Below are 144,179 nucleotides of genomic sequence, written 5' to 3' on the forward strand. Positions count from 1 at the left end.
GAATACATTTGAGAAAAAGCATAGAATCAGCATAAAGAGAAAAGTTTTATATCAAGTGTGTTTTGTGTTACTGCACAATTAAGGTTCAAATTGTTAACTGTGCTTTAGCTTAGTTCCTGAGGCCTTGCACACAATTAACTAATCAGTCAATATTCATCTCGTGGCAATCAGAGTTTTCATAAACATCAGCCACTGTCTGGCTGAATTAGTCCCAGATATTCCATGCTGGCTCCTGTCTGGGTACCAGCACAGAATATCCAGGTGTTTGATGGCTGATATTCCATGTCATTTCCTGATAACTGGACATAGTTAACACTGGCATTGACTATCTAAGGTACGTGAACAATTTCCGAGTCTGTCCCAAATCAGCTTCAGACCACTCCAGCACAACTCAGCTAGCGCCACTGTAGATAGTGCTATTTTATTTATTTTTTCGTCATTATGAGATAGTGCTAATGAATATTCGAGGTTGGGTTACACAGCATGATTTTTAACTGGGCAGGAACCTCTCCTGTTCAATTAAATTATTTTGAATACTGACCCACTCTGTTCTGTTTTACAGCCTTATCTGACTTCAGGTCCTTTTCTACATCTAATAGCTGTAGTGGAAAGTTTTCTTCCATGCTATCTGGGTTAATCATTGCAGTCACATTTCTTATTGTATGAGTATATTTAATATCTAGTTGTAGCTGTTGTGTTTAAACGTTAACCCCCTTTAATTCATGTGTCTTATCACTCCAATCATTCTTATTTCTTCCACAACATTTTAAATAGTTTATCTTGAAACATTTTACAGAACATGAGAGCTTTCTTTTTAAATCAATTCAAACAGGGACTGGTTTCCCCTAGCCTGATTAACACCTCCCACTGTCATTTTACATCGAAGCAACTCAAAATCCAATTACCTTCTGTGATGGCTTTTTAGCAAAGAAAAATCTGATAGAACTGCCTGAAAATTGGTCTGATCTGCAAAACTGAACCACAGATCACTGCAAATGACCTGTTGAAAAGTTTAGCTTTACACAGGAATAGTTGTCCACAGGTCCACGATATTGCGTTGCTTATATAACAGTGTTTTGCACGAGTGATTTGTCAGAAGGAAACCTTTTTGTGACCTCATCACCAAAGTCATTGTCTAAAGCATGAAAAAGAAATCCTTAGTCTGAAACTCTTAGAAGAAAATGCCTTAGAGTGATGAAACAAATATTCTCATTTCTGTTTATAATGTAATTCACTAGGATCCTTTTTTCTGGGAAATAGAGAAATATAAACAATAAAGTATATTATGTAATCATTACAAGATACATGGAGAACAAAAGATTAAACATTCTGAAGAAAGTAAAGTAAAGTTACCTATCTGTAATAGGTGTTATTCAATGACCACAAGCAGATATTCTCACATGTGGGTGATGTCCTCCGCAGAGCCTGGTACGGACAGTCAAAAAGTGCACTGTCACTTTAAAAATTTCAAGTCTGAAGACCACCTGTACCACATATATGTGAGTGTTTTCCCACCTGACACCAGTTTACAACTCCTTTGGTTCAGTAAAAAAAAGTTAAGAAGCTGACTAGGAGAGGTGGGAGGGTTGTGAGATATCTGCCTGCTGTCCTTGGATAACACCTGTTAGAGGTAAGTAACTTTGCTTTATCCCAGGACAAGCATGAAACATATTCTCACATAAGGGACTCCGTAACTACCAGGATAATGCCTTTGAGAAGAGGGTTATTGACACCTACCAAGAGCCTGGCAAAACTAACAAGGTTGAAGGGAAGTTGACTTCTAATTCTGTAGAACTGCTTGGGTAAACTGGCTATTCTGTTTGGAATGATTCTCCAAACAGCAATGGGACATAAAGGTATGCACTGAGGACCAGGTGGCTAGTTTACAGATATCCTCAATGGGAGTGGAAGATAGGTGGGCTAGTGAAGTGGCCATTTCTCAAAATTTATGTGCTGTGACATGGCCCTCTAGCATTAGGCCAGCCCAAGTATAGGAAAAAGAGATTCAATCTGCCAGCCATGTGGAGATGGTTGTTTTAGTGACAGGGGCTACAAGTCTGGATTGAATGACAGGAACAGTTGAGTGGAAGTCCTATGAGGTTTGGTCTGATCCAAGTAATAAGCAAGAACATGTTTATAGTCCAATGTGTGGAGTGCTGCTTTACCAGGATAAGAATGTAGTTCTGGAAAGAAGACAGGAAGAACAGTAGACTGGTTCATATGAACCTGAAAAAGTGTTTTAAATTCACTGACACTTGTTACAGAAGAACTATGAGAAAGATTACTTTCCAGGTGAGATGCTTTAGAGATGAAGTCAAGAGTGGTTCAAATGGAGGCTTCTTCAGAGTGGAAAGCACAACATTAGGTCCTAAGTCACAGGAGCAGGTTTGATAGGTAGTTTGGTATGGTACAGGCTTTTCATAAATCTGGAAACCAAAGGATGTATAGACAATGGCTTATTGTCTAGTAGTGTATGAAGATCATTAACAGCATTGAAATGAACTCTAGCTGAAGTAGTTTTAAGATCAGAGTTAGAAAGATATACTGTATATGATAGTCCAGAACCAATAGAAGAAGACAAATTACCAGTTCTAGTGAGTGGAGATTATACTAGACTGTGAAGCGAGTCCACTTTAAATGATAACAACGCTGTGTGGAATGTTTCCTAGAAGCTTCAATAATAGCTGACACTGGTACAGAAAGTGCAAAAGCATTAACTCACTGGGAGATAGATACCATGCTGTGAATGTTAATGAATGGAGATTGGGTTGTACGAAAAACCCCTTGTTCTTTGTCAGCAATGTTGTAAAGATTGGAAATGTGATGGGTTCATTTCAGCTGAGTTGTAGAAGGAGAAGGAACCAAGGTTGATGTGGTCACCGAGGTGCTATGAGGATCATAGTAGCCTATTCTTGGTGAAGTTTGAGTAGAATCTTTCTTAGTAAAGGAACTAGTGGGAAAGCATAAAGGAACTTGTCCCATCACTCGAGGACAAAGGCATCCAAGTCCAGACAATTGGGAGTATAGAGTCTGGAATAGAAGAGTGGAAGTTTGTGATTGTAGGGGGAAGCAAAAAGGTCCCCTTCTGGTGTTCCCCAATCCACAAAGATCTGATGTAGAGTGGTAGAGTTGAATATTCGCTTGTGTGGTTGTAGGATTATGTTTGACATGTCTGCCAAGATATTCTGCTTTTCTGCTAGGTAGACTGCCTTTAAGAAAATGTAAGGAATCACATAGGGCCAGATTTAGATTTCTTCCAAAGTAGGTGGGGCTCTATATTGCCTTGTTTGTTAATATAGTGCATGGCTACTTGATTGTATGATATGATATTTCGTAGAGCATTTTGAATTGCATAAAGCTAGAAACATAGAGGAGGAGATTTATATGGAGAACTTTCTCAAGAGAAGTCCAAGGGCCTTGGGATTAGAGACCATCTAAATGGGCTCCCCATCCAAGCATGGAAGCATCAGTTGTCAGAACCTTTTGATGCAGTGGTGTTTGAAAAAGTAGGTTCCTGGAGAGATTGTCAAGGCAATAACCACCACTGAAAAGACTTCTGGAGTTAAAAGTCAGTTACTTGCTGAGATAACCTGGTGGCTTGATACCACTGGGACAAGAGTGCCCATTGAGATGTAAGTGAGTAAACAGAGTTAAATGCACTGTAGAGGCCATATGACCAAGGAGCTGTACCATTTGATATGCAGTAACGTGCTGATGAAAGGAGACCTCTTGACAAATTTGAATCAAAGACTCTAGCCTTTTTTGAGGAAGAAAAGTATGAGTTTGAGTTTTGTCCATGAGGACTCATATGAAGTCCAGAGTTTGAGTAGGTTCTAGATGAGATTTATTGTAGTTGATTGCAAATCTCAGGAGTTTCAAAAGATGAATAGTTGCATTTATCGCTTGTTGAGCCTGCTGGAACATGGGAACCTTGATCAATAAGTCATCTAGGTAAGGGAACACAAGGAGACCATAAGAATGGAGTATTGCCACTACTACTACTAAACATTTTATGAATACTCTTGGGGCTGATGCCAGACCAAATGAGAGTACTTTGTATTGAAAGTGGTGTGTTCCCAGTCGAAAGTAAAGGTATTTCCTGTGAGCATGTAGAATAGGAATATGAGAGTACTTTTCTTTGAGGTCTAGAGGGCAGAGCCAGTCATTCTTCTTTAATAATGGTAAGAGGGTTCCCAGCAAAACCATGCAAAACTTCTCCTTTACCAAGTATTTGTTGAGAGCTCAGAGGTCTTGGATTGGGGGGGGGGGGTTGTTTTTCTTTTTGTGAGAAAGTATTTGGAATATAACCCTTGGATCCTCTCCTACAGAGGAACTTGTTCTATGGAATTGAGCTGGAAGAAGACTGAGAGCTCTTAGTTAAAGAGGGTCCTCTGCTAGGAGTTGAAAGAAGACTCTCTTGGAGGATGAGTGGGAGGCCCCTTTTTTGTAAATGGAGGGCATAGCCCTGACTCTCTACTCAAAGAACCCAATGATCTGATGTTATGAGGGACCAGCATTGATGGTAGTAAATGAGTCGATTTCCAGTAGGTAGAGTTTGAGGTAGATGGTTGGAAAACACTTTTTAAGCTCTCTAGGAGGAGGTCGTCTTCCGTGTTGTGACTGCCACTGAGCTAATTATGGCAGTCTACAGAGCGAACCTAGCAGGCTGCCATTGGCCTCTGAAGCATGTTCCCTCTGCCATGGTCCCACCCCTTTTCTGACATCAGGAGCGGGACTGCGGCATAGGAAATGTGCTTCAGAGACTGATGGCAGCCTGCTAGGTTTGCTCTGCAAGCTGCCGTAATTAGCTCAGCAGTGGTCACAATGTGGAAGATGACCTCTGTCGCTGGGTGTGGGAAGCAGCTTGGAGGTAACTCCTCGCCCATTGTGAGGCCCCCAGTGGGATGCTGGATCTGGACACTGGGGGGGGAACAGAAAAAGACCTTGAGGAGAGGTGGGAAAACAGTCTTGAAGACAAGGCAGATGCTGGACTAGAGGGGGTAGAGAGGGGAAACACACTCAAAATATTAGCAAAAGGATGATAGAGAGAGGGAGAAACCTGAAACAAAGGGGAGGCAGATTTTGGACTTGGGGGTATTTAGAGGGAATATAGAAAGAGAAACTGCAGAGAGGTGGAAAGATTCTGGACCAGGGAGGGAGGAAGGAAGGAGAGAGAAAGAAGCAGAGAAAGGAGAACAAATGCTGGACATGGAGATGGGATGGGATGGGGTGGGGGTTGCAAGCAGAAGAAAGACAGAGAGAGAAAGAGTGGCCTGGACCAAAGAGGAAAGACAGGAAGCAGATGCTAGACTATGGGAGGTGCAGACAGAAGAGACAGAGGGGGAGAGACCCTGAGAAAGAACAGAGAGATGGGAGATCATAACAGAGGAGGGAGAGAGAGAGGGAGACCTGGAACAACGGTGGTGGTAGGTACAAAGAACTGACACTGGATCTCGGGAAGGTAAGCAGAGGGAAAAGACCTGGACCCAAAGGAAATGGGGCTAGATTGTGAATGAAATGTTGGATGCACAGTCAGAAGAAAGTCCAACCAGAAACTAATTAAATAACCAGACAACAAAGATAGGAAAAATGATTTTATTTTCAATTTAGTGATCAAAATGTGTCAGTTTTGAGAATTTATATCTGCTGTGTGTATATGAAAAATGAAAGGAAAAAATTGTATTATAATTAGTAGAGGAGTGGGTCAGGGTGCAGAGCCTGGCAAGGAATGTGGGGTTTGGTGCAGAGCCTGGCAGGGAGTGAGGGGGGCTGGGTGCAGAGTCTGATATATGTTAGTACACAATTTGGTTCAGAATGTTTTTTTCTTGTTTTCCTACTCTAAATCTAGGGTGCGTTTTATGGTTAGGTGTGTCTTATGGAGCGAAAAATACAGTAATTGGAGTAGCCTTCCCAGTCTCCAGATTATATAACTCTAGCAGCCTTTGATTGCCTCATGGGCTACCTCCTTTGTCATCTTAGAATTTTGCCTTGCTTCGTGACCTGATAGGTATGCCTTTTTTAGCTCCTTGTGAAGTGTGGTAGGGCTCTCATGTAATAGATGTACCTTCAAACATTTGAATTCATCAGAAAGCTGTATATTAGTTTCAGATTCATCTGTGATGCTTGATTGTTATTTTTATTACATTTTTGAAATAACCATTTCCCATAATTATAGAAAGCAAAATAAACAACATAATTTTACCATTTACAAATTACAAGTAAAATAAACATACAATTGAAGCCCACATCTAGGGAGAAGAAAGGATATTCACTAATTTGACAAATTATAATAAAAGTATAATACTATGTAACAATGTTTTTTTGTTCCCAAATAATCAGTGTTGTTTATTAATTACTTGTGTCTCAAAAGTATAGAAAATGGTTATTGTTTTCCTCAAACTTTGCTTTTGTGACCAGGATGTTGATATTTTGAAATTAACTTTTTTGCAGAACATTCTAGATTGATTCTAAGCTTAGGAGCCCTTTTACTAAGCGTGCCACACTTGCTGCTGCAGTAAAAAAAAGATTTGCTGTGCTTACCACGGCTGTGGGTGGAGATGGGCAGAGGAAGGGGTATGTTGTGGGCGTGCATACCCACAATACACTGCTTTGCTACGGTAAAGGCGTGCAGCACTTCTTGCTACTGGGTTAGTGTATGAATCTTTAATGCCTGCAAAAAGGCAGGCGGTAAGGGCATTTCAGACATACTGTTATTGCAGCTCGTATGGGCAGAAACCTGCCTCTTGGTAAACATGCCTACCTGTGTTACAGAGAGTAAGAAAACAGTCCCTGCTCGAAAGAGCTTGCAATCTAAACAGGCAAGACAGACAAACAAGATGTCATGGATACAGTTAAGGGGAATGGTTAATCAGCTGGCTGGGTTGGAGGGCAGAGGAGTAGGGTTAAGGATTAAAAGCTATATCAAAAAGGTGGGTATTCAGTCTGCTTTTAAACAAGGGAAGGGGCTTGACAGACAAACTTGGGTAATTTATTCCAGGCATAGGGGGCAGCTAGATGAAAGGAACGAAGTCTGGAATTGGCAGTGGATTACAACAGTATCAAGACTTTTATGTACCTTGAAGTAAGATGAGTATAGCTGGGAGGTTATCAGAGACTTCAGATTGGTAGAATTCCTAATAGATCTCCAAGGTGGTTTTACCAAGTTTATCTGCTATATTTGTTTTTGTGATGGAAGAGATAGCAGTTCATACCAGCTTTCTTGCTGAATAAACCTCTGAAGAATTTCTGCATTGGCTAAAGAACATTGGACTTTCTTTACTTGTTCAGTCTTCACCACATCGGGCTGAACATACTTTGGACTTGGTATTTTCCATCTCAGTCAGTAGCAACAAAAAAAGAAAGTAGGTCAGGAGGATGGGAGCATAAAAATGTGTTTTACATAAAATTGACCAATGTGGTCATATTGTGCCTACTTCTGGGCTGTATTAGGGGATAAAACTGAAATGCAGTATAAAATAAAATTAAATGTCTTGAAAAACCATTAAAGGAAAAATTATATATTACATTACATTACATTAGTGATTTCTATTCCGCTTGTGCCTTGCGGTTCTAAGCGGATTACAAATTAGAAGACTGGACATTTCCAGTAGCGTTGCGGTACATAGAATCAAGAATGTGTCAAGTTACAATTGTTAGTCTGGACATTTCCAGGAGAAATTGAAAGCAAATAGTAGATAGTGATAGGTTGTTTTGATAAATAGAAATAATACAGTCAGGATTCACAAGTATTGCTATGGTGGTGGTGGTGGTGATCATGAGAGTATTTTCTAATACTATTGTGAGGTTATGATGATGGGAAGTGTTTTTTGAAGAGATGTGTTTTGATTTCTTTTCGGAATACTTTAATGTCTATTGATTTGATCAGTAGATTGGAGATGGTAGTATCAATCTTTGCTGCCTGTGTTGCTAAAAGGCTGTCGTATAGTTTCTTTCGTCGTGTTCCATTGAGAGGGGGGTAAATTAATAGGCTCTGAGTTCTCCTTAATTTGTGTGAGAGGTTACGGTGTAGTCTGTTGTTTAGGTAGCTGGGTGCTGTTCCGTGTATTACTTTGTATAGTAGACAGTAGAATTTGAACTGGGATCTTGCTTTTATTGGTAGCCAGTGTGAGTCTAGGTATGCATTGGTGATGTGGTCATATTTGCCGAGGGAGTAGATGAGTCTGAGGGCTGTGTTCTGAACAGTCTGTAGTTGTTTTATCATGTAGTTTGGGCATGATAGGTAGAGGCTGTTGCAGTAATCTACAATACTTAGTACTAGGGATTGTACTAATATCTTGTATTGATCTTTGTTGAAGAATTTTCTTATTTTTCTTAGGTTGCGCATTGTAAAGAATGCTCTTTGGATGATTTTGTGTATTTGAGACTGCATTGTGCAGTTTCTGTCTAGTTGTATTCCCAGGATCTTGAGTGTGCTTTGCATTGGGTACTTGATTGTATTTAATTCTAGTTCTGTGAGAGATGTTTTTTTTCCTTCTCTGGTAGTAGGAATTTAGTTTTTTCCGAGTTCAGTTTTAGTTTATGACTTGACATCCATTTTTCTACCATTTCCATTATTATTTTCAAGTGGTTTGTGGATAAGGGGTCTTGAATGTTAAAGGGGAGGAGGATAGTTATATCATCCGCGTAGCTGAATGATACTGTGTTTAGGGCGTCTAGGGTTATGCCGAGGGATGCTATGAAGAGGTTGAATAATATGGGTGATAATGGTGATCCTTGTGGTACTCCACATGGGTTTGACCATGGGTCGGATATGTGCTCTTTTGACTTGACTTTGTATGTTCGTGTTTTGAGGAAGCTTTGGAACCAATTGTGAACATTACCTGAGATTCCTATTGTGTCTAATATCTGGAGTAGTGTGTGATGGTAAACTAGGTCGAATGCCGCAGAAAGATCGAGCTGAATGAGAAGCAGCTTGTTTCCTTTGCTGAGGTGTTGTCGGACAGTGTCTAATAGTGATACCAGTAGAGTTTCTCTGCTATGGTTGGATCTGAATCCAGATTGTGATGGATGTAGTATGTGATGGTCTTCAAGGTAGTTGGAGAGGTGTTGTGCGACAAGACCTTCTGTTAGTTTGATGTATAGTGGGATTGAAGCGATTGGTCTATAGTTTGCAGGATTGTCTATAGGACCTTTGGGATCTTTTAGGATAGGTGTAATTATGATTTCTCCTAATTCCGGTGGGAAATGACCTTCATTTAGTGTTGTTTGAAGCCATAGTGTGAGGCTAGCTTTAAATTTGGTGGAAGCTGTAGCTAGTAAGTATGAGGGACAGTTGTTCAAGTCACATGAGGATTTGCTGTATTTTTTGTAAAGTCTGTCCAAGTCTGACCATTGTATCTTTGGGAAGTTTGTCCAGATCCTGTCTGCTGGGATTGCTTCATCTATTGTGGGATTGATTCGTATTTCTTCTATGTTGATTCTTGAATTGTTGAATGTGGATCTGGTTGTGATGATTTTGTGTTTGAAATGATCCGCTAATTGGGTGGCTGTGGGAGTTTGGTTTCCTTGGGTGGCGAGAAATGGTTTGGTATCAATGAGATTTCTTACGATGTCAAAAAGTTTTCTTGTGTCTGATTTTTCGGTGCCGATGAGTTTGGAGTAGTAGTTTTATCGTTTTTGCTTCAGTTTGGTATTGTATTGTTTGATTTGGATTTTCCATTCATCTTTGGTGTGATTATGTTTTTGTTTTTTCCATGTCCTTTCTAATTGTCTGCATTTCCTTTTTAGGTGTAGAAGTTCGTCGTCGAACCATTTGTTAGATGGTCTGTCTATTTTGTTTTTGTTTTTTATTGGAGCTAGTTCGTTTAGTGTAGATTCACTGAGGGTCCACCAACTGTTTATGAATTCTTTGGGGTTGTTGGGGTCGATTTCAGGGTCGACTGTGTTCCAGAATGTGATAGGTTCGATTTTCGGTCTGATCTTGATGTGTGATTTCTTTAGGATGGGTTTGTTGTTATTTTGAGCCCAATTGATGGTGAATGAATATTTGAAATGGTCTGACCAGAGAGTAGGGTGCCAGGACCCGTTTGAGATGTGAATGTTTTGTGTGTTTTGATTTGGAAATGAATAAGCTGCTATATCAAGTTGATGACTTATAACTTATAACTGAAAGAACCTCAAAATATTAATGATAACACAAGCATGTGGTATATAGACAAATAGACAATTATAGTGTAAGGGAACATATGCTTCTTGTAAAGCGTGTGATCAGATATATAGAAATTTTAGATACTGAGTAAAATATAGAGTTCCTTTTACTAAGCTGTGATAGTGGTTTTAGTGCACACCAAGCGCGCACTAAATTGCCCCACGCGCTAGACGCTAACGCTAGCTTTGAGCTGGTGTTAGTTCTGACTGTGTAGCTTGGGTTTAGCACACGCTAAAATTCTACGCGCACTAAAAACACTATCGCAGCTTTGTAAAAGGAGCCCTTATGGGTTGTGTTCCTCCCTAAAACAGGTAAGATGTACTCGGTTCATAGACAAAACCACGGAAGACAAAGGCGCGCGCCAACAACTGAGCGCAAGACAGAGGCGCACGCCGAAGAAAATGACAGTTTTTAGGGGCTCCGACGGGGGGTTTTGTTGGGGAGCCCCCCCACTTTACTTAATACAGATCGCGGCGACGTTGTGGGTGGTTTGGGGGGTTGTAACCCCCCTCATTATACTGTAAACTTAACTTTTCCCTGTTTTTAGGGAAAAAGTGAAGTTTTCAGTAAAATATGGGGTGTTACAACCCCCCAAACTCCCCACAACGCGGCGCAATCTGTATAAAGTAAAGTGGGGGGTTCCCCCCCACACACCCCCATCGGAGCCTTTAAAAACAGTTATTTTCTTCAGCGCGCGCCTCCGCGCTGCGCTCAGTTGTCGGTGCGTGTCTTTGTCTTCCGCGGTTTTGACCTGACACCGGTGTACTCATATATAACGTGTGCATAAATAGAACTTATGTAAGTTCTTCCTAATAGATTATTAATATAATAAATAAGAACATGTGTAAACAGCGTTCTAAAGATAATATTACAAAGTATTGCATATATAATTACATATCAGTCCAGGGACAAACAAGCACAACTTAATTGATTAATTAACACTTTGCAATTGATGATAATTAGGATTAATTAAAAGTTATGCACACAACTCAGAAAACAGGATTTTATAAAATGTATATGCCAGTTGTGCATGTATTTGAAAAGGGAGCATGGCCAGGGGCAGGTTGGTGGTATTCCTAAAGGTTAGGTGCATTCAGGGCAGGATTAATTCGTCGAGGGCCCCTAGGCACACAAGTACACTGGGCCTCCTGCCCCAACCCACCCCACCATGCGCCCAGGCGGCAACAGGAAGCTGCGTCAGAGGGAAGCTTTGGGCAAGCAGCACCGCTTGCACAATTACAGTTCCTGTTGCCTTTCTTACCCACGTTGTTTGTTTGTCTTACTTTCTGTCAATAGGGGGGACACGTTGCCGATCGGGGTGGGCCCGTGTTGCCGATCAGGGGGGGGGCCACATTGCCGATCGATGCTGGAGGGGCACATCGCCGTTTGGAAAAAACAATGTTGATGCCCTCCTTCATCGGGACCCCTGACCATTTTGAGCCCTAGTCACGTACCTACTTGGCCTATTGGTTAAACCTGCCCTGTGTGCATTGTTATAGAATATGCTTGATCCATGCACAGCTTAGGCACAGGCATTTAAGCCTGGTTTTAGTTGGCCTAAATGGGTGTGCCTAATTTATGTATCACACACAGGTTCTAAGTGGGATTCTCTAAAAGGTACATGTACCTTGTAGAATCATGCTAAGTGCTGTTCTAGTCAGTGCCAATGTTTTAGGTGCCATATATAGAATATGGTGATTCCTGTATAGAACAGTGGCTTTTTTATATATAACTTTCAGAAGGGCTAAATCATGAGTTGGATCTCAATGTACATATTCCTGTGAAACAATTCTATACTACTTGAGCTCTGTAAACACGTATCTTGGGAATGATCAGATGATATATTGTTTAAATACACCTTCTACAACTTCCCCATTGCTTTTAGAGACCATTCTTTCTCTAATTATTTTCATTTTTGTGAATTTAACTAAGGCTCCCTTTTATGAAGCTGAGTTATGGATTTTTATCCCAGGCTGCTGCAGTAAAACCTCCAACGCTCATAGAATTCCTAGGAGCATTGGAGCTTTTACCGCAGTGGACAGTGATAAAAAACAAAACAAAACAGAACCCTAACACAGCTTCATAAAAGGGGGACTAAATTATTATTTTGATTAGATTAATAAAATAGCTTGCCTTCTTAGGCTTTCATTTCCTTTTCATTATGATTTGAAGGTTACCGTATATACTCAAATTTAAACTGGGATTTTGGGGCCAAAAAATTGGCCCAAAAATGGGGGTCCCGGTTTATATTTGGGTCAGTGCCCCCCTCCCAGAATTTTCTTTTAAGGCTGCTGCCACTGCCGCCAGGCTCTGCCCCACCTCCTTCCCTTCCCTATCCTCATATGGTACCTCATCTTAGTGATCTGTTGTTGAGGTGCAGTGGGTAAGAGTAAACTTTCCAAGTTCCTACCCTGCTGCTAACCGGCTGCCGCGAGTTCCTTCGGCACTGAGCTACATGATCAGAAGCACGATTTGGCGCAACTGCTCGATACTGAAAGTACTGAACAACAATGCCAAATCGTGCTCCTCCTCATGTAGCTCAGCGCCGAAGGAACTCGCGGCAGCAGGGCAGAATCTTGGAAAGTTTGCTCCTTCCCGCTGCACCTCCACCGCGGATCACTAAGATAAGGTACCGTTTGAGGATAGGGCAGGGAGGGAGGCAGGGCAGAGCCTGGGAGGAAGGGAGGGAGGGTACAGAGTCTGATGGGGAAAGGAAGGAAGGGTGCTGGGTACAGAGTCTGATGGGAGGGGGGAAGGAAGGAAGGAAGGAAGGGGGCTGGTGCAATGCCTGACAGGGGAGAGAGGGAAGGGTGCTGGGTGCAGTGTCTGGCAGGGAGGGAGCTGGGTAAAGTGCCTGACAGGGGGGAAGTGTGCTAGGTGCAGAGCCTGACAGGGGAGGGGAGGAAGGAAGGAGGCTGGGTAGAGAGTCTGATGGGGCAGGACACTTGAATGTTAAGCCGCCTGACATATTTGAGTCAACCATTTTTCCTCCTTTTGGGATAAAAAGGAGGTCTCGACTTATATTTGGATCGACTTATATTTGAGTATACACAGTATTCCATATTTTCAAAAGATTAAATTTAGTTATGTTTGACTGTTCTTACATTTTTTCCATAGGTTTTATTGTTTGCCAGTGTAAGTTTATGTTCACCTTGCTTTCTAGGCTTTTAAATTCAATTTCAGAATTTAGAATCTGCCCCATATTTTTAAATGATTATATTTAGCATTTTCTGAATGTTTCTACTGTTTATACATTGGTTTTTAGTGTTAGACAATGACACATCACATATGTCACTGGAATACATATGTGATGTGTTGGAACACCACATAAGTGATGTGTTGGAACACATTTGTAATTAGCCTGTATTTTGAACTTGTGCTGTTATCTCACATTTCTTAGGATGCCTTTAACCAAGTCATCCTGCAGTATAATCTCGATATGTGCATACTATCTATGCTTTAAAAAATAAATGTTACTTTTTGGCCAAGGGGGCACATGTGAGATGGAGGCATTGCTGTGTGCTAATTGATTAGAACGTGAAAACTTTACCTTCTACAAAATGGGTAGCAGTATGGGCCCATGTGCTAATGGCCACACACTAATATTGGTATTCACACATTGCCATTAATATCGAAAAGAGAACATTGTCTATTTTCTGGCCATAGAAAAAGCAGCTTTGGCATGTGACAAAGACCTGCGTAAGGGCGTGCTAAGGCCATTTTTTTGCTGTAGCTTGGTAAAAGTATGCTTGTCTCCATTATGAGCTAATTTCCTGTCAGTTAAAGATTCAAGGATTATATCAGAATTGTCTTGAGCTCACTTACTTTCAGAGCTCTCGTGATTTCCTGTATAGCCACACTGCTTTATAACCGATAACATGCTGAAAGTATTTCACAAATTATGGCATTCATACAGTACTGTGTATACAGAAACCTTTACAGTAATACTGTAAATATGTGAGTTATGACTGAACAAGAGTGTCTAAAAATTAACTCAAGCCTTTTTGAGCTTGTGCCTTTTCAGTTAAAGCTGAAGGTAGATTTGTGACCTGCTAAACAAAAAGATACTTTAGGCACCCTGTATAGAATCAACCCCTTTGATTAATTCAGCTGCACATTGCTAATTTTCTCCACGTACTCAATTACCTTAACCTATATTTTGAACCTCTGCTGTTTTTTTCGCTACCCCATGTTTTACTAAGCCACAGTAGAGGTTTCTACCATGGCTCAGAGCACTAAAATGATTGGATGCTACTTCGTTGCTCATAGAATTCCTATGAGTGTCGGAGCAGCATTGGAGTATTTAGTACAAGAGGACAAGAAGACAATTTATCTTCTCATGTACAGCACCCCAGACTTGGAATGCGCTTCCCATGTTTTTACGGGAGGAGAAGGTGTTTGGGAAATTTAAAAGCGAATTAAAAACCTTTCTGTATAAAGATGCATTTGCAAATTAATTAAATTTTATTATAAAGTGTTATTTTAACGAATTATTTTGCTTTTTCTTGTTTTTTCAACTTCCTTTTGTATTTTCCCTGTATGTTCTTTCTTTACTATAAAAAAATGTATTTCATCCCCTCTTACCTTTTGTTTATATTATAATTAATTAAGTGTATGTAATGTTTTTGTTTCCTTATGAATGTATATTTTATTGTACATCGCTTAGAAATCCGATTAAGCGATTGAACAAGCCAACTAATAAACTTGAAACTTGAAACTTGTGGTAGAAACTTCTACCACGGCTTAGTAAAAGAGGGGGTACATTTCTTAGACTGCCTGTCTCCAATATGATCTCAAGTCCTGTCAGTTTAAGATTCTGAACAACTATATCAGAATTGTCATCACCTCACTTACTTTCAGAGCTCACTTAGGATTTCCTGAGCTACACTGCCTTATAATCAATAACACGCTGACCAGTATGTCACAATTTATGAAATTCATGCAGTATTCTGTATACATAAGCCTCTACAAATATACTGTCTAAAGACATGAGATCTTGATTTGTGAGAATACAAATCCCTGCTGAGAGTGTAAGTGTAACTACTGTATGTGAGCTATGACTAAATATTAGTGTGTGAAAATGGGGTTAAGTCTTTTTGAGCTTGTGCCTTTTCAGTTATAGATGAAGGCGAGTTACATTCAAGTAGACTAGGTAGATATTTATTTATTTATTTTTTAAATGGAATGAACCTATTGAGTACAGGCAATCCCCGGGTTAAGAATGAGTTATGTTTTTAAAGCTGTTCTTAAGTTGGATTTCTATGTAACTCAAAACTTGTAGATTTTAAGATTCTTGCTGCTTACTTCTGTTCCCAGCTGGCAAAAGGGCCAACTGTCCCTACCCAGTGTTCCCTCTAAGGCAGTGGCGTACCTAGGGTATGTGGCACCCGGGGCCCATCATTTTTTGACACCCCCCCCCATCTATATGAAAAATATGATTTTTAGTACCAATCTACATATCGCACCACAAGAGTGTACCTAGGAAAAGGCTGCATCTTAAACACTGCAGTAAGCACTAGAACACCAACACATACATTGTAAAACTAAACAAGCCAGATCCCGCACAGTCAATTGGTCCTGTAGTCAATGCCAACTGAAAACTATGTCTTTTTCATACACACAGAACAGAGATACACCCTCGCCCAAAATGGAATAATCACAAACTAAAAATAGAAATATGTAGACAAAAGTTAAACTGATCCGCCAAGAAACCAGACCCTGGATACAATGCAACAACACAAAAAACAGTAACACATGTCCTCTAATACAGTGCAAAATATAAAGACAGTAGATGTAAATTTGAAAAAACTGATACATAACAATCACCACTTTATAAATTAACAAATAAAAATAAAACAAATAATGAGAAATAAAAAAATACCATTTTATTGGACTAATCCCCGTAAGCTCGGTCCCCATCCCCGCAAACCACCTGATTCCATCCACACAAGCCTTGAATTGTTTATATTAAAGTATAAAAAGAAACAATATTCTGTACAATTGTCAATTTATAAATCAGCTTCTTCTCCCCACTTTCTTCCCCATTTCCCTTCAGCATCCTCAGCCCACTCTCTCTCCACTTTCCTTCAGCGCACGCACATAAAAACAAGCAAGTAATTTTATATCATTTTCATTCTATTCATTCATAGAAATTAAAGTCTAGATAATGCCAGTCACATAACAAAACATGATTTTACAAAAATAATTCCCTGCAGTCAAGCCTGCAAGGATTACTAGATGTCTTTCAGCAGTTCCCCTCCCTCCCCCTTACCTTTGTGGCCAAGTCAAAATGATCTACCAACAATAAAATTTTAAAAACACAAAGCACGCTGTACGCAGAGAAAATGTTAATTATCATTTATATTCCGCGGGTTTTCAAAGAGGTCAAGGCAGATGACTTTATGCAATGTCACCTCAGTAACAACTATACAAAAATAGACAAATATTCCCCCTCCCTTTTTACTAAACTGCGATTGCGGTTTTTAGCGTAGGGAGCTGCGCTGAATGCCCCACGCTGCTCTCGACGCTCATAGGCTCCCTGCGCTAAAAAACTCTATTGCGGTTTAGTAAAAGGGGGCCATAGTGCAAAATATAGACAGCAGATATAAATTTTCAAAACGGACACATTTTGATCACTAAGTTGAAAATAAAATCATTTTTCCTACTTTTTTGTCTGGTGATTTCATGAGTCTCTGGTCCTTCTTCTGGTCCTTCTTCTTTCTCTCTCCCCCTGGCTCCCCTCTTTATTTCTGCCTTTCTTTCTCTCTCCTCCTGGCCCCCCTCTTTCTTTCTGCCTTTCTTTCTCTCCCCCTTGACCCCCTCTTTATTTCTGCCTTTCTTTCTCTCCCCTTGGTCCCCCTCTTTCTTTCTGCCTTTCTTTCTCTCTCCCCCTGACCCCTCTTTCTTTCTGCCTTTCTTTCTCTCTCCCCCTGGCCCCCTCTTTATTTTTTCCTTTATTTTTCTCTCCCCCTAGCCCGCACAAAGCCATCGTGCCGATTTCTCCACTTCCACGATTTTTTCCCTACCCTCACCCCCAAGCCAGCAGCCGATTTCTCCCTGCTCCTTCCCCGATGTCCTGATGTCCTGAACTTCATCGGGCAGCAGCAGCATTCACAATTCACTGCTGTTGCCCGCTTCAGGCCTTCCTCTCTGTCGGGTCCTGTCTTCATGAAAACTGGAAGTAGGCAGGACCCGGCAGAGAACAAGGCCTGAAGCCGGCAACAGCAGCGAATTGTAAACGCTGCTGCTGCCCGAAGAAGGTAATGGAGCACCGAGGCAGTCCGCTTCTCCCCCCTCCCAGCCGAACCCCCGCTGACCCTCCTATCTCTCCCCCCCGTGAACCTTTCCGACCTTCCCAGCGAGAGCAGCAAACCTCCTTCGCGGCTTTCTCCTCCCTCTGCCGCGTTACTGATGACGTCATCAGTGATGCGGCAGAGGGAGGATAAAGCCGACGCTATTGGAGGGAGGTTTGCTGCTTTCGCTGGGAGGGTCGGAAAGGTTCACTTGGGGGGGGAGAGATAGGATGGTCAGCGGGGTTTCGGCTGGGAGGGGGGAGAAGCGGTCTGCCTTGGTGCTCCAAGGCCTGGCGCCATTACCTTTTTCGATAATGGCGCCGATGCTGCTTTTGCTGGGAGGGTAGGAGCGCGATAGGGACCGGGCCAGCTGTGCACCCCCCCCTAAGGCGGCACCCGGGATGGACCTCCCCCTCGCCCCCCTTGGTACGCTACTGCCCTGGGGAAACAGCCTGCAACAAGATCGCGCGATGCCAGATCTTTGCCTGCTTCGGCTGTTTCCTCCGCCGCGGTCCCGCCCCTCCTCTGACATCAGAGGAGGGGCAGGACCGTGGCGGAGGAAACAGTCGAAGCAGGCAAAGATCTCTGGCATCGCGATCTTGCTGCAGGCTGTTTCCAGACGCGACACCCGGCGCAGGGGGGGGGAACTGGACCGGACCGGGAGCACCCCCTCAGGGCTTGGTACCCGGGGCGGACCGCCCCCCCCCGCCCCCCCCTTGGTACGCCACTGCTCTAAGGTACAGCATGCACAACCACACACTATTTTTAATGTGACCATGCATAATTCCTGAATCTGCTACAGGAGAAGTGTAAGAATCTATGCCATTGGAAATACTGCTCAGTAAATGAAGCTGCAACCATGTTCTTAAGCATGAGTCGTACTTAAGTCAAACATCTGTAACTCAGAGACTGCCTATATATCAATCAAGATGATATACAGAAATTAAATAACCGCCCCACAAAGTAGCCCAGCAGGAGGGATGTCCACTCCCTTCTGCCACCCCTCCACCCCCAGAAACCCCTGACACCCCATGAAACTTAACCCCTCCAACACCCTCCAAACCTGCAGACTCCCACCCACACCCCTAACTTGAGTCTGACACACCCCTAGCCACATACCTCTTAGAAGAAACTCCAGCTGGAGATATACTTACTCCCTTGAACTAGCAGGCCTGCCACTGCAAAATGGTGGGCCTTTCCCTTTCCAGTGCATTTTGGGATACACCAGGGAAGGGACTATGGCTCTGATTGGCTCAGATGCCTAAGTCCTTAGGCACCTGGGCCAATTGGATCCTGGCATGGAATCCTGCATCCTGGGATGCACTGGGAGTGGCCTAAGATTCTGATTGGCTAGATATCTAAGGCCACTCCCATGGCTAGTCGGAGTCTTAGGCCATTCTCAGTGGATCTCATTCATATTTTTTCTGGTGTCATACACTGATGGAAAAATTAATATGGGACCTGCAAACCATTAAAAAATAATCCTATTTTTGGGCCCTATTAGAGATATGTTTAGCACTTGTGAAAATCCTATTTTAAAATGTGCTAAGTTAATTTCTTAAATTTTTTGTAGTAAAAAGACCCATTTTCCATTAACTGATTAGATCCTGGTTACCTAAGTCCCTTTGTTAGGTGCTATCGATTCATGTTCGAGACCTAGCAATTTGATAATGATATCAAAATTTCATGGCAGAATACAGAAGTAGATTGCTGGGCCTTTCTTCTGTGCAGTATAAATTTAATGTTGCTGCTGTTGTTGCATCAAACAATCCTCCACCTTCAACACTGCACATCTGCTGCTACCCAGATGGGTGAAATATTGTTAGTCTGCCATCTCAACTGAAACCTGTCCACTTTGGGAGGTCTTACAGGTAATGAAACTACTAACAACGTGGCTTTCAGCTTCATAGATACACGCAAGCCCTAGTGGCACGACAAGCCCATGTACCCTTACAATACTCCAAAATCTTTCCTTATACTACTTAAATGTGATACAATGCAATAAAATATTACAATAACAAATCTCTTTATTCTCAACATTTTTAGATGAGTGATTCATTTTGGTTTACCTTTTAGAACTCTTGTGAATCAATCTAATTAAAATTTCAATCTGATTTTTGCCAGTTTTTAAATAGTTCTCACTTTTTTCAACAAACTTTCCCTCCTGAATATATTGATGTGACACATGTCTATTTTAATTGGAGATTAATCAAAATAACATTGAGTGAAGTTCCTCCTGAGTTGACAGTTATGTTTCCTTCTCCCATAAGGATTAATGGACAGCTGTCACTCTGTCTAATTTATTCAAAATCCAACTGACTTTTCAATTTGTTTCTATCCAAACCAAGAATCTGAAACTCCTGTAAGCCAAGTGCATTGTTATAAGTTTTAACATAGCTCTCGTACTCAAAAATGTAGGTCTAAAAGTTTTAAACTTCATTCAATCCATAAGAAAAAATGGAGCTGCTTTTTTTTTTTTTTTTTCCAATTCTTTATTCATTTTCATATCTCATAACAAGTATACAATAATCATTCAATATTCATACAATTCACTTGTATACTTCATATAATATTAAATCTTATATTATCCCCCCTCCCCCCTTCCCTTCCACACATATCAACATTTTATTTGAATCTCATACATTATACCCTCCCAATTCCATATCATATTATTCTTCTATAAAAAAAAAAAAGTGTCTAATCATTCGAATATTCAATCAATGGCCCCCAAATTTTTTTAAACTTGTTATAATTTCCTTTTTGCATAGCAAGAATTTGTTCCATTTTATAAATATAACATATAGAATTCCACCAAAAAGTATAGTTAAGTCTTGTATAATCTTTCCAATTTCTAGTTATATTTTGAATGGCAACCCCTGTCATAATCATTAGTAATTTATTATTATTTGCTGAAATTTGACTCTTTGCTCTCATCATTGTTCCAAACAAAATTGTATCATATGACATAGCAACTGGATTGCTTTTTAATGCAAGATTCAACAGAGATTTATAGAGGGATAGCCATATTAATATGTAATATCAAAAGTGACACGGAAATAATTTGCATTTTATAAAGTAACTGAGAGCTAGATCGGTTCATAGTCAGTGGCATGCAAAACACCAGTGCGCCGACAATCCAGCGCTGACAATTCAGCGCAAGACAGAAGCGCGCCACCGAAAGCCGCTGAAAAACTTATTTTTTAAGAGCTCCGACGGGGGTGTGGGGGCATAGTATTTGCGCTGCCGTTGGAGGTGTGTGTGGGGGGGTGTAACCCCCCACATTATAGACAAAATGGAACAGTTTCTGATTTTTTTCAGGAAAAGTTCCATTTTGTCTATAATGTGGGGGGTGGCACCCCCCACGCCCCTCCCCAACAGCAGTGCAAACACTATGCATTAAAGTGGGGGGGTTCCCACACACACACCCCCATCGGAGCTCTTAAAAAATAAGTTTTTTGGCGGCTTTCGGTGGCACGCTTCTGTCTTACGCTGAATTGTTAGCGCTGGATTGTCGGCGCGCTGGTGTATCGCGTGCGATTATCCCGTCACCGCTAGATCTACTAAATGGGCTCTACTGTTAACTTGCATTAGTAAATACAGGCCCTCTTTTACTAAACTGTGATAGTGGTTTCTGCCACGGCCTGGGGGCACTAAATGCTCTGACGGTGCTCCGACGCTCATAGAATTCCTATGAGTGTCAGAGCAGCGTCAGAGCATTTAGCGCACCAGGGCACAGTTGAAACCTCTATCGTGGCTTAGTAAAAGGTGGAGGGCAGTAAGTCTCATCGCATAAATGAGGCAATTCTTTCATTTGACGTTCCGATGTCATACGGTGAAAGCCTCTTCTATATTGTCATGTGGGCACCCAGAATCTATTCTAGAATATTAGTGTAATTCAGCATTGGCATACCTAACATTCAAACACCCACATTTGCACCTGCCATAGACTTGGCGATACTGTGGGTGACTAATTAAGTATAACTTGTATTATACACTGTAACTTTCTGTGTGTCAAATTAGGTATAACTTGTAGTGGGAACCTTGCATCATAAGGACAACCATAGCAAACTGTAACCAGTAAACTGTATATTATCATTAGCCCCTAGCATGTATCAAGTTAGGATAAAAACTTGTATCGTAAACTTGTAAAGAAATTATGTATGTTAAACCTGTAACCCGTTCTGAGCTTTCTGGGGACAACGGGCTAGAAAATGAATCAAATAAATACATATAAAGAACACAAATAATTTATTGTATTCTGCAAGCTATACATATTACTGGGAGTACTTCCCATGCTCCATTACAGTTATACTCTATGGGCAAGATTGTATAAATAGCACCAGAAATCTTGCACTCCTTATAGGATAGCAATGAGCATCAAATTCAACGCTTAACTTTGGGCGCAAAGACTTACGTTAGTTGAAACCTGGTGTAAATACTGCCATGCAAATTGGGCACAGATCCCTGTTTTCTGTAGCACTGTGTGCATCTTAAAAAGATGGGAATAATATCAAACCTTGTGGAATTCCATGTAATACTGGGAATGTAATTTACTGTATATTGTACAATGTCCCTGTGCGCTTTTGTATATTGGCAAAACGAAAAACTGTTATATAATTAGGTGTGTTAAAATAGCACCTCTAGTAGAACACTGGTATGCTACTAACCATTCTTCTATGGATTTACATTTTTGGTTTTTAAGACAATTCATTTATCATGGAGAGGTGGAGATATTCATCAGTTATTACATAGGAGAGAGCAACGCTGCATTTATATGCTCAATACTATCTCTCCTTCTGGGCTTAATTCCGAATTAGATTTTAGACCTTTTTTGTAAGAGCGGACAGCATAGCTGGTTTTAAGAAAGGTTTGGACAATTTCCTGGAAGAAAAGTCCTCAGTCTGTTATTGAGAGAGACACGGGGGAAGCCACTGCTTGCCCTGAATCGGTAGCATGGAATGTTGCTACTCCTGGGGTTTTGGCCAGATACTAGTGACCTGGATCGGCCACCGTGAGAACGGGCTACTGGGCTTGATGGACCATTGGTCTGACCCAGTAAGGCTATTCTTATGTTCCTTTTTTAATAACTATCCCCCCCTTTTACTAAACTGTGATAGTGGTTATTAGCGCAGGGAGCCGTGCTGAATGCTTCATGCTGCTCCTGATGCTCATAGCACTCAGAGCATTCAGTGCGGCTCCCTGCACTAATAAGTGCTATTATGGTTTAGTAAAAAAGGGGGGGGATATCACCATTTTTCCCCCTGTTCTAAAATTTTATATATTTTTTGCCAATATGTCATAGAGTAATTTTTGTATTTTATTTTTAGTTCATTTTTATTTTTTCCAATATAGTTTATGTACTCTTTAAATTTTATCATGTTCACACAATTATGTTATTATCTTTTGTGAATGCCCCTGATCTTCTCATGACACGCCCCTGGCCATACCCCTGTTTATGTCGCGTACAATCCAATTTAGGCACAGAATGTTACAGAATATCATGCAGCCAGGTTGGTACAAAAAATCCAATATTAAATCATTAGAATCCCTTAAGTCATTATTTTGGTCACCAATCTTGGCTCCGTGTCCAATTGTGTGAACCCAAATTTGGTTGACCTTTATAGAATATGGGGGTAAGCCATTTAACATGGGGCCTCGCAGAGCAGCACTTAGGCCCAAATTCTATAACCGGTGCCTAATGTTAGGCACCTATTTCTGAGGCGTTCAACTTGATAGGTGCCTATCTAAATTGATTAACAAGCTCAATTAAGCTTTTTAATCAGCAATAATTGAAACAGGCGCCTATCAAGAAAGAGTGATTCTGCAATAAGGCGTCTTTAAAAATTTAGGCAGCCTTGAAAAAAAAATAGGTGCAATGCACATTAGGCTACGGGTTAGGCGCCTTGTGGCAGAATTGCTGTTCTTAGGCGTGATTAAGCACTCATATAGGCGCCTAACTTTTAGTTGTGCCTAGAGCTGGCTTATTTATTGGGTGCCTCCTTAATAGGTGCCGCTCAGCGTAATTCATTAACCAGCACCCAATTTTACTTGAATCGTGCTGAACAGTGCCTAAGTCGGCACCTATCTTTTGGCCGCTTCTTACAGAATTTGCCCTCTAGGCACCCTGCAGCCATTTACACTTACCCATGAAAGTGCCGGTATTCTGAATATTTACATGTGAAAGTACCACATAAATATGGATGTCCACATAAAACATGTGAACATGTGAATATTTACATGTGAATGTACCACATAAATATGGATGTCCTTATAAAACATGTGAAAGTACCACATAAATATGGATGTCCACATAAAACATGTGAACATGTGAATATTTACATGTGAATGTACCACATAAATATGGATGTCCTTATAAAACATGTGAAAGTACCACATAAATATGGATGTCCACATAAAACATGTGAACACGTGAACATGTGAATATTTACATTTGAATGTACCACATAAATATGGATGTCCTTATAAAACATGTGAAAGTACCACATAAATATGGATGTCCACATAAAACATGTGAACATGTGAATATTTACATGTGAATGTACCACATAAATATGGATGTCTTTATAAAACTGTGAAAGTACCACATAAATATGGATGGCCACATAAAACATGTGAACATGTGAACATGTGAATATTTACATGTGAATGTACCACATAAATATGAATGTCCTTATAAAACATGTGAAAGTACCACATAAATATGGATGTCCACATAAAACTGTTATATAATTAGGTGTGTTAAAATAGCACCTCTAGTAGAACACTGGTATGCTACTAACCATTCTTCTATGGATTTACATTTTTGGTTTTTAAGACAATTCATTTATCATGGAGAGGTGGAGATGGAATGAGGAAAATGGGCCCTGCAATAAATAACATGCTGTTGGGCTAGCCATTAATGGATGGATGTCTTCTATTGCAGGGGGTGTCCAACCTGCGGCCCGAGGGCTGCATGCAGGCCCGTGAAGTATTTTGTGCGGCCCCGGTCAAGGGCGATGCAGTGTTTTCCTCTGAGTGTTTACTGTCTTGCCAGCTCCCTCCTCTGTCTTGCTGCATTTGCGTGGCCCCAGAAACATTTTTTTCAGCCAATGCGGCCCAGGGAAGCTAAAAGGTTGGACACCCCTGCTCTATTGAATGAGGAAAATGGGCCCTGCGATAAATAACATGCAGTTGGGCTAGCCATTGACAACGTGGTGGAAGAACCAGAGACTGTGTCTGAATTCAAGAGGGCCTGGGATAGGTACATGGGATCTCTCAGAGAGAGAAAGAGATAATGGTACTATGGATGGGCAAACTAGATGGGCCATTGTTAATGTGCTAATATATTTTAGTAAATCTAACTCAAATCTGTTATATATGTTTATTCTCACCTTCTGTGTTATTCTTGCTAATATAATTTTTATTTTTTATGTGCTACAAAATAAGCCTTAACATGTGCACTCACATTGTGTTACCATCCTTAAAGACATATACCATAAATAATCCACTAGAACACAATTAAATTAATTGTGGCATAAAGTTTGGCCGCAGCTTTATTTTAAACCTTTTTTAGCATAGTTAACAAGAACAATCAACTTCAATAACATTTCCCATAATCCAATATTGCTATCCCAAACCGCTTTTTCCCTCTTCCCAATGAGCTATTCGGTCACAAAACTAGCTCATGCATTCTTGGCAAACCATGCCAGTTCACAACATTATGACCCACAGTATCTTTAGGTCACGACCCCCACTCATGTCAGTGACGCTCACAAGTGTCCCCCTTTTATCATCCCCCAACTTGTATATGAACTCCATACCTCAGCCGCATAAACTTCCCCAGCAATTCCCCAAATTCCACCCCTTACAGACTTAAGCTATGACCATCCCACCCACAAACCACCCAGCCTCCCACCAACCATAATTAAACAAACCATCCCACCAACCTACATATGAATAACCAACAGCAGGGATGGGTGGGCGAGCATCACCTTACACAATCCCCTTTCACATCCGAACGTCCCGATCCCACTTCAGACCCAAAATAAACATTCATCGCGCCCATTCATCCATTCATCCTGACCAATCATCATTTCCAGACACTGCTCCAATCACATTCCTCCATATGCAATCTCACACATCTTCCTTACCAATCACTCTGCCCCATTCATCCTACATCACTTTTAACCCTATCCTCACAAACTGCCCTCCCCCACCCCCACACAACCCTCATCTCACCCTTAATACTTTACCTATACAAGGATGGTGATATAGTTCGGCAATGTTATAATAATAATAATAATAACAGTTTATATACCGCAGGACTGTGAAGTTCTATGCGGTTTACAATGATTAAATATGCTACAAATTGAGTAGAACTAACAAAGTTAAAAATTAGTGACTAACAGTTCTAGAGATCAGTTATTGTGGGAAAGATTGTACAAATCAGCTACCTAAGTACTTCAGGAACAGATATGGTTTTAGGTGTCTCCTAAATTCCCCATAAGCATTAGCAAGCTTAAGTAATTGTTCTCAATCTTTACCCCATAATGCTGCCAGTCTAAACTGGTGGGTCAATTTTATATCAGTTTTGAGAATTTTTAAGTGACATTTCCGAAGGATTTTAAAAAAAATTGTTGTCTTTTTTTCATCAAAAGTCTACAAAGTATCAAACATGTCTCTTTATCCTTGCATAACACGTCCTGACAAAATGTATCTTTATTGTAAACCGTTTGTATCCCATGTAATGTAAAAATGTATCTTTACTGTAAACCGCTTTGAACTTCACGGTATAGCGGTATATAATAAATAAATTATTATTATTAAAGCTTTTAATAACATCACTTTGTACATTTCTGATCTATATCAGTGTGTTTATCCAGCCCATAATATAAGAAGATTTTACACATCACAGTCACTCAGCTAATCACATTCACATGTATTTTTCTCCCACAACAATTTTCTGGTGTTTACTGTTAGGCTCCCTTCCAATCCTTGTTACATCCATCATTACCACCCATGAAGATCAGATAGGAGCCTCCACAAATTGATCTCTTGATCTGAACCTTGATGTGTTGTTACAGCTGCTTATTTCTCACTCCACTTTACTCCCTGGTCAACAGCTGTAGGGGTTTTTTAATGTGGTTTTTTTTTTTTAATCTTTTACTCAGTAGTTCATTCAGCAACCAAAAAATGATATAACTTGAACCAAAATGTACCTTATGCTTCTTTGGCTTTCACTGACCAGGGCAGCTCTGTAAAACCATAACTATTCTGAGACTTTGCAGCTGAAATTAGGTCAAATGCATACCTATCTGCAGGGCTTGCATCTCCTATAGTCCAGTCCATGCTTCCATCCCTGTTTCTTGGGCACTGTAATAATAATAATAATAATAACTTTATTTTTGTATACCGCCATACCCCAAAGAGTTCTAGGTGGTTCACATTGGTTAGACAGAGATTACAAGTGGTTACATATCAAATTGATCATAGAGTTGCAAACAACATGGAGATAGCAGTTACAAGTGGTTGCATATCAAATTGATCGTAGAGTTGCGAATAGCAAGGAGAGAAGAAGGGGGGAGGGAGGGAGACAGGGGAGGGGAGAGGGTCAGGAGGGGGCAGGAGGAGGATAGAAAAGGGGATTAAGGGTCTTGATCTCGAAATAGGTGAGTTTTGAGTAGTTTTCTAAAGTCGAGGTAGTTGTAGGCCTTGAGGACCATTTGGGCTAGCCAAGGGTTTAGTTTGGAGGCTTGCAAGGCATAGGTTTTGTCGAGGAATTTTTTTGAGTGGCATAGTTTTAGGGAGGGGAAAGAGAAGAGTTGAATTTTACGGGAGTTCTTAAAGTTTGTAGGGTTTCCTTTCCTGGGAGATCCTGATGAATACTGGCAGTTCCAGTGCTTTTGATGGGGAAGGAGTACAGAATATGGATATTTCCTGCCAATGTCCCCCCTCACCCCTTCATTTCACTTTTTCTACTATTTTATGCCTCTTTCAGTCCCCCACAATCACTCCCTGCAGCAGTAACACAGGTAAGAAAGGCAATGGGAACTGTAATTGTGCAAGCGGTGCTGCTTGCCCAAAGCTTCCCTCTGACGCAGCTTCCTGTTTCCGCCTGGGCACATGGTGGGGTGGGGCGGGGTAGGGGGCCCAGTGTACTTGTGTGCCTAGGGATCCTCAACGAATTAATCCTGCCCTGTGTGTGACCTCTCAATTACAATAAAAGCACTGGCTACCTGTTCCATCATATGAAGTTTAAGATTCTTATACTCACTTTTTGATCACTTCAGTCAGATACATTGGCTTACCAAGCTGACTCTTATGCAAGTTTATTCTCTTCTAAAAATTATTTGCTTTTTTTTTCATTATCACAGTTCTGTTCAATTTGAAGTTGCAAGTTACTGAGTATGGGATCTTTTGGAAGCATTGGATGCAGGCGGGTATAAGCACATTAGATGATTTTTTATCAAAAGGGAAAATGCTTGATCTTTCACAACTGCAACAATCATTCGGTATTTTAAAGTCTCAAAATTATAAGTGGTTGCAGTTGAAGCAGGAATCTAAAAAATCATTATAGCTTGCAGGTCCTATGCTTCCAGACAGATTTGCTAGGACATCAGGCTGCCCAGTGGTATAAATTAATATCTGAATTCTTGAATAAAAAAATCAAAATCTAGTCTTAGAGACATTTGAAGCATTGAGATAAAGCAGTATATTTTTGCATCTCCATGGCCACAAATTTGGACTTGAAGGATGAGATGTACAGCGTCAGCATCTATGAGACAAATGTGGTTTTTCTTGTTACATAGATCTTTTTGGACCCCGGTTAGGTTACAAAAGTTCTAAATCTAATAGATGTTGGCACTGTCATCTGGACATTGGGACATTGGATCAACTGTTGTTCTATTGTCCTCTGATACTCAGCTTTTGGAAGTCAATATGGGGAAAGATTATTAACATACTGGAATCATCAATTCTATTGACATATGAGGTAGTCAAATGTGGAACATTATTACATATTAAGCCCCCCATAGACCGTTATAAATACCGACTTTGCCTAATTATGATTGGGATAGCTATGCAGATGGTAACTCATAACTGGAAAAATTATGATCGCCTCAATTTTCCTTTCTAGTGGGCGAATCTATGCTCCAGCTTTAGGTATGAAAAAATGAATGCTGACATGTTGGAGAATAGTAATTTATTTAAACTGGCTTGGAGCCCGTTGACATCTTTTATTACTTCACTATAGTTGGCCTTTGTTTATAATTTAAGTTTTGTTTAATTTCATACACATCCAGGGAAGGGTGGGAGGGGGGAGGCTATTTCTATTTCTATGCTAATTTTAGCCCTTTGAGTATATACATTCAGGGTGGGTGGGATGACATTACTATTTTAAATATGGAAAGGTTAGGGAAAGGTTATTGAAAGAATCTATGTTTTTGTGTTTTTATTGATTAATCATTGGGTGGGTGCGTGGGTGGGGGGAAAAATAGTTGTTCATGTATATTTGTACGATGAATGTGCTTTTATTGACTTATTATATGGATACATATTTGTGTTCTGCACTTTTGATGTTTAGAAAATCAATAAAGAATGAAAAAAAGAAGAAGTTGGAAGTTACTCAAATTTTAATTTATTTATCACTGTCCTGCCCTATCCAATATCAAATGCAAATATTTGGTTCAGAAGACATAATTAATATTCAATGTGCATGTTATCATTTCCTTTTATTATTTTTTCTTTTTGCAACTAGTGATTTTTTCTCTATGAGGTTTGGTCTTTTGCAACATCTATTCTACCCCCCTTTTACAAAACCGTGGTGTGATTTTTAGTGCCAGCTGTGGCAGTAATAACTCCTATACTCATATAATTTCTTTTTTTTTTTTTTGAGGATTCATTACCTTGTTTAGTCAAGGTTTGTTTATTTATATTTTATAAAAATACAGAACAAAGAAGGTACAGACATATGTATCAAACAATACTAGATATGCTTGACGTTAAGCAAGTAGCTCTCTGGGTAGCTCAATATTATAAGCGAAATTAAGAGCATTGGAGCTGTTACTTCCATGGCTGGATCTGTTACTTCCATGGCTGGCACAAAAATTTTGCTACGGTTTTATAAAAGGGATATGGGGTTAGTGTGTTAAAAACTTAACACTGTAGGCTATTTATGTTGACTAGTTAAGTACTTCTTCTACGGTCTTTCAGTTTTCACTATTAGGAATGTCAAATATTTTTCAACCACACAATGGAACATCTTTTTGATCTCAGATTCATTATTCTCCCTATTTTCTGTTCTCTTCCTTTTTGTTCCTGATCCTTAACACAGTTTGGGGGTATTTTACTAAGGCGCACTAGTCAATTTAGCTTGCGCTAAATAGCGCACACTCAGGCCCGGATTTTGTATAGACGCCCATCCCGGGTGTCCTATACAGAATCGGAACAAAACACGCCTAAAGTGAACCCGATTCTGTAATCGACGTCCATGTTGCAGATGCCGGTTACAGAATCGGGTTTGTTTAGATACGGCCGCTATACTTAATTGTGGCAAAGGATCTCCCTGCCACGATTAGTATAGCGGCTGCAGCTACGGCTTGCAGTCTCCCTCCCCCCCTTGATGATTGCGGCAGGAGAGAGCCCAACCTCCTGCCAACAGAACCCACCCCTCAAAAATTGCCGACTTTTGGATGTCTTGTGGGAGATGTCTAAAATTGGACTTACAAATTAAACAATACAGATTCCAAATGCAATTGACTAAATATTAAACAAGAAGGAAAGACCTCAGAAGCCTGCACCATAAAGAATAATAAATTCCAGCAATGGTTTCTCAGCAGGACAGGTTCTCTATCATTGGTCTCAAAACCCTCTCATATGACCGATTCAAAAAAACTTTTTAATGGTGTATTTAACACCTTCACATTTTAATCGGTATTGATTGAAAATATAATGCACTTATCTGAATTATTGATAAGAGCCCGACGGGACCCGTTTCGCCAGATTATTGGCTTCGTCGGGGGACTTTTTGATAGCTGAAAAATAACAGAAAAAGACAAGTGCCTAAATTTCATTCCAACAAATAAATGTTAAATACAATTGTCTCAAAAATTTTTACGAAATAGTACTCACTGCATTTAGTATGAATTTAAACACATCAAAAAATGGCGCCAGTGGCGATAGAACGCCACGCATGCGTACTTAAAGGAACCACACAATGACGTCACCAAATATATTAGAAAAAAGAATGCCAGCCAAAATTACTATTTAAACCTGTAGGTTTTAAAGAACTAAGCTGGAATATCCATCTGGCTTCTCTTTGCAGGAGTCTCGTGTGACGATCACCTCCCCGATCATTCTTGATTTCTTTATCGATGCACATACATCTTAACTGATGAAATTCATGAGCGAAATCAAGACAATGTTCGACTATGGGGGCACTTATTTTCTTGAGCTTCAAGTTGGCTCTATGCTCACACATCCTGGTCCTGAACGGACGTATTGTTTTCCCGATGTAGATCTTTGCACATGGACAGATGATAGCATATATAACAAAATCAGAATTACATGACATGAAATGCTGTAAATGATATATCTTATTGTCGACAGGATTAGTAAACGTAGGTCCTTGCACAGTAACAGCACAGATACTGCACGAGCCACACTTGAAAAAACCCCGTGACAACGAAGTTTCTTCAACCGTGGCGGTACGGTACATCGAGGGACTCAAAAGGTCTTTTAAATTTTTTTCCCTAGTAAACGCAATTCTCAAAGGGACATCTTGGAAGATGGGTAAAGTTTGGATGATCTTCCAATTCTTCTTGAGAATGTTAGCAGGAATACTGCCTTGTGCTGTGAACCGCACCACACAGGTTTGAACGCTATCGTTACTGTCATTGGATTTATTGCTCGCCAACAGTAAATCCCGATTGTAATACTTGGCTCGTTTCTGTGCTTTTTTAAAAACTTTCTGCGGATATCCACGAATCTTTAATTTTTCACCGAAAGTTTTTGCTTGGGTCCTATATCTACTAGCTGTCGAACAATTCCTCTTAATGCGAAGGAATTGTGAAAAAGGAAGATTGTTCCTTAATGCAACAGGATGACAACTTGTGTATCCCAAAATAGTATTTCTGTCAGTAGGTTTGACGTGTAGATCTGTAGCAAAACAATCCTCTAGTTGTATAACAATCACATCTAGGTAAACAATAGAGGACCAAGAAAAATTCATCGTGAATTTAATGCACTCATCACACGAATTCAACCAAGCATGGAACTGGTGTAGTTCTTGTTCCGTGCCACTCCACAGCATGAAGACATCATCTATATAACGGAACCAGTGGAAAATTTTTTCTTGAAAAGGGGAACAATCAATCCACATACATTCAAACGCTGCCATATATAAATTGGCGACCACACAATGACGTCACCAAATATATTAGAAAAAAGAATGCCAGCCAACATTACTATTTAAACCCGTAGGTTTTAAAGAACTAAGCTGGAATGTCCATCTGGCTTCTCTTTGCAGTGAGTACTATTTCGTAAAAAATTTTGAGACAATTGTATTTAACATTTATTTGTTGGAATGAAATTTAGGCACTTGTCTTTTTCTGTTATTTTTCAGCTATCAAAAAGTCCCCCGACGAAGCCAATTTTTTTCAGATAAGTGCATTATATTTTCAATCAATACCGATTAAAATGTGAAGGTGTTAAATACACCATTAAAAAGTTTTTTTGAATCGGTCATATGAGAGGGTTTTGAGACCAATGATAGAGAACCTGTCCTGCTGAGAAACCATTGCTGGAATTTATTATTCTTTATGGTGCAGGCTTCTGAGGTCTTTCCCTCTTGTTTAATATTTAGTCAATTGCATTTGGAACCTGTATTGTTTAATTTGTGGGCTACAGGGAAGAGGTTCTTATCCATTTCTGCTTTACAGTAGTAGTAAAATTGGACTTAGACATCCTATTGAAAATGGTCCTTTATCCCCCTCTTTTACTAAGGTGTGCTATGCTTTTTAGTGTGCGCTAATCACGCATTTGTAAAAGAGGGCCTATATCTCTGATCAATATATGGTTTTAGTCTCTGCAATAATACTCTAAGGGGTCCTTTCATTAAGGCGCACTAAAAGTTAGCACATGCTAAAGGCTAAAATGCCCATAGAATATAACGGATGCCTTTGCATTTAGCGCGTGCTAAATCTGTTAGTGCCCCTTAATAAAAGGACCCCTAAGTTAAAAAATATTTGAAAATATGCATACTTCTAATACATTTTCCTCTGATACACTGTGAGGCTCGTTTTCAAAGTACTTAGACAAACAAAGTTCCATAGGTTTCTATGATACTTTGTATGTCTAAGTGCTTTGAAAATAACCCTGTATGCACAAGCTTCCTAACGCAGCAGTTTAATAATGGCCTATCATGGCAATACTGACTAGAAAGCATTTGCATTACACCGGAGCTGTTCACCTCATCCCAAGAACCTCATGAGCATTCGCACGGAGTGCTTTGATAGAATGGAAAGATTAGCATTTGCTGTCTTGTTTATAATATCTAACATGGTCTGCGTTTCCCTTTCCATTTGTCTTTATTTTCTTTTGATAGGCAAGTGCTGCGCAAGAGGCCTTTTAAGACTTGCAGTATCGTCTTTGACATGTAAGTTTGTTAAAAAGAACGAGGTGAAAAGGGAAGCTAGAACTATTAGAGCAGTGTGCAATAAATATTAAGAGACAGATATACTAAGCATTTACCCATAAACACAAAATGAGAAAACATCCTTAATGGGTCTGACCTGAAAAGATTAATAGTAGTATGCAAACGATGTAAAGCAGAAATTGTTATTCTTGTGCTTCTGTAGCCACAGTGTTTTCCTAAAAGAGCTGCACGTATGATTTGTCTTCTCCTTTTTGTATAAATATACTCCTAGGACTATCCCCCATTATGGAATTGAACAAATTGGGCCAGATATGCTAAATATTTTCCTCATAAAGACAGAGGTTTTAATTAACTGATTTTTTTTTTTTTTCTTAGTTCTGCATTTATTTTGGGGGAAAGGCTATAGATGCACTTCTGCCAAGAGCATCAAGTGGTATTCTACAGTGGCAAGTACAAGGGAATGTGCTGTTATAGAATATAGTACATGGGAGAGAGATACATGCCAATAAGTAGAGGTGATCCCTTATTGCCTAATCATTGAGGATACGTTGAAAACCTCGGCTCAATATGCAGCAACACCTAAGAAAGCAAATACAGTAGTACCTTGGATTACGAGCATAATCCGTTCCAGGAGCATGCTCGTAATCCAAAATGCTCATTTATCAAAGCGAGTTTCCCCATAGGAAATAATGGAAACTCGCTTTGATGCGTTCCCCTCCCCCCCCCCGAGAACCGGCATTGCTTCCCTCGAAGCCCCCCCCTGCGATCAGGCACCCCCCTGCCTCAAACCGGCACCCCCCCGCCACGATCCGACCCCCCAACACGATTGGGTACCCCCCGACATGATCCGACCCCCCCTGACACGATTGGGCACCCCCCCCGACACAATCCGACATCCCCCCCAACACAATTGGGCACCCCCCCGCCACTTCTTACCCTAGAATATCGGACTCCTCGTCTGCTGGGCCTTGAGCATCTGAGCATGCTCAAGGCCCAGCAGACGAGGGCCGATCTTCAAGAGTGCCCAGATGAGGGTAAGAAGCGGCGGGGATGTGCCCAATTGTGTCAGGGGGGGGTCGGATCGTGTCGGGGGGTGCCCAATCGTGGCGGGGGGGTGCCCAATCGTGTCGGGGGGGGTCGGATCGTGGTGGTGGGGGTGCCGGTTCGTAGGCAGGGGGGGTGCCGGATCGCAGGGGGGGTGCTCGTAAATCGAGCCATGCTCGGTTTCCGAGGCACCGATTTTGCAAATGTTTTGCTCGTCTTGCAAAACACTCGCAAACCGGTGCACTCATAAACCGAGGTACCACTGTATAATGTTTGGAATTATCAAGAAAGGAATGGAAAACAAAGATGAAAATGTCATAATGTCCTTGTATCACACTATGGTATGGCCACACCTCAAATACTGCATGCAATTCTGGTAACCGTATCCGAAAAAAGATATAGCAGAATTAGAAAAGGCACTGAGAAAGGTGATGACAATGATAAAAGGGATGGGACAACTTCCCTATGAGGAAAGGCTAAAACAGCTGGGGCTCTTCAGCTTGGAGAAGAGACAGTTCAGTTCAGTTGATATAATGGAGGGCTATAAAATACTGAGTGGAGTGGAGAGGGTAGATGTGCATCACTTGTTTACTTTTTCTAAAAAGTCTAGGACTAGGGGACATATGATGAATTTACTAAGTAGTAGATTTAAAACAAATCAGAGGAAATATTTCATCACTCAATGTGTAATTAAGTTCAGGAATTCATTGCTGGATAATGTGGTGAAATCAGTTAGCTTAGCAGGGTTTAGAAAAGGTTTGAATAATTTCCTAAAAGAGAAGTCCATAGGCCATTATCGGGATGGCTTGGAGAAATCCCCTGCTTATTCCTAGGATAAGCAGCATAAAATACTACTTGGGATCTTGCTAGGTACTTGTTACCTGGGGTTTGTCACTGTGGGAAACAGTCTACAAAAAATAATGGCCCCCTTCTACATCCCAATGGCATGTTTTGTGCATTTTTCCTTTGGGTATGTTGGGTTGTTGTTGTTTTTTGGGTTTTTTTTTTCTAAAATGGTTCAAAAATATAGATGCACATCTGAAATGACCATTTATGAAAAAAAAAACAAAAAACAAGATAGACGTTCTGCAGTTTTGATAATGATCGTGTTTGATACTGGATTTGTGCATCATCTGAAAAACGTTAAAACTTAGATTTGGATGTCATATTAAAAATGCCCCTCAGTGTTTTCTGCAGAAAGTCACAAACCAGTAACTGGAGAAAGTGTCCCATCCATTTGACTGAATCAAAAGTACTATTTGAGAGGCTTATACATGCAGTGAGACATGAAAACAAATAGGACTGAATTTCACCTAGTCCTGATAACCTGTTCCAGCAGGGAAGAGAACTACAGGAAGAGCAGCGCTGACGGTGCTCGGCACCAACTGCCAGTTTCGCTAGTGGCCAGATCGGGAGCCCTTTCCAACAGGGCATCTAGCATCATCTACACCCCTCCCCCATTCCAGCAGGGGAGAAAACTACAGGAGGAGCAGCGCTGAAGGTGCTCGGCACCAACTGCCAGTTTCACTAATGGCCAGATCAGGAGCCCTTTCCAGCAGGGCACCTAGCATCATCTACACCCCTCCCCCGTTCCAGCAGGGGAGAGAACTACAGCAGGAGCAGCGCTGACGGTGCTCGGCACCAACTGCCAGTTTCACTAGTGGCCAGATCGGGAGCCCTTTCCAGCAGGGCACCTAGCATCATCTACACCCCTCCCCCTTTCCAGCAGGGGAGAGCCGACAGAGGAGAGCTGCAGTCCGACTCTCAGACAAACGGTCGGTTCGGGAGCCCGTTCCAGCAGGGTACCCGACACTATCTTCACTCCTCCCCCATTCCGAAGGGTCTACCTCTGAGGATCTCGCATCATGTGCGGCAGCGGTGGAGATTACCTTGCCAGTGATGTCGCCTGTTCTTGGAGGAAACTCGGGACCCAGATGATAACCATCGGAACTGGAGTTAACGGCAGTTAAAGAATAGAATGGGAATGGTGGTTGAAGTGAATTGGGGTGGAGATGGAAGTGGGTATGGAGAGGGATAGGGATATGATGTATTCCGGAAAGGCATTTAAGATCTGGTGTTAAATGATCATAATAATTACAAGTAAAAGATCTTGATCCTTTTTTGGAGTGTGTTTCTGTTTCTCTCTATGCTTATTTTTATCTCTATTTTATTTACTTTAATTATTATTTTAATTCTATCTTTAAATTATTTATTCATTACTTGTTGGAATATTTCATTTCTATCTCTATCTCTGTCTTTTTATTTTTATTTTTCATACTGTTTCTTCAGGTACTTTAGTTAGATTGTGAGCCTTTGGGACAGTTAGAGAATTTCCAAGTACCTATCTTATTTATTTAGTTTTTATTTATTGTATCATTAATGCATCATTTTTGTAAACCGCTTAGAAACCTCACAGTTATTAGCGGTATATAAGAATTAAATTAAATTAAATCTGAAGGCTTTTGTTAACCATTAGAAACATATAAACATGATGGCAGATAAAGGCCAAATGACCAATCTAGCATTCACTATCTCCTCTTCTCCCTAAGGGACCCCACATGTCTGTCCCATGCTTTCTTGAATTCAGACAGAGACCCTAAGTGTCTGTCCCACGCTTTCTTGAATCCAGACACAGTTTTTATCTCTATCACTTCTATTTCACGCATCAACCACCCTTTCTGTAAAGTATTTCCTTAGATTACTCTTGAGCCTATCACCTCTTAACTTCATTCTATGCCAATGGTTTCAAAGTCAAACCTTTTGCAGGGCCACATTTTGGATTTGTAGGTAGTTGGAGGACCGCAGAAAAAAATAGTTAATGTCTTATTAAAAAAATGACAATTTTGCATAAGGTAAAACTCTTTATAGTTTATAAATCTTTCTTTTAAATGTTAAAGGAAAGATTTATAAACTATAAAGTTTTACCTCGTGCAAAATTGTTATTTTTTAAATAAAACATTAACTATTTTTATGTTCAAATCTATTTTATTAAGCAACAGTAAATACAACAGCAATAACAAACAAGGTATGCATTTTCATCAAACACCTGCGGAGGACTGGACTCTTATGTCCTCCCCGGACCCACCATACCCCCACCCCCCTACAAAGAAGCCCCTACCCCCCACCCACCCCACCCCACCCCATCCCCCCACGGATACCAAAAAACTCGTAAGCAGGGAACAGCAGAGACACATAGAAGCACAGTTTCAGAGGTGGAGTCTATTCAAGACCCGGCTACGACTCTCAGGAGCCAAAATGTTCAAATCTGGAGTCCAAGTGCGAACAAAGTCTCTGCTCCGGCGTCGAGAAGAATGAGCCAAACGGGCCTCCCAACCCATAAGTTCATGGAGACGATTCCTCCAGCACCAGAATGAAGGTGGTTCAGAAGACAGCCAGCAACACAAGATACATTTCTTCCCCAAAATAAAACATTTACTAAGAAATAATTTTTCAGTACCCTATTTTTTTCTGTGGCCCTCACAGTTAAAGTTTAACATCTTTTCTTTCTCAGAACCGACACATTTCAGTCACTATATTGAAAATAAAATCATTTTCCCTACCTTTGTTGTCTGGTGACTTTATTTTCCTATGCTTTTAACTGTTTCCAGGGCCTTCTTGTCCATACTTTTCACACCCTGCCCTCTCCCCCTTCCCCAGTGTAACATTTCTCCTTCCCTCCTTTCTGTCCTCCCCATTCATCTTGCCCTCTCCATGAGTCCAACACTTTCTGCCTCCTGCATGCTTTCTCTCTCTGTCCTTGCCTCTTCCCTCAGTGGCATCCCTCCTTCCCACCCCCTAACCCAACATGCTCTCTCCCCATGCCCCATCTCACCCTCCCCTCCAGTGTGTAGCACCTTTCCTTTCCCTCTCTTTCTGCCAGAACCAGCAGTACCTCTTCTCCCTCCATTCCCTGCTTCCCTTGTCCAGCAGAACCCCTTCTCTCTTCCCTGCTCCCCTTGTCCACCATACGCAACGGCTGCAGGAAGTTGCAAGTCAGCTGATGTCGGAGCATCTCTTCCTGCCCAGAGTGTGAGATCAGGAACAAGACCGCGGGCTGCAAAGCAGCACCCAGGGGGGCCGCAAGTTTGAGACCGCTCTCTCATCCTGGAGTTTCCTTTCAAATAAAAGAGACTCTCCTCGTGTATTTAAACATTTCTATCATATCTCCTCTCTCTTGCCTTTCCTCCAACGTATACATATTAAGATCTTTAAGTCTGTCCCCATATGCCTTATGATGTAGTTGCCTTCCTCTGGATCAACTCCATCCTGTTTATATCTTTTTGAAAGTTTCAAGTTTATTGTAGTTTTGATTTAAACGCAATATCAAGTATTTTCAATGCATATAACAATAATAAAAATTGGGGGGAACAAATAAAATCATTTGAGACAATAAACATACAAACCTATCCATAGTTAATTAAAGATACATAAGGAATATCAGGAAAAACTACATTTGTTTTAAAAGAAAAAAAAACGAAAATAAAAAAACATTTAGGAAAGGAACAACATCAGGAAGAGTATTAAAAATTTTTTTAATGAAATTTGGTTTGGAAAAAAATGTTTAAAAAAAGGCTTCATCTAGAAGTAAATAGGAAAATCAAGGTCTCCAGAACTGTACACAATATTCTAAATGATATTTCACCAGAGTCTTATACAGAGACCTCAATACTTCCTTTTTCCTACAGGCCATTCCTTTCTCTATGCATTCAAGCATCCTTCTTTTGCCATTACCTTTTCAATCTGTTTGGTCACCTTAAGATTATTACATACTATCACACCCATGTCCTATTCCTCTTTTGTGCACAAAAGTTATTAACCTCCTAAACTGTACTACTTCCCCAGATTTCTGCAGCCCAAATGCATGATCTTGCATTTCTTAGCATTAAATCATAGCTGCCAAATTTCAGACCATTTCTCAAATGTAAGTAGGTCCTTCCTCATGTTTTCCATACCATCAGGGGTGTCTACTCTATTACAGATTTTGGTATTAACTGCAAAGAGGCAACAAATTTTACCAGTCAGCCCTTCGGCAATATTGCTTACAAAAAATGTTATAAAAACAGGCCCAAGAATTAAACTTTGAGGCACACCACTGGTAACATCCTTTTCCTCAGAGTGATCTCCATTGACCACTACCATCTGTCACCTTCCACTCAACCAGTTCCTGACCCAGCCCGTGACTTTAGCGCCCATACCAAGGGCACTTAGTTTATTTATTAGAGACCTGTGTGGAACACCGTCAAAGGCTTAAATGAAAATACCAATACATTTCCATGCCAACTCAATCTTTAGCCTCTCTGCTCTTGAAACTATAAACTATTAATTAATGCTAATTGTGTTGATTTTATTGTGATGTGTTATATTCTAATTGCCTTAAACATAATCAGACTCACAGCAGTAAGAACGTCTTGTTTAACTGAATCGCTAGCATTACAAGTATATGCAATTACAGAAATAAGAGCAGCAGAAAAGACCCCAGGAAATTAACCATTCATAGCAATGTAGTTTGTATCACTATATACAGGAAGAATTTAAGAATGTTAAAAAAATCCAAGGTCACATCAAGGTCCATCAAGATCAGAATACTGTCCCTAACAATGGTCAGTCCTGGTCACAAGTACCCAGCCGATTTTATAAAAAATATATATATTTTTTCATTTCCAAGAATGAGCAATAGCTATCTCAGTTCCACTTGGCTAATATTTTTATAGACCTTTTCTCCAGGAACTTGTTAAACATTTTTGAAATCCCACTATGTTTTGTCTTGACAGCATCCTCCCGGAATTATTCCACATCCTAGATATGCCCTGCTGGAAAATACAATTGCTATGATTTGTTTTTAATCTTCTAGTCATTAGTTTCATGATTTTATAAACTTCTTATATCCCCTCTTAGTCATCTTTGCCACCCGCTGAAGAGGACTAATTTTTTAAGCCTCTCTTCATAAGAGAGGTGCTCTATCCCATTTAGTATTTTTGTAATTCTTCTCTGAATTTTTCCAGTAGTCTTATATCCTTTGTGAGACCAGGTGACTAGAACAGCACACGACATTCAATGCGTAAGAGCACCAAAGACTTGTACAATCATAATGATATTTTTAGTTGTAATTGCCATTTCATTTTGAATACATTACATTACATTACAGATTTCTATTCCGCCATTACCTTTCGGTTCAAAGCGGATTACAAAAAGAGTTATGGAAGAAGGGTTACAACGTTAGATCAGAGAAGGTTTCCAAGAGAGAGAAAAGTAGGATCTGGGGTTAGGGAGGGGATGGTAAGAGGGGGGTTAAGCTTTATCATGGTATTAAGCTTTATTAAGGGATTTCTTGAAGAGTATAGTTTTTATTTCCTTTCTGAACATCTTGTAGTCTGGGGTTGTTGTCAATAGGTTGGAATAATCAATAGGTTGAATAATCAAACTTATATTTGCTTTTTTAGCAGCTAAAGCACACTGGGCTGAAACTTTCAATGTATTATTCATAATGACTCCAAGATCTTTTTCTTGGCTGGCGACTCCCTATTCAAAATCCAGGATTTTATACTTGTCCCTGAGATTATTTTTTCCTATGAACCTATCTTTGCACTTGTCCATACCACCTTAACCCCTCCCCCCCTTTTGCAAAACTGCCTAAGAGGTTTTTAGCACTGGTCGGTGAGCTGAGTGCTCTGCCTGAGCTGTTGAGCTGATCGTGGCAGCTGCGAACAGCTCAGTGGCCCGACCCGGAACTTATACCTGTTTTGATTTGGTCTAAGCCAGAACGTATAAGTTCTGTCCAGGCAACCTGTTAAACTTTGATTATCGCTGCTGAATGACTAACCCCCTCTTTTACTAAGGTGCGCTATGCTTTTTAACTTGAGGTAAATATTAGCGCGTGCTAAACACTAATGCGTGCATGTTATTCTATGGACACGTTAGTGGTTAGCGCACACATTGATTTAGTGTGCATTAAAACACTTAGCACACCTTACTAAAAGAGGGACTAAGTCTAGATTGGCCCACATCCGCCTACCTCCCGCCCTAACCACTCCTCAAAAAATGCCCCTTTTCACTCTGGGCGCACAGCAGCAGTGAAAAGGCCTAAGCTTCTTTTAGATGCATCTAAACCCCGTTTTGATTATCGGTACTTGGACGACCTGACTTTATGATCATCCAAGTGCCAATTTAGGTGGGTTTTTACACATATTTTCTTTTCAATTATGAGCCGCTTATTATTGAGGATGAATGCTACACAATTTTTCTTGTGTGTTTCATGACCAGAGTAGATCCATTGCTTGTTTGATTGAAAATGGCCCTGTACTGTCCATTTGAGTTCACTAATCCCTATCAAATCAATTTTGTATTTTTCTATTTGATCTTTAACAATTTCCAATTCTCCATGTTTCTAAGTTAAGAATATCTTTACAGCTTCTGATAACCATTTTCTGTCCAGAAACATCAGCATCAGGATGTCCTGGAGGCTTTGATCCGTCAGCTTCACAAACATTGGGCATACTCTGGATGACTATCAGCTCTTCCCTAGTAGTACAGTGAGTGCTTTCTGACCTAGGGGACCATCTTCCAGCACTATAAGTTGATTCTTTGTTTCATCATTGTCAAGTTTTCTTGTCAAAATACAGAAGTCGATTGCTGGGCCTTTCTTCTGCGAGGTATGTTCTCCCCATTGTCGAATCAAATGCAATCCTCCGCTTCCAACACTGCCCATCTGCTGCTGTCCGGATGAGTGGTACATCATTAGTCTGGCATCTCCACTGAAACATTTCCACCTTGGGAGACCCTGATGGTAGTGAAACTACCAACGATATAGTTTTTAGCTTCTCAGATGCGCACAAGTCCCAGTGGCACAACAAGCCCATGTACCATTACTGGAGAAGTGCCGGTACTAATGTTTAGTTTAAGGGTCTTTTTAGTTAAGTTGCAATAAAAAAAATGGTCTTACAGTGCCCTTTCATGGGTTTTTCTCACACTCTAAGGCCATCTTTACTGCAGCAATAACATGACTGATTTTCTATATGTCCTATTAATGACCATGTGCTAATGTGGCCATTAGCATGACCATTAAAATAAATCATTGTATGAGCACTTACCAATACCTATTTTATATTCAGTAATGGCTCACATGGTATTCCTGTGCTAACCAGTTAGCACCTGGTAATGTGGATGTGTTCCAGTGAAAAAAGTAGGGACTTCTAAAAATATATTCAAAAAAGGAAGATAAGGAGAACACCCTGGGAGGAAGAATCAAAGTTTATTGTATAAATCCTCAAGACAGAGATGTGCTAACTGATTAGTACAGAAATGCGTAGCTATTCTCTGCCCTTCCAGATATTTATTTATTCAATTTTCTATACTGTTCTCCCAGGAGAGCTCAGAACAGTTTACAGGAGTTTATTCAGGTACTCAAGCATTTTTCCCTGTCTGTCCTGGTGGGCTCACAATCTATCTAATGTACCTGGGACAATGGGGGATTAAGTGACTTGCCCAGGGTCACAAGGAGCAGCGTGGGTTTGAACCCACAATCCCAGGGTGCTGAGGCTGTAGCTTTAACCACTGTGCCATACTCTTCCTGCAGTTGGTGCATGCCAATTTGAAACTTATCACAGGATGTCTGAGTACCTCCCAAGGTAAACCATTTTAAGCTGTCTTTTCAGCACTTAAGAACATAAGAACATAAGCAGTGCCTCTGCTGGATCAGACCAGAGGTCCATCACGCCCAGCAGTCCGCTCACACTGCAGCCCATCAGGTTCAGGACCTGTATAGTAATCCTCTATCTATACCCTTCTATCCGCTTTTCCTTCAGGAAATTATCTAATCCCTTCTTGAACCTCAAAACCATACTCTGTCCTATCACACCCTCTGGAAGTGCATTCTAGATGTCCACCACCTTTTGAGTGAAGAAGAACTTCCTAGCATTGGTTCTGAATCTGTCCCCTCTTAATTTTTCCGAATGCCCTCTCGTTCTTGTAGTTTTCTAACGTTTGAAGAATCTGTCCCTCTCCACTTTCTCCATGCCCTTCATGATCTTGTAAATCACTATCATGTCCCCTCTAAGTCTTCGCTTCTCCAGGGAAAAGAGCCCCAGTTTCTCCAATCTTTAAGCGTATGAAAGGTTTCCCATCCCTTTTATCAAACGTGTCGCTCTCTTCTGAACCCTCTCGAGTATTGCCATATCCTGGTTTAGGTATGGCGACCAATATTGGACGCAGTACTCCAGATGCGGGCGCACCATCGCCCGATACAACAGCAGGATAACTTCTTTCGTTCTGGTTGTAATACCCTTCTTGATTATACCTAGCATTCTATTTGCTTTCTTAACGGTTGCTGCGCACTGTGCCGTCGGCTTCATTGTCATGTCCACCATTACCCCCAAGTCCCTTTCTTGGGTACTCTCACTCAATGACAGCCCTCCCATCGGGTTTTTGTTTCCTACGTGCAAGACTTTACATTTCTCTACATTAAACTTCATCTGCCAACTCGTTGCCCACTCCCCTAGTTTGTTCAAGTCCCTTTGTAAATCTTTGCAGTCTTCTTTAGTCCTAGCCCCATTAAATAGTTTGGTGTCATCTGCGAATTGTATTACTTCGCAATTTGTCCCTGTTTCTAGATCATTTATAAATACATTGAATAGCAGTGGTCCAAGCACCGACTCCTGCAGTTTAGTAAAAGGGGACCTTTACATGGTCACCATGTTGGCTGATAATCTTACCCATGTTTTTTTTAAATTAGATATCTGGGTGAATAACAGCGAGTTGATAATGTTCTAGATAGATGGCTTTATTTTATGCAAACATTAGGCCTCCTTTTATCAAACCACAGGAACCATAGGAATTGAATGAGCGTTGGAGCATTTACCTTCTCAGCCCATGGTAAAAAGCTCTACCATGGTTTCATAAAAGGGGCCCTTACAGTTTTATGCTTTTTTTTTTTCATATAATTTATATTGTGCTTCAATATGTAATCCACTTTGTACTGCTTCAAATAACTGTGGCATATCAAATATAATTAATTTAATAAGAATGAATACATATGAAGGAGTGCTGAAAAGCTCTCAGTCCAACCACAAAGAGAATGATGTGAATATAGTTCAATCAATGATCTGAAACAATGTCAAAACATATAATTTTGTTTCTGCACATTGGCACTTAACAAAATAAGATAACACTCTTTTCAGCTACAGTGGCAAAATAAAGCTCAGAATTTAGGAAGTTGGTTGGTTGGGCTGAGAACTTTCCAGCACCCCCCCCCCCCACCCACACACACACACAATAGATGGGATTTTCTCTTGCCAAAAATTATTGCTGAGCAGAACCAAGCAGACATACTTTTAACTTTTCATTTCCACAGTGAGAAATAATATCAATATTTATATAGCAAAATTAAATACCAAGATAATAAACATGCCATAAGAGGTTAATGTAGCATTCTATCCCTTCAGCTCTGTAGTTCTATAAATGATAGAGAAGGGAGCAGTATACTGCATAGTGTGCTATCACAGAGAATGAGAAAAGATGGAAAAATAATCATTATTTAGTGGTCAAGGCTGAATATCTAATGTTGAAACCACAAAGTCTTCAGAATTCCTACATGTCTAAATTAGTAATGACCAGAATTATTTAAATCTAAATTGAATTGCTACTGTATTTGCAAGTCCTAATTGGCAGAGACTTACATACTACTAGTGAGTGACTTTCACTTTCATTACAAAGCTCTTTTTGCTGCTAGTAAATTAAACATTCTACCTTGATGATCATCAGCAGTTATGATGAAACAGGGACCGTCGAAGATTAAATTTAAAATGTCAGATATTTCATTTTATTACCATTGCCATTCAAAGGAAATTTAAAGAAACTAACTAGTTATTTCATTTTATAACATATTCATTTTAAATCAGAAAGAACTAGAAAAATCATTGATGCCTTGCAAAGAACTCTGCTTAGACAAATGGTAGTGGGATCCACCAAGGAAGAAGTAATGCTGGATCTAGTAGTCATGAAAGGAAACATGCAGAGCCATTGTATAAAGTGCATGCACATAGCTATGTGCTGGTTATGCACGCCGTATATGTACAGATTTAGCCGAGTTTAAAATTTAAGCAAAAAATCTGTTTGCCAGGCATATCTGAGAGCATGGTTTGCCCAAAGGAATTTGCTTTTACAAGAACAGTTTAACCCCCCTCTTTTACAAAGGTGCACTAAGCGCCTTAGGCCCCACCAGTAGGCGGAGCTTTGAGACGGATGGGCCAATCCAGCCTCATTCCGTCGTTGGCTGCCTGCCGGACAGGCGGGTTTGGCTCCCGTCTGTCCGGCCAACTACAGAAAGGTACGGGGAAGGGGGGTGGGGGTGTCGTGGGGGTCGGCCAGGGGGGTCGCGGGTCGGCTGGGGGGGCGGTCGGAGGTTCTTGGGGGGGGCGGTCGATGGGGGGAGATAGATAGCAAGTACGGCCGGCGAGATCACAAGCCTCCTATGTCACCGCGCGTCATTGTGATGGAACGCAGCGGCGTGCAGTGATGACAGCGCGGTGCGGGCCACATTGCAAGGCCTGGCGGGCCAGATTTGGCCCCTCGGGCCTTGTGTTTGACACATGTGATTTAAAGCAAAAGTATTTATATATTTATAATGAAAAAGAAAAAAAAAAGAAGAAAAAATATTGGAGTTTGTTTAGTGAGCAATAAAGAAAACATTATAAATATTAGATCGAGCCACTGATGATCTCCCGCATAAAACTCACCACCATGAAAGTTATTTGAAGCGTTGGAGTGGTGGTGCTGAGGCTCAGAAAGATTTTTCTATAGCTGGTAAAGGTATGTGCACACTTGGAGGTGAATATTATTGCTGTTCATTAGAATAGTATTATATGTATATTTGTGTGGACAGATGTGCATAAATGGCAAAATTCAAAGCTCTGTTCTTTAAATATGTGTGTATCATACATAATACACATTTAACAGTTAGGCAACCAGAGGGACAGAATCAGGGTGGGGCATGGCGAGAATCACATTTAACACCTGTATTTTATAAATTATTATGAAGCTCTTTTGCTAAAGTGTGATAAGGCCCATGTTGAATCCTATTTTTGTTTAGATGACATTTGTATAGACTACATTGGTTGCCATTAAAGTGTGGTTTGTTTGAAGGCTTGGCCCTCTCTGCTTCTTCTTTTGGACTCCTTAGGTTTTGTGCAGAGTGGACTTTTCTCTCTAAGGTTTTCCACTGCCATGTGTTACTTGCAAAAACTAGTGCGCAATAAATGCAAATGTCATTCAAGTCCAAATGATGAAGTTACGACTGTCTTATTTTGGTTCCACCGTCAGAAGAAAAAGATCATTGAAGGATATCATATTTGTAAAGATCAAAGGAACCAGGCAAAGAGGGCGACCTGCAATCAGATGGCTGGACACATTGAAAACAACCATGGGGATGACGCTGGAGGATCTTACTGGACTAGCACAAAACCAATTTCTTTTTAGATCTGTAATTCATCAAGTCGCTAGGACTCGAGCACAACTTGATGGCTCCTAACTAACTAAAATGCAAAACCTCTGGGGTAAATGCTTGATGTGACCCATACATTTACCACAGAAGCAGTAAAGAACATGGTTAAGGTTCAAACAGAAATAAATAAGGGCAACAAAATCTGCCTTGACAGCTTTCTCACACATCTTCCTGACCCCCCAATATGATCTCTTTTGGACATCCTAACCACTCTGACGTTCTCCCAATCTTAACCCCTCAACCCCACCACCACAGCTGATTTCAACCCTCTGCCTTGTCACACCTGATCTCAACTTCTTAACCTCCGACATACCCAATCAAAAGCTCCCAACTCCCTGAATCCCCTCACTCAGATAAGCCCCTCCAGTGGTATAGGGCAAGGGGGTGGTCCGCCACAGGCATCATCTTGGTGAGGGTGCCAGCTCCTCTCCTCTGCCCCCCTGCTGCTTCTCATTCCTCCCCTCGCCAAGCACACCTTCACTTCTCCCCCACTGTACCTCTATCTCTTCTCCGGTGCAAGCAGCAACTGCAGCCTGCTGCTACATCAGTGTCGGCTCTCCCTATGACGTCACCTCTGGGTCCTGTGTCTATACAAACCTTCAATGGCAATGTAATGTCCAAATAGGCACCAAGGCCCAGATTCTATAAGCGGTGCCGTCATTGTTGGCCGCCTAAAAAATGACTGCCAATCATGCAATGACATTATTTATAGAATTGCGGCTTCATGAAAGGTAAAGGCTGTAAATTTAGGCCAGGGCTTTCAAGGCCTACATTTCCAATATCTATCTTACACGTGAATCATGGTTTATGAAGCCTAATGCCACTTCTGGTGTTAGCCATGCCTAGAGTGGCATTAAGCGCCGAGCAAAACACTCAGCAAACTTTTGACTCGCAAACCGAGTGTTGACTCGATTTACGAGCATCCCCCCGATAACCGGCATCGCTTCCCCCCGCTCGCAAAGGCCCCCTCGCTCCAACCGGCACCCCCACCCCCCCACCGTGCGAACCGGCCCCCCCGCCAGTACAACTTAAATTTACCCACCTCCCCGTCTAGCACCAGCACCGGCACGCAGGCACAGCTCGTGTGACTAGAAGATCTTCCGGCTTCGGTTCCATAGACAAAGCGTGCCTTTGTCCCGGAGCGCTTTTGACCTGACACCTCCGGCTTCTGCCTGCCTTGAGCATACATCTGCGCATGCTCAAGGACTTCTATTCTCCCTCTCGCCGAGATTGACGTCTAAACGACACCTAAATATAGACGTCCTTTACAGAATTTACCCCTAAATGTCCATTACTCGTGAAAATTACATTACATTAGTGATTTCTATTCCGCCATTACCTTGCGGTTCAAGGCAGATTACATCCAAACTAAAACAAGAATTACATTTCAACTTGAAGTAAGATAAAATTTTAAGGGAGAATTATGGGTTTTAGATAATGTTTGGTAACTAGAAAAATTAGAGAGTACTAAGGGTTTATAGAGTGTTGGATGTTGGGTTAGGATTGTTGTGCTGGATAATTTTGTGTTGTGACGTCTGCATTAAATGTTATGTTGCTGTTGAGGCATGTTTCAGGAACAGTTGTTAAGATTGTTTCATTATCATGTTGTTACTGGCCCCATTTTTGTTCACTTGTTCCTGGACAGCAAGGACTGTGAGACATTATTCCCATTTAATATGGAATCTGCTGAAGCATTCTCTTTCAGATACCATCTGATGATATTATGTAGGGAATGGAAGTCAGTTTTGGAACTGTATTTTTCTCAGCATTATGTTGTTTTTGGTCCACTTCCCAATCATTTAATTGTCCAATTTATTTTGCTGCCAAAGAGTTGTATTTTTCTCAGCATGCCTTGACAGTGGCAATAGCTAGAATGGCCTTTTTCTATAACCTTCATAGTTTTAGAGACCCAACTAAGTTTTTTATTTGGCTAACACATTACTCCCTTCATTTTGTGCATTTGAACCAGCGATGCAATCAGCTGTTATTGAGATCGCAAATTTAGTTTAATATTTTAGGTTTGTTTTTAGTTTTTTTTTTTATTACTATCTCATTTTAACTTCCCTTTATTGCTGCTCTCAAAATGGGCACTCGGCACTTGTTGCCTCCCACCCAACTCTTAATACTTGCAAGTACTACACAGACACACTGTTCTTTGACAATATGTGGATTTATTAATGGCCGCAGCCATAAATGCCCTACTACAACATCATCTACAAACAGCAAATACCAACATATCAAAACTTTAACCATGCACAATTTAGATGCCAATGTATATCATCATATTCATTCTGCTAAACATTTTATATATACCATAGGCACATCATATTGCTGCATCTCAGTCCTTACATCCGTCAACTGATCCGTGTCCTGCCCAGCATCTCTGGCTGGGCCCCCGTTGTTCTCTTGGGAGAGCCATCCAAGCTGCACCACTATCTCCCCCTCCCATTCAAGGAGGGGCCATCCACCTGTCAGTTGTAGAAGTTATGTCACACGGCCTTCCCGCCATCCAAGCTGGGAGACAAGCAAGCCTCTGAGTGCTTACCTCACTTACTTCTGCAAGGCTATATGTTGCCACATCATTTGGTATCAACAACATCTGTATGCTGTGCCTATGACTCTACTATGCTTATTTCCACCACAACCCGAGATAGTGAAACCTCGCTTATCTCGGGTCCCCACCAGGCATATGGCTGCAGCTCACATAGGTTGTCCCTGAAGACCAGTACTTATAGCATATCCACACTCACATCTATACCGCTCTGAACTGATTTGTGGTATTGCGGTATAGAAAAATAAAGTTATTATTATTATTATTATTACCCATGCCACATCCATATGAGGGCGCCCCAATCGCTCCAACCCTTGACCTCAGAGACGCTCATTCTTACATCCGAGATGCTCCTGAGTAATGGACCCAACCTCTTACTTTTGTCGTGGACTGACGTTGAGGATGAATAAAGCAAAACCATGCAAGGCAAAAGAAAAAGACTGTTAAGACATGACGCATGTAAGACATGATGTATGGTACAAGTGATGTTCTCCGGCAAACCATAGTCAGCAGTCTATCCCGCTGGAAAGATTACCGTCTGTATATGATAAGAATGAGTGAACTAAACAACTTATAAATGTAACTTGATGTTAACTATAGCTCTAGAAACATAGAAACATAGAAGATGACGGCATTAATGGGCCATGGCCCAACAAGTCTACCCACTCTACTAACCCACCCCCTAATTTCTTCCTTGTAGCGATCCCACATGCCTATCCCATTTTCTCTTAAAATCCAGCACGCTGCTGGCCTCAATTACCTGAATTGGAAGGATATTCCAATTGTTGACTACCCTTTCGGTGAAGAAATACTTCCTGGTGTCACTATGAAATCTCCTACCCCTGAGTTTCATCAGGGGTAGGATGTCCTCTTGTCGCCGAAGGTCCTTTAAGAAAGAAGATATCCTCTTCTACCTCAATACAGCCCATGACAAATTTGAATGTCTCGATCATGTCACCTCTCCCCCTATGTTCCTGAGTGAGTACAGCTGCAACTTGTTCCAGCCATTCCTCATATGGGAGGTCCTTGAGTCCTGAGAACATCCTGGTGGCCATTCGATGAACTGACTCAATTCTCTGCACATCTTTTTAATAATGTGGTCGCCAGAATTGTACACAATATTCTAGATGAGGTCTCACCATGAATCTGTTCAACAGCATTATAACTTCGGGCTTCCGGCTGATGAAACTTCTTCAGATACAACCCATCATTTGTCTAGCCTTAGATGAGAACCCATCATTTGTCTAACGTTAGATGAGAACATTGGTGAGACCTGAATCGCCTGAAAGGTAACGAGGCCAAAGACCCAAGGTATCATGAGGAGTATAATGACATATAATTTAGACTCCATTGAACTCCCCCTCCCCAGACACCCTGGATGACATTGAATCACCTTGACAGCAATGAAGATAACAAGCATGGGGAGTTCCTTCCATTCCCACCAACACTAAGCTTCCCCAAAGTCTTACGAAAAGGCTAAGTTTGCGATGATGGATAAACTCAGGTTCCCATGGAATGATGAAAACTGGAATGATGCATGCTTTGGGAAAAGTCAACTGAAGGAGCAAGGCCCAGGATGAGCTCGATGATGACATGATACCTTCATAGAGGGTACCAAGTCTGGCTGTGCCCTTTGGTTATGAGTTTCGATAAAGTTTTGAGGCCTACAGGAAGTGCAATAGAGAACTAGTCACAATATGGCCCTTAGTCACATGGCTATCCTGAGGTGGATAAGTCTCGCAAAGAGGAATAATGAATTGCTAACAATAGGCATTTGACTCGTAGTGATCCTCACCGGAACGGATCTGACTATCCCCAGCTTGAGAAAATCCAAAATGGTCCACCATAGGTATGCAATACAGCATAGAGAAGGACCAAATTATGAGCCTATGTGCCATAGGTATGCAATAGAGCATAGAGAAGGACCAAATTATGAGCCTATGAGCCAACATGTCATCCACCGGGGCAAAGATAACATAGTACAATGCAGCATCTAGCATTACATCCGATAAATGAATACCAAGCCCAACATGACCCGCATAGTGGCATATCCAGCCAGTGGCTCCTAAAGTCCAGGACCTGAGCTTGAGACTGGGATGCCCCCCCCCCTCCTGAAGGTCCCTGTCGGCAAACCACCGTCATTCCCTGACGGTAAACTATCTTGTGCTCTATCCATCAGTCACCAAAACAACCCTCTCCTACTGTCAAGGAAAGAGAATTCCTGAAGGTGATGGATGGACCGGGAATACTTCTGTAATGACTCCCTCCACTAAGTGGCTGATAAACTCCTAAGAAATGAGCACAGACATTAGCGGACTTTGGTCTGGCCTGGTTGCAGTGCATGGCACACCTCACCGGAGCAACAGCAACACATGCATTCGTTGTCTGATGGAGCAGGCTAAGAGGAAAATGATATAAGCAATGATACTGCGGGGTGACCTTGTATGTCCGGCAAGGATGCCTCCATTCCTCTAGCATGTGCCTTTCCTATCAACCGTGCCATTCCCAGATCCCAATGCATACTCTAGCTATCCACCTTGTAATCTCTCTGTGAATGCCCAGGCTAATTTCTTGTTGTAAACCACCTAGAGCTGAAGATATTGGCAGGATAGAAGACATGTATGCCGTATAATGTAATGTCATGAAGTGCTATGGATGACATAACACTGCTCAGAAAGATATGCCAAGACCAATTTTCCGACCCACCTTGATGTATATGCCAAGACCAATTTTCCGACCCACCTTGATGTTTCTCCAAAAACCTCCAGACACAGCTACCTTAACTTCTACTGTAATTTGCAAGTATCCTGTAATATTGCTGTCTGTGTACAGTTTCTTCCTGTGCAAACTGCCTTGCACTGTGTATGTTATCATGGTATATCAGATATAGTTGTTATTATTATTGTTAAGCAAAGGAAGCTAAATGACCTTCTTTGAGCTGTGGTATTGGATCCGGTAGAGCGGCGCATGGTGACTATCCCTGCCCTATGGGCTGATAGCAACCCTGTATAAGCCCCGGTCGCCATGACAGAGCAGCACAAAACATACCAATTACGACCCAAGCACGGACCCGCATCACCAGACCCAGGGCGCCCCATGTCACTGAAGCAATAAGGGGGTTTATGTGTCAACTTAGGTAATTTAAACCCTGGCCTCACTCCTTAATGTACAGCCATGGCCGTCAGGTAGGGAGAACAAGAGGGCACTCCCCAAAGCTGAAAGGGGACAGATTCCGCACAAATGCAAGGAAGTTCCTCTTCACTCAGAGAATGGCAGACTGAAAGTTCTGCCGGGATCTGCCATAGGGGAAAACATCCACCAAGGGTCTAAGACAAAGTTGGACAAGCCCCTGTCAAACTGGAACGCACGCAGGTGAGGCTGGACTCATCTAGCGCACTGGTCTGACTCTGCAGCGGCAATTTTCATGTTCCTATTGTTCTAAATTAAGGCATGCCATGATTAACTTCATTGAACGAAGTAATCAGCCTCAGGGTTAACTAAAGTTGCCCATTAAATCATCAAGAAGTTTAATATAGTATTGCAGTTCATAAAAGAACATGAGCAGTACCTTAATGCAAAGAACTCCCAATTCTCTGAGACCACCGCTAACCAATTTAGCTCTTTTGATTATGAAATTATGCTGCCTTCCTATGGGGGCAAGTTTAACCTTATGTACTTATCAACGAAATAAATGCATGCCAAGCTTTTGTACTTTATTGTCATAAGTGAAATATACAGACTGTATTGCTCAGAAGCATGGTAACTCTTCCCGCCTGCCTTCAGGACCAGCAGGCACCGTCCCCCACTGTTGATGACACCCTTTTCCCGTGCAACAAACATAAAAGGTAAAAGAGATAAAGAAACAACAAGCCTATGTGCAATGAACAGGTCTAGTATTAAATATAATCTTCCCTAATAGGCTGCTTGTAAGCCTTTCAGCCTCACAGCCTGATATACCATCACATAATGCAAATAAAATATATGGGATTAGATAAATGAAATTGAGTTCATTCCCTAGGCCATTGCTGCTGCTGCACAATAAAATTGATGACATCCTGAGTAGCTCTGCCCATACGTCCGTCACAGCCACAGGATGACTCGCCCCATCCCACCCCTTTTTTTTTTGTACTGAAAGAAGTCAAATTGCCCTGTTCGCTCCTATTAGTGAGGCTCACAAAATATTGTGCAATACATATGATAGGAACCCCAGAAGGTCCCTCATGACGATAAAACCTAATAAGCTTGGGACATAGGCTAGGAACTTGATTCATCTAAATGAATACCACACATCTCCTGAGGAGAAATAAAGAATGTCCGGCCACGTGCAGGACCAAGATGGCCTCCAAACTACAGGGCATTCATGCTTCGACCACACGCAACGTTTCCGCAAGTGAGCCATGCAGAGGTCTGGGACCAAGGCGTACTGCACTGCAGCAGCTTACCCCGAAGTGTCTGCCAGCTGGCCATGGTCCCCTAAATATGCAGACCGAAACACGAACTGCCCCAAGCAGATCCCCAGCCATACCATCTCAAGTGAGGGGGACACTGCCAGGACAGAGGGAGCAAATCAAGGACCTCAGTCCATTGGCAAGCCGGTGCATCCCTTGTGGCCCATGGCTAAAGCATAGCATGACCCACTCACCACGTGGCCTGAGTATGGCCGCACTGCGAACAACCCCCTTTCCGGCCCGACCACTCTCTATGTGGCTCAGAGCATATAAAACAAAGAATAACATTGTGAAGAAAATTAACTAAAGACAAGACTACTAAATGCATATTAAAATGTCTTGAAAAGTTTACTTACAAGTACTTGTAAACGAGTGCTTGACATCAATAAAAGTGGTGAATGACATAATGAAAGCACAAACATCTTGGCACTTCAGCCTCCAGTTGACCGCCACTCACCTCCGTGATCAGTGCCCCTCTCCCCCATCTGTATTATTGATGGGGTGAAGGGAACAGCCCCTACCGCCATGTACACGGAAAGCCCCGCCCACATCAACACCGCAGAAAGGATCCGGCAGCCACATCACGCCTTACCCTGCTATGACTGTCTGGCCACGTGGGGGGCCAAGATGGCCTCCAAATTACAGGGCCATGTGCTTCGACTGCACATAATTTTCCTCCATAGGCAAACAGAAAAACCATCCCATGCTGCTGCTGAGAGCGCCGCTCTACGCTCAAACCTCCATGGCCGGCCGACTTGCCCATGCACACAAGCTCTGTCCCTCTCCTCAAAGGGATATGCCGAAACTCAGCAGCCATGGCCCAGAACACCCTCGCACCTCGCTGCTTAATGCGAAGATGGTGGCTGCTTGCATTCCCCTCAGCGGTCTCTACAGCTGTGAATGGCCAGCCGACAGATCCCCCAACGCTGGAATGGGGGAGAGGGCTCAAACCCCATGTTGCTGCCAAACTTGGCCGCATTTCCAACCACCCATGGGAGGGAACACTTCGGCAGCCCCACTGAAAAGCATAAAACGCTGCGACGCTCCCCATGGTGAGGGCCGAACTGCAGCTTCTGCTCCAGTTCGGGTTGCCTCACCCTCGTTCCCCCGCCCCCCATGCCTATGTCCCTGACCCTCATTGGTCCCCTCCCGACTTTCCTCTCCCCCTCCCTACCTCCCTTTCATTCCCCCCCCCTAGGTAACGGCCTCGGCTCTTTTGTCGTCGCGCCCCCCCTTTCTGTTTGTTGTTTTCTCTGAAGGGTCTTTGCGATATGAAATAGAGAATGAGACAGGGACAAATCTGTCCCGTCCCTACAGGAACTCAATTTTCCCGTCCCATCCCTGTGAGTTTTGTTGCTGTCCCTGCCCCATTTCTGTAAGCTCTGTCTTAACCACACAAACCTCGAACAGTTATGATTTTAAAGTGCTTGAGGCTTGTGCAGATGAGGACAGAACTTGCAGGGATGAGGCAGGGACAGGAAAAGAACTCAATGGGATGGGAAAATGAGTTGCCGCGGGGATGGGGAAAAATTTGTCCCTGTGTCATTCTCTAATGTGAAACATAACATTTATGATAAAACCAGAAGACACGAGAAACCAAATAATCAAAATGCATGTGGGCATTTAGGGGAGGGAAGAATTACAACCTAAAAGCTTGGGATTGTTGCAGTGACTAATATTAACCAGCAATCCAATTTTAAGATTTTCAAAAATGACCTAAATATCTATCTATTTCAAGAATTTGTTATTAATAATTCCTAAATATTGCAATACTATTTAATAATTTGTATCTTCATAATTATGTATGTAAACCACTGTGAATTTCATGGAGGTATTGATGATATATAAATAAAGATTGCATTGTATTGTATATTGATGCTATTGCTCATAACAAAGGAATTCACATAAATACTCGTGTCCATACCACATCCTTATCAAGAAATCACACTTTACTCAATTGATGGTAGAGCATGGGCTGCAGCTTTTATTCAATTTAATACCACTTCAAATATATACATTAAACCTCTTTACAGTATACTGTAGGTTCATTGTAGCTTAACAATCTCATACACTGGAGCTATTTAGTGTCGAACTAGCCCAACTCACAAAACTCAACTTCTGGAGCTATTCGATGTCGAACTAGCCCAGCTTACAAAGTCCTCACATTACCAACCCAACATCCCCCCAGCAAGACTTGCGGTGTCGCAGAGTCCTGCTGCCACCCATGACAGTCTTGCACATGAGCCATCCTCAAAAATTCATTAAAATCGATTCAGTTCTCAAAAATATATACAGACTCATTCACCATAACGCTCAAACAAAACTTTTTTTTTCAATTTCATACAATGAAGACATAAGGGAGTTGAGATTTCCATCCAGATCATAATACTTCTGGTGGTGTTATTCTTCTTTTTCCATCATAGCTTCACTGCTATTAACATAAGAACATAAGAATTACCACTGCTGGGTCAGACCAGCGGTCCATCCTGCCCAGCAGTCTGCTCACGCGGCGGCCCTCAGGTCAAAGACCAGTGCTCTAAATGAGTCCAGCCTCACCTGCGTACGTTCCAGTTTAGAAGAAACTTGTCCAACTTTGTCTTGAATTCCTGGAGGGTGTTTTCCCCTATAACAGACTCTGGAAGAGCATTCCAGTTGTCTATCACTCTCTGGATGAAGAAGAACTTCCTCACGTTTGTACTGAATCTATCCCCTTTCAGCTTTAGAGAGTGCCCTCTCATTCTCCCTACCTTGGAGAGGGTGAACAATCTATCTTTATATACTAAGTCTATTCCCTTCAGTATCTTGAACGTTTTAATCATGTCCCCTCTCAGTCTCCTTTTTTCAAGGGAGAAGAGGCCCAGTTTCTCCAATCTCTCACTGTAGGGCAATTCCTCCAGCCCCTTAACCATTTTAGTCACTCTTCTCTGCACCCTTTCAAGTAGTACTGTGTCCTTCTTCAAGTATGGCGAACAGTGCTGGATGCAGTACTCCAGGTGAGGGCGCAACATGGCTTGGTACAGCGGCATAATAACCTTCTCCGATCTATTCATGATCCCCTTCTTTATCAATCCTAGCATTCTGTTTTCCCTTTTCGCTGCCACCACACATTGCATGGATGGCTTCATCGACTTGTCGATAATATTAATAATAATAATTTTACCAGTTTATATACCGCAAGACTGTGAAGTTCTATGCGGTTTACAATAAACTAAACTAAACCTTAAGTTTGTGTGCCGCATTATCTCCATAAAGATAGAGCTCAACACGATTTAAAGGTAATTCAATAAATGAGGGAAGGACATAATAAGAAATTATGAAGAGGTTAGCTAGCTTTACATTTTAAATAGATAGCTTTACGCTTTGGAGAAAAGCCAGGTTTTCAGATGCTTTCGGAATAATTGGAATGAGCCTAGGTTCTACAGCAGGGCAAGGAGGTTATTCCAAATCTCAGTGAATTTGAAGAAAGGGATTTCCCTAATTTACCTGCATACGTGACACCTTTTAACGAGGGGAAAGATAGTTTGAGTATGTGGACAATGATTAAAAGATGCTACAGATTGAGTAGAATTAACAAAGTTAAGAGCTAGTGATAAACAGCTCTAGAGATCAGATATTGTGGAATAAGATTGTACAAGTCAGTTACCTAAATATTTCAGGAACAGATATGTTTTTAGGTTTTTCCTAAATTCTCCATAAGTAGTAGGCATAAGCAGTTGCTCCAGGTCTTTACCCCATAATGCTGCCTGATGTGCGTAAAGATGTTGATGATGTTTTTAAAATATACATCCTCTAATCAGTGGAGAAATAAAATTCAAGTGTGAGCTTCTCTTATGTCTGTTGGTTGTGAAAGAGAAAAAGTCAGTTATATATTTAGGGGCTAATTCGAATAGTACCTTAAAGCAAAAACATCCAAATTTGAACCTCACACGTGCTTCCATCAGCAGCCAATGCAGAAGTTGGTAGAAGGCGTTACATGATCAAACTTCTTCAACCCAAAATTTAGCCTGACCACCGCATTTTATACCAGTTGTAATTGCCGCATGTTCTTCTGGGAAAGTGCCAAATAGGCGATATTATAGTAATCAAATTGACACAGTATAAGGGACTGTACCAGAATTCTAAATGATGAAACATCAAAATATGCTTTAATGGACCGAAGCTTCCAGAAAGTGAAAAAAACGTTTCTAACCAAGGAGTCCACCTGGTCTTTCATGTTTAGGCTCTGGTCCATTTTTACGCCCAATACCTTCATAGTAGTTTGAATAGGATAACTGAGTTTATTGATGCACAGTGATGATATAGTGTCAAGCGGGTGTGATGAAGCTACAATGAATTCTGTTTTTTCCGAATTAAGCTTTAATGTGAATTCACTCATCCATTGCTCCATCAAATTTAGTGCTTCTGTTGCCTTAGGGCTAACTTCCGAGAGAGAGGTGGTGAATGGGATAATGATTGTAAAGTCATCTGCATAACTTAATAATTTTATCCCCAGCTGGGAAACTTGCGCACCTAATGAAGACATGTAAACATTGAAAAGCAATGGGGATAGTGGTGACCCCTGCAGCACGCCACATGGATTGCTCCAGGTATCAGAGAGAGTGTAATTAAAATGTACTTGATAGGTGCGGGACATAAGGAAACCTCAAAAACCAGTCTAAGACCTCTCCTCTGATTCCAATTGCATCTAGGCATTATAACAGTTTCCCATGGTCCACTAAGTCAAAGGCAGAGCTCATGTTAAATTGCATGATCAGGGCATTAAGGCCCTTACTAAACAGAAACACAAATTATCCAAGATAGCTGCAATTACTGTCTCAGTGCTAAACAAAGGTCTAAAACCAGATTGAGTTTTGTGCAAAAGAGAGAACTGTTCAAGATATTCCATCTATTGGGTATGTACGAATCCTTCCGTGATTTGCACGATAAATGGAATGGATGCTGCTGGTCTATAGTTGGTTACTAATGCTGATGATTCTTTACAATTTTTTGGAATTGGGGTTATTATAATATGACCATTATTAGTGAGGAATTTTCCATTTTTTAAGTTATCAGTTTAATAATTCAGCAAAGATAGTTTAAAGTCTAATGGAGCTGCTTTCATAATTTCTGGAGGACATGAGTCCAAAGCACAGTATGATTTAGAGTACTTGTTATATAATTTGATATAATTATTCCATTCTAAATCTTAAAAGGAACTCCAAATCATATCCACTGGTATTTCATTTCCTTGTATGTTAGCTATTTGATGTTCATATATGTCATTTGTCAAACAGTTATTTCTCAGATTTTTAATTTCTGAATCGAAATGTGCTAAATCATTTGCTGAAGGTAGTTTAATATTATGCATGAGTTGAGTGTAACATGTGATGTCAAATAAATTTGTAACCAAGTTGAACAGTTCTTTTGTGTTGATTCCTATTGAGCTAGTATTAGATGAGTTAATTTTGGATGAGTAAAATGCTTTACGTTTTTCTTTCATCAGTTGTTTGTAGAGTTTTATGTTGGATCTCCAGTTCCGGTCTGACAATTTTCGCGTTTATTTTCCAAATTCTTTCCAATCGTCTTACTAATTGTTTCATTTTTAGAAGTTCGGTGTCAAACCATTTGTTGTATTTATTTGAGTAGCTTTTACTATTTCATTTAGGGGCAATTTTATCTAAAATGGATATGCTAGTTTTCATCCAGTGATCACAGAAATCAACCCCTTCTCCTATCTCTGCTTGTAGTTCATATTGTGACCAATATTCCTCTGGATTGTTATGACCCCTTGTGAGATGTTCTCTTTTTATCTGTGGATGTGTTTTAGATTTTAAATGAGTCCAGATTAGATTGAAGTAATAAGTAAAATGATCAGACCAGATATCGTGACACCAAGTGCCATCAGATAGAGAGATGGAAGGGTCTAATATCTCCTTTGTGGACATAGATACCACATCTAAATGATGGACTTTTTCATATGTTTGTGTGGGTAAAGGGAGATTATAATTAAGCAAAGATAGAAAGTTTTTAAAGTCTTTCGCATCTGGATTGTCCTCTTCATCTAAATGTAAGTTTATGTGTCCTGCAATAATATTATATGATGAAGTGATTGAATTATGTAGAACAAATTTGCAAAAGTCCTCTCTAGCTTTTGGCCAACTTTTCGGCGGGACATAAAATAATATGCAAGAAAGGGATTCTTCTAGTTCCTTATTGCTAATTTTGCAGGCTAATATTTCAAGTTGATTGGTCATTTTGGAATCCAGTATTTCAAATTCAAATCCTTCCTTAAAAACAATTGCTAATCCTCCCCCTCTTTTTCCATTACGATTTAGCATGTGAATTTTATAATTATCTGGTAGAAGATCATTTATTATTGGATCTTCTTCAGACAATTGCCATGTTTACATTAGAAAAAGACAGGCTATTTGCTTGCTGATGATCCAGTCTTTAATTAAAAAAGCTTTATCCCTGATGGATCTAGTATTAAGATATGCACAGGGAATAGAGGTGGAAGTGATAGGTTTGGTAGATGTAGTTAGTGGTTCTGATAGGTTTTACTTCCCTTATCCTTTTTTTAAGGGTACATTGATGTCTTCCACTCCCAAATCTCTTTCCTGGGAGGTCTCTCCAAGTACTGCCCCGGACATCCTGTATTCATGCATGAGATTTTTGTTACCGACATGTATCACTTTACACTTATCCACGCTGAACCTCATTTGCCATGTTGATGCCCATTTCTCAAGCTTGGTTAAGTCACATTGCAGATCTTCGCAATCCCCTCGCGTCCTCACTACTCTGAATAACTTTGTATTGCCCGCAAATTTAATCACCTCACTCGTCGTACCAATGTCCAGGTCATTTATAAAGATGTTGAAGAGCACGGGTCTAAGCATTGAGCCCTGTGGCACCCCACTGGTGACGCTCTTCCTGTCCAAATATTGTCCATTTACTCCCACTCTTTGTTTCCTATGCTCCAGCCAGTTTTTAATCCACGTGAGTATTTCACCTTCGATTCCATGGCTTGCAATTTTCTAAAGTAGTCGTTCATGTGGAACCTTGTCAAACACCTTTTGAAAATCCAGATATATAATGCTGACCGGGTCGCCTTTGTCTATCTGCCTGTTTACTCCCTCAAAGAAGTGCAGCAAGTTCATCAAACACTATCTGCCTTTGCTGAAACTGTGCTGACTGGTCCTCATCAGCCCGTGTCTGTCAAGGTGATCAATGTTGTGGTCTTTTATCAGCACCTTTACCATCTTTCCCGGAACTGAGGTCAGACTCCCCGGTCTATAGTTACCCATATCCCCCCTCAAACCTTTCTTGAAGATCGGTGTAATATTCGCCACCTTCCAGTCTTCCAGAATATTTCCCGATTTGATCGACAGATTGGCTATTAGTTGAAGCAGTTCAGCTATATTCCCTTTCAGTTTCTTGATGACCCTCAGATGGATGCCATCTGGCCCAGGGGATTTATCGCTTTAGCCTATCAATCTGCCTGCATACCTCTTCTAGACTGACCGTCATCCCTGTCAGTTTCCCTTCTTCGTTTCCAGCATATGGTCTGACGGGTTCCTGTATTATCTTCGGTAAATACAGATGCAAAAAATGTTTAGTTTGTCAGCGATTTCTTTGTCTTCCTTTAGCACTACCTTTATTCCATGGTCATCCAATGGTCCCACCACTTCCTTCGCAGGTCGTTTCCATTTAATATATCGAAAAAAAGGCTTGAGGTTTTTCGCCTCCTTGGCTATTTTTTCCTCGTAGTCTCTTTTGGCCCCTTTTACCACCTTGTGGCACCTGTGTTGATGTTGTTTGTGCTTATTTCAGTTTTCATCCGTTTTTGACCTTTTCTATTCCTTTAACAAAGTTTTCTTGTCTCTGATCGCTTCCTTCACCTCTACAGTGAGCCACACCGGTTCTTTGTTCTTTTTTCTCTTGAATCCTTTGTTGATACGTGGTATATGTAGATTTTGCACCTCGGTGACTGTGTCCTTATAAAGGGACCAAGCTTGCTCTAGTGTTTTTACAGTGCTTATCCTCTTCTTAATCTTCCTCCCCACCAAGATTCTCGTCCCTTTGTAATTTCCCTTTCGGAAATTCAGCACCGTGGCCGTCGTTCTGGACCGATGTTTCTTCTCTGCGTCCAGGTTAAAGCGGATCATATTGTGATTGCTGCTTCCCAGCGTCCCTTCTACTTTTACACCTTGTGCAGGTCCTAGCAGTCCATTCAGAATTAGTCCAGAATTGCATTACCTCTTGTATTTTCCTTGACAAGTTGTTCCAGGAAGCAATCGCCTACAGCATCCAGTATTAGTATTACCTCCCTCCCACCCGACTGTAATAATATCTAATACCCTCCACTGTAGGTCCACTAATTTATGGTTTCATACTCTCCAATGATGAACCAGAGGAGATACTTCACTCTGAGTATTAACTCCAGATTTGTCCTCTGTTAATCTCACCTTAATCGAACGAGTAGTGCGTCCTATATAAAGTTTTGGGCACAGGTCAGAGTTGCAGTTGGTATGACACTTAGTCATACATTATGCCTGTAGTTGGATGAATCCATCTATCACCCGCCATTGTAAATGGGCACCATTGGCATTGACCACAAGGTAAATGACAGCCTACACTACAGGGGCCAATGACTCTAAAAACACTATGATTTACACTTTCCCCAATATTTTTACCCCGCCGATATGAGCAGATTGGGTTATCACTTATTATGGGAATGGCAAGCTTTATAATATGCCAATGTTTCAACACAATTTGAGTAATTTCATGGGCATGGGTGGAGTATTGCTGTACAAATACTACAGTTTCCATGTTGCTACTTTCACTGGATTTAGGCTGCAATAACAGTTCTCTATGAGCAAATTTGGCATGTTTGTAGGCTTTTTGCACATCATGAGGATAGGCTCGTTGGTAAAACCGTTGCTTCATATCCCTGGCTTGAAGCCTGAATTCCTCCAAAGAGTGGCATAGTCTTCGCAAATACAAAAACTGACTAATGGGTAGACTCCGTTTTAAACTACTCGGATGAAAACTGTGGAACCATAAGAGGCTATTCCGATCTGTAACTTCACGATAGATGATTGTCAATAATTTCCCTTGAAATTTCATAATTTTCACGTCCAGAAATGCTATTTCTTGCTGGTGAATGGTTGCAGTAAATTTTTATATTCATATCTATCTGATTCAACCACTTCACAAAATTCATTAATTTTTCTATTGTGGACAACCAAACACAAAAGATGTCATTAAGAAATCTTTTCCAGATGATCACATGTTGGAATTACTCATTTTGGTATATATATTTTTCCTCAATCATTGCCATAAACAAAGTGGCCAGCGAGGGAGCCAAAGACACCCCCATTGCTATCCCATGAATCTGGATATAGAACTGGTTTTGAAACCAAAAGTAACTTTTCTTTAATACTAGATTTGCCATCTCCATCAAAAACGTCACTGCAATGTTAGATCTCACCAGTTGTCTTTCAAAAACTCCTTGAAGCAAAATCAATGCTTGATCTGTAGGAATCATAGTATACAATGCTGTAATGTTGAGTGTTACAAATATCCAAGCTTGGTCTACGTCTTGGACCTCTAATAGCATTCCCAGCATGTGGGTAGTATCCCTTACATGGGATTTAATTTCAGCTACTTCTTTCTGAAGAAAAATATCCAAGAAATTTAATAGAGGTTCCAGTGGAGAATCCTTCATTGAAACAATTGGACGTCCAAGACGTAGACCAAGCTTGGATACTGGCAACACTCAACATTACAGCATTGTATACTATGATTCCTACGGATCAAGCATTGATTTTGCTTCAAGGAATTTTTGAAAGACAACTGGTGAGACCTAACATTACAATGACGTTTTTGATGGAGATGGCAAATCTAGTATTAAAGAAAAGTTACTTTTGGTTTCAAAACCAGTTCTATCTCCAGATTCATGGGATAGCAATGGTATGAGGGTGAATCAAAAATTAAACACAATTGTTAAATTATGTGATAACCAGAACAGAGCTAGCAAAATGCAACATATGATGTACTCATACATTGCCTGTTGGATAGATTGTCTACACACAGTGCAGTGGTTGGCCTATAGTTGTATGGCAGCCATGAGGTCAGAAGCATGGATGTTCTATTACAAGATTGCACCATCGAAGAGCAATGTGCAGTAGTGCCCTTTCTTTAGGCAGAGAGGGTGAGATCTGTGAAAATTCATCATTGGATATTGATTCAGTATGGACATAGCACCATGAATCAACAAAAGGTTTATGAGTGGGTAAAAAGGTTTAAAGCAAGAACAGGTGTAACCGTCAAAGGTTGTTCTGCTCACCCATCAACATTGTGCATACATGAGCACATTGACAGGGTGGATGCCTTGATTAGAGAGGTCTGACAGATAATGGTGTCTCAATTGGCTGCAAATTTGGATATCAGCTAGAGATCTGCATTTGCCATAATGCATGATGACTTAGGATACAGGAAAGTCTGTGTATGATGGGTACACAAATAGCTTACTGATCTGCACAAACAACAGCATGTGGAAGTTGTGATCCAGTTCCTGAGATGGTATGAAGATGATTTGAGTATTCTGGAGAGAATTGTCACCTGTGATGAGACGGGTGCTTCATTGCGACCCAAAGAGCAAAAGACAAGGCATGGTGAAGTAAAGGAAACGGTGCTCACCTGACTTCAGGAGTAGCCGAAAAACTTCTCTGCAGGAATGCAGGAGCTAGTTGAACAATAAAGCAAATGTGTCGTCTTGCAAAGTGATATGTTCAATTGCTCACAGTTACTTATATTAATGCTGTTAAATGTATTATGCGTATCTTCTCCCCTAAAAGAGTAATTCTATAAGGAGGTATCTAGATTTAGATGCAACAAAAGCATCTATTTAAAGCTTATTCTAAAGAAAAATGGACATCTATTTTTCTTTATAGCATACTAGTGTAAGTCGTCAAAAATTAGATTATATTTAAGGTGTCAATACTCACACCAGTGATATAGTTGGTACATATGTTCAAGCCTTATATCAAAAGACCACTCATAAATTATGTGATTTTAGGACATAAGTGTACCTGCATTTACACTTTCTGTATAGTAAAATGCCTTTATGTGTCATAAAAGTATAGATACATTCTAGGAATATCCCAAATGTTAGCACAAAGGCTTTGCACTTATCATGCTATAATTTTTACATCTAACTGTGGTACAATGCAACATTTTTCTACACTTTTTTACTAAAGTCCCTTAGACTTTGAGGGGCATTTCTGATGGTGTGTCTAAGTCCAACTTTAGATGTTTCCAAAAATATGTTCAAAAGTTGGGGCAGGGAAACATCCATTTTTGAATCCGCTAGATGTCCATTTTTTTTTTTTTAATAACCTATTTGGATGTCTTGGTTCTTAAGACATCTAACTTTTTTGGTCATTTTCAAATACAAAAAAGTCCATTAAACCCTTTTGGATGTGGGAGGGACCCGCATCTTAATGGACTGGCCAGGCAGACATCCCAACAGGGCACTGCCATGAACTTTATATAAAGGGTATCAGATAAACATCTCACTAGAACACTCTTATAGGTTATGATGAGCCCCCCCCAAAACCCACTATACCCACCTGTCTATCTCCCCAATAGTCCTTATAGTTGCATGTGTCACCAATATGGCAGTAAAGTAGGGTTTTGGGGTGTATGATAAGGAAGCACATGTGCTGCAAAGGAGAGGTTAGGACATAACACAGTCTCGTATGAACAAAATACTTTTTATTCATTTTAGTTTGCCTCACACTTTACAGAAAGTTAGCTTGGCTTACCTCAGCCAAGCAGTACAGTCATCAGTCCTTTTCCCACAGCTTTGCCCTTAGCTGTTGTCTATGGAAAAATCAGGAGTTCTCTTCTCTGAGGGACCTCTCTGAACTGATCCTAGGCTCGTTCATATATTCTTCTCCCTGCCTAAGGACCATCCCTATCACTCAGCAGGACTGTTGAGCCCAGTGTATCCTGGGAGCTGTAGTTTCTACACTACTGGGCCAGCACCCTCTGTTGCCCAGTGTTAGAACATCATTAGTGAGGGAGAATCCCTGACTCTTTTACAGGGGTTTTTGGTGAACTCACACTTTCCGCCATAAACGTGGTGGTTAGAGTGGCATATGGGACTTGCTACTCCTCTTTATGGTTCACTAGCCTACCCACCAGACTGCTTAATACACCTGTGTGTAGGTCTATTAGACTTTCTTATACCAGGTGCTACTGTTCTTGAAACAGATATGTACTTTTACATTCTGATATTTGTGGGATATGAGGGTGGCATAAGCATTCTGAAAGTATGTATGTGTGTGTGTGTGGGGGGGGGTCTTTATTTTTTTCTGCAGTGGTTATCTGGTCACTTTGGGTATTTTTTTAAAACACTTATACCATTTTAAAACGTGTCTAGCTCAAAATGTATTAATTCCATCCAGGATGTCTGCCAAAACATTTGATTATCCCTGCAGGGCATCTGTCTAAGCCTGCCCAGAGCCTTGCCCAAACACTGCCCATAACATTCTCCACAACACGCCCCTTTGAGCTCTGGATATACAGTAGATGTCCAGAAAGTTAGTTTCAAATTGGCACCTGTACATCCTGTTGAATAGGATATCCATGAGCCAACTTAGGCAGGTTTTTCGACATCTGGATGTTTGATTATGAGCCCCTTAGTGAGCTACTATTTTCTGAACTCTTGTTCTGTGCATAGTGTGACATTTTTGTCATTTACCTGTCATTATTTCAATGCAAAGAAAAGGAAGACCTAAAGGAAAAACTGATAGCTCAGCAAAAGACATAAGAAAAACATACACAAGATCCAATATTATGCAGCACACAATTTAAGAAACAGGTATTGTGCAAATCACTCCAATAAAGCTTTTGGAGGCTCAGCTGTTGCATTAATAGAAGAAATCTGTAAATTGGTTGCCACATTTTCTTAAGTGATAATGGGGCTCATTTTCAAAGCACTTAGACACACAAAGTACCATAGTAATCTTTAAAGGTTACTATAGTACTTTGTGTGTCTAAGTGCTTTGAAAATGAGCCCCTCTGTCTTTTGCTTTGATGTTAGTTTTTCCATCAGCATAGTGTCATTTGAAAAAGCTATTCTGTTTTGGGGAGCACTCAGGGGCATTCTATAAGTTGGAGCTCTAGTTAGGTATGTCATTGTCAACTATTAAGCACCAATTTTATAATGACATCTATGCTCCAGGGTGTCACTGTAGATTTCTAGCCTAATATGGAACAAAAGAAGATCGGCAGACAATATGGAGATTAAAGTCAGATTGAAGAGTGACCCCACCAAAAGAATGCAAAAATCAATTCTCTTATTAAGATTGATGAAAAAATTGGCTTCCTGACTACCAAAGAAACTGATTTTTGGAAAGTTAAGCACCGTATTATTCTTACCATCTGCATCTTACCCAAGATTTACAAATTGCTCAAGAACCCTCCCGGTAGACCAGTTGTTGTGACAATTAGTTTGATTCTTGACCCACGTTCAATCTTGTGGATACATTTCTCAGACCCCAAAAAAACTCTTCACTTATAATGGACTCTGCACACATTCTTACTATTTTGAAAGATTTGAAGGTTAATGAAGACATCTATCTTGTTACCGTGGACATTGAATCACTTTATACAAACATCTCAAAGGACCAAGTGATTAAATTAATTAGAGAAGCATTAACAGCAGAAAACATATTAGAAACATAACATAGAAACATAGAAATTGACGGCAGAAAAGGGCCATAGCCCATCGAGTCTGCCCATACCAATGACCCACTCCCTGATTCTTACTCTCCTAGAGATCCCACATGAATATCCCATTTTCTCTTGAAATCTAACACGCTGCTGGCCTCAATCACCCGCTGAGGCAGCTCGTTCCAATGATCGACCACCCTTTCGGTGAAGAAGTACTTCCTAGCATCACCCTGAAATTTCCCTCCCCTGATTTTCAGCGAGTGTCCTCTGGTTACCGAGGGCCCTGTAAGACTGAAGATATCATCTTTCACCTCTATACGCCCAGTAATATACTTAAAGGTCTCAATCATGTCCCCTCTCTATTTGCACACTACAGTCAAATTCATTGTTGAGCTATCAACATTAGCTTTAAAAAAGAATTATTTTAGGTGTGAAAGTACTTTTTACCATCAAATCAAAAAGCACAGCAGTGGGTGTCACCATAGCACCTTCTGTGGCCAACCTGTATGTTTCAGATTTTGAAAAGAGGTTTTTTTAAAAAAATCAGAAATCAAATTGGTAAAAGATTCTTCTATGGAGAAGGTATATTGTTGATATTCTTATTATTTGGAAAGGTATTCAAGTAGAACTTGAAACTTTTTTCTCATGTCTTAATGGTTTTGACAACAACTTGAAATTCCAGGTGTCTTTTGATAAGAGCATGTATCCCCTTTTTAGATATCAACATCATTTTTGAAACTGAAACCTTCCATAGTGATCTATACAGGAAACCAACTGAATGTCACAACCACTCACTGCAAGAGAACCTCCCTTACTGTCAGCTTCTAAGAAGCAGGAGATTATGATCTAAGGATACTTTTTTTTAAAGGAACTGGCAAAAAACACTTCAAAAAGTTTTCAGGAGAGAAGATACCCAATGCATCCAATAAGCATTGGTTACAAGAAAACTGCAATGGCAAATAGCGAAGAACTGTTATTATGAAAGACCTGATAACTACTGGGAAGAGTGTCTATACTTTATCCTCCTATCAATAGACATTATTAGAATTTTACAAACACATTGGCATGTTGTATAAACTATTGGGCACTTTCAACAAATTTATTAGATAGTTATAGATTCCTGAATGTCTCAAGACTTTTTAATATTATTTTTATCACAAGATTTTGAATGGACTTCTGATGTGTGTTTTTTAACACGTGAGTTTTCCATCATGTTTATGGTTGTTGTTTTTTTCTTTCTGCACACATTTTATACTTTCATTTGGCTATTAACTACTGTTTTTAATGACTACCACTTTTTATTGAATTTTTATTGTTTTAGATCTTTTATATTATTATTATTCATGACAACAGGCTTCTTCCATATAATCTTGCCTGTTTGTCAGTTACAACTGACCACACTGTGAGTAAACCTTGTTTTAGACTTTCTTGTTATGGATCTGATTTTACTCTTGCAGCTTTTACTCAGTTTTTATCTGTGTTTACACCTGTAGAAGCTTTTGGTTTTAGCAGACTTTTTGTTTTTTTTTACTTAATTTTACATGCTTGTTTTTAGTGGTGCATCCTTTTACCGCTTTTATTTTCTCTTTCAACGGTTTTCCAGTGTTTGGTATTAGCTGTTTTTCTCACACCAGCTGGCTGTAATCAATGGTGAAAGTGGTTTCTTATCCCAGCCAATGTTGGAGTAAGTTGTTTTTACCACACCAGCTGGTTGCAATTGCTGGTGGAAGCTGTTCCTTATCCTAGCTAGATAAGCCATCCATTTATAGGTTTGGATATGTTTACCATATTTCCCCGCATATATGTCGCCTCAGTGTATAGGCCGTAAAAAATGCCTATACATGTTTTAAAACTCTTAGATAAGCCACCCCATGTTACAAGACATGGCTTATCTAAGAGTTTTAAAACCACATGGAGGCAGCCCTATACATCACCCCCAGTAAATATCGTACCTTCCACCGGCTGCCTCCTGCCATGTCGCAGCTGCGGTGCAGGGCAGGAGCAATCTTTTCAGCATCCAGCCAGGCCAGTGCTGCTTCCTCAATGCCTGCATCAGTTTTCGTGGGTTTCGCAAGTCCTGCAAGAACTGATGCAGGCATTGAGGAAGCAGTGCTGGGCCTGCTGGACAATGAAAAGATTGCTCCAGCCCTGCACTGCGGCCGCTACAAGGCAGGAGGTAGGAGGCCAACAAGGGAGCTGCATTATTTTAAAAGGTACAGGGGGATCTACTAATGTGGTGGCTTATCTACGATGCCATTAAATAGGCCGCCCTATATAAGGAAGCCGCACCCACTGTTTGGATTGCAAAACCCATATACAGGCATTGGCCTATATATGGGGAAATACGGTAACTATATGTATTTGAACTAAGTTATATACAGTCATGTGAAAAAAATTAGGACACCCCATGAAACATTCAGTTCTTTCTTAAGAAATGTTCACATATCGATGTCAATTTTTTTTTTTTAATCTCTGGAAAAGAAAGTGATGTAATTGCAGGTAAACAACAAAATGTTTCCATGATTTACTCATGAAACAAAAGATATCCACAAAAATGTGTATTCTAACTGAGGAATAAATTAGGATACCCCCACATATCCTCCCACTTAAAGTGGCTCAAAGCACACACAGGTGAACATGATTAGAACATCATTACTCAGCATTTTGAAGGAGGTTTGCCCTACTTAAACCTCAGACATTTAGTTTGGTGTGCTCATGACTGATGCGGTGACAGTGAACACTATGATGAGATCAAAAGAGCTTTTTGAAGTCTTCAGTAGTCTTCACCCGGAGGGGGCGGGGTTGCGGCATGGAGATCCCTTGCCATGATAAGCTCAGCAGCAACCTAATTCTCTAACCGGCAACTGTGAAATGGACGCCAGTTAGAGAATCGAGTTATTAGAGGGGCTTAGGTGTCTGTCCATGAGGACAAATGTGATTCTCTAAAGCAGTGGTTCCCAACCCTGTCTTGGAGGAACACCAGGCCAATTGGGTTTTCAGGCTAGCCCTAATGAATATGCATGAAGCAAATTTGCATGCCTATCACTTCCATCATATGCAAATCTCTCTCATGCATATTCATTAGGGCTAGCCTGAAAACCCGATTGGCCTGATGTTCCTCCAGGACAGAGTTGGGAATCACTGCTCTAAAGGACGCCCATATGCAATTCTTAAAAGCCACTTAAGTGTCTTCTGAGACTGGGCGTCCTTTACAGAATCCGGTCCACATGAACAACAAAGTACAAGTACAAACTGTTTAACTGTTAATATCCTTGAAAGTATTCTCACAAGTTGTCTTGTGTGTCATCCAGTTCGTGAGAGACACACTGTGAATGCAAGCCATTTTTGCAGTACCACTTGCATTGTGCAGTATGGGAGAAACATTATGCACTGTTGCACAACAACTCCACTGTGAAAATTCTCTAAACAAGTTTTAAAACACACCTTAAAACATTTCTATTCTTCTATTCAAAGATACCTATCTAAATTTCAATTGAGAACCCGAAAAAAGGGAAAATAAAAACAAATTAATAGAGAAACGCTTTCAAGAAACAACATTCCCCTTCCCCTCCTGTTTTATCCCTTCCCTTTTTCTTCCTTTTATTTTTTATTTACATAATTAATTAAAAATCCTCCTCTCCCCCTCCTTCCTCTCATCATCTACCCGTCTCAATTATGTCCTTGTCTTGGCCTCAATCCCCCCTATTTTATTTTTTTTTAATTGCAATTTATTATTTTCCTTATGCAATTTTAAATATTTTAAATATTTTTAAAATTTCTATTATTGTAAACTGGCCAGATATTGTGATGGTCGGTATATCAAGCTATAAATAAACTTGAATCTTCATTATCTTACATGACAATGCTTTGAAGGATGTTAACAGTTAAACATGCTCACTCTCAAGTTTATTCTGTGCTTGGTTTAGTGAAACAGCTAACATTTATTACTTGTTTGTTAATAAAATGATTATTTCAAGTTTCATGTTTTTGTTTCTCCCCTATCAGAGGTCACTGCATTCATCTCTCATCTGGTGACACCATTAAGAAGTACATATCACACACTTTCAAACATATATATTAGATTATCAGTGTTGGTGCATTTTTGAGAGAAAAAATAGTTGCCATGACTTATGAATCAACCCTCGAATATGCTATGAACATGAGTTGGAGACATAGCCAAGCCTTTCCTATGCTTTGTGCACATGCATTGCCCCTTGAAGTTATGTACAACCTTATAGAATAGTACAGAATTAAATTACTTGCATAAATGCCAATTGTTTCTGCACTTAAACACGTAAGGAACCCTATTTTCTCGTCCACAAATTTGATTTGATTTTAATACTCAAAACCAAGGGTTCCTTTTACTAAGGGCTCTTTTTACTAAGCTGCGTTAGGTATTAACGCGCAGAATAGTGCATGCTAAAATGCCGTGCGCACTAGATGTTAATGCCAGCATTGAGCTGGTGTTAATTCTAGCTGTGTAGTGCGGGTTTAGCGCGCGCTAAAATGCTGAGTGCGCTAAAAACATTATTGCAGCTTAGTAAAAGGAGCCCTAAGGTGTGCTAGCAGTTTTAGCACATGCAGTAGATTAGCGTGTGCTAACCCCACGCTACATGGCTAGAATTAATACCAGCTCAATGCTGGTGTTAGCGTCTAGCACGCGCGACATTATAGCACGCGCTATTCCAAGCATTAAAGCCCTAACGCAGCTTAGTAAAAGGAGTCCCAAGTTGCTAGAGTGGTTTACAAAACTATAATGATATACAATAATACAATCAATCAAACCTCACAACAATATAACTCACCCCTCTATTTATATGGTTCCCAAATAAACAGTTCGCTTCACAATATAACTCTTATTTCAACAACTTATTAGAACTCAAGTAACTGTTTAGATTGCAATTCAACTGAAAATGAATTTCACAGCTTTGGTCCCACATAACAAAAGACCCTGTTACGTGTTCCAATCAATCTCACCTGAGCCAAGGATGAACATTAAAAAAAAAAAAGAAGTGTTGGTTCATATCTTTGGTGCCAAATATTTAGGGGCATTCCATTGTAAGTCTTTAAATACCTTAGAGAAAATTTTGAAAATAATACAGTCTGCAATAGACCAATATATATCAACCAATATAGTTGTAAAATGATCTAATTTCTTTTTTTCTATCTGTCAGTTGATCTTACTGATAAAAGTAATACATTTATTAATGTATTATGGGCTGAATTTAAGACCTCAAAAGGATTTTGGATTAACAGACATTTTTCAGGGTCCAGAGAAAGGTTTTATTTGAAGATTTTATCCAATCTTTACTTTCGTGATATTCCAAACTAATACATTCTGAGGACAACACCAAAAGATATGCTTGTTGCAGGTTTCTGGGTCATACTGTGTCTTGTCAGGTACAACCAATGTTTCAGCTATCCATGCTGTCACTTTCTTCAGGGTATGCTGTGGGGTCTATTCCTATGGGGCAGTACAAGCTAAAGGCCAAACTGCCCGTAGGAATAGAATGGGTGGCTTGGCATTTAGTTCTTGTTGCTTGGCAGTAGAACTTGATAAAAGAGGGGGTAAACAAATATATAAGATTCAATGGGTCTCCTGAGGTCTTGTGATTCTTTTTTTTTCTAACTGAACTCTCAATAAAGAGAGGAATATTTGTACCAAAATTATTAAGAATTTGAACAAATACTCCAGTGATAAATCTCTATATTTAGAAAATCTACTATTAATTATTTCTATAGCGCTACCAGACACACGCAGCGCTGCACAGAGTCACAAAGAATAAGAAAACAGTCCCTGCTCAAAAGAGCTTACAATCTAAACAGGCAAAACATACAAACAGGATGTCATGGATACAGTTATGGGGAACAGTTAATCAGCGGGCTGAGTTGGAGGGCAGAGGAGTAGGGTTACAGATTGAAAGCTATATCAAAGAGGTGGGTTTTCAGTCTGCTTTTAAACAAAGGAAGGGAAGGGGCTTTACGGACAAACTTGGGTAATTTATTCCAGGCATAGGGGGCAGCTAGATGAAAGGAATGTAATTTTCATCTATCTTTTGGTGTTGTCAGAATGGCAAATCTTATCTTAGGTCAGGGGTAGGCAATTCTGGTCCTTGAGAGCTGGAGCCAGGACAGGTTTTCAGGATATCCATAATAAATATGCATGAGAGAGATTTGCATCTCAAGGAGGCAGTGCATGCAAATTTATCTCATACATATTCATTGTGGATATCCTGAAAACCTGATCTGGCTCCGGCACTCGAGGACCGGAATTGCCTACCTCTGCCTTAGGTCATTATCCACTCCAAATAAATGTCAAAACGAGATATTTGACATGAGAGAAGAAAAAGTGGAGAACAAAAATAGGAAAGGAGTTAAAGGTTGAACATACAAATAATATTTAGTCTGCCTATGTAGAAGACAGAACATTCCTGCTACTTTGCTCTTTTACTAGCTTAGCAAATTTTCTTAATTTAGTACATACAATTGTGTTCTTTTGAGATTTCCATTCCCAATTATTTAAACTTCTTTACTTCTTTAAATGTTTGAGAGCAGCCATTATCTTGCACTGGTTCACTCTTAGGGCCACAAAGCACGGCTGCAGATTGATTATAAATAATAGTGTTAAGTTTTTCACGCATAATCTTTCAGAGTATGCTATGTGGAAGCTTTTGCATTTGCTTGTTATACAATTCAATGTAGACTTGAATTACATACTCTTTCGTAGTCCATCATATACCCTGAATGCCTCAGGTATTTTTGCCAATTATTTTCCATGAGATAGGAAAGTAGCAAAATAATCTCACACAAGCATCTGACTTGTGTTTGCTTTCCGCTTTGGAAGTTTGAGAAAGAAAAAAAGAGTCACTCTGAACTTGGGCCATTGATTTTTGCAGCTAGATACTCGTGTAGTGCACTAAGAGTAGCTCTCCAGCCAGACAAAGATTGATGGATGAGTAATTGCCCATACTTTCTCTTCTAGGCTATCAAGAAAGCAGCTTCAAGGGCAAATATAATTGATCCAATTTATAGCACATGCACTTGACCTCTCCAAATTATATAATAATGTAAAACTAAGCCATGAAATACTGCAATCAGAAGTTAATATGCTCCAGGTAATGGTGGTGGTGTATATGAAAAAACAATGTACGGTAGGCACACAGACTCACACTTGGCTGCACTCATCTAAAGATTGTTTATCAAATGACTTCATAACTAGGTAACTGATGGATTTCTTTATCAAATATTACTTGGATATAAGTACCATCCCTCTAGTCTATGAACTTGTGTGCTCAAATTTCCAACTAATGTGCATATAATTTCTGCTGGGTTTTACTAAACAGTGCTAGAGGTTTTTAGCATGGGCCGGCAAGGCAAATGCTCCGACACTCATAGGAATTCTATGAGCACTGACACATTTACCTCGCCATCCCATGCTAAAAACCTCTAGCACTTTTTAGTAAAAGTTGCCCTTAATTTGATAATTGACTCTTAATTGGAGTTACCAGAATATTATCAAACTTAATTAGTGTTAATTAGCACCAATAAGCTGTTGTTCACATAACTGCCCTTTTTTGCTATTCTGTTATGTAATATTGAAAGGTCACTTTGGTCAGCCACAAAACTTAGAGACTTGATGAAAGCACAGATGTTTTATTCAGCTCCTCCTGAGCCCCCAAGCTGACAGCTTCAGAAGTTACAGTGATATTTATACATTTTCTGGCTAAATAACTGAATGCTAGATAAAACTTCTCATTTGTTACTTTTTCTTAATAATCATTGGTCCTAAGCTCACACTAGCAGGTCACTTATCTAAGCCCTGCAATCTTTCTGTTACATGTCCAGGAGGGCGGGATACAATACTGTGTATGCTGAGATAACCATAAGAAGCTAAAACGCCCAAGCTACAACACCCAGTGTGGGCAGGCTAGTCGGCTAGAACATGAGATAAGTCAGGTCTGCAATTAAACATAATTCAGCTTTTTATTAAGGAGAAAACTTAGTTCAAGACTCAGGAAAACCAGTCCCAGACTCCTTCAATATAACAGAAGAAAGGCAATTTTGTCATTTGAGCTTTATATTTTTATACTAGTATGCATTATAGGAAAGGAAGTAGATGAATTAGTTGTGAAACAAAGGTCATTAGACAAAAATATGTGGTCAATTTAAATACATACATTTCCCATTTTAAAAAAAGAAAGCTTGTTATAAAAACCCAATTCTGCAGAAGAGATCTTTTAAATAGCAGTAAAAAAATTAATAAATTCAATTATGTCTAAGAAACTGGAGCTGATGTTTATCTAATGCAATTTGCTGAATCAGCATCCCAAATAACCTCAGGAACAGGTCAAAAAAACCCAAGGCAACATTTTTTATTTTTTCTTTGTTGTTGGCCTGTGTAATTAGTATGCTCAAATTCCTCTTAACTTCATCCTATGCCCTTTCCTTCCAGATGTGTCCTTCATTTGAAAATGACTCACCTCCTGTACATTAAGGCCACAGAGATATCCCCTCTCTCCTGTCTTTCTTCCATAGTATATGTACATATTAAGTTAAGTCTGTCCCTATATGGTTTATGATAAAGACCACTAACCAATACTGTAGCTCTCTGGACCAACTCTATCCCATTTATATCATTTTGAAGGTACGGTCTCCAAAACTGCACACAATATTCCAAATGGGACCTCACCAGAGACATTAACTTGTTCTATTGATCACTCTCTCCTCAAAAATGGATTTCCTGTCCTATTAACCCTCTTTCTTCCTCCCCTCTTAAAGTCAATCAATTTGTACCTTTGCTTAATCTTTGTAAACCGCATAGAACTTCACGGTATTGCGGTATATAAGCTGTTATTATTATTATTATCTATATATATAAAATTGGAGGTATGTATGTGTGTATGTATGTATGTGTGTGTGTATGTGCTGCGATCACGCAAAAACGGCTTGACCGATTTGAACGAAACTTGGTATGCAGATCCCTCACTACCTGGGGTGATATGTTCTGGGGGTCTCGCGGCCCACCTGCTCACGTGGGCGGAGCTACAAACAGAAAATCAGATTTCACCCATTCATGTCAATGGAAAAAATGTAAAAAGCTGCCATTCTCACAGTAATTCAAAAACGGCTTGACCGATTTGAACGAAACTTGGTATGCAGATCCCTCACTACCTGGGATGATATGTTCTGGGGGTCTCGCAGCCCACCTGCTCATGTGGGCGGAGCTACAAACAGAAAATCAGATTTCACCCATTCATGTCAATGGAAAAAATGTAAAAAGCTGCCATTCTCACTGTAATTCAAAAACGGCTTAACCGATTTGAACGAAACTTGGTATGCAGATCCCTCACTACCTGGGGTGATATGTTCTGGGGGTTTTTGCAGCCCACCTGCACATGTGGGCGGAGCTACAAACAGAAAATCAGATTTCACCCATTCATGTCAATGGAAAAAATGTAAAAAGCTGCCATTCTCACAGTAATTCAAAAACGGCTTGACCAATTTGAACGAAACTTGGTATGCAGATCCCTCACTACCTGGGGTGATATGTTCTGGGGGTCTCGCGGCCCACAATTCTATGTTGCTTGCTCAAGGCTGGGTTCACCCAAGAATTTATATGTTCTTGCTCCAGGAGGTGAAACTAAAAATGTTGTTTATAATCACGGTTTGCGTTAGTTGTATTGTATTCATTTTGTCAAATATTTCACATTATAATTTGAATATTGTACTTTTTATTAAGCTGTAAAAAACATAATTTCATTCACCACTATAAAGTATCTTTATTTGAATCCATTTAAAGTGTTATTGATATAATTAAATACCCGTGCAACACCGGGGCATCAGCTAGTTATTATTATATACAATGACATTATCACCTCCCTTTTCCTACTGACTGTTCCTCTTCTTATGCACCCAAGCATCTTCCTAAATCAAATTGAATCAAATCAAATTTTTTTTTTCTAAATCGGGCAGCACTAGTTGATATCCATAGCTGTGGATAAATGTAATTATGAGAGAACTGTTTATAGCAGAGTCTATGTGGAGTGTTCAGCTTAGAAGGAAGATAGTATGGAAGTATGATAGCATGGTCAGAAGCTAAGGGAAAAGGAATGACTCACCACGAGTACTGAAAGAATTGTATGGAAAGACTGATAAATACTATGATACTGGGATTGACTTATAAATAGACATTCTGACCAATTTCTGTATTCACAAGACCTAGTTTGAGAGGTGGAATTGCTAATCAAGTTTCAAATAAAATTCAAGTTATCAATTTGCCATCAGTCTCAGCTTGATTTCTTCCAATTAAGTAACAGAAAGTGTGGAGTGATTGGACCCTGGAGGAAGTTATCCTTTGACCTACTGGATTTAGCCCAGATCCATCCTATTTCCAGCTCAAAAGCAGACTTTCTTTTTGCATTACCCGGTTGTGGGTGACTGACTCAGTGACCTAGCTGGTGCCCTGAGATTGTGTGAGTGAGACCAGTGTAGCATTTACAATTCTGAAGACAATACATTCAAAAGAAAACAAACCCCCTGGAGTTTCTCCAGGGAATGGCTGCTAAAATAGTAATCTTTGCCATAAAACCTATGAGAACAGACTTAGGCCCCCTTTTATCAAGCTGCAGTAGAAAATTTTGCTTGGGCCGGCGAAGTAAATGCTCCAATGCTCATAGGAATTGAATGCAGGATGGATCATTTATCAGCCCATGCTAAAATACTCTACCGCAGATTGATAAAAGGGGGCCTTAAAGATCTAAATTTTGTCATGCTTTGCTCCTCAACGTACATGTTACATTAATGGTGAGTTGTCAACTGAAAGCTGGATATCCTAGCTAGTCTGCAGGAGTGAGATCCCATCACTAACTGTAAAAGTACAACATTAATAAAATGTGCTTTCCTTGGATTATAACAAATTCCTAGTGTGGCAGTGCCCTTCACAGATGAGTCGTATCTTCACTTCAACAAAAAGAAAAAAAGTTAAGTTTCTCATCATAGTGAAGCCACTTTCATTTCAGTTCCCCATTCCTAGTGCTGGGGCAGCACAAATTTTGTGGCAAAGAAAAAGGACCAAAATATATTTTGGGTCTTTATCCATTAAGAGGTTAAAATCCACTCCTTTAAATACAAGTGTCTTACAGTGCTGGGTTGATATTTAATACTTGTAAATATTTAAATCAAGTTCTTAAATGCTTCTCCAAAGTTCACGGTCCTAGGCTTTCTCACCTTCCAAGGTAAGTTTTAGAAAACAGAGAAAAATGAAGGCAGATAAAGACCATATAGCCTATTTAATCTGTCACAAGAAAAGAAGATATGGGAAGCCCATAAAACACCAGCAAGGAGTCCAAACAAGTGGGAGACAAAACAATAGGTGCAATGGAAATTGACAAAGCAATCAATTATTTCAAAGCTCTTTATTAATATAATTCATATATAGGACTCAAGACAAGCTCATGATTTCATCAGGAGTCCATATCTAAAATAAACACACCAATGAGATAAACAATTATACACATCAATATTAAATAATAAATAAAAATTACAAATTACAAAAGAATAAATATTTGAAAGAGGCTTCCTACCATATAATTCCCCCAAATGATTTATATAAGAATAAAGAGCTCCTATAAAAGCAGCCCAAAAGTAAATATCAATACAAATATAGAAACATATAGAAACATAGAAGATGACGGCAGATAAGGGCCATAGCCCATCAGGTCTGCCCACTCTACTGACCCACCCCCAAGCCTACTATCCTAGGGATCCCACTCCTGGTGACAGGTTCCCTTGGCTTAACCCTCTAAGGGATCCCACATTGGCATCCCATTTACTCTTAAATTCTTGCACGCTGTTTGCCTCGATCACCTGCACTGGGAGCTCGTTCCAAGGATCAACCACTCTCTCGGTGAAGAAATATTTCCTGGTGTCGCCATGAAATTTCCCACCCCTGAGTTTGAGCGGATGCCCTCTTGTGGCTGAGGGTCCTTTGAGAAAGAGAATCTCTTCTTCCATCTCGATACGGCCGGTAATATACTTAAACGTCTCGATCATGTCTCCTCTCTCCCTACGTTCCTCGAGTGAGTACAGCCGCAAATTTTTCAGCCTTTCCTCGTACGATAGATCCTTGAGCCCCGAGACCATCCTGGTGGCCATCCGTTGCACCGACTCTACTCTCAGCACATCTTTTCGGTAGTGTGGCCTCCAGAATTGCACACAGTATTCACATGATTCACAGTATTCACATGATGCATAAAAATACAAACATAACTTTAAAAATAAGTCATTGACAGGCAGGAAGCAAAGGGTTGGAGTGAAGGGACACTACTCGGACTGGAGGAGGGTCACGAGCGGTGTTCCGCAGGGGTCGGTGCTCGGACCGCTACTGTTCAATGTATTCATAAATGACCTGGAAACGGGGACGAAGTGTGAAGTTATAAAATTTGCGGATGACACCAAACTCTGTAGCAGGGTTAGAACGGCTGAAGAATGTGAAGACCTGCAAAGGGACCTGAACAAACTGGAAGAGTGGGCGAATAAATGGCAAATGAACTTCAATGTAGAGAAATGCAAAGTCATGCATATAGGGAAGAAGAACCCGATGTTCAGTTACAAAATGGGGGGAATCAGTGCTAGGGGAAAGTAACCTTGAAAAAGACTTGGGTGTGCTGGTAGATACAACAATGAAATCAACGGCACAATATGCAGCAGCCTCAAAGAAAGCGAACAGAATGTTGGGTATTATTAAGAGGGGAATTACGACCAGGACGAAGGAAGTCATCATGCCGCTGTATCGCGCAATGGTGCACCCGCATCTGGAGTACTGTGTCCAATTTTGGTCACCATACCTCAAGAAGGCCATGGCAATGCTTGAAAGGGTTCAGAGGAGAGCGACGAAAATGGTAAAAGGGATGGAGAACCTTTCTTACGCAGACAGGTTAGAAAGGCTGGGGCTCTTCTCTATGGAAAAGCGGAGACTCAGAGGAGACATGATAGAGACTTTCAAGATCATGAAAGGTATAGAGAAGGTAGAAAGGAACAGATTCTTCAGCCTATTGGGAACCACAAGAACAAGGGGGCACTCGGAGAAATTAAAAGGGGACAGGTTTAGAACCAATGCCAGGAAGTTCTTTTTCACTCAGAGGGTGTTGGACACCTGGAATGCGCTTCCAGAGGTTGTAATAGGACGTAGTAACCTACCGGGCTTCAAGGAAGGATTGGATAATTTCCTGAAGGACACGGGGGTTGAGGGTTACAGATAGAGGTAGTGATAAGGCTAAGAGGATTAAAAGGACTTAGACGCCAGTCACCTTACAGGTCATGGACCTGATGGGCCGCCGCGGGAGCGGACTGCTGGGCACGATGGACCTCTGGTATGACCCAGCAGAGGCAACTTCTTATGTTCTTATAAAGTTTCAAATATAATATACATAATCAGATTAAATACTAACAAATAAAATTCATTAATTATATAATCAAATAAAAATGACATACGTAATCATATTAAATAAAAACAAAAGAACAAGTGAACATTATAAACACATTGAAACATAGAAACATAGAAACAGCGGCAGAAAAGGGCTATAGCCCACCAAGTCTGCCCATTCCAAGTATCCCCCCCTGAATTTACTCCCTTAAAGATCCCACAAGAGTATCCCATTTTTTCTTAAAATCCGTCACGCTGCTGGCCTTTATCACCTGGAGTGGGAGTCTGTTCCAATGATCCACCACTCTTTCGGTGAAGAAGTACTTCCTGGAGTCGCCATGAAACTTCCCTCCTCTGATTTTCAGCGGATGCCCTCTGGTGGTCGAGGGTCCCATGAGCCAGAAGATATCATCTTCTGACTCGATGCGTCCCGTGATGTATTTATACGTTTCAATCATATCTCCCCGTTCTCTTCTTTCCTCGAGTGAGTACAGTTGCAACTTCTTTAGTCTTTCTTCATACGGGAGATCCTTGAGCCCCGTGACCATCCTGGTGGCTGTTCGCTGAACCGACTCGATCCTCAGCACGTCCTTTCGGTAGTGTGGTCTCCAAAACTGAACACAGTACTCCAAGTGTGGCCTCACCATGGTTCTGTACAACTGCATCATAACTTCAGGTCTCCTGTTGACGAAACTTCTGCGGATACACCCCAATATTTGTCTTGCCTTGGAGGAAGCCTTCTCCACTTGATTGGCAACTTTCATGTCTTCGCTAATGATCTAGATCGCGTTCCTCTGTGGTCCTAACCAATGTCTCACCATTTAGTACATAAGTTCTACGCGGGTTTCTCTTGCCCAAGTGCATTATCTTGCATTTTTTAGCATTGAAGCCTAGCTGCCAAGTATTTTACCATTGTTCCAGCAGCAGTAGGTCGTGTGTCATATTATCAGGTAATAAGCTTTTGCCTACTATGTTGCAAAGATTGGCGGCGTCGGCGAACAGTGATACCCTTCCTCTAAGTCCTTGCGTCATATCTCTTATGAATAAGTTGAATAGAATCGGGCCCAGGACCGATCCTTGCGGCACTCCACTGATCACGTCCGATGCTTCAGATGGGGTACCGTTCACCACCACCTTCTGAAGTCTGCCGCTCAGCCAATCCCCAATCCATGTAGTTAGAATGTCTCCTAATCCTATCGATTTTAGCTTGTTCAGTAATCTTCGATGAGGGACGCTATCAAATGCTTTGCTGAAGTCCAAATATACCACGTCCAGTGACTCTCCGGCGTCCAGTTGTCTAGTAACCCAGTCAAAAAAGCTAATCAGGTTAGATTGGCATGATCTTCCCCGGGTGAACCCGTGTTGGTGTGGATCACGTAGTTTTTCTTCGTCTAGGATTGTATCAATATGCTGTTTGTTCAGTGTTTCTATGAGTTTACACACTATAGACGTGAGACTCACTGGTCTGTAGTTTGCTGTCTCTGTCCTGCAGCCCTTTTTGTGGAGTGGGATTACATTGGAGGTTTTCCAGTCCAAGGGGACCCTTCCTGTGCTTAGGGAAAGATTGAAAAGAACAGATAATGGTTCTGCCAGGACCTCTCTTAACTCCCTGAGCATTCTGGGGTGTAGGTTATCCGGTCCCATTGCTTTGTTTACTTTGAGTCTTGATAGTTCGTTGTAGACGCAACTGGGCGTAAATTCGAAATCTTGAAACGGGTCTTTCCGGTTATCTCCCGTCTGAAGCTGAGGACCAGCTCCCGGTGCTTCACGAGTGAATACAGAACAGAAGTATTGGTTTAGTAATTCTGCCTTCTCAGAGTCTGATTCTGCAAATTTACCGTCCGATTGCTTCAAGCGTACTATACCATCTTTGTTTCTTTTCCTGTCACTGATATAGTTGAAGAAAGATTTATCCCCTTTCTTAATTTTCCGTGCTAGCTCTTCCTCCATTCGGAGTTTGGCCTCTCTGACTGCTGTTTTGACAGTTTTGGATCTGTCTAGATAGTCCTCTTTTGCCCCCTCTCTGCCTAAATGTTTGTAGGCGATAAATGCGTCTTTTTTCTGTTTAACTAGTTCTGAAATTTCTTTACTGAACCATTGGGGTCTTTTGTTTCTCCTACGTTTACTTACTGTCTTTATGTATCGGTCTGTTGCTTCATGTAGTATGGACTTCAGGGACGACCACATATCCTCCACGTTGTCAGTTTGTGCTTGTTTATGTAGTTCCTGATGGATGAAATCTCCCATTCGGTTAAAGTCTGTGCCTCTAAAGTTGAGAACCTTTGTTGCTGTGCTTGTTTTTGGGAATCCTTTTCTGAGGTTGAGCCATACCATATTATGGTCGCTGGAGGCCAGTGTGTCACCTACTGAGACCTCAGTGACACTATCTCCGTTGGTGAGGACCAGGTCCAGTAACGCCTGGTCTCTGGTGGGTTCCAACACCAATTGCTTGAGACGTGCACCCTTTATGGAGTTTAATATTCTTTTGCTGCTACCCGTAGTAGCGGAGAGTGTGTTCCAATCTGCATCTGGCATGTTGAAGTCTCCTAGCATTACTGAGTCTCCGCGCAGTGTGATATTCTCTATGTCCTCAATTAATTCCATGTCTTTGTCCTCCTGTTGCCTGGGAGGTTTATATATCACACCAAGGTATAGGCATTTTTCATTCCCTCTGGCCAGATTCACCCAGAGGGATTCCCCAGTGTATCTAACATCTGTGATTCTGGTGGTTTTGATGCTTTCCTTAGTGTATAGCGCTCCTCCTCCTCCCAATTTACCCACTCGGTCGCAACGAAGTAGGTTGTACCCTGGTATAACCATATCCCACCCATGCGATTCCGTGAACCAGGTTTCAGATATCGCTATCACGTCAAGATCGGCATTTGTTATTTCAGTCTCTAATTCTAGAATCTTATTGCCCAAGCTTTGTGCATTAATATACATAGCCCTCCATATCTGTGGCCAACAAAGATGATATGCTAGTGAAAAAAATATAAAAAATCATAAATTAGCATTTTGTTGACACAAAAACATATTAAAAATTCATTTATTTTCTTAGGTATTTACTAAATCATACTTGAGAAAAACATAAGCTTTGGCTAATGTTTTAAATTAGACTCAAAGGGACTCATAATTTAAAAAAAAGTCTAAAACCCCACTTAAATCGGCACTTGGATGATCAAAAAGACAGGTCGTCCAAGTACTGATAATCAAACAGGGTTTTAGACGTATCTAAAACCAGCTTAGGCCCTTTCCTTGCCTCTGTGTGCCCAGAGCGAAAAGGGGCATTTTTGGAAGAGTGGGTAAGTGTAGGTCAGGATGTGGCCTGACCTACACTTAGGGCTCCTTTTACAAAGGTGCACTAGCGTTTTTAGCACACGCACCGGATTAGCACGCACTATAGCGTGCGCTACCCGAAAAACTACTGCCTGTTCAAGAGGAGGCAGTAGCGGCTATTACACGCAGGATTTTAGCGTGTGCTATTCCACACGTTAAGGCCCTAACGCACCTTTGTAAAAGGAGCCCTTAGTCGTCCAGCAGCCATAATCAAAAAGTTTGACAGGTTGCCTGGACGAAACTTATACATTTTAACTTAGACCAAGTCAAAACAGGTATAAGTTTAGGATCAGCTCAGCGGCCCAGACAACCCAGCCTCTGTCTCCGTAAAGATCGTGGCAGGAGGGATGCCCAGTCCCTCCTGACGATACCCTGTGAACCCCCGGCCAATGATCCCTGGAAGGAGGGATGCCCAGTCCCTCTTGCCACTGATCACTGGGGGCGTTCACAGGTTGTTGGCAGGAGGGATGCCCAGTCCCTCCTGCTGACATTCCCTACCCCCGAAAGTCTGTCTCCATCCCCCCCTGGACCTCCACCCAAAGGTTTGCACCGGGGATGAGCCTAAGGGCACATGGACCAACTGGAATTTTAGGCCCATCTCCCAGAGTATTCTGGGATGCACTGGGCATGGCCTAAGATTCCAATTGGCCAGATCCCCTAGGCCTCATTTTGCTTTTCCTTTTCTGACCCCTTGAATGGCATCTAGTGTTACCCCAAAATCACCCAACCCTGTTTCCTCCTACCCAATGGTTCCCACAGGAAGTGATGGCAAAGGAAGCAGAACTGCAGAGTAAGGCCCTGGCGAGGCTAAGTGCAGGCAGAATAGTTTACATTGCTGCCTCTACTGGTCAGCTGTCAGAACTCTAGAGGATTGAGGAGGAGGGGGGAGGGGTTTTTCTACAAGGTTTTGTGAACCAGGAGGGTAGGGAAAGCAGAGAAACACTGGACCTGTGGAAAGTCAGATTTACAGGCCTGTAGTTCCCTACTTCTTCCTTACTTCCACTTTTGTGGAGAAGAACCATATCCACCCTTCTCCAATCCTCTGGTACCACACCCTGCTCTAGAAAAGCATTGAAAAGGTCAGCCAGTAGAGCTGCTAGAACTCCCCCAAGTTCCATCAATACCCTCAGGTATACATAAGGTGATTATTTATTTTTTTCATCAAAAGGGAACATCTATTAATTCTCAGTCCCGCCCTCAATCCCGCCCTATCCGAGACTCCGACGGGAACTCCCTACAGCTATTTCCTAATGGCGATCTGCTCGGGTCAGGAGCATAGGAAGATCACTCCTGCCCCGAAAGCCCGCTAGACCACCAGGTAAGGCTGGAATGCCGGGGGGAAGACTTAAGGATGGTTTTGCTTTTTTTTCTTTTTTCCCCCTCCCCAAAAAATTGCGAATATGTGAAATCGCGATTACTGAAACTGCGAATGGGGAGGGGGAAGTGTACTGCTGCGAAGCTAATCTTTGGAAAACATAAATTTGACCATGTGACCCCTCTGCTTCATAGTCTTCATTGGCTCCCGGTTTATTTTAGAATTCAATTTAAATACGCTTGTATTTCTTTTAAAATTTTACATGGTATCTTTAATCCTCTTATTCCTTTATTTTGGAACATTTACCGATTCTCCTTTGCAAGAAGTATCCAACAATTTAAACTCTCCCCTCTTTCTAAAAAAGGGATTAAAAGAGTCAAGATCTTCAGTCAATCTTTAGTCTTTAAATTCTCTCAACTCTGGAATGATCTCCCCCTTTTTTTAAGGAGTTCCAGTTCGTTTCAATTTTTCCATAAATCTTTAAAAACTACTCTATTTGCCAAACATTATGAAAATTAATTATTTTGAAATTTTGCTATTATCTTCTATTTATCATTTGTAAAACATTCCCTGTTTATTTAATTGCTGTAAACCGAGTCGAGCCTTCTCAGAATGATGACTCGGTATACAAAGTTTTTTTTAAATTATTATTTTATTTATCAATTTTCAATTACAATCAAGTTAACACTTGTACAGAAAGATAAAGTTAAGCAACAAATAAAGTACAATATAAATTATATCCTACTAGCCCACTAATCCAAGATAACTTAATATAGTTTAACTTTAACTCAAGTCCTCAATACTTAGAACCAGGATGTAGAAATCAGCGAGATGATAACAAAGAAATAAAAGTAAAGATAAAATAATGGTTATTGGCTGAGACAGGAAATCAAAATCTATGAGTGCTTCAAATATCTACTCCTTTTTTCAGGAGAGCAGCTGAAAAGAAGGTTGTCAGTTGACTAGGATCAAAGAAAACATATTTTTGCGATTAATACACTATCACACATTTACATGGGTGACGAAGAAAATAGGTCACCCCAAGAGCAATAACTCCCGGCTTTAACAACAAAAATTCACGTCGACGTTTTTGTGTATCTCATGACAAATCTTGATATATTTGTATTTTATACCCTAGAAAGTCTTTCTGTTTATTCATAAAGAAAAGTCTTAATAGCCAATTCTTGTCTGGTGTCAAAGCAACTGTAAGAAGAAGTGTTGCCGGCTTTGCAAGTTCGCTATCTGAAAGTTCCAAAATTGTAGAAATATTAAGTACTCATTGATCATCTTCTTCCTTTAATTTTTCTTCCCTTTTCATTGGTAAATAATACACTTGGGTAATTGGCGGTAGCAATTCCTCAGAAATTTCCAATATGTCTTTCATATAGCATTTCAACATATCTCTAGGAGTTACTGCCGCTACTCTATGAAAATTAATCAATCTAAGTTTATTATTATGAGATAAATTTTCTAAAGACTCCAATTTTCTCCTTAAATTAATATTATCTCTGACAAGTGTTTCGGTAATTTGTTTAAAAGCTTTCACTTCTTGGGAAGAATTCAAAGTTGAGTTTTTCAAATCTTGTAAGTCAATTTTAATATTCTCAATTTCCTTTTCTTGAGTATTAACTTTAGGCTCTAACTGAGAGAACTGAGGATTAATAGATTTAGCCAAATTTGCCACTAGGTCCCAAATAGCCTCAAGAGTTACCTTTTGGGGTTTTTCCAAAGTATAGAAGAATTTTTTAGAAGAAACAATTTCCTCACCAACTGGGGTTCCTTCGTGGCTGCTGGTCTCTTGCTCACAAATCAAATGTGGCGCTTGTAAGTCCCCAGGTTCCAAAGGGTAACTCTGCAAATGCAGAGAGTCCCCCTCCAAGGTCCCCAATATGTTGCCATCAGCCTCGGGGAAGAGTCCCACATCGACTCCCGATGGTTCATCAACCCACGGGGAACTTGCGCCCTGGGGAGGAGGGGGAGGCACTCCAGGGTCGGGGCTCAAGGGGGTTTCTGGTCCCAAGGAGATCGCTTCCGCCTCGCCCCGGTGCGTCTCCAGCAGGCAATCTGACGCTCCAGCGATGTCCTGCATTCGACGCAGAAGACGATCGATACTGCCGAAAGTGGCTGGGTCGGGGCACCACGAGGCTGCAGCAGCACTGCGCCCTCTCATCTTCAGCATCGATAAAGGTAATTTTTTATAGTAGCAAAAAATATTGACAAGCTTCTGAGCCGAAGCGCTCAGCCAAGCCTTCAATCCATCATCTTGGTTCCTCGGTATACAAAGTTAAGCTTTAGTTTAGTTTAGTTTAAAGGAATAATCTGAAATTTGACAGTTAAGATATAATGCTAAGAATGCAAGGTCATGCATCTGGGCTACAAATACCCGAGGGATACAGTCTAGGGGGTGAAGAACATTTGTGCATGAAAGAGGAGTGAAACTTTGGTGTGATAGTATGTGATAATCTTAAGGTGACCAAACAGGATAATAAGGCAACGGCAAAAACTAGAAGGATGCTTGGGTGCATATGAATAGCCAGTAGAAAAAAGGAAGTATTGATGCCCCTGTGTAAGAGTCTGGTGAGATATCATTCAGAATATTGTGTACAATTCTGGAGACTGCACCTACAAAAAGATATAAACAGGATGGAGTCAGTCCAAATGAAGGCAACTAAAATGGTTGGTGGCCTATGCGGTAAGGTGTATGAGGACAGTCTCAAAGATCTTAATATATATAATTTAGAGGAAAGATGGGAGAGGGGAGATATGATAGAAACCTTTAGATATCTACATGGCATCAATACGCATGAGGCAAATCTGAATTGAAAGGATACTCCTGAGTGAAGGGGCATAGGATGAAGTTGAGATGAAGAGATGATAGGCTCAGGAGTAATCTAAGGAAATACTTTTTTACAGAAAGTGTGATAGATGCATGGAATAGTCTCCTGGTATAGGTGGTGGAGACAAGACTTTGTCTGAATTCAAGAAAGTGTGAACACATTCAAGCCTTTACTGAATGTTAGAAGAGATTCACAATCTATCACTGTTCTTGAGCAAGAACCGGCTTCTAAGCTTTTTTTTATAAATTGTACACGGCACTTCAAAATGAACTTAAAGAAATTAAACAAATGAAGGTGAATATCAGTTTCTGGGGAATAAACTCTCTAATTTAGGTTTTCACCCAGGTATATCCCACAGGTTAAGTGCACAAGAAGTACATTGTGTATTTGACCCCAAAACATCATTTTTAATCACCAACATGTTTTTCTTTTCTAAAAAGTGCTCTGTGCAATAAAAACTTTTAAAACATTTAATTTAAACATTTCATTTAAGTGTCACTGTGCCTCTGTGATAATTTAACTCAATAATAAAGTAGCAACTGTCTATTTCATCTGTTGCTTAAACTTATCTGGAGATAATGGCAGCCATTGAGTCGGGGAAGGTCGGGCTCGCAGGGACAAGAGGGCTTGGGCTCCCTCTTTCCCCGATCGAGTCGGGGAAGGTCGGGCTGCCGCCAGGGCAAGAGGGCTTGGGCTCCCTCTTGCCCTGATCGAATCTGGGAAGTTCGGGCTCGCCAGGTCAAGAGGGCTTGGGCTCCCTCTTGCCCCGATCGTACTCAGGGGTTTGGGGTGCCGCCGGGCAGGAGGACTTGGGCTCCCTCCTGCCCAATCATAGTCGAGGGGGAGGGCTGATCACTGCAGGAGAAATGGCTCATCTCTCCTGCCATGATGGTGATCGCCCACCCCCTTCTGAACTGCAGCACTTTGGGGTGAGGATCGCCGGCAGGGGAAATGCCCTACCACATTACTCACCCCAAAGTGCCTCAGTTCAGAGGGGGGTGGGCAATCACCATCGCGGCAGGAGAGATGAGCCATCTCTCCTGCAGCAATAGTTTCAGTAGGCGGTATCCAGGTTGCTGGGGCCGCTGAGCTGCAACGATCAGCTCAGCGGCCCCTTTTTAGGCACTTATACCTGTTTTGACTTGACAACCTGCCTAAAATTTTGGTTATACCTGTGGTACGCCTAGGTGTAGGTCGGCCCACTTCTTGCCCACCACCCGCACTTTCCCCTCCTCTAAAAATGCCTCTTTTTGCTCTATGCGTTTAGAGGCAGGGGAAAGGCCTAAGCTGGTTTTAGATACGTCTAAAACCTACTTTGATTATGGGTACTTGGACGATCAGGCTTTTTGATCGTCCAAGTAGCCATTTTTGATTATGAGGCCCATAGTGTACACTTGACACTATGGGATATACCCGGGTGAAAACCTAAATTAGAGAGGTTATTCCCCAGAAACTGATATTCACCTTCATTTGTTTAATTTCTTTAAGTTCATTTTGAAGTGCCGTGTGCAATTAAAAAAAAACTTAGAAGCCGGTTCTTGCTCAAGAACAGTTCAAGAAAGTGTGAGCCAGGCAAATAGAATCTCTCAGAGAAAGAAGAAGATTATTGATGCTATGGATGGGGATACTGGAAGGGCCATTTGGCATTCATGTTTCTATGTTGCTGAAAAGTAAAATCCATTAATTTTTGATATAAGAACATAAGAACTGCCATCTCTGGATCAGACCTTCGGTCCATCAAGTCTGGTGATCCGCATTTTGCTCTGAGAATTAAAAGCTTCCCAAATTTTACAATTAGTACTGTTCACTAATCTTCCAGCCTTTTTCTTCTTTCTCTTTGGCCTCTAGGAAATCTCTTCCTTCCCTTTTTTCTCCTATCCTACAGGTCTTCCCTCTCCCATCCTCCCTCCATTTCTTTTTCTCATTTCTCTTTCCCTTGTTCCCTCCCTTTTTTATTAAGATTATCTGATTATTTTACTTAGTTATAACATACACTTAGATAAATTATTATTATATTACTATTTGATTGCCATATCTTATGATGGAACTTTTTCTAATGGAATTGTTACTACAATATACTGTTGATATTATGTTGTTTTGTTTTTTCTTTTTGTGATCTGACAAAACTTTCAATAACATTTCATGGTAAAAAAAAAAAAAAGAAAATTTTCCTATCTTGGTCTATACTGGGAATGCTAAATAACACAATCTGTAGAGAACTGACTAAAAAAATAATCTACTACATTTGTAGAAACTCAGAGTGGTTATATTTTAATATGAAACAGTATTTTCAAATAATTTCAGTAAAGTTTCAGATTCATATAAAATATTTTGCATAATGTACTGTACAAAATTTGCTTCTGAAGCCCCCAAAACCATATGATTTGATTTTGCAAACTTTGAAGATAAGAGATGGAAAAGGGTAGAAATGACTATGCTGAACTGCTCACACCAAGTAAATAATAAAAAGTTGATGGTGTGCCATGAAACATAGGATTGTGGGAAAGCAAGCATCTCCGTATTTTCACCTTTTGCTTGATTTGAACAGTTTTTTGATGCCAAACTTCTGCAAATAACAGATTATATTATCAGACATATCAAAGTCTCTCTGCCCACATTATCCGTTATTGGTTTTGCATTATGCCTTTGCCCTACTGGAAAGACAGCACATATCTGGAATAAGGGGAAAGAGACATTACTGAGTATATATCAGTTGAAAGGACTGACATGAAACCACCACAACTCTCTGTGCTTCAAAGGCCTTATAGGCTTGAAAATCCCGTTTAAAGTCAGAAAAAATTACTCCAGGTCAAAGGGGAAAATCTGAAATAAAGTTCTTCTCCTTCAGAGTCAAAAATAGTAACAAAAGAAATGTCATTCTGAGGTAAAACAATGGACCTTGGAGCCTGTTGTACTGTTTCTGAAAGAAGCCAGCCTAAATAATTTAAATACCTAGAAAAAAAAAAAATTAGACCAGCACAATGCTTGCCTCAATATTTGACCATACATCAATCTGCAAAGCCATTTTCCTTAACCTAGTTCTGAACTTACTTTGACTTCATAATCAGTTAAAAGGTCTGTAATAGTTATGACAAATGTCTTACTCATAACAGATGCATTTCATTTAAAGGAAATGATACGGCACGAGCCTCTCCTCTACTAATCAGAACAAGGATCAATAATCCAATAATCCACTCATGGAAGGTGAAAAATGGTCAGTCAGTGCACCAATACGGTAGTTTATTGACTACTGCCATATCAGTCCAATGTGCACAAGACTAACAGCGCAGTTGCCCTTAATGAACCCGGAAGGCACACTATTTTTAAATTAGTTGTGCTTCCAGTAAGCCAGCAACTGATCAGTAGAAATATATGTTCTGTGTTTAACAGGAATGCACAAATGACCAAGATTCATTCATCATTTTATGAATTGGTTGACTAGCAAATATCCGCAGTAAATAAAGAAACCTGTTTACTGCCTTTAGAGTGCCAAGTGCTTTCAACAAAATAAAAAAAAAGAGCATAAATATACCTGTAGCCCATCTTTTATATTTCTGGCAACAGCACTATCGCAGAGCACTGCATTAGTCATAGTTTGTTTCTTAAGTGAAGCTTCTACTGTGTGAGGATGCTTTTTTTTAACCTTCTGCTATCTCAAACATCACAACTCATTATTAAGAAACAAATCAGCAGTAGTTCTCCATTATAAAAATCATCCAAATATTCAAGTATCAAATACACAAGGAATAAAAAAACAAAACAAGACAAATGCATACCACCTCCAAGAAAACAAAGATGAAAGGTAAAGATGGGTGCTGAAAGCATTCACAGTACACTGCTTGAATGTAATGGCGGCCATCTCCTCTATAGCATTTTAATCATGTGCTATTATTTATGAAGGGGGTACAGCAATAGTGCTCTGTCAGCCAGTCATCTTTTCCATTATGCCAGCCTTTCCTAGCCATTTTATGATCTTCTGTGAAATCAACTGTGTCCGAGAGAAAGTTGTCTGCAAGGAAATTTATTTCTTGAAAAGTGGAGGTAAGGTTTTTCTGTAAAGGAAGAAGGATGAGGACATAAAAGGGATCAATTCAGTGAAAAATACACCTGCTGGCAGTTAAAAAAAAAAAAAATCCTCTTTTGCTCAGCTTGTTGACCAGCAAAATATAGTTTTGAAGATATCCAAGATCTTATTCTGTAGACATTTGACAGATGCTATTCTGCTTTTATTAAGATCTTTAATAACAGAGTGAAAAAATAGCCTGGTGGTTAGTGTTATGGCCTGGGGAGCTGGGTTCAATTTTCACTACAGCTCCTTGTGACTCTGGGCAAGGCCTTTAACCCTCTATTGCCCCAAGTGAAAAATAAGTACCTGTATATAATACATATACCGTGTTGATTGCAGCCACAGAAATAGGGTTACCCTATGGCTCCAGAAAAAGGAGGATGAATTGAGACATCTGGGTTTTACTTCCATTGAAAGCAATAGAATTAAAACCCAGATGTCCCAGTAAGTCCTCCTTTTTCTGGAGCCATATGGCAATCCTTCACAGAAAGGCAGTATACCAGGGTGATTTGAAAAGTTTGGTAAAAAATCAAGTTAAACAACATAGTCTCTGTCGAGGGCTACACACTTAGTCAAGCAAGTTTCCAGTTTTTCATAAGCTATTTTTTCCCATGATATGAAAAAAGTGAACTAAGGGCTAAGAGCTATATTACAAAAATGGCATCTGGATTGTAGGCAGCAGTAGGCATCCTACTGCTGTCTAACCAGCAAATTGGGATACATGTTTTCTAAAAAAAAACAAAAAAAAAAACAACATCCCGAGACAGGCTGCCTACACTATAGGTGTCTGTCGCAGTTGAGGGAGACGTGTAGGGATGCTTAAGCTCACCTAAGGGTGGGTGTGGGAGTGGTTTTGCCTGAAAGTGGCCTTAGGCAAGCTTAAACGATCCTAGGCAACCCCCTAGGGCCACAATAGGTGCCTGCAATGTAGGCCATTGAAATGCTGGCCAACATTTCAATTAGACGCGGCCACTAAACTGATTGAAGCAAGGAAATCTCCCTGCTGCGATCAGCTGAGAGGCCGCAGCAGGGAATCCCTGAACCCCACCACAAGTCAGCCGGAGGAAGGGATGCCCATTCTCTCCTGCTGCAAACCGCAAAACAATCTCCAGCAGGAGGGATGCCTACTCCATCCTGCCGGCACCCCTCCACCCCATGGTAGAGACTTTAAATATCTGGGAAGGAGGCCAAAGACTCCGGTTGGCCCAGGTGCGTAAAGCCCCTCATATGTGAAGGGCCTTAGGTGCTTGGCTCAATCAGGGTTTTAGGCCCCTCCCCAGTACATCCCATGATGCACTGGGAAGGGGAAGGCCCACCATTCTGAAGAGGCGGGCTAGCTGGCCAGAGGGAGTAGGCATCCCTCTGGCTAGCCTTACTTTTAAAGGTCTGGGTGGGCTGTGGGGGTAGGGGTTTCAGGGGGTGGGAGGTTCAGGGGTCATGAGTTTAGGGGGTGCCGGCAGGAGGTAGTGGGCATTCCTCCTGCCAGGGATTTTTTTTGGGGGGGAGGGTGCCGGTAGGAGGGAGTAGACATATCTCCTGCTGGGTATTGTTTTGTGGTTTGCAGCAGGAGAGATTGGGCATCCCTCTTGCCATGTGTCTGTTTTTTTTTGGGGGGGGTTCCCTGCTGCTGCCGCTCAGCTGATCATGGCAGGGAAATTCCCTTGCCATGATGAGCTCAATGGCAATATAATTCTCTAAACAGCATCTGTGACATGGACACCGGTTAGAAAGCAGGAATGGTTAGATGGGATTAGGCATCTGTCCTTTAGGGCAGACATGATTCTATATAGGACAAATGTGATTCTATATAGGATGCCCATGTGCGATTCTTAAAAGCTGCTTAGGCTGCTGCTGAGACCGGGCGTCCTATACAGAATCTGGCCCTAAGTGTATAGCACTTGATGGCAGACATCCATTTTGGTAAGTGCCTGCTGTGGCAGGTGTATCTTCCAGAATTAGCCCCTTAGTGCAATTCTACTAAATGTACCTACTTTTTATATAATTGCACTAAGTTTTAGTGTTTTGCGTAACTTTTTGCTGCACCCATGTAGGTCAGCTAAAACCAGGCCTAAATGCTTGCACCTAAATTGTGAGCAGATTGGGCATATTCTATAACAATGTACATAACTTTTAGGAAAGTCCCTGATTCACTCTTGCCTCTCCATTGCCTATGCCCCCTTTTCAAATTTGCACACTAGAACATGATTTTTTATAAAATCACACTTTCCGAGTTGTGCATGTAACTTTTAATTAATGTCAATTAGCATCAATTAAAAGGTACTGCTAATTATTGACACCTATTAGGTCAATTAATCAATTAAGTTGTGCGCACAAACCAGCTATATGTATGTACCAGTTTGCATACACAACTTAAGTAGCCATATACAAAATATATGGGGTTTTGCCTTTGAATTAGAGAGGTATATTTAATTATGGCTTGTCAATCAGAACTCCCAAATCTCTTTCCTGGGAAGTCTCTCCAAGTACTGCTCCAGACATCCTGTATTTGTGCATGAGATTTTTGTTACTGACATGCATCACTTTACACTTATCCACATTGAAACTCATTTTCCATGTTGATGCCCATTTCTAAAGCTTGATTATGTCACGTTGCAGATCTTCGCAATCCCCCTGAGTCTTCACTACTCTGAATAACTTTGTATCGTCCACAAATTTAATCACCTCACTTGTCGTACCAATGTCCAGATTGTTTATAAATATGTTGAAGAGCACGGGTCCAAGCACCGAGCCCTGTGGCACCCCTCTGGTGACGCTCTTCCAGTCCGAGTATTGTCCATTTACCCCCACTCTCTGTTTCCTATGCTCCAGCCAGTTTTTAATCCACATGAGTATTTCACCCTCGACTCCAAGGATTGCAATTTTCCAAAGTAGTCGTTCATGCGGAACCTTGTCAAATGCCTTCTGAAATCCAGATATACAATGTTGACCAGGTTGCCATTGTCTATCTGCCTGTTTACTCCCTCAAAGAAGTGCAGCAAGTTCTTCAAACAAGATCTGCCTTTGCTGAAACCGTGCTGGTTGGTCCTCATCAGACCGTGTCTATCAAGGTGATCAATGATGCGGTCCTTTATCAGCGCTTCTACCATCTTTCCCAGTACCGAGGTCAAACTCACCAGTCTGTAGTTTCCCAGATCTCCCCTCAAATCTTTTTAGAAGATTGGCATAACATTTGCCACCTTCCAGTCTTCCAGAATTTTTCCCGATTTGAATGACAGATTGGCTAATAGTTGAAGCAGTTCAGCTATAGTCCCTTTCAGTTCCTTGATTACCCTTGGATGGATGCCATCCAGTCCAGGGATATATCGCTTTTAAGCCTACCAAGAGGATAGTAGGGGGAAATACAATTTTAAAATAAAGGAAAAGAGTACAATTAAGGTTAAAAACAAGAGGGCAGTGGGAGAAATCATATTAATGTTGAATGGGATTAATACAGTCCTTCTTTCATTTTAAATAATCTTATTTCAGGCGGTGTACAAATTAGGAACAATGGCATTAGAGGAATTTTAGTACCTTCAGTTGCCTGGGAGGTCTATCATTAATCTGTATTGGTATCCACCTAGGCAATCCTTAGGCAGGCATGTAGGAAACTCTATACCCTTTTGATAAGCTTGGGTTGGGAGCTAGATTCCATTCTCCTTTACATAATGACCAAATAAACTACACAGTCTATGAAGCATGAGACATTCCAATTAAATTTTATCCAAATTCTCTTATCCAAATTTGAGCAACTTGAGCTTCTTGCATCTTAACCTGGCAAAATGAGGACTGATGCAAGTCTGTTTCTATTTGTTTTTTTAATCATTATTCAGGGTTCTAGCTCCATTCATCTGGATTTTGTTGTATGTTCACGGCATCTGGTATGACAGCAATTACAAACAAACTGAAAAAGAGTACTGTCTCGTGGCAAGCAGATTACTGAAACTGTTGTATGATTTGCCTTCTCAATTAACCTCTATTATTATAATCAAACTTTTCAGGAGAAAGCAAATCCTTTAGTGGAGACACAATTGGATGCTTTACCTTTTAATCTAGGATATTTCAGTTGAGAGGGGCCTCAACAATATTTTCTTTCATTATCAATTGCTAATTAGTCCACTGAACTTGTCTGTCTGCATCGGAGTTATAACACTTGAGTGCTCTTCAGGAAGTCAAGTAGCAAGCATGCATGCATGATGTCTGATAATTGGATAATATTATTCACACAAGAAATAATTGATCTGAAAGCATATCATAATTTGTAATTCAGAAACTGTTGCAAGCAGTGAATCAGAATGCCAGTTCCAATGGTTTTTACTGTTTTGTTAAGCTCCAAATATATCAAGCTTTGCATTCTTACTGTTTGAGATACAAGTATTTGGGTGTCCTTGTCAAGCATCGTGTAGAACTACCAAAAATATTGAAGGGCACAATATGAATATTTTTTTTTCAAAGATTAAAAAAAACAAAAACCACATGCTATTTTCAGGGATAGACAACCAGAAAGTTTTTGTTTTGTGTTGTGTATATGTGAGTGTGTTATATGAGAATAAATGTCACTAAGAGCACATGCTGTGCACACCTAGAGCCTGATTCAGTAAATGGTGCTAAAAAACAGGCACTGGAAAAATTTGCATTCAGTGATATTCTATAAAGGGTGCTCTGGGATCACTGGTATAAAGGTGGGAAGTGCCCAGGATGGTGGCACACCCCCTCCCCCTCTCCTCCACCCCTCTGCCGCATGTGTGCCCCTTCCCTTCCCCATACCTTTTAGCTTCCCTGGCATGAGCAGCATCTCCAACTCGCTGCCCGCACCGGCGTTGGCTCTCCCTCTGACATAACTTCCTAGTCACAAGACCTGGAAGTAACATCAAACGGGAGCTCTGACGACAGCACGAGCAGTAGGTTGGAGCTGCTGCTCATATCTGCGAAGAGCTAGAGGTAAGGTGTGCGCCTCGTGGGGAAGGAGCAGGAAGGAGTGGGGGGTGGAAAGGTGGGTAGGTGCTCTCCGGGATTATCACCCTTTATAGAATAGCACCTAGTAGGGATTTGTGTGCCCAATTTTGGGCATGAAGACTGAAACCTGGTGTAAATAGAGCAGAAGATGACTAAGGAGGGGGGGGAGCAGCAGATCAGAATATGGATATGACTAGGGTGTGATCTGGGATGGGGAAATGGAGAACATAGCAGAAGATGACAGGGACTTGGTGATTGAATGGGAGAGTGTTGAGGAACAAGAATAGGTAATCATGGATAGGAGAAATGGAGTGGGAATTTTGACAGGCTAGTAATGTTGTTAAAGAGCAAACCATTGTGAAGAATCACCATAGCGTCATTCATTCAACCTCTTCTCACACGTTATAGGTCCCCAATCGACCCCATGCTTATATCATTTATCCTCCCATATTATCTTACTGACTTTCACCCCCTATTAATAAAGTGACACCAAACCTGTCACATGTAAGATATACTCCCCCCAAATCACCATATACCGATACTACTCACTATCATCTATGCACATAAAACCTGATTATATGTGCGTCTACATCAATCTCCATTCACTCACACAAATGTCCACTGCTCTGATTGCAAATTTACAAATTATGCCACTCAATCTCAATGTTCAGTCCATAAGGTTCAACCGTATTCCATCTAAAAATAAAACACTGCTCTTTATAACAAACTCGCATTAATCATTTCCCACTTCTGAGTGAACCTGATACAATACTACATACTTTAAATCAGAAAGCTTATGGCCTTCTGTACACCAATGATTTGTTAATGGAGCTCCAGCATGTCCATTTTGTATACATCTTAAATGTTCAGCTATTCCTATCTTAATGCTCCATTTTGTCTGATCTATATAATATAGCCTGCATGGGCAGACTATACAATAAATCACCCTAGCTGAATTATAGTTAGTCTGAGATTGTAAATAATAATATCTGTTTCCAAAGCATATGGACAATATATACACTGGTGTCTCCTATTAAAGGCAAATGCTAGATCAAGAAGATCTTTGTTTAGTCATATCAGAAATAGAGACTATGGATCTCGAGGGCCCGCAGTCAATTGCTGTTAGAACCAGTCTTAGCTATTGGCCTGCTTGCGGGCTATCATTGATCCAATTACTTCTCTTTTTATTGATTTGTAAATTTTTGAATGACTACTTTTTGGTCTTTTTTACTGCTTTTTTACTATTGTTCTTTTTTACTTCATAATACTTAGCTCGAATGTTGAAGGAACATCTCCCTTTTGCTCTCGTTTTATATTGAAGGCTTCTTCAGGATAGAGCTTTGTATAATTATCATTATTCTAAAAAAAAAAAGAACAGAATATATTTAAATCTATATATATATATATAAAATCGGAGGTATGTATGTGTGTATGTGTGTGTGTATGTGCCGCGATCACGCAAAAACGGCTTGACCGATTTGAACGAAACTTGGTATGCAGATCCCTCATTACCTGGGATGATATGTTCTGGGGGTCTCGCGGCCTACCTGCACACGTGGGCGGAGCTACAAACAGAAAATCAGATTTCACCCATTCATGTCAATGGAAAAAATGTAAAAAGCTACCATTCTCACAGTAATTCAAAAACGGCTTGACCGATTTGAACGAAACTTGGTATGCAGATCCCTCACTACCTGGGGTGATATGTTCTGGGGGTCTCGCGGCCCACCTGCACACGTGGGCGGAGCTACAAACAGAAAATCAGATTTCACCCATTCATGTCAATGGAAAAAATGTAAAAAGCTGCCATTCTCACAGTAATTCAAAAACGGCTTGACCGATTTGAACGAAACTTGGTATGCAGATCCCTCACTACCTGGGGTGATATGTTCTGGGGGTCTCGCGGCCCACCTGCACACATGGGCGGAGCTACAAACAGAAAATCAGATTTCACCCATTCATGTCAATGGAAAAAATGTAAAAAGCTGCCATTCTCACAGTAATTCAAAAACGGCTTGACCGATTTGAACGAAACTTGGTATGCAGATCCCTCACTACCTGGGGTGATATGTTCTGGGGGTCTCGCGGCCCACCTGCACACGTGGGCGGAGCTACAAACAGAAAATCAGATTTCACCCATTCATGTCAAGGGAAAAAATGTAAAAAGCTGCCATTCTCACAGTAATTCAAAAACGGCTTGACCGATTTGAACGAAACTTGGTATGCAGATCCCTCACTACCTGGGGTGATATGTTCTGGGGGTCTCGCGGCCCACCTGCACACGTGGGCGGAGCTACAAACAGAAAATCAGATTTCACCCATTCATGTCAATGGAAAAAATGTAAAAAGCTGCCATTCTCACAGTAATTCAAAAACGGCTTGACCGATTTGAACGAAACTTGGTATGCAGATCCCTCACTACCTGGGGTGATATGTTCTGGGGGTCTCGTGGCCCACCTGCACACGTGGGCGGAGCTACAAACAGAAAATCAGATTTCACCCATTCATGTCAATGGAAAAAATGTAAAAAGCTGCCATTCTCACAGTAATTCAAAAACGGCTTGACCGATTTGAACGAAACTTGGTATGCAGATCCCTCACTACCTGGGGTGATATGTTCCGGGGGTCTCGCGGCCCACCTGCACACGTGGGCGGAGCTACAAACAGAAAATCAGATTTCACCCATTCATGTCAATGGAAAAAATGTAAAAAGCTGCCATTCTCACAGTAATTCAAAAACGGCTTGACCGATTTGAACGAAACTTGGTATGCAGATCCCTCACTACCTGTTGTGATATGTTCTGGGGGTCTCACGGCCCACCTGCACACATGGGCGGAGCTACAAACAGAAAATCAGATTTCACCCATTCATGTCAATGGAAAAAATGTAAAAAGCTGCCATTCTCACAGTAATTCAAAAACGGCTTGACCGATTTGAACGAAACTTGGTATGCAGATCCCTCACTACCTGGGGTGATATGTTCTGGGGGTCTCACAGCCCACCTGCATACGTGGGCGGAGCTACAAACAGAAAATCAGATTTCACCCATTCATGTCAATGGAAAAAATGTAAAAAGCTGCCATTCTCACAGTAATTCAAAAATGGCTTGACCGATTTGAACGAAACTTGGTATGCAGATCCCTCACTACCTGTTGTGATATGTTCTGGGGGTCTCACGGCCCACCTGCACACATGGGCGGAGCTACAAACAGAAAATCAGATTTCACCCATTCATGTCAATGGAAAAAATGTAAAAAGCTGCCATTCTCACAGTAATTCAAAAACGGCTTGACCGATTTGAACGAAACTTGGTATGCAGATCCCTCACTACCTGGGGTGATATGTTCTGGGGGTCTCACAGCCCACCTGCATACATGGGCGGAGCTACAAATAGAAAATCAGATTTCACCCATTCATGTCAATGGAAAAAATGTAAAAAGCTGCCATTCTCACAGTAATTCAAAAACGGCTTGACCGATTTGAACGAAACTTGGTATGCAGATCCCTCACTACCTGGGGTGATATGTTCTGGGGGTCTCGCGGCCCACAACTCTATGTTGCTTGCTCAGGGCTGGGTTCACCCAAGAATTTATATGTTCTTGCTCCAGGAGGTGAAACTAAAAATGTTGTTTATAATCACGTTTTGCGTTAGTTGTATTGTATTCATTTTGTCAAATATTTCACATTATAATTTGAATATTGTACTTTTTATTAAGCTGTAAAAAAATAATTTCATTCACCACTATAAAGTATCTTTATTTGAATCCATTTACAGTGTTATTGCTATAATTAAATACCCGTGCAACGCCGGGGCATCAGCTAGTTATATTATAAAATCATGTGATTTTATATTCTAACTCGAGACCTGCTCGTTCTTGCTTTCTGTGAAAACTCTGGGAGACCGCCCCTTTTTTTTCCCTAAATACCTTAGATTCCTTAAGTTATTACCATATTAAAGAAGAACACCAGATTCATCTGGTGTGATATAACATTAGCTGAGCTGATGTCACCGGCTGGTAATATTTATTGAATGATGGGAGGAAGGGGGACAGAGGGTAAGGGGAATATATGAGGTGTTATCAAGGGTCTGTAGAATAAGGATTGACAATTTTATAAGAGGAAGTAAGAAAGGGTTAATAGACAGCTTGTAAGAAAGAAAAATGATTAGGGAGGTTTCTAAGGTGATGGGGTGGAGCAGTCACGTGATTGGTTGGATGTTGTGGTAGGCTGTAGTGAATTCTGTGAGGAAGGGGAACAGTAGAGTAGTCTGTTCAGGAAAAGATTATTCTCTTCAGAGTATATTAATTCTTACTAAAAATATTCTTCTTCATTGTGATTTTAATGTTAAGAAGTTTGGTTTATTTTGAGTAAGATAATTTGTTGCCTTGTTAACCTTCTCTGTGTCTGTGTTTTAGTCAGGGCAGGCTATTTGTCTGTCAGGTGCTGGATTTGTTGTCTAAGGAAGCAGAGGCTGCAATGGAGAGGAGCAGTTTGGGATCTTCTGTGGAGATTTCACAGCCTGGCAGTACAACAGTCCCCTGTGTGGAGCAGCAGTTAGCGTTGGGCTGCCATTGGGTGAGTTGTCTGCACGGCTGTGGATAGAGTGAGTTGGCTGTGTGGCAGATGGGATGTTTAAGGTGTTTGCTCTCTAATATATGGTGTGTGAGAGGGACTTACCTGTTGGGGTTAATTTTGTGTGACACAGAGAGATCTTTCTGTTGAAGTGTAATTTTGCCAGGTTGTTTCTTAGTAGGCTAGTTTGGAGGAACTGGCAGGCGGTTGGTCTTTAGTTCACGAGGATAGTGACTGGCTGCTCTGTGTGCTACACGGTTGGGCACTTATGGAAAGGTCTGAGGATTTGACGTGAAATTCTGGTGTTAGAGGTAAGGAGGGAGTTGGGAGGTGCTGATGCTGCATTCAGGTGTTTGTTTTTTACAGCTAGGCAGAGTTGTGGATTTTCGGCCTTCGCAGATTTGGTGTTCCCGTGTCTGGGAGCTGAGAAGCACTGGCAGCTGCCATTGCAATAGTTATGTGCTCAGCGGCTGCATGACTCTACGGCATCACTATTTTTGCAGCATTGTGATTTAAAATTTTGTTTGGAGTGTCAATAGGGGCCATTTTCCTAATTTTTGAAGGGTTGTAAGTAAGATTTGCCTTTTTGTGGAGGAGGCCAAAACAGTAATGGACCAGAAAGTCCTGATGGTGTGCCTAACAAGGATGGGCTTAAGTTTGTAGAATGGCTTCCTATTGTGCAGCTCAGATTTCATGCTCGCATGGTGTGATTATGGGGTGAAGACCTTGGTGTACGAATGAGAAGTGGGGTTTAGTGTGATTATATGTAATGAGCTTCAGGAGACAACCAGGTTATAATAGTGCTAGCAAAAGCTAGACAGATGTTTGGGTGCATGGGGATCAGTATGGCCAGCAGGACAATGGAAGTTTGCTGCCCCTCAAAAATTTTGGTAAGACCTCCTTGTGAATTTTGTGTACATTTAAGTTCAGTTCAAAGGAAAGCTACTAAAAGGGTTGATGGTCTATGTCCTATAGGCATATGGGAACTGAGTTCATGATCTCCATCTGTATACTTTGAGGAAGGGCATGAGAAGGGAGATAATAGTGATGTTTAAATACCTTTGTGGCCTAACTATACATGAGATGACTCCACTTTTATTAGATAGCAAATCCAGAGTAAGAGGGCAAGGGATGCAGTGCAGCAGTGCTGGGCTCTGCAGTACTATATGGCACTATGTTGTTACAGAAGGTGAGGTAGATGCATGAAATATTTTCTGAATTGGGGAAGGCATTGGATAGGCACATGGACACTCTGGGAGAGAGGAGAAGTTAATTGTTGCTGTGGAGGGGTATACTGGCTGGACATTTTGGTCTTTATCTGCCCTTATGTTTTTTCTAGGTGGCTTTGCTTATGTCCTCAGACTGGGTTACGAGGAACTGCAAGGTGCTGACTAGGTGCTGGGAGCCAAACTGCTTTGTTTGATTAATTTTCTGCAATTTTGGGGTGCCAGAGGTGCGTTGCTCTTTTCTCATGTGGAGCAGCCAAATGTTCTATTAGTTCTGTATGGTTTGTTTGTAGGATGATTTTGGAAGATGGTTCACTGGACATTTGCTGGTGTGGGAATTTTATGGAAGTTATGAAATTGGTACTGAAATTGGTTGTGGGTATGTGTGATCCAGTGTCCATGTGCAGGGTTTACTTGTTTGTTTGTTTTTCGTATGAGGGTTTGGTGACATTTGTTTGCAGTATTGCCTGATGTGTGCACTTCATGATTTGTAGTGGTGCTCTGGCGATTAGCCTTTTTGTGGCACTTATCAGCTTATCGAGTGGGTGAGCTGGCACCTTCTCAACCTGCTATTGTGTTCAAGAGGTAGCTTTTTGAAGATGTTGGGTTGACTGCAGGTTAAATGCAATTGCCTATTCCCTGGTCACCTGCTTGGAAGGATCAGGAATTTGGATTCTTTTGTACGTGTGTGTGGAGTAACGGAAATGTGTAGTATCTTGTGTACCATTCTAGTGGGCTGGGGAGGATTGTCTTAGCTGTTTCTGAGTCCAGTGGAGCATGGACTATAGATTTTATGGTTAGGTGTATGGAGCATTTGTTGGGAATGACTTTTGCTAATCCTTTTCCAGCAAATACAATTTCCTAATCTCCTATTCTGTTTCACTTCTGATTCTTTTGATGGGTTGTGACATTTGTTCAGCAAAAGGAGAGGATTTCATACTGCCCCTGAGGCGGGATCTGTTGTCTGCTGTCTGTGTTTTCCCTAATGCCCCCACCCATTTTGTTTTGTTTGGTCCTCTATTGAGTGTGTAAGGAGGACTGGGACATGGTTGCTATTGAGTGGTTGCATAAATGGGTTTAATACTAAGCTTTTGGAGTTACGGATAGCTTTTGGGGGTTTAGAGTGGTTTCTCATGAGTTTGTTGCAGCTGTTTTCCCTAGACATTATTGTCCTGATGCTGTCTACTTTTCAGGCATAGGTTTGGCCAATTTTATTGGGGTACTCTTTAGGATTTGTTGGAGACTTGTTTTAAAGATGTTGGCCGCAGCTTATGAGGTGGGGGGGGCGGTGACAAGCTCGAGGCTGTCACTGCTTGTGGCGGAAAATGGGGTTTGGCCCAGTTGGATCTGGGAGATGAGCAGTTAATAAATAAATAAATGTAACACTCGTATGCGATACCGCTGCGAGGGGAAGCATGGCCTTGCGTCACCGTGGGTCATGTTTGGGGGGAGGGGAAGCATGACCTTGCATCACTGTGGGTCATGTTTGGGGGGGAGGGGAGGGGAAGCATGGCCTGGCGTCACAGTGGGCCATGTTTGGGGGAATGTTATAAATTTAAAGACTTAACGGGAGCTAGTTTTGACACCGAATAGCTCCCTGGGGATGTGTGAAATATGCATTGGGGGTTTGTTGGTTTTTGGACACAGATTGTATTGTAAGTGAAGATAATATTCAGATAGATAATAAAGCTGCAGCCAAATATTTATTCCAATAAAACTGATTTGTGTGATTATTGATTGATGGTGATTAGCTTTCAGTTGCAGGTGATGGGAATGCGAATGCTAATGTTAAGAAGAACACCAGATTCATCTGGTGTGATATAACATTAGCTGAGCTGATGTCACCGGCTGGTAATATTTATTGAATGATGGGGGGAGGGGGGACAGAGGGTAAGGGGAATATATGAGGTGTTATCAAGGGTCTGTAGAATAAGGATTGACAATTTTATAAGAGGAAGTAAGAAAGGGTTAATAGACAGCTTGTAAGAAAGAAAAATGATTAGGGAGGATTCTAAGGTGATGGGGTGGAGCAGTCACGTGATTGGTTGGATGTTGTGGCAGGCTGGAGTGAATTCTGTGAGGAAAGGGGAACAGTAGAGTAGTCTCTTCAGGAAAAGATTATCCCTCCCTCCCTCCCATTTGTGCTGGTGTTATGTTTTGTGTTAGTGTTGTGGGGTGTGGTGGGGGTGTACATGTTATATGTCGACTTGGGTGGATTTGGTGGAGCTTATGGGGTTGGGGGGAGGTGGTCGCAGCTTTGGGTGGGGCGGAAAATGGGGTTTGGCCCAGTTGGATCTGGGAGATGAGCAGTTAATAAATAAATAAATGTAACACTCGTATGCGATACCGCTGCGAGGGGAAGCATGGCCTTGTGTCACCGTGGGTCATGTTTGGGGGGAGGGGAAGCATGACCTTGCATCACCGTGGGTCATGTTTGGGGGAAGGGGAGGGGAAGCATGGCCTTGCGTCACAGTGGGCCATGTTTGGGGGAATGTTATAAATTTAAAGACTTAACGGGAGCTAGTTTCGACACCGAATAGCTCCCTGGGGATGTGTGAAATATGCATTGGGGGTTTGTTGGTTTTTGGACACAGATTGCATTGTAAGTGAAGATAATATTCAGATAGATAATAAAGCTGCGGCCAAATATTTATTCCAATAAAACTGATTTGTGTGATTATTGATTGATGGTGATTAGCTTTCAGTTGCAGGTGATGGGAATGCGAATGCTAATGTTAAGAAGAACACCAGATTCATCTGGTGTGATATAACATTAGCTGAGCTGATGTCACCGGCTGGTAATATTTATTGAATGATGGGGGGAGGGGGGACAGAGGGTAAGGGGAATATATGAGGTGTTATCAAGGGTCTGTAGAATAAGGATTGACAATTTTATAAGAGGAAGTAAGAAAGGGTTAATAGACAGCTTGTAAGAAAGAAAAATGATTAGGGAGGTTTCTAAGGTGATGGAGTGGAGCAGTCACGTGATTGGTTGGATGTTGTGGCAGGCTGGAGTGAATTCTGTGAGGAAAGGGGAACAGTAGAGTAGTCTCTTCAGGAAAAGATTATCCCTCCCTCCCTCCCATTTGTGCTGGTGTTATGTTTTGTGTTAGTGTTGTGGGGTGTGGTGGGGGTGTACATGTTATATGTCGACTTGGGTGGATTTGGTGGAGCTTATGGGGTTGGGGGGAGGTGGTCGCAGCTTTGGGTGGGGCGGAAAATGGGGTTTGGCCCAGTTGGATCTGGGAGATGAGCAGTTAATAAATAAATAAATGTAACACTCGTATGCGATACCGCTGCGAGGGGAAGCATGGCCTTGTGTCACCGTGGGTCATGTTTGGGGGGAGGGGAAGCATGACCTTGCATCACTGTGGGTCATGTTTGGGGGGAGGGGAGGGGAAGCATGGCCTTGCGTCACAGTGGGCCATGTTTGGGGGAATGTTATAAATTTAAAGACTTAACGGGAGCTAGTTTCGACACCGAATAGCTCCCTGGGGATGTGTGAAATATGCATTGGGGGTTTGTTGGTTTTTGGACACAGATTGTATTGTAAATGAAGATAATATTCAGATAGATAATAAAGCTGCGGCCAAATATTTATTCCAATAAAACTGAGTTGTGTGATTATTGATTGATGGTGATTAGCTTTCAGTTGCAGGTGACGGGAATGGGAATGCTAATGTTATAAATACCTAAGCATTAAAGTGTACATATTGATATCCAGCTTACTTACTGCTTAGTGTGACCTCTACTGATTTTCTACTGATATATTCAGTGGCCACAATTTAAGTGACCCTTCCTCTTGATGTTATTATTGAGTGATCTCTGTCTCAATGTCAGCATTTCTCCTAAATTTCTTCCCCAAGTATAAGCAAATTTAGGGTAATCAAGTAAATTACATTACAGATACTTCTCGCCTCCTGAGAGAAAGGTAATACATAAGCCACAGTTGAATGGAGTTATTTATGAACTTGTTTAAACAAAAGATGTATATTGCTGTAAAAAGCTCTCCTACAGGCTCTTGAAATAATTTTCTGCAGATACCCTCTCCTCAGAAAACACTCCCCCATGACTCTTGTTTCGCGCTTATAATCATCAATGTTGGAGCATATCCTTCTAGGTCTGAAAAATTGACTGACTGGTATACTGTATCTCAATGACTTAGGGCAATGTATCACCAACTGTGTGCCGTGGCACATTAGTGCACCGCCTAAGATTCCAGGTGTGCCGTGAGATGCCAAGTAGGAGGAGAGGCACTGGCACTGCCTACAGGATGTGCCCCTTGCAATGAGAGGTACAAACTGTAGGCAGTCAGCTAGTGCCAGCACCTTTCCTCTCTGTGCATCTTCCCTTCCAGCACCCGCCACTGGCAACTCAGGGCCCTATTAGAGGACCTTTGCGCTTGCGTGGACATTGACATGATGATGCCATGCACACGATGGACATCATCGCATCAGTATCTGCACACTTCTGGATTCTTCAAGTCATAGCCAACACGTGTAATGCAATGTAGCATCCTGTTAGTGTTTTGGCACTATAGAGGTGAGATTTATATATTTATTTATTGTTTCAGTTGAAGTCCTGGAATTTTTTTGCAAGTATTGAAGTTCACAAGGCTGATAATTATAATAGCATATTCCCTTTCATGAATATTGAGAAATACTGGCTGATTCACAATTTGTCTTACCCTGAAGGCTGTACTGGGAACTCTTTTATGGACCCTTTCTTATGTTCAGTGCAGTATTCTTTTGATGTTGTTGTTGACATGGTTAGATCACTGAATTCTGGGATATTGTTGGTAGAGAATGACACAGTGATGAAATTTATCACCATTCCTGTCCCCATGGATAACTGCGGGAAATTCTTTAGTGTCTATTAGAGAATGACACGGTGACAAAATTCATCACCGTTCCCGTCCCCGCGGATAACCGCAGGAAACCATCTTCATGTCATTCTTTAAGGAGAGAGGGAAGAATCAGAGTATAATTGGACACAATCACTGACCCACAAGCTTTGCTTTGAAGAATGCTGGTGTAGAAGGATTGAAGTTGAGATAGACACTACAGAACGACAGTCTCTGGTATCCAGAGCTGATATTGTGATGTCATAATGCCTCATTCCACCAGTGCCTAAGAGCCAATCACATCAGTGATGTCACAATGGCTTCATTATCCTTGGCTCACATAAGAATCAGAATATGAATGGCCACAACCACTCACCCGCAAGCTTTGCTTTGAAGAATGCTGGTGTAGAAGGACTGAGGTTGAAATAGACACTAGAAAATGACACGGTTATCCGCGGGGATGGGGACAGTGATGAATTTTGTCACCGTGTCATTCTCTAGTGTCTATCTCAACCTCAGTCCTTCTTCAATGCAAGTCTTGAGGGTCAGTGGCTGTGCCCATTCATACTCTGATTCTTCCCTCTTTCCTTAAAGAATGACATGGAGATGGTTTCCTGCAGTCGTCAGCGGGGACAGGAGCTGTGATGAATTTTGTCACCGTGTCATTCTCTAGTTGTTGGCTAAGGCTAACATAGAATCTTCTTTTCATCTGCTACCCAGGCACCCCGATTCTTTTGATTTATTGGGATTTATATTTGAGGATCCATTTTATTTTCACAAGTGCATGTTTATGGTGTGTGTGGTGTTCTGTGCTTACTTTGAGGCTTTTTCTTCTTTTGAGCATTGGCTGACTGAGAGGGTTTCCAATTTTGTTTCCATTGTGCATTATTTTGATGATTTTTTTAATTGATTCATTGATTAATCAATTGACTGATTGGGGGGGGGGGGCAGCATAGAATTTATATCAGTGGTTTCCAACCTTTTCTATACCACACACCCCTAAGAAATGTTTCATGAATGCTTGTAACCCATACAAAAGTAATATAACATTTGAAGAAGTCTCATTTCTATTTTTTGAACCACATACATTACTGTGGGTGAACAAACTGAACTTAAAAAAAAAAAGAAGCTTTTAACTCAGTGCACAAAATGCAAATATAAATTGAGCAATTAGATTCTAATTTATTCAGAAAAAATTCTAAAAGGTAAAATCAATCACAATTGTGAAAATAAAATTTAATGACTTCTTTGCTCTTGCTTCTCATTCATGATTTTGTCAAAACATGGAACTTTCTTGCTGATTGTGATTTGTAGGTCTGCCTGTGAATTCAGATAAATCCTAGATTTTGTCTTAATTGACAGAAAGAACTGAATCCAGATTCATACAAGTGCCAATCAGTTACTTACTTTACTTATAAGTTAATTCTGTTATTCTCTCCTTTCGATTAAATGAGATTACTATCTATGCAACACATAAGAACATAAGACTTGCCATACTGGAACAGATTGAAGGTCCATCAAGCCCAGTATTCTGTTTCCAACAGTGGCCAACCCAGGTCCCAACTACCTAGCAAGATCCTGAGTAGTAAAACAGATTTTGTGCTGCTTATCCTAAGAATAAGCAGTAGATTTCTCCAAGCCATCTCAATAATAGCCTATGGACTTCTCTATTAGGAAATTATCCAAATCTTTTTTAAACCATGCTATGCTAACTGATTTCACCACATTCTCCAGCAATGAATTCCAGAGTTTAATTACATGTTGTGTGAAGAAAATATTTTCTCTGCTTTCTTTTATGTTGAAATCTGTTTTTTATTAAACAACAAACCATAACACAGGCAAACAGCAGACAAAAATATATAGCAGTTTCACCCCAACCAAGGAAAACAGGGCTCCCCACCCCCCAAGAGGACCGGACCCTTGTGTCCTCTCAGGTTACAAAGAACCCCAAACCCCCAGCTCTGCTTTCTTTTAAATCTACTACTTTGTAGATTCATCGCCTGCCACCTAGTCCTAGTCTTTTTGGAAAAAGTGAACAAGCAATTCATATCTGCCTTCTCTACTCCACTCCACTCTATCATAACATCCCTAGCCATCTCTTCTCCAAGCTTTAGCCTTTCCTCGTAGGGATGTCATCCTATCCCTTTTATCATTTTTGTTACCCTTATCTGTACTGTACCTTTTCTAATTCTGCTATATATTTATTGAGATATGGTGACCAGAATTGTATACAGTATTCGAAGTGCAGTCATGCATACCATAGAGCCATGCAAAGGCATTATAACATTTTCATCTTTGTTTTCCATTCCTTACCTGATGATTTGTAACATTTTATTTATTTTCTTAGCCACCACTGCACATTGAGCTGACTTTCAATGTATCCTCAATGATGGCATCTAGATCCTTTTCCTGGGCAGTGCCTCCTAACATGACACCCTGTATAATGTAGCTATAGTTTGGATTCCTCTTTCCCACATGCATCACTTTGCCCTTGTTCATATTAAACGTCATCTGCCATTATCTCAGTCCTACAAGGTCCTCTTGCAATTTTTCACAATCTTATTGCAATTTAACAACTTTGAACAATGTTGTTTCATCAGCAAATTTCATTCTCTCACTAGTTATTCCCATCTCTAGATCATTGATAAATATGTTAAAAAGCAGCAGTCCTAGCACAAACCCCTATTTATCCTTCTCCATTGAGAATATTGACAATTTAAACTTACTCTCTGTTTTCTTTCGACCAGTTCTTAATTCATACTAAGACATTACCTCCTATCCCATGGCATGCTAATTTCCTCAGAAGTCTTAGGGTGGCACATCGGGCCGCCTAGGCCTGCCTAAGGCTACTATAATTGAATTTGGAAATTATCATTTGCAGGAGTAGTTATGTTTGAGGGGCTTCAAAGAAGAGCTTTTTAGGGAGGAGGAGAACTTGGATTGTGGCCATGACATTGTTAGAAGCATTAATTGTTGACACTCTTGGTTAAAGTTATAAACATGTCTTATGTCATTTATATTACTTAGATAACTAATCAAATTTGTGGGAAAATTCTAATATAATTGGCATTCACAGATAGATTTATATTATTTAGCCTAATTCAAGATAGTCAGCTTATTGTGATTAGCAGTAAACTATGTTAATATTTATGAGTTGAGTTGCATTATTTTCATTAGTAAATTGTTCATATTAATATTGGATCCAATATTCAGTCTGATTCTAAATATGGTGCCCTAAGTTAGGTAGCGGTAGGCGCCCTACCACAGCCTAACTTAATTGGTTGTAATTTGTTTCATTGGCACACTAATTGGCTACACCAATTAAAAACCAATTAAAATATAATTAAAAATGGAGGTGCCTACAGCTAGTTAACCCCATCATAAGGCTATAATGTGGGTATTAGGCCCTGACTCATGTAATAAGGCAGCAGTATGGCTATAGGGTCCAGTACTGACCGGTGGTGACTCTCTGCAGTTTCTTCACATCCACAGGGCTGACTGTGCCCTACTGGTGCTGCAGCTCCTCCTCTTCAGTTCATGGCATTGGTGGGTCCTTGGAGGAGCTCCCGCCCTTCACCATCATGTCTATGGCACTCTCCAACTCCTGGACAGAGAATCCACAGCACTGGGAAAAGAGGAATTCATCCTCCAGGCCTGAACCTGTCTCCCAATGCCAAATTCGCTCCCATTCACACTTTTCTTGACACTTTTTCATATCAGTGAAATGAAAAATGCCAAAAAAATAATGTGGAATAACTTGTAAGTTTAATGGTTCCACATCATTTTCTTGGCTCGGCTGAGAACTTTTCAGCAGCCCCTTGTAAAAGTTTAAAACACTAACATATACATACATACGTATCTTACATTCCCCCTAATTCTTTAAAAAGTGATGAAAACTGTGCATGCAGTTTGGGTCATGTACCCATATCTCTTGTGCAATTTAATTGAATAACAGCTAATTAGCTATGATAATTGACATTTTAACAAGTAGAGTGGCCTAGTGGTTAGAAGAGCTGCCTCAGCACTCTGAGGTTGTGAGTTTGATTTCCACTGCAGCTCCTTGTGACTCTGGGCAAGTAATAACATTTCATTGCCCCAGGTACAAAATAAGTACCTGTCTAAAATATGTAAACCAGTTTAATTGTAACCACACAGAAAAAGCAGTATATCAAGTCCCATCTCCTTTACCCTAATTATCGGTACTAATTAGAATCAATTACAAGCTATGGGGCTCATAATTGAAACAGAAATACATTTACAATTCCATCTAAATCAGCACTTGGACGATTAATAAGACAAGTCGTCCAAGTGCTGATAACCGAAACGGGTTTTAGACGTATTTAAAAACAGCATAGGCCTCTTCAGTGCTGCTGTACCCCCAGAGCTGAAAGGGGCATCTTAGGAGGAGTGGTGAGGGTGGGTTATGGGTGGGATGTGGGCTGAACTACACTTAATCATATTGCAAGTATAACCAAAAGTTTAAGGAGACTGCCCAGATGGAACTTATACGTTGTGACTTAGGCAACGTAAAAATAGGTCTAAGTGCCCAGAAAGTATCCAAAGTGACCAGCTAACCACTGCAAAGTACAGACCCAAACACACTCCCCCAGTCATCACTGACCCCCCCCAACAACAGCATTAAAATCAGAATAAAAACGTACATACCTGCCTCCAGAACATCAGCACCTGGCATAAGAAAGCCTAGTAGAGCAGCACAAAGGTGGCTTAAGTAGTCTGGGGTTATTGGGGTTGTAGACAGGTGGGTCTAGTAGGTTTTGGGGTGTTTGGAGGGGCTCACCATGACCTATAAGGGAGTTGTGGTGAGCTGTTTATGTGGCACCTTTTTGTGAAGTTTGCAGTAGTGCCCTGTAAGAGGCCCCACAACTGTGTTGCCATGTCTGGGTGTCCAGTCCATCACTTTGCTGGCCCCTCCCACATCCAAAAGGTCTTGTTTTAGGCATTTTTTGACGGACAAATTTTTGGATGAGAATGGAGTATAAAGATAGGTGACTTAGCAGTCTGGACGATCATATGGTTGGACGTATTAGACGATTCTCAAAAAAAAATATTTTTGATATATTTTTCGAGAATAGACTTTAGGCACTGCTGACTTTGGGTGACTAGTGACTTAGGCACAAAACAGACTTAATCATATATTTTGATTATGCCCCTCCTAAGTGTGTAAATTTTGATGTTGGATTCTGTGTCTAAATTCATGAGTCAAAAAGGGGAGTGCAGAAATTGATAGGTCATGGATGAATCCTGGTCATTATTTTAAATTATATGCATAATTATAGAATAAGGGCGTATGCCTAAACTTAAGAACATACATTTGCTCCACATTTTCTTTGGTGCAAGTGGCCATGCTTAAATCTTTGGTGTGGTTTATAGAATAGCACTTTTTTTCAGAACCAATATTTTAGTGTAATATATAGAATTAAGTCTATATTGTCTATTTTACAGGTAGGTTTTTAAATAGGCAGCGTTTGGAAGGGTTTCCCTCTTATGCAGATAATTTATAGCAGGGGTGTTCAACCTGCGGCCCAAGGGCTGAATGCGGCCCCCTGAAGTATTGTGTGGCCCCGGTCGAGGGCAATGCAGTGTTTTCCTCTGCTGCCCCCCGGGTGTTTACTGTCTTGCCGGCTCCCTCCTCTGTCTTGCTACAGCATTTGCGCATTTGTGTGGCCCCAGAAACATTTTTTTCGGCCAATGCAGCCCAGGGAAGCCAAAAGGTTTATAGGATACTATGAACATAAGAGTTGTCATACTGGGACAGACCGAAGGTCCATCAAGCCTAGTATCATCTTTCCAACAGTGGCTAATCCAGCTCACAAGTGCCTGACAAAATCTCAAAAAAGTAAAATGGATTTTATGCTGCTTATCTTAAAAATATGCTATAGATTTTCCAAAGTTCATCTTGATAATGGATTATGGACTTTTTTTCAGGAAATTGTCCAAACTTTTTTAAAATCCCACTAAGGAACTGCTTTCACCACATTCTCTGGCAATAAATTCCAGAATTTAATTACATGTTGAGAGAAAAAATATTTTTTTTCTGGTTTGTTTTAAATCTACTACTTAATAGCTTCATTGCATTGCCCCTAGTCATTGTATTTTTGGAAAGGGTAAACAAGTGATTCACATCCAAATTCTACTCCACTCAGTATTTGATAGACCTTTATCATACCTCCCATGAGTAGTCTCTTCTCCAAGTTGAAGAATCCCAGCTGCTCTAGACTTTTCTCCTAGAGAATTCATCCCATCCCCTGTATCTTTTTGTTGCCCTTCTCTTTACCTTTTCTAATTCCAATATCTATCTATCTATATCTATCTATCTATATTTATTTATTTAAATGCAGTGATCAGAACTGCACATAGTACTCAAGGTGTGGTCATATCATGGAGCGATACAAAGGCATTATAACATTATCATTTCAGTTTTCCATTTGAAAGAGTTGACATGGATTATACAATGTTATAGTAAGGTTTTTGTACAAAAGTATTGGATCTGTGATGATTGAGGCAATTAGTGAACTAAATCATGGTCTGGATTTCCATTTGAGGATCCATTTAAAATAGGGTGAAGATATAGTAGTATTGAACAGAATATAAGGGTAGGGTCCATAACCCAATATCTGTGAGATGCCCCTGAAGGATATAGAAATGCTTCAGAGTTACAGTAAAAATAATATTGCTTGGATAGCATTACTGGCAAGTGTTATTTAAAGTTTTTAAATAGATGTTTGACCCAGCAGCATCCTGTTACAGTAACAGAATAGACAAAGTACCTATGCCCTAGAACAGGGATCATGTCAGTGTGCCCTAAGTGAAAACTTGTTATAAGATGATCAATGCATTGACATAAATAATGATCTCAGCTAATCTAAGGGCTCCTTTTACGAAGCCGCGTTAGCAGTTTAACACGCATAATAGCGGACACGCTAGACGCTAGCACCAGCATTGAGCTGGCATTAGTTCTAGCCACATAGCGCAGGTTTAGTGCGCACTAAAAAGCTGTGTGCGCTAAAACCGCTAACACGGCTTCGTAAAAGGAGCCCTAAATGTAAATGCTGACAGGAGTACAACTAATAGTGCATGATAACTAAGTCATTGTATTGTTGCTAAGGAAAATTATTAATGTAATAAGACTGACAAGAAATCATGTGCTCAAAACTAACCAAAAGAACATTGCTGGAGTATGCAATTTATCACTGGATCTTAATGAAGTAATTGTATTATTATTGGAAGATGTACTAACTATGTATGCTTGATAATGAATAATGTGATGTTATAAAGCTAATAAAATGACAAATCACTTGTGATTCAGGGAACATAGGAACATAAGATTAGCCTTACTGGGTAAGACCAATGGTCCATCAAGCCCAGTAGCCTGTTTTCACAGTGGCCAATTCAGGTCCCTAGTATATGGCCAAAAACCTAAGGAGTAGCAACATTCCATGCTACTGATCCAGGGCAAGAAGTGGCTTCTCCCATGTCTTTCTCAATAATAGACAATGGACTTTTCCTCCAGGAAATTGTCCAAACCTTTCTTAAAACCACGCTATCCACTCTTACCACAACCTCTGGCAATGTGTTCCAGAGCTTAACTATTCTCTGATTGAAAAAATATTTCTTCCTATTAGTTTTAAAAGTATTTCCCTGTAACTTCATTGTCTTTGTAATTTTTGATGCAGTGAAAAATTGATCCACTTGTACCCGTTCTATTCCACTCAGGATTTTATAAACTTCAATCATATCTCCCCTCAGCCATCTATTTTACAAGCTGAAGAGCCCTAACTTTTTAGATTTTCCTCATATGAGAGGTGTGCCATCCCTTTTATCATCTTGGTCATTCTTCTTTGAACCTTTTTTAGTGCCACTGTATCTTTCTTGAGATAAGAAGACCAGAAAAACAGGAAAAACAAAATCCTTAAAGTGCAATACATAGATTGTCAGAATGGCTTTCAAAAACACAGTTTGTCAGAATGGTATCAAACAGTTGATCCAAAAACAGTTGATTAGAATGGCATCAGGATAAAATTCAATCTAGAGAAAACCAAATGTGAAAGATTCAATGAGCTTTTCTCTCAAGCTCCAAACAAATGCTTTAGCATTTTTATATAGACTGTGTTCAGCACCAAGTAGAAAACAAAATTCAAACTATTTAGTTCTTGCATGAAATGTCCCATTTTCTGAGCAACTCCTGTAGGCTTTAAAGAAGACAAGTACAAACAAGCAATGATAAAAATCTTATTCAAAAAAACAAACGTTCCAGTGAGAGTGCTGGGCAGCACAGCTGAGACTAGTGCACCTCGCCCACCTGCACTCCACTGTGAAGGCAAAAACAAAACAAAGTCTGTAGTAAAAATTAGGTAAACAGTTTTCAAACATACACATTCAAGGCGCAGTATTTGGTAAGAAAAAAGCAACTTCTTAAGCTGTTCAGTTTCCCCAAACAGGTTACCAGTAGAGCAATACAAAAACAGTAGCAAAAAGTTTCCTTTCATTTCAAATAAGATAATAACCTTTGCACTTACCTTAATGAATTAGCATATCTCCATGCCTTGAGGCTGCTGGTTTGCTGGCACTAGAGAAGCCGCAACTTCCATAGGTGTATACAATAGACTATCTGTCACTAACTCTGTACCTGCTTCTTCCAGGTCCATTGTCAAGGGCTGCTCAGCATCAGCCTGATTCCTCAGCCCTGAGAGCTCTATATCAGTGTTCTTCAACTACCGGTCCATGGACCAGTGCCGGTCCACAGAAATTTCCTGCCGGTCCACAGGGCCAGCACGTGCATCAGGCCCAAAACAGTGTTCATCAACCGCCGGTCCACGGTGCGATCGATGCGGCATTATATTCGAGCCAACTCCCTCTTCCTAAATGATTCAGTGCACAAAGCCACGGGCAGTAGCTCCTATGGGCATCCTGCGCCTGAACCGGAAGCCTTCTCTCTGACGTTGCAACGTCAGAGGGAAGGCTTCCAGATGAGGCATGGGACGTGCAAGGTGCAATTAGTACTATTCTGGGGGCGGGGTCTGGGGTGGAGATTGGGTAGAGATGGGCGGGGTCTGGCCCATGCCTTAGCCCCGTGTTCTTCAACCGCCGGTCCATGGACCGATGCCGGTCCACAGAATAATTCTTTTATTTCTGCCGGTCCATAGGTGTAAAAAGATTGAAAAACACTGCTCTATATCATGAGGAAGCCTGCATGCTTCTACCTCTGTGGCTCTCTTCCTTATTCCAACTCCCAGGCATCTGTTGCCTCCCTGAGTTCCTTGCCTTCTCCCTCTGTGCTTAAAAACCTGCAACCCTGCCCCCAAGTACCAGGTGTGGGATATTCACTCACTGCCTTCTCATTAGGATGAAAGCTCTTGCAGTGTGCTGTGTATTCTACAGGAGAAAGTGTAGAGCTGCTCCCTCTAGGGGCTGAATTTTTGTGAGCTGCTAAATGTTCCCCTGCTACTGGACCACTACTAGCAGGTATAGGCTGCTCACCACAACATGGGTGATTTCAAAAGCCCATTTCCAAGCCTAAATCCCTGCTTTATGACCCGGAAATGCCTTTGAAAATTGTTCTTTAATGGCACCACACCATGGTAACGAACAAAGAGACAATCAAAGGAAGCTAATAATATGGCAAACAAGTGGTAAGAAAATGGGAGAGTTAAAAAGAATAAAATGGAGGGGAGAAGAATTGAGAGGGGGAGATATGGTGAAACAATATGTGAGTTTATAACTGTGTGGAAGATGCAGAAAAGGCTAGTACAAAGAGAATGAAGACAAGTTGCAATATACTGTAGAGTCAGGAAAACTCAGCATGATAGGTGTACAACTGATATTGTTAATGTGACTGAGCAACATTAACTTTGATAGAATTGTGCCTCCATTCTAAGCATAAAGGACAAGAGCTACAAATACCTTGTTATCCTTCAGGCCTATTTTGCAGCTAAGATACTCTTCTAGAATTTCTTAATTATTACAAAACAGACTTCTTGAAGAAGAACCAAGAATCCGTTAGCAGAGTGCATTACCAGTTACTTCAGGCATTTGAAGCAGCAAACAGCACCTTATAAGAAGGCAAAAATATTTGGTCCCTTTGTAGGTCATTTCACCTTTTGTCCCGATTTGTGGGCATTTTTTTGTTTATTTCATACATTTGTTTTATTTATTTTTTTTAATAGATATTTATGTTTATGTTACTTATCATTTGTTATACTTCATCACCATATTACAGACCTCAGTGGTTTACATTCTGAATTAGATTAAATAATAATAAAATAATAATAATAACTTTGTACAAATAAGAGAAAAAAGAGCAAATTTGAGTTCAAATTGAAAGAAAAAGAGTGATTGAGATACAATGAGAAAAAAAATTAACAACTGTTGAAATATGGGAATCAAGTGTTAGCTGTGAATCTTGATTGATGCCAAGATAGTACAAAGGTTCAATGAGAGGAATCAGTATATTTCTTAAAGTAGTTAAGATATTTGGGTAAAACTGGTATCCAAAGACCTACGGCCTTAGTAGGACTGAGGATAAATTCCATAGCCTCTTTCTACTGCAATTGTTCCTGAAGCCTCCAAATACACTATAATTACACCACTTGTCAAAACATCTTCATCGGACCCTATATGTCTTTCCAAATAGCGTAGAACACAAATAGCAAAAAAGAGGAATGGAGGGAAAATATACAATATACTAGAAAACAATCACTCCATTTGGTCAGTACACACCAATGCCAGAAAAAGTGTTTTAAGGTGAAAGAAAAGCCTCAGACATGGAGAGGTGTTCCCACTTTCTTCCACCCAAGCATCACTGGCAACAATTTTTTGCATATAACTTATTACTGGCAGGTGGGAGCCTGAAAATAGTCAAAACTAACTAGAAAAAACAAGCTAGTTAGAAAAGAGCCAGGCCTAAGATCGTTTCGTGGCTTTTAAGCTACTGCTTCAGGGCCATGACACCAACGCTCCAGACTATCAATTCACAGAGTAAAACTCCTTCTTGCTACCTCCTGCTTCCAAATAGTGTCCCATCCCATTTTTCCTTTTCATATCTAAACTAATTCATCATGCTGTTCACTTCCATTGTCTTGACGTTCTTTTATCTTGTTATTTTAGATCCACTCCAATCTGACTTTCACCCTCTGTTGTTAGGTTCCATCAACTCATGTTCAAGTCCTAGCAATTTGATGAATTGCAGATTTAAAAAGAAATTGGTTTTGTGCTAGTCCGTAAAGGTCTTCCAGTGTCATCTTCATGGTTATTTTCAATGTGTTCAGCCATCTGATTGCAGGTTGCCCTCTTTGCCTGGCTCCTTCGATCTGCCCAAATATCTGCCCAAATATGATGCCCAAATATGATCTCTCTCTTCTGATGGTGTGACCAAAATAATAGAGTTGTAACTTAATCATTTGGGCTTTGAGTGACATAGCCAGTTTGATCTCTTCCAGAATCATTTTTTAGTTCTTCTGGTGGTCCATGGCATACGTAAAATCCTTCTCTAGAACCAAAGCTCAAATGAGTTAATCTTCTTTCTATCTTGTTTCTGTAGTGTCCAGTTTTTGCATCCATAACTAATCACTGAGAAAATGAGTGCATAGACGAGTCTAATCTTCATTTGGAGTGTTACCTCCTTGCCTTTGAATACTATGTTGAGAGCCTTCATTGAAGTGCGACCAAGTGCTATTCTGTGGAGTATTTCCTCCCTGTTAGTTGCTTCTTTGTTTACAAAAGAGCCAAGGAGATTGAAATCCTTAACAACTTCTATCGCCTTCAAGCTCAAAAGAAGATATGGTGATGGCAATATGGATCAACAGGCCTGCATAGATCCCAGGCCTTCTTGGTCAAAGTGCATCTAAAACTGGCAGGACTAAAGTGATTTGTGTATAAATAAGTTGAGTGCCGGAACTTGATATACTGTCTTTCTTTGGTTACAATCAAAGCAGTTTACATATTATATACAGGTCCTTATTTTGTACTTGGGGCAATGGAGGGTTAAGTGATTCACTGAGAGTCACAAGGAGCTGCAACAGAAATCAAACCCTTTTCCCCCAGGTTCTTAGGCCACTGCACAAACTACTCTTTGATTAGTTGGGTAAAGAACAGGAGGTAAGGAGGATGAAAGTGATTGGCAGAGAGAAGGTGAGGAGCAGGCATGAGAATGGAGAATGACAGAACATAAAGAGGTTGGAAGATCAAGGGGGAACAAGTGTGCTATCCACTGACACACATTACTCCCATCCACTCACATACATACCAATCACTCACTTGCACCTCGGCCACTCATAAACCCCTTGCTTTCATATATATACATATTCAATTTGCTGTTACTTTTTGAAATGCTCTTAGATGTATGTACGTATATAAATGTACATCTCATACATGCACATAATCCTCATCTACCTACCCACATACACCACCATATCTAACCACTGACACACATATATTCCTCGCTCACTTACATATATCAACACCCCCAGCTCCACTAATCCCCCCCCCCCCACAAGTGACATGCATGTACACCAACTACTCATTCTAGCCACCCCACCCACCAGGCATGGGGTTATCTTGCTATGCACTGTCATAGGTGAATTTCTTCAAAAAGGTAGTAAATAGGTCCTAATAAATATATATATATAAATAAAATATAGCAAATCTTTTTTCTGGAATAACTCCTGAGGAGATCATAAGGAAGAAGGATGGAAGAAGTGTGAACAGGAGAGTGAGTTTACAGTCTTCCATTTACATTACCCATCTTTTAAGTCAAGTGTCCTCAACTCAGTTCTCTGGACACACTCAGCAATCTTTGAATGAGTTTTGACATAGGCCCAGAGTGCTAAATGCTCTGACACTTGTAAGAATTCTAGGAGCGTCAAAGCAGCGTCGGAGCATGTAGTGCTTCAGGCCGCAGTAGAAACCTCTGCCATGGCTTAGTAAAAGTGGGGGTTAATATGGTGTACCGGTAATTATGTGCTGAAATCTCTGTGTGTTCTTTCTAAAATAGTTGTTTTGGTAAACAGAACTTTGTAGGAATATTCTGTATGATAATGAATTATTATACTTTTCAGTTTCTACACTGAAACATAAACAATAGATTTTTTATTGCATTTCTGTCTAAACTATAATCTAGCAATATTTTATCGAAAAAAATAAAATAGCATTGATACTTGTAAGTGCCCCAAAGCAACTTTTATATATAATATTTTTGATACCACAAAGGAGCAGATCTCCACTCAGACTTATATAGTTCACCTGAAACCAAATAAGTTCTATTACAACTTGACATTTTAATGGAACAGAGAGAGAGAACTATTTGGTATTTCTCTGTGGAATATAAAGAACACATAATAAGCATTTGTAGGGTTACATGGAATTAATTTCACTTGAAAGTAAAAATCCTCAAAATTCACTTATGGTTTTGATTTGCATTAGAAAACTTATGGTTTTGATTTGCATTAGAAAACCTGACCTTTTCACATAGTAATTATTTTATTTTTCTATATTATGCATTACAGCATAGAGCTGCCAGTGCAAATGGCTTTACTTGAGAAGTACATACCTTTCAAAAAATGGTTTTGACAGAAATTCATGGGGGTTTTCAAAAGTTCTGAAAAATATGATAACATCTGTCAAAATTGAACCATACCAGTAATTTTTATGTCCTCCTGATATCATAAATCTGCAAGCTAGTTGCATTCAATCACAAAGTTAGATGGAAGTTGTCTACCGGAAGTGTTAGTAGAGTTTAGTTTACTGCTAGAAACTAGAGGCCAGTAAGACAGAGGCAAAAAGCAGAGGAAATAGAGGGAGTTTCAGAGAGAAAATAGTGGTATAGAAGCCTACTAAGTAAATAGTGAACTAATAACTATAGCTAAGCTGCTGTTTTGAGCTGAGGGATTTCATTATGTTGATAGAATGGGTGAGAGTGGAAAAGTGAGCAATGGGTTAAGTTAGAAAGGAGGATGAGAGTTAAATGGGAAAGTGGTTTGGGACAGGTTAGTGCAGGGGTGTCAAACTCAATCACACTAAGGGGCCGAAATCCAAAACACAGGCAAAGTTGCAGACCAGACTCCGCCCAATCTCCGCCCCGCCCCCATAATAGTACTAATTATAACACAATATTTTCCATTCATTTTTCATATACACACACATACAATATAATCTTATTAACACATAATGGTAATGGTTAACTACAAAATTAAACTACACAAAACACACTGTATCCTTCTCAACATTTATCCCTACCAGAACATAGATAACCCCTATGCAGATACAGGGCCAAAAACCTAAAAGTATTAATATATAAAAATGAAACCCTACTAATATATAAAAATGAAACCCTAAGTACTAATATATAAAAATGAAACCCTAAGATTCAAGACTCTGCATGCAGTACAACCCCAGAGAAAAATAAACAAATGTATTTCTTCCTGAGCAGTGCAAAAGATAGCAGATTAAAACTCTCAAAATTGACACAATTCAAACACTAAATTGAAAATAAAATCATTCCCCCTACCTTTGTCGTCTCCCTTCCTCACCACTGCGGCTGTGCAGAATATTACTGGAGGCAGGAGAGGTACTCACGCTCCCCCCACCCCTGCGCACATTGTACTGCTGGGCCAGACCAATAGGGAGGTGGAACTGGAGGAGGAAGTCAGGAGGGGAGGTGGAAATCAAGAGGGCAAGTCTATGGTTATAATCAGTGTCCCTCTCCTCCCCCCTCGCTGCCTCCATTTTCTCTTATGGTCTAGCTTCTTCCTCTCTTCAGCAGTAATTTAACAGTGCCGGCCAAAAATTAACACCGCTGGTGTGGTGTCAACTTTCGCATGCCAGTAGCGCACCAGAAATGAATTTAACTGTGCCGGCCCTAGCGATGCTTCCCAGCTGGGGCCGGCACAGTTAAATTCATGTCTGCTGCGCTGCCGGCAAGCGCAAGTTGATAATCACACCGATGGTATAAATTACTGGCCAGCAATGGTGTGCGTTGCTGGGGTAGTTTTTGTTGTGTTGCCGACGCGCACAAGCTGATGATCACTGCGGCCTTCGAGTGCTATTGTTGCCATCAGGTGAGGGCCCAAAACAGAAAGCAAGGCAATATTGTGAAGCCTTGTTTACTCCCCCGTAATGCCGGCCCTGAACCACGGGCTGCATAAAACAGCCAGGTGGGCCAGATTCGGCCCACGGGCCTTGTGCTTGACACATGTGGGTTAGTGGAACAGTTGCTGGGGTAAGAGAGATTGGGATTGGTGTTTATGCTTATGCTTCTGATTGGTGGGGGGAATAGGCTGGAAGGTTGTTGAGGAACAATTACTTTGTTCAGGGTTTGGGGATTTGGTGGTGGAGGGTGTGGGAGAGTGCTGTGGGTTTCGGTGGACCCTGGGGCCTAGCATTAAGGGTTGGGGTAGTAAGTTTTGTTGCCTGCCCTAGCCCTCCCATTTGTTTTCTTTGTTGGTATATTTGGGTGTTTTGGGGAATGTTCTGCTTGTTGAGGGAGGTGGGGAGGATTTGGTTGTTTGGGGATCAGAGAGGGTGTCGCAGCTGCACAAAAAGGAGTTTGCTTCCAGATGGTCGTGACAGTTGGGATAAAGTTTTAAAAGTAATTATTGGGGTGTGGAATACTTGTGTGTCACTTGTGTGGAATACTTGTGTGTCACAGGTAGATGTGGCCAGGCAATACCACAGGTCTCATGGGGTGGGGCTATTGTATTTTATGAACATTGAATTCATTTATGACTTTGGCAATGCAGTTGGGTCATTACCAACTAGCAGTGATTTATCATAAGGCCAAAATGGAAGAAGGGTTACTTTTATGCAAGTTTTTTTTGTACTGCTAATCCAAGAATTGTTAAATAAAACTTCGGCAAAGCAATTTGTGCCAATATTATGTTTCAGTATATTTTGTTATACTTTTAAGATAGAAGTAATTGTTAGGGAAAATGAAGCGGTGTGAGTGCCATAAGTTATGTCTTTCTCTATCAGTTTCTATGTGTGCTGGTGGTTGAAAGTTGTACACTTATATACTGTTGGACTTGTGATTATTTTACAAAGATGAGGGAATTTTGTCAGCAGTGAAAGGATTAAGTGAATCAATGGTAATTTTTCTTCAGATTTTATGGTTTTGTATCCTTGGGCAAGCACAATAATGTCCATTGGGTCTACTACCAGTGGTGCTTGTAGAGGTGGTTGATGCTATGGCTACTCTTGAGAAGGTGACTCCTAGGTATTGTAGGCAGGCCCAGAAAGAAAGGGGAGGTAGTTGCACACCTTACACTGTACTTTGACAGGATAATTTTAAGTTGCTATCAGATGTCATATGTATGCAATAGTTCTGCAGGAAGTAGGACATTACCATTTATTAGGGAAAGGAATATGCAAATACAGGCAGTTCCCGGATTATGAACGTCTGACTTACGTCAGACTTATATTTATGAATGGGGGGTCCTCCTTTTCCCTTCCATGTCCCAACATGCCCCTCTTCATCCCTTCTGTGTCCCAATATGCCCCTCTCCCTCCCTCCATTCTGTGTCCCAAGTTCTTGCATCCCTCCTTCTGATGTTTACCTGTTCTGGCTGGATCTCTCCTCCTCCTTCCTTCCAGTCACACTTCCAAGTTTCCAAGTTTATTTATTTTATATCCCACTCTTAGGAAAATCTTCAAGGCGGCTTACAGTCCAAGGCATATTTAAAATACACAATGTACAAATAATAAATCAACACTTAATACAAACTATAAAACACTACAAAGTCATGGACAGTGGATCCTACATGCGGCCCATGGCTGACCCAGAAGCCTTCCCTCTGATGCCAGCCTTCAATTCTATAAATCGCCACCTTCTCCTAATGAAACATACTGAAATTTGAATCATAGGCAGCACACATAGCTGGTTCAGCGACTTCCTATAAACGAGAGGATATCTTGTATAGAAAGATGGAGTCTTCACCAACAGCTAGAAAGCATTCTGTGGAGTACCCCAAGGTTCTATCCTTTCCCCGATACTATTCAACTATTCATGAGCTCTCTCAGTACCATTGCATTTGTCAACAATGAATGCCTGTTATCCTTCGCAGATGGCATTCTCCTCCTCACTCCCATTAAATACGATCAACTAGATGCATCAAGAAAATTTACTAACATCAACAAAATACAGCCAAAATTAACAAACTCAAACTGAATGCATATAAAACCCTCACACACACACACACACAAACAGCTCCCAATAGCATTGTCCTGTTATCCATAGTTAAAATAGATATTGAAGAAATCATCCAAAGTACTGGGTGTTATACTGGACTCAACACTAACCCTTGAACCACAAATAATTTTATTAACTTTTGTAATTGGGAGAGGATAGGACCAAAACCAAAATCTTCAGTGCACAACTCTAGTACACCCCCATTCCCTCTCCTTCTAGCCCTTCTGCTGCTCTTTGCTGCTATCTGTTACTTCTGTCTCTCTCTGCTTTGTACCCAAGACTTCTTCCTGGCTTTCTATCTGCTACTCTTTCCTGCTCTATGTCCATTATCCTTTCTTGTCTTTCTTCTGCTGCCCTTTTCTGCTCTGTGTTTGTTGTTCCTCCATGTCTCTCACTCCTTCATTCTCTTTCTTGCACTGGCAGGTTTCTTTCTGCTGTTCCATTATCATGTTGTCCCGTGTCTTATAGGTGTGCAGCTCTTTCTTCCCTCTCTGTCTTATTCTTGTATTGATATTAGCCTTTGCATTACAAATGTTGTTCCAAATGTGCCAGGTGTCAGGTAGTTGAGTATCTGGGAATAAAAACCTTCTTCTCCATGAGACAACTGAGACTTATAAGACTCTGCTTCCATGAGCAACACTTTGCCATACTAGTACAAATGTTAATTTTATCACAGCTTGACTACTGCAATTCCCTCTACACAGACATCAACACGACACTGACCCACAAGCCACCACCAGTCCAAAACACAGAAATTAGACTTATTTTCAAGCTAAAAAAATAAGACCCAATCTCCACATATCTCAAACAGCTATATTGGCTACCAGTCACTACTCAAATAAACTTCAAAATTTTCTGCATAATTTTTCACATCCTGCTTGGAAACTCCACCTTGCCACTCATAAACCTATATACTTCCTCATGGGCCACTTCAACTAGAAATCTTAGCTTCTGATGAACTACCCCACAACAAAATGCCTCAGATACAAACATATTTTCAATACTATGTTTATGTATACCAGCATAAAGACATGAATCAGTCTCTTAACAATCATCAGATCTGAACTGAACTACCTCACAGTCAGAAAAAAAACTAAAGATTTAACTCTTCAACACCTTATTTAACACAGAAAATGACCCCTGAGCCTACAAACACCTTGCTACCTAAATGATATTATGCACACCAGCTTCCACATGATCTTGGACTAAGTTGTCTCCATCTTCTGCCTTGCAACACCACTCCTTCAACAATACTGCTTATCTCTGCTAGCATTGTAGCATCGCTCAATTTATATTGTAAATGTATCTCCAGTATTGTAAAAAATTGTATCTCCTTAATTTGTTTTGTAAATCACCTTGAACCTTTTTATGCATAGTGCAACTCATAAATCTCAGATTAGATTATAATATTAAAGATACTGTTTGAACTTCCAACTGGATTATCTACAATACATACTATATTAACTAGTTTCCAGGGCTAACATAGGCCCTCTTTTACTAAGCTGCAGTAGAGGTTTCTACTTCAGCCTGAAGCACTAATGCTCCGATGCTGTTCCAATGCTCATAAGAATTCTATGAGCATAAGAGCAGTGTTGCAGTATTTAGCGCTCCAGGATGTGGTAGAAATCTCTACTGCAGCTTAGTAAAAGGGGGAGGGGGATAATTTGAAACCAACTCATAGGGCTCATAGAGAGAATACGGTGCAGTGGTTGGAGCTACAGACTTAGCAGCCTGAGGCTGTGAGTTCAAACCCCATGCTGGAAGCCACTTAATCCTCCACTGCCCCAGGTACATTAGATAGATTGTGAGCTCACCAGGACAGAGAAAATGCTTGAAATACCGGTATATAAACCATTTTGAGTGTGGTTGTATAACTACAAAAAGACAATATACAAGTTCCAATCCCCATTCTCCCAAATGATCTGATATCAATCTCTCACTGCTATGAATGGGATTCACTTTTTATCCAAACCAACAAATTATCCTAAATTCCATTTATCCCTTGATAAAGGTTTACTGCAACTCTAACAAGAGTGGCAGCAAAAATAAAATCCCTTAAACTCATTGTTTTGTCACTGTCTATTAGCTTGGTAGTCTACCAACAAAACTCTCCCAATGTCATCAAAAAGCAAGTTAGACAGGGCCTATTAATTTTCCCTCATTCATTATGCTCAATACCACAATGCAGATCCTGAGCTAAAGAGAAAATTAAACAATACAACAGAGGAAAAAGCCTCAGAGCCCCACCTCCAGTAGTACATTTTGCCTAGGCTTTATGGGCTATTACTTCATAGGCATAACCCCCAACCCCCCCCCCCCCCACACACACACACACACACTTACACACACCACCACCACCACCCTTTAACTGAAGACTCGGTCCTACAGACAATGGCTAGAGTTTTGCTGATCTGCTGATTCAGGGATTACAGAGACCAATTTTAGTAATCATGATCACTTGAAATTGCACCACTTCAAAATGATGTCAGCTTCCTTTCAGAAGGAACATGGTAGTGAGATCTTCAAGTTTCATATTTTCATGCAAATGGTGTGATCAAGTTTCAAGTTTATTAAATTTTTACTATACCGACTATCAAGTATCTAGCCAGTTTACAAGTTAAAATAAGATAAAAAATAAAATTAAGAAAATATATAAAATAATTAAGAAAAAAAAAACCTTTCAGAGAATTTTTGTCATCCTCAAGAGTGAAAGGAGTATCCACTAGTATATCTTTGTTACCATCCCATGGGTTCTATCTAGGATACCATACTAGTGTAAGAATGGCTTTATTCCTATGAGGGGTGCTGAAAAGTTCTCAGTCCAACCAAGAAGAGAATGGCATGGATATGGTTTAATCAATGATCTGAAACAATGTCAAAAACACAGAATTTTATTTCTGCAAATTGGCACTTAAGATAATACTCTTTTCAGCTACAGAGAGAAAATATAGCTACAGTGAGAAAAAAATGCTCAGATTTTAGGAAGTTGGTTGGTTGGGCTGAGAACTTTTCAGCACCCCTTCCTATATGAATGATAAAAATAGGTATGTATCCAATTAAGAACTTGATTGAGACAATTTCTGGAACCACTTTGAGCTGTTTTCAAATAAACAATTTAAAAAACAGTCATGCTGTCTACACACCTTACAATTCCAGATGCTTGTCTTATTGTCTAGAAGTGCATTTTAATTAAAAAAAAATAAAAAAAATAACTTTTGTTTTACCAGGAGTAAATATAGTAGGAAATCACAATGAGATAAACAAAGGAACTAACTTTATAATTAACAGTTATGTGGTGTTCTAGAGTAATTATCTTTAATTTTTTTAGGCGACAACAAGAAAACTGAACAATTAGTTTTAAATTGTCCACCAGCAGATATACTCTGATAAATCTAAGACTTAATGGGCTTCATTCAATAAAGATTATAGTGTAGCTAGATCATTATTTCTGACATTCAGCATTCAACGTCTAGCTTCCTAGCTGAAGATGTTTTTCACAGTTGATAAAGGCTGGAAAATAACAATTGTAGTAGAACAGGCTTCATGAATAACTTATGAGGCCTGGATTAACATTTTTTCATTAGAAAAGCTACTTATTTTTTTGCTAAAGTGTGTTTTTATTTACATAAATAACACAAAATCATTGCATTTTATAGCTCCATTTCTGCAGCAGACGTGGTGTTTAACTAACTGAGTGCCAGAACCAAGTCATACCTGGTCTTTAAAAATATCCAGAGCATTGGTCAATAAACTATTGAACATCTCAGGTATACACCATTGGATTATAAAAATGTCTCATTGTCCAATGTATCCAGTATGTACTAGGATATGGTAGAGCTTAATTAATGAACAACAATGCTACAACAGAAAACAATGATATTTTGTTCTATGTATTTCAGCATTTCATGCCGTATGATTTCATTATCAAATGCATATTTATGAAAACAAGCGGTGATTACATTGTAAAATATGTTTAAAACATGAAATTTCTCACATCAAAATATTCTGGAATATAAAAAAATGTGTTATATATAAATAAATGTTACTCTAGCACCATATTATTTTCCTTTTTCATAGAACAGAATTACACCAACAGGTGAGATCCTATCTCTTAGTATTGGCTTCAAAATGGCTCTGGTCATTAGTCAACCTAAATTCTATTCTTTAGCTGTACTTGTCAGTAGTAGCCAAAACCTCATAACAATGGCACTCGCATCGTTTCAGCTTCAGTCATATCCATAACCATAACTCCAACAAATACCATAACACCAATCTTGTGAAAAATTATTTGGCCGCAGCTTTATTAACAAATTTCTTTTATAACCATGTAACAGTAATAATAATAATATTAATCATAATGTTCAAATATCAACAAACCCCATCTTCCAGGCCAGCCACTTTATACAAACTTGACTGTCAGCTAGTCGTTGCCGACCTAGCTGATTCAAAATCACAATCTTGTATTCATGTAAATATCCATATTATTCACTTCCTATCCCCCCAAAGAGACCCGCAGTGTCACCCGGCCTCATCCCTACTTGTAGTGGTATCCCATACAAGTAATCTCCAACAATTCCATTAACCAATACTTCAATAACTTCACCAAACTTCAAACTGCTTGGTCCTGGAAGATCCACCATTCCGCAGCTGTGACTCCCACCCACCCATCCCCACCCCAGAAACACCCAACCCACCCTGCCAAAACCCACCAAACACCAGGGTGGGAAAACACCCCGATTTTTTCAACTTCTACCCCACAAACTAATTACACTAACTTCCTCTCAAACCGCCACCCTTCCTATCCAACCTTCACAAAACTAACTCCTTCACTTTAACCTCTACCCGCACAAATTCCCACCAGTCACAAATACCCTTTCTCCTCCAATCCAGTAGCACCCTCCTTTAGCAACACCTACTTCCACCAACCTGAGTAAGTTCCTTATTCCCTTAATCCCCAACCTATTATCTTACCTTACCTACACCTTTCACCCTTTCTTCTCTTCCCCCCCCCCATTCATCCTTTTACTGAGCTATTCAGCAGCACAGCCATTGTTATTAGCCCACCACTGAATTAATGGGCTTTCCTAATATCAAACCTGAAGTTGTTTATCTTTGTTAGTTTCTATTGCAATGTTATTATCTCTACTTTTATTTGTGTGTATGTGTGTGTGTTACACACACACTCAGTATTTCTCAACTCTTCTCTCTCCCTATGAAGGACTACTGAAAAGTAAAAGTGTGGAATAACTTGTAAGTTTCATGGTTCCACATCATTCTCTACTTGGTTGGGCTGAGAACTTATCAGCAGTCCCTCGTACACTTCTCCCTGGAAATTCCATTCATTGGGTCAGTCTCTCTTATCTCTACCCTTCTCTTCCACTGCCAACTCCAGGCTCTGTTCCTTTTATCCTGTTGTACCATATGCCTGAAATAGGCTTCCCTAGTCAGTACTTCAAGCTCCTTGGCCGTATTCATATTGTGACCAAACAGACACAAGGCCTGTCAAGGTCCCAGCTAAGGTAAAAGATAAAGTAACAATAAAACCCCGGAAGAAAAATTCCAGGATTTCCCAGGAATTTATTGTGAGAAACAGGGTCAGTGACCACCAGGTGGAGCCTGACTTATCTGGGGATGAGATGGGTGAATTATGTACAACTCACCACCAGGGGAGCTCTAGAGGGCCTTGGGCTACTGCTGACTCACCTAGAGCAGGGCACGCCCCTAGACTAGATAAGCCAGCAGTGGCATTCAAACCAAAAAGCCGCTTAGGGAGGAAGTTTAGGCCTTGCCTCCCTAGGGACCCTGCCGAGCCAAACAGGGGCGACTGGCCCCAACCTATGGAGGTTGAACAGCCAGAGGATTTGTCTGTCCTGTTTGAAGAACCTATGGACTTCCAAGAGTCTTGTGCTGGCAGTGAGTGTAATTTGCCTGAACCTATGCAGCTGAACCTGACTTTGAGCCACAAACAGTGAGTGTGTTTTGGACCTGTTTGTGTGCTGTGTATTTTGTTTTTGAATGCTGATTTTGTGAGAAAGCTTAGAGAGAGTGGGGAGAGGTTTTGCTTCCATTCTGGGAGGGAATTTGAAAGCCTTTTCTGAAGGCCTTTGTTTTTGGCAAAACCTGTTACTCTCTCCTTTTCCTGGCAACCATATTCTGATTGCCAGAGGCTTTCCTTCATTTGCTGCAAGGACTATAAATTGAGGAAAACTTAAATGCTGAACTGTATTTTTTTGATGAAGTGAAATACCTGCTTTTCAGCAAGCAGAGTAAGCTCGGTATTGAACTGAGGTCTCAGGGATAGGTGGGACTTAAGAAACACAGAAAGAAAGTTGCACTGTATTGTGAACAGCTTTATTTTCCTGCCTTTTTCTCTTTTGGCAGTTTGTTTATTTTGTTTTTGATTATTAAGGCTGTGTGGAAGCCTGACTGAGGTTATAAAGTCTGAGAAAGTACTTACCTGCCTTAAAGAATTAAGTAAAAAGAACTTTATACTGACAAGACACAATTGTTGAAACTTTATTTGTGTTTGATTGAATTTTTCATTGCTGCTTTAAACTCCAGTCCTGCAGGGTGACTCCAGGCCGGGTCACACGCGATTGCATTATTGTTTGTAGCCATCAAGTTTCTACAGAGCCCTGCTCTGGGTAATACCGATGGCCACAATATCTAGGCTAAAAGCTCAGCTGTTTGAGGATGGTTTTAACTCCTAACTCCTATTCGTTTAATCAGTACTCGTACATATGTCTTTTTAATCATTTATCCAGCCTAAAATTTCTACAACAATATAGATAGCCTAGCCTGACTTGTTCCAAATTCATGGCATTTTTCTGGTCAGATCTTGATACTTTGTTCATTTTCCAATTCTATGTCTTTAATGCTTCTGTCTTTTAGTACCATAATGGTGATTACAGTGATACTGGGAGTATTTCATTCCCAATCCATAAAATCTGGACATTTTCTCTTTTTTTTTTTACATTTTCTACATGGTCATTATACCAGTATTTATTGACTCTGGCTGTCACAGTTGCATGTCACAGACAGGGAATAGAGACATTTGCAGGGGACCTCAGACTAACATGGCAGCCTTTGAGAAATAATAGTTTAATTGCTACCATTAGCTCAATGACTGGTATAACAAAAAAACAAAACCTCCAATCTCATACAGTCAAATTTATAGTGTAGTCAACTATTTTGAAGCTCCTATACTACAAGGTTGGAGGTTGTTTTTTGTTTTTGTTTTTTAATGCCAGTAATTGTGTTAATGGTAGCAACTAAACTGTTATTTCTAAAAGGCTGTCATATAAGTTAGGCTTTTTTTCTCCACTTCTGTTTTTGAGTTGCAGTGTGGGCTGATAATCTGACCCTGATAGTTTTGTTTTGTTTTTTATTAGTTTTGTTTTTTATTAGTTTTGCATCATTTTACACACTAATTTTCCCATGATCACTCACCAACACATATTTTAAGATGTTAGGAGCTCATACGCCAATCCTGTGCCAATTGGTTTGCACACAGCAATGCAGTTACGCTAACTGATTAGCCAAGAATATGCTACTACAGATACATCCCCACCCCTAAAAAAAAAATGGAAAAATTTAAAATGAAAGTTCTGGAAAACTCTCATCTGTTGTAACTAAGGAGATTAGAGGCCAATGGGCTCATTTTCAAGGTAGAGAGAACGAGAGGGCACTCTCTAAAGTTAAAAGGGGATAGATTCCATACAAAGGTAAGGATGTTCTTCTTCACCCAGAGAGTGGTAGAAAACTGGAACGCTCTTCCGGAGGCTGTTATAGGGGAAAACACCCTCCAGGGATTCAAGACAAAGTTAGACAAATTCCTGCTGAACCAGAATGTATGCAGGTAAGGCTAGTCTCAGTTAGGGCACTGGTCTTTGACCTAAGGGCCGCCATGTGAGCGGACTGCTGGGCTTGATGGGCCACTGGTCTGACCCAGCAGCGACATTTCTTATGTTCAAAGCACTTTGACTTACAAAGTCCCATAGGCTACTACAGTATGTATGATTGGGTTGGATAATCTGCCCCTTAAACTATTATTGGGTGTTTCTGAGAATGTGGGATTCAAGTGGCTGCTTCATTAGCCCCAAATTACTAAATACCCAGCAGGAGCATATTTGGTAAATTTGTGGCATGCAGAATTCCAGGTAGGCACTGGTGGCAGCAGGGTAGGGCACTGGCAGTAGGCAGGCAGGCAATGGCACCAGTAACAGGCAAGTCACTGTGGCAGTAGCAGTGGCAAAGTTTCTCAAATTTCTGCTGTAAATGTGCACTGGTTACATATGAACGGTGCATATTCATGGTTTGTGTGTACTCTTAATGATATTGGCTAATAACAAAAATGAAAAATAATGACCAGACACTAAACATTCTTGTGAATGACATGGGAAACAAAACAAAATGAAAATTTAGGGATGCTCATCCCTATAAATATCTATGATGGGCTGACAGTAACTGGAATATAAGAAGAATCCCATTATCAACCACACTGATGTTTTCAGCAGCTTCACACTTCAGTGCATTATCAATGTCAGCTTCACTAAATTTGACATTAGTGTGATCTAGAAATAATGGATTGCAGTTAGATATTACAAATGTTTTGACACTGTATACACTGGGAGTTTCTATTTTTAACACCACGCATTTCACAATTGGGCCTAAGTATTAGATCTATGAGTGGTTTGACAGGATTGAGCCAATACTATACCGCTTTTTATGAGCCAATACTATACCACTTTTTATAATGGTTCTGGTAGAGTCTTTTTTTTTTTAAAATCCATGCAACACTCAATATAGTTTAGGGCCTCTTCTATCAAACTGAGCTAGCAGTTTTTAGTGCAGAGAGCCGCACTGAATGGCCCGCTCTACTCCCGACACTCATAGAAACTCTGAGTGTCGGGAGCAGTGCGGGTCATTCAGCGCAGCTCACCGTGTTACAAACTGCTAGTGCAGTTTGATAGAAGATGCCCTTAGTGTTGCTAAAAATAGATGTGGGTTATGATTTCTAGGCATGTGATTGTGCAGCTTCAAAATCATAAACATGATGATTTCCATGACTCTTCACTCATTAGAAATTTTGAATGACATCTACAAATGGAGTCAAAAAATGCAGATTTATACACTGAAAAAGGTACAAACATGTAGGAGTAAGTCTTCAAATGTTAGGTGCCAAGTGTACAACCTAAAAATAGCTTTTATAGGAGCTCAATCAGCAGGAAAGCATTAAGTATGATTCTATAGAGTAGGTAAATGCACATGTATATACATCATGATGTCTACAAGTACATACCTTCAAGAGGGACATGTTGGCGGAGGAGAATAAGGGTGCACCCACATATGACTTATTCTGTAAGCAATTAAATACAGTCTAGTGATCAAAATGGAATGTTGTCTCTTTTGACTTGGAGCACTGATGCATCAACTCTTCTGCCCTCACTAAACCTTCTACTGCCATTACTACCCACTCTTCCTAATACCCTTCCTATCATTAAAATCGCCAGCCTTCGGCGTCCTTTCACCTCATCCCCCACTCTGTCTCTTTGCCCACGCCATCTCTGTGCGAGTGTCAGCCTGTGTTAGGGTGTTATGTGTTCCTGTGCCATAGCTGGTAGTGGGTACTGGATATTGCTGGTGGTAGGTGATGTTTGTTGCTGGTAGTGGGTACTCATGGTTTTTAGGTGTTTCTGGTGTTGGTTGGTGGTGGTGGGTACTGGGTGTGACTGCTCGTGGATGAAAATATGAGTATAAGTGAGGTATTGTTCCTGTAGGTAGTGGCTCACAGGTAAGAACTGCAACAAAATACTTCTGCATGCTACATTGCATTACATGTTTTGTTTTTTCCTACCCCCCTCCTTCCCTCCCTCCCAATTATATACTGAATACAAGTTCCCTATGTCCTATTCCATCTCTTTTAAATACAACTGTCCACCAAGCCTTCCGCTCCAGGATTCTCTCTTTCCACTATAGCCCCCTTGTTCTTTACACCCTCGCTCACTTCCTGCATTCTTCCCAACATAATCCCTTCATATTACTTGGTCATCCCAATCATATTATGACATTTTATTAATTCACTTGCCACTTGATATTTATCTGGAGATGTCCTTTGTGAAATTTAAGTCCGCCTTGAAGTTGTTTACTTTGTCCAAGTATCTTCTATGAGGTAGTGGTGTAGAAATAAAAAAACACTAGTCTGTGCTCTGTTTAACAATTGTTTATTAATATATGGCTATATGAGATCTCACAAGTCTTAAAGACAGACAAGATATGTTCTAAATTCTGGACAAAAGCCAGCCCCTTATATAGGGAATTTGACATCTTAAAGATAAAGAGGGGCATTTTCGATAGGACGCCTAAGTCTGATTTGGACATTTTTGAAAAAAAAGAAACATCCAAAAATACAGTAGAGAAACTGTCCATTTTCAAAACAGCCAGAAATCTATCTTTTATTTTTGGACGTGACCTATTTAGACATTTTGGTCTTTAGCATGTTTATCTTTTTTAGCCCATTTTTAAAAATAAAAACATCCACATGAAAACCACACAAAAGGAAGTTTTGCAGACGTACCTAAGTACTTTGTCTGATCATGGCAGGGGAATTCTCATCAGCTGAGCCAGTTTTGCGGATTCCTGCTGGCTGAGCTGAACTGGCTGAACTATCTGGCTGAATTGGCAGGGAGATTCCTCTCTCTCCCTCCCTCACAGGCACCAATCTCCTCCAGTACACCTTCAAACTAACCAATAAAAAAAGAGCTGCTGGGCCCTATATCCAACCCCTAACATCCCCCCCGACATTACCCTACATCCCTGTACACCACCAAAAAATCCCCCTGCACATCCCCCCAAGTTTATGAACCCCCCTCAACATCCCTCAACATTCCTGGATTCACCCAATATCCCCAGATACCCCCATACCTTTGAATGACAAATCATTATCTTGAGCCAATCAGGGCTTTAGGCCCCTCCCACTGCATCCCAAGATGCAGCATGCAATCTGTCAATCTGAGCATGCAGCCCTACGGGCAGGAGAAAATGGACTTCTGTCTTGTCAATTTGTCATCCGAAGGTCAGGGTGTAGAGCTCAGGGGGGTTGGGGTGTAGAGCTCAGGCACTCTTTTTTTATTTGGTCAGTTTGTAGGTGTACTGGAGGGGATTGGTGCCTGTGAAGGAGGGAGAGAAAGAGGAATCTTTCTGCCAGTTCAGCTGATCCTGACAGGGGGAATCCTCATCAGTTGAGCCAGCAGGAATCCCCCAAACTGGCTCAGCTGATGGGGATTCCCCTGATGTGATCAGCTGATGGCAAGCCCTCAATGTACTGTTTTTACCCCCTCATCTTTGGGTGGTGGGAGAGGGTTTGTGACCACTGGGGGAGTTAGAGGGGATCATGTTTTAGCCCCTCCAGTGGTCATCTGGTCAGTTTGGGCAACTTTGGGGCACTTAGATGCAACTAAAACAGATCTAACTGCTGGCGTCTAAGTTCCATCTAGGATGTCCTGGGAAAGTGTTGATTATCGCTGCAGGATGTCCAGGTTTAAGTTCTCCCAATGCCCGCCCATAACACCCAACACACCCCTTTGAACTCTGCATGCACAGCAGCATAGAAGTACTGTGGACACCCAGAAAGCTGGTCTTTTATTATTGGCCCTTGGTCATCCCTACTATTAGGATCTCCATGTTCTGAGATGGACTAGTTTTTGGATGTTTAAAAGTTTTGATTATGAGCTGAAAGAATAAAAGAATACATAAAAATGATTAATTATCATAAGTGCATAGGTTAATTTACTAACAACTTCATATGTATGTTTTATATCTTTCGTGATAGACTTCTTCACTCCTTGACCATCTAATTACTTATTATTTGTTGGAGCTATAAATTGGACACAACTTAAGATATTACATTACATTAGTTTATTTTATTCCGCCAATACCTTGCGGTTCTAGGCGGATTACAAAAGGAAGAGATTCTGGTCATTTCCAGAAGATTACAGGGTAGCTATTGTTTGTAACATTTGGAGTCTGGTGATGGAGTGAGGATATTGATTATATCAGGAGTTTGTCTTGACATATTTCTTGAACAGCCTGGTTTTTATTTCCCTCCTGAAGGTTCTATAGTTTGGTGCTGAAATCAATAGATTGGAGATGTGTCTGTCTAGTTTCGTTATTTGCGTGGTGAGTAGTCCATCGTGTATTTTTTTTACCCTGAATGCCTTTGATTGGGGGGTGGGTAAAGGGTGTCCGAGTTCTCCTTGGTCTGGAAAAGTTGTTTCTAGTTAGGCAAGTGTTCAGGTAGGATGGTCCATTGCCTTGTAGCGTTTTGAAGAGCATGCAGTAGAATTTAAAAAAGTATTCTTGCTTGTTTCGGTAGCTAGTGTGTGTCTTGGTATGCGCCCGTCGAACTTCTTCAGCGAAAAGTGAATTACAGTGTTTTTGGGTTTGTTTGTTTTTTACTTTCTTGTAGGGTTCTCTGTCAAATAACACTATACACTAGGGTGGTCCCATAAAAATTAATTAACACATTTCATTTGACCACAAGGCTAATTTTATTCCTTTATATAAAAATGAAAAACCCACAAAATTTTACTTAAAACAAAGTTTAGGGGTTGCCCCAGCTCACTGTTTTTAAAATTACCACTAAGTGCTGTCTTTCTGGGGTCACTAGTGCCTCTCCTCCTCTCTGCCCTTCGTGTACCCCATGAAATGTTTGCCAGCTTGAGCAGCATCTTCCACCTGCTGTTCATCACTGGCTTCGGCTCCCTTCTTGATTGTGGGATCAGGACATGACATCAGAAGGGCGCCAAGGCTGGATAGATGGTGATTTTTTGGACGTCTGCTTTTTTTTTTTTTTTTTTTTTAAATGAGCCTCACAGTCTTTTGCATTTTAGATACAGTCATGTACATCAGTTCAGTGGTACCCACATATTTTTATTTATAGAATAGGTTCAAGTAGGAACACTAAACTGTAGGTACCCTTTTATAGAATTAGCCTCATAAAAGACAAAATTTAAGAAAATGAAAAACAACATTAAAACAGAACACATACAGATTCTCTTTTCTGCTTTTACAAACACAGAACACAAATATATTTGCATAAGGAAGATATTATATTTTGTTGTTAACTGTTTAAAAGCCCAAAGTCAAGTTGACTAGAGTATTCTGTTTTGTAATAAAACCACATATCCAAATTCGCGATTTTGTCATTCAACTTGCTCTAAAATTAAACTACAAGTTATACACAAAAGACATTATGGGCGTATGGGAACAGACTTAAAGATCTCAATCTGTATACTTAGGAGGAAAGGCAGGAGAGGGGTGATATGATAGAGACATTTAAATACCTACGTAATGTAAATGCGTATGAGTCGAGTTTTATTTGAAAGGAAACTCTGCAATGAGAGGGCATAGGATGAAGTTAAGAGGTGATAGGCTCCGGAGTAATCTAAAGAAATACTTTTTACAGAAAGGGTGGTAGATGCATGGAACAGTTTCCTAGAAGAGATGGTGGAGACAGAGACTGTCTGAATTCAAAAGGGCCTGGGATAGGCACGTGGGATCTCTCGGAGAGAGAAAGAGTTAATGGTTACTGTGGATGGGCAGACTAGATGGGCCATTTGGCCTTTATCTGCCATCATGTTTCTATTAAGCCCAATTACAGGTTTTAAGCAACTCAGTAACATGGGAGCAGAAGTTTGACTGTTAAGGAGAAATGATTTAAAGCAGTGTGTATGGATAATTTTTTCCTCTGTAAGTATATTGTAATACCTTTTCTTGGTTTCTTCTGTATTTTTCTTTATCAGATAAGCTAGTGAGGGGGACAGACACTCCCCCCAAATGCATGCAAGCGCCTTATATGATATCAAGTATTCTTGACCAATTATATACAGGCAGAAAAATGTTGTCATGTATTAGGTATATTTAAGTGAATCTAGCAGAACGGAATTTTGAGGGCGTTAAGTCAGGGAAGTTGCATTTACACTCTCTGACTTGTTCCTCCATTGTACAAATACATGCCTTGAAACAGGATGTCTATTAAATTTTAATAAACAATATTTATCGGAAATATTTGTACAATTATTATCATTTCAGTGCACCTATGAGCAGGGTAGAACCAAAACTCTGCTCAGAATCCTGGCCAATATTCTTTTTTTTTTTAAATTGAGTTTAAACATTATTATTACACATACTAACAAGGAAAGGATTTTACAGACAAATCAATCAAAAAATAAAATTCATAATTACACTATAACCTCTGGTCCACATCATGGGAGAGTAACCTGATCAGCACGGAATTAAAAGACATAATCATGATTGAACAAATGAACTATCAATGGTGCTTAAACTTTTTTGAACTCCTATCCTTTTCAAGTCAAATGGAAATTATTTGTTAATATCATGCAATTACAAAAATTGTTCAATCTGTAGTGAATCCCAAAATATGTATTCACAATCTTTAAATTTCAAGATACATTTACATGGAAACAAGACAGAATGTGGTTTCCAGGGCCAACAACCTAGATTTCAAATCCAAGAATACCTTTCTTTACAACTGAGTTGCCCTGGTGACATCAAGAGATCCTGGCCAATATTCAGCCACCACTAGATGCTGGCACTGATTATTAGGTCCTTATTTAGCATATGTCGGCAGCATTTAGGTGACTGCCAGTGGCTGAATATTGACTGGATTAATAGTGATCATGTAACATAAGAGTGGGTGCTGTAAAGTTAAGTTCTCAGCCCAACCAAGAAGATAATGATGTGGATATGGTTCAATCAATGATCTGAAACAATATCAAAACATAGAATGTTGTTCCTGCAAATTGGCACTTAACAAAATAAGATAAACACTCTTTTCAGCTACAGTGGCAAAATAATGTTAAAAATTTAGGGAGTTGGCTGATTGGGCTGAGGACTTTTCAGCACCCCCTTGTAATTACAAAACAGATAAACTTTTCAATAAAATATATTCATGATTTTCTATGCACTAACAAGTTAATAAAAACTAAATGTTTGTTTTGTTTAATCTAACATTAGCAAATTGATAACGCTGCTGTAACCTCTGCAAATAATCAGCTTCAATGAGCCAAAAGGAAATACAAACAACTCAAGGAAGAATGAACACAAAGAAAGGCATAAAGAAAAAAAAAAATAAAACACATTTTACATTGCCAAATAAAACAGTAAAACAAACAAAGCTAAAAGCAATAGAGAAACATCACCACTGGAAATTTACATTTCAAATTCAGTCATGCGTGAAAGAAAACCACGAGAAATACTGAATTTAATTGCAATGAAAAAAGTTGTAAGGATCATTGCTTTGAGTCAACAAAGCCTGATTTCTCAAATCTACATTCATATACATATGATTCTTCTGCAAAACATTCTATCAGAATTCAAGAGTCTTCCAGGTTAACAGTTTAAAATATTTGTACTCTATTATAGAACTTTCAGTTCACATATAAGGATAGAAACATGAGTAGAACAAGGCCATAATGGAAAAAACAACAACCCAGATATTGTTTTGAGGAATAAAGGGGACCAAGTTGCTGGACACAGTTGTGGGAGTATAAAATTGCTATAAGAGGGTGGTTTGAAAAGTTTGGTAAATAAGCAAGTTAAACAACGTAGTCTCCACCGAGGGCTTTACACTAAGAGGTACATAATTGAAACAAAAATACATCTAAAAACCCGCCAATGGGTTTTTACATGTATCTAGAGGCATCTTAGGCCACTTGACTGCCGCTGTCCGTCCAGAGCGAAAAGGGGTGTTCTTTGAGGAGTGGTTAGGACGGGAGGTGGGTGGGATATGGGCCGACCAAACTTAGTCATCCTGCAACAATAATCAGAAGTTTGACGACACTGCCTACACGTAACTTATATGTTGTGACTAAGGCAATTTAAAACAGGTCTAAGTGCCCAGAAGGCATCCAAAGTGACCAGATAACCACTGCAGCCTCCACTAAAATGTTCTACCATGACTTAATAAAAGGGGGCCTAAATGTAAAACCCTTGAAAGAGACTATATATAGAGGTACATAATCGAAAGAAAAATACATCCAAAAACCAGCCTAACGTCGATACTTGGACAACCTAAAAGACATGTTGTCCAAGTGTCGAGAACTGAAGCTGGTTTTAGACGTATCCAGAGACTTTTTAGGCCTCCGAGTCCCTCTATATGCAAAGAGCTCAAAGGGGCATTTTAGAAGGAGTAGTTAGAACAGGAGGAAGGAGGGATGTGGGCTGACCAAACTTAGCGATCCTGCAACAATAATCAAAAGTTTGTTTAATCTCTCCTGCCAGACACCTCACCTAAACCCCTGAAAGTTTGCCGGCAAGAGAGATGCCCAATCTCTCCTGCTCCCCCAAAAAATGTTCACCAGCAGGAGGGATGCCCACTCCCTCCTGCCAGACACACAACCCCCTAAAAGTTTGCCAGCAGGGGGGATGCTTAGTTCCTCTTACCAGATACCCCCAAAAGTTTGCCAGCAGGAGGGATGCCCAGTCCCTCCTGCTGGACCCCCCACCTCAAAGGTAGCCCACCTGGACCCCCAAAGCCTACCCCTACCCAGACCCCCTAATCTTTTTTAGATTGCTGGAGGGATGGGTCTTTCCTGCGTCCGGCTGGTAGGCCTACCTTCACTGGAAAGGTGTGCCTGCCCCTTCCCAGTGCATCTTGGCATGCACCAGGGAGGGGCTTATGGCTCTGATTGGCTCAGGTACTTAAGATCCCTCCTGTAGGCCACTCCCACATAGGAAGGGTCAGGGGATCTGGCCAATCAGAATCTTAGGCCACTCCCAGCACATCCCAGAATGCACTGGGAGATAGGCCTAAGATTCCGATTGGTCCAGATGCATAAGGGACTTAGCCTTTTTTTTCTTTTAATATGCCCCTCCATGTTTTTAACTTGCTTTTTTTTTTTTTTTACCAAACTTTTCAAATCACCCTTGTAGATAAGCTACAGATAATTCACTTCTCATAGTTTCTCAGGTTTCCCAGCTACATAATTACTGGAACTGATAGAGCAAACATTTGGTTCTCAATTCACTGAGGTGTGGGAAAAAAAAAAAAACCTAGCCTAGGTTCAAAAGAATATTGTGATTCAGAAGTCTTGTCAATTTTACTAAAAAAAAAAAAAGGCAAAGTTATTTTTTTGTGATTTTTTTTTAATTACTATCCCTTCTAAAATAATAAATTTGTATGAAATCTCTAAATAATTTTTTTTGTTTTTAATTTTTTTATTTTATATATCATTTGTCATAAAGGAAAAAGACTTCAAGCATTTTGCAGTTTGTCTGCAATTCGAACTTGTCTTAGCAGACTAGCCAATAGTGAGCTATCACTAGTTAAAAACCCTTATTTTATTATAATTTGTTTAATATAAAACTTTCTATCTTTAATTTTTCTTATTTCATATTTTTGAAGACTTTGTTCAATAAATATTCATGTTAAAGGGAACCTTAGCTACAAAAAATTGGTACTTAGCTTGAAAGCTGTATTGTAATATCCAAGCTAGGACCTTGCGCAATGGAGCGTCCCCGTTTCACTCTTTAAATTTTTGAAGAGTTTCATCAGGAGAAAGGTGCCCTTATATCCCTGGGTGGTGACTACTCAGAATCCAATGTTATATACCTGTATTTGAGTTCACTTTGCAATTGTCTACCATGGTGCCTTAGGGGGGGTCATGCTGTTCTGCCCCCCCCCCCCCCATACATTGGAGTTCTTATGCCACTGTTGGTACTGCTTTCCCTTTAATAATACATCATCCACTATATTTAAAAACAGTTTTGGAGTTCCACAAGGATCAATACTCTCCCCTTTACTTTCAACATCTATCTAGCCCCTCTGCTCACTTTATGCCAATTAATCGGTCTTACTGCATATGCTTACGCAGTTGATATTCAGATTATCCATCCTATAGATGCGTCTAATCCTAATGACATCAGTCTTGTCAATTTAAACTTCAACAAGATCAACCACTGGCTTAGTGACAATATGCTCTCGTTGAATATCATTAAAACTAATTGTCTTCTCTTTCCTTGGAAAGAAAATATTTGTCTAACTTCCCCAATAACTATCAACAATAAACCAATAAACTTCGTTAGTTCGAGCAAAATCCTTGGGGTATTGATCGACAATAATCTATCCTACTATTTTCAAATTAGTGCAGTTGTTAAGAACTGTTTCTGGAAACTCAGAATGATTAAATCTGTAGCCAACATTCTTGATTCTCAGTCCCTTAACATTTTAATTCATTCCCTCATAATTTCCAAACTGAACTACTGCAATTCTTTACTCAAAGAAGTCTGCCAAAAAGACATCCAATGTTTACAATTAATACAAAACACTGCCAAAAAACAATTTGATCACGTTACTCCCCTGTTAAAAAGTGCTCACTGGCTACCTATTCATCACCGTATCATTTACAAAACTGCTTTAATCTTCAAAACTATGAAAACCAAGGAACCCACTTTTATTCATAAATACCCGATTCCACATGATCCTCCGAGAACCTTAAGATCTGCATCACATCATCTTCTTCATGTCCCATCCCTAAAAATCATTACTACTCATAGGGCTTTTTCTTTTGCAACGATAGCCCCAACAATATGGAATTCATTACCATCATATTTAAGGTCCGAACAGAATTTAGATAAATTCAAGGGCGGCCTCAAAAGCTTCTTATTTAAAGATGCATATGACTGTTAATCGATGTATGGAACCTTCCTTGCTCATTTTCAACACCAAAATTGATTTTTCCCTTTCCCCTTGTTATTATTCTTAACTAGTATTTTAGCCCATTACGGGTGCTAGAATATATGTCTGTCTGTCTTTATTTCTGTCTCTTTCTCCTTCCCGCTGTCTTTCTTTCTGTCTGTCTCTGTCCCTGGCCCCCTTTGTCTGTCTGTCTTTCTGTGTATCTCCCTGCCTCTATGTCTGTCTTCTTTTCTTTCTGTCTCCCTTCCTCCCGCTGTCTGTCTGTCTGTCTTTCTATCTATCTGTCTCTCTCCCTGCCTCCTATGCAGCAGCATTTCTCTCC

Source organism: Geotrypetes seraphini, chromosome 1, assembly GCF_902459505.1.
Source record: "Geotrypetes seraphini chromosome 1, aGeoSer1.1, whole genome shotgun sequence".
NCBI classification, from domain to species: domain Eukaryota; kingdom Metazoa; phylum Chordata; class Amphibia; order Gymnophiona; family Dermophiidae; genus Geotrypetes; species Geotrypetes seraphini.